General features: G+C 53.8%; 5 protein-coding genes across 16 annotated transcripts in view; all 5 read right to left on the minus strand.

Moving 5' to 3' along the window:
• Positions 1 to 500: 500 nt before the first annotated feature.
• MEIS3 (Meis homeobox 3) lies at positions 501 to 11,628 on the minus strand. 2 transcript variants are annotated; one of them, XM_027620173.1, is made up of 13 exons: positions 11,293 to 11,628; positions 9,404 to 9,585; positions 9,054 to 9,213; positions 8,908 to 8,958; positions 7,902 to 7,952; positions 7,571 to 7,669; positions 5,138 to 5,249; positions 4,804 to 4,952; positions 3,907 to 3,983; positions 3,644 to 3,702; positions 3,453 to 3,536; positions 2,785 to 2,847; positions 501 to 955 (listed from the first exon to the last, which is right to left on the minus strand). In XM_027620173.1, the coding sequence occupies exons 1-12, from the start codon at positions 11,302 to 11,304 to the stop codon at positions 2,798 to 2,800; spliced, it is 1,086 nt and encodes a 361-aa protein (XP_027475974.1). In that variant the 5' UTR covers positions 11,305 to 11,628; the 3' UTR covers positions 501 to 955; positions 2,785 to 2,797. The 2 variants fall into 2 exon arrangements, with proteins under 2 accessions (XP_027475974.1, XP_027475973.1); XM_027620172.1 differs by having other exon boundaries at positions 7,571 to 7,720.
• A 16,592-nt stretch (positions 11,629 to 28,220) lies between these two features.
• On the minus strand, positions 28,221 to 58,376 carry SLC8A2 (solute carrier family 8 member A2). 2 transcript variants are annotated; one of them, XM_027620292.2, is made up of 10 exons: positions 58,244 to 58,376; positions 53,016 to 53,705; positions 48,083 to 48,747; positions 41,510 to 41,932; positions 37,179 to 37,282; positions 37,011 to 37,028; positions 35,438 to 35,562; positions 35,041 to 35,140; positions 31,090 to 31,368; positions 28,221 to 29,671 (listed from the first exon to the last, which is right to left on the minus strand). In XM_027620292.2, exons 2-10 carry the CDS (start codon positions 53,688 to 53,690, stop codon positions 29,295 to 29,297), a joined length of 2,766 nt encoding a protein of 921 aa, XP_027476093.1. In that variant the 5' UTR covers positions 53,691 to 53,705; positions 58,244 to 58,376; the 3' UTR covers positions 28,221 to 29,294. The 2 variants fall into 2 exon arrangements, with proteins under 2 accessions (XP_027476093.1, XP_027476094.1); XM_027620293.2 differs by lacking the exons at positions 35,041 to 35,140; positions 35,438 to 35,562.
• A 2,346-nt stretch (positions 58,377 to 60,722) lies between these two features.
• KPTN (kaptin, actin binding protein) lies at positions 60,723 to 69,289 on the minus strand. Of its 4 annotated transcripts, none has more exons than XM_027618958.2 (15): positions 68,944 to 69,289; positions 68,416 to 68,473; positions 67,140 to 67,316; positions 66,205 to 66,719; positions 65,778 to 65,860; positions 65,582 to 65,666; positions 65,434 to 65,488; positions 64,358 to 64,433; positions 64,190 to 64,263; positions 63,722 to 63,831; positions 63,573 to 63,650; positions 62,819 to 62,894; positions 61,965 to 62,100; positions 61,692 to 61,874; positions 60,723 to 61,145 (listed from the first exon to the last, which is right to left on the minus strand). In XM_027618958.2, exons 4-15 carry the CDS (start codon positions 66,425 to 66,427, stop codon positions 61,017 to 61,019), a joined length of 1,308 nt encoding a protein of 435 aa, XP_027474759.1. In that variant the 5' UTR covers positions 66,428 to 66,719; positions 67,140 to 67,316; positions 68,416 to 68,473; positions 68,944 to 69,289; the 3' UTR covers positions 60,723 to 61,016. The 4 variants fall into 4 exon arrangements, with proteins under 4 accessions (XP_027474759.1, XP_027474758.1, XP_027474760.1 ...); XM_027618957.2 differs by having other exon boundaries at positions 68,815 to 69,289; XM_027618959.2 differs by lacking the exon at positions 67,140 to 67,316 and having other exon boundaries at positions 68,815 to 69,289.
• A 61-nt stretch (positions 69,290 to 69,350) lies between these two features.
• NAPA (NSF attachment protein alpha) lies at positions 69,351 to 91,613 on the minus strand. 2 transcript variants are annotated; one of them, XM_027619556.2, is made up of 11 exons: positions 91,363 to 91,613; positions 82,694 to 82,773; positions 80,062 to 80,178; positions 75,266 to 75,312; positions 74,112 to 74,189; positions 73,834 to 73,889; positions 73,653 to 73,737; positions 72,720 to 72,824; positions 71,566 to 71,634; positions 71,064 to 71,114; positions 69,351 to 70,128 (listed from the first exon to the last, which is right to left on the minus strand). In XM_027619556.2, exons 1-11 carry the CDS (start codon positions 91,458 to 91,460, stop codon positions 70,027 to 70,029), a joined length of 888 nt encoding a protein of 295 aa, XP_027475357.1. In that variant the 5' UTR covers positions 91,461 to 91,613; the 3' UTR covers positions 69,351 to 70,026. The 2 variants fall into 2 exon arrangements, with proteins under 2 accessions (XP_027475357.1, XP_027475358.1); XM_027619557.2 differs by lacking the exons at positions 75,266 to 75,312; positions 82,694 to 82,773; positions 91,363 to 91,613 and having other exon boundaries at positions 80,062 to 80,121.
• Positions 91,614 to 95,610: 3,997 nt separating this feature from the next.
• ZNF541 (zinc finger protein 541) overlaps positions 95,611 to 138,685 on the minus strand; it is a 43,503-nt gene continuing 428 nt past the window's right edge. For 2 of the 6 annotated variants that reach the window (XM_027617201.2, XM_027617200.2), the window contains exons 2-17: positions 137,690 to 137,841; positions 127,182 to 127,585; positions 124,397 to 124,640; positions 120,891 to 122,730; positions 119,109 to 119,167; positions 118,667 to 118,826; positions 118,251 to 118,418; positions 117,020 to 117,344; positions 108,919 to 108,982; positions 108,156 to 108,298; positions 107,629 to 107,732; positions 106,146 to 106,221; positions 105,474 to 105,562; positions 96,819 to 96,959; positions 96,458 to 96,639; positions 95,611 to 96,345 (exon numbers count right to left, since the gene is read on the minus strand). In XM_027617201.2, coding sequence (XP_027473002.2) covers positions 96,177 to 96,345; positions 96,458 to 96,639; positions 96,819 to 96,959; positions 105,474 to 105,562; positions 106,146 to 106,221; positions 107,629 to 107,732; positions 108,156 to 108,298; positions 108,919 to 108,982; positions 117,020 to 117,344; positions 118,251 to 118,418; positions 118,667 to 118,826; positions 119,109 to 119,167; positions 120,891 to 122,730; positions 124,397 to 124,640; positions 127,182 to 127,488 — 4,071 coding nt within the window. In that variant the 5' untranslated portion in view covers positions 127,489 to 127,585; positions 137,690 to 137,841 and the 3' untranslated portion in view covers positions 95,611 to 96,176. Of the gene's footprint in view, positions 96,346 to 96,457; positions 96,640 to 96,818; positions 96,960 to 105,473; positions 105,563 to 106,145; positions 106,222 to 107,628; positions 107,733 to 108,155; positions 108,299 to 108,918; positions 108,983 to 117,019; positions 117,345 to 118,250; positions 118,419 to 118,666; positions 118,827 to 119,108; positions 119,168 to 120,890; positions 122,731 to 124,396; positions 124,641 to 127,181; positions 127,586 to 127,669; positions 127,857 to 137,689; positions 137,842 to 138,588 lie in introns of all 6 variants that reach the window. The other 4 variants (XM_027617202.2, XM_027617203.2, XM_027617199.2 and 1 more) reach the window with 4 other exon arrangements.

A 138,685-nucleotide genomic window follows, 5' to 3' on the forward strand; every position in this document is an offset into this window, starting at 1 on the left:
AGCAGAGCCTAGTAGATTAGCCCATAGAAATTTAGCCCATAGAATTATTAGTCCTAGTATTTTAGCCCATAGAATAATTAGCTAAAAAATAGTTGGCGTTTGAACCACAAAGCTTTGGAGTGGCTTGTTACACAGCAATAGCTAATTGATATAGAGTGCCTGAGGACAGTGGGAATTAAGAGTACCAATTATTGGGAAAGCTGGGTGGCTCAGTCGGGAAAGCGGCCACCTTCGGCTCAGGTCATGATCCCTGGGTCCTGGGATCTAACCCCACATCATGCTCCCTGCTCAGCGGGAAGCCTGCTTCTCCCTCTGCCCACTCCCCCTGCTTGTGCTCTCGCTCTCTGTTTCTCTCTCTCTCTCTCTCTGACAAATAAATAAGTAAAATCTTTTAAAAAAGAGTGTCAATTATTATAGTTGGTGATTCATGAGCTTCAAATTGATGAGAATTTGAATCTCGAAAGAGACACAAGAACTCAGATTGGTGCCTTTTTGTTTTTAAGACTTTATCATTAAAAAAAAAAAAAGTAGAAGACTTCCATGAAGGGAGGTAGGGGAGAGAAGGGGTGGGGAGTGGGCTGGGAGGGCGAGGGGGCCTCTTCCAAATGTCGGATCCGGCTGACCCCCCTTCCCTGACCTCCCCAGCTCAGCGCCAGTCCCTTCTCTGGCCTGGAGGCGGGGGACCCCCAGCCACCATCTTCTGAAGACCCAGGCCCGGGATCTCAGCTTGGGTTTCAGGCAGAAGTGAGGGCAGAAGCGGGGCGCAGGGTCTGGGGGCCTTGTCTTTGTCCTTGAGAGACCCTCGAGCGGGCGCTCAGGTCCCCATGTCCCAGTGGGGCCCCAGGGAGGTAGGCATTGCGTTGGGGGCCTTAGGAGGTGGGGTCCTGAAGTCAGGGGGCCAGGTGGGGACCGGAACCAGGTGTGAGCCTGGTGGTCACAGTCCAGAGGCTGGGGTCTGTGGAGAGGGGACGAGAGGCCAAGTCAGGAAGTGGGGAGGGGTCTGGCCCCACATCAGCCCCATAGTGAGAGGAATGCAGAGGGAGGGAGGGAAGCAGAATAGAAACAGAGGTGGCAGAGAGAGAGATGAGGTCCTCTGACACTCAGACCAGGCCATACCTGTCCTTGGTTGGTCAGGCCAGAGCTGAGACCCCCACCGACCTGCCAGGCCCCGGACAAACATGTCCATCTCTCCTTCCTAGGCTCCATGTCTAAGCCCTCCTAGGTCTCCATTCCCATCTCCCAGGCTTTCTGTTGGCCCCAAGCTCATTACTCACTCATGCAGCCTGCTGGCGCCAGCCCAGCCCAGTCCTCCTTCCCCCTCTTCGGTGTGAAGGCAGTGGTTATGGCGGCGGGTGGCTGTCTCATAGCCATGAGTTTGCTAACTGCACTGGGCCTTTGCATATGCTATTTCCCTCCTTTCCTGCCTCACTCCTTCCATTCTCCTGGTCTCAGCTCCCAAGTCCCCTCTTCCAGGAAGTCTTCCCTGAATGCCCCCAGCCTGGGTCTGATGCCCACTCTGGGCTCCTCCATGTCCTGGGTTCCCTCATCCCAGCCCTGCTCACTTTGGATCATCACTCTCTGAAGACAAGTCCGTCTCCCCTGCTGGACAGTGAGACCCGTGAGGGCAAGGCTGGGCTGTCGTGGTCACTGCTATGTCCCAAGTACCAGCCAGCACAGGGCCAGGCACAGAAGTGCTCAGGGAATGTGCATTAAATGAATGAAGGAATGAAGAGGTGCTAAACTAAAGACTGCATCTAGAGGGCACTAGGAAGGCACAGAAGAGTTTTAATCCAGAGAGAGTCAAGATCTGATTTGTGTTGTAGAAATTCCAGGCAGCCTCTCAACCCTGGGTCTTTGCACATGCTATTCCCTCTGCTTTTCTGAGCTGAGTGAACCTGCACAAGTGAACTCTTCTTTCTGAGCATCAATTTTCTCATCTGTAACATGAAAATAATAATTTCTCCCTTTTGGGGTTTTTATGAAGACTAAGTGAGAAGATGCTCTAAAGTCTTAAGACATGGGAGAGTAAAAGAATGTACCCTACTCCCTTGCCCCCCACTTCTACCCAGTGAACTCCTATTCATCCTTCAATGCCCTACTCAGAAGTCACTTCCTCTATGAAGTCTTTCCTGATATCTCGGAGATAGGTGCTGTCTCTCTCCTCTGAGCAAGCTGTGTTTTATTGTTTCAGCCGTTGCTCTGGACTGTCATTCTTTGCTGGTGTCCACTTCCTCAAAAGCCCAAATCTTCTCAAGAGCAGGACCCTATGTGAGGCTGCTCAATATGCTGGAGATGTATGAATGGGTAGGTGTGTGGATGAATGGGTTTGTAGGTGGGTGGGTGAGTGTATGGAGGTGGACATATGAGTGGGGTGATGTATTTTCTGATGGATGACAGGTAGTAAGTGGATGCACGGATGGATCATGGGTAGGTAGGTAGGTGAGTGAATGCGTGGATAAGTGGATGGATGTGTGGGTGGGTGGATCAGGGTGGAGGTGGATGGGTGAATGGGTAGGTGGGTAGATAGGTGAATGGATAGTGAGTGGACATTTGTTTGGATGGATAGTAGGTAGGTTGATGATTGATGGATGGATAAATACACAGACGGATGAAGGAGCAGATGGATGGATGAATCATCTCCCCACTAAGCCCTGGAGAACCCTCAGTTCAGGGACCCATGCTGACCCTGCTCTGGGTAAGCCCAATATTGGAATCTGGAGGTCTTACCAAGGTTTGAGAGCCGAACAACCCCCAACCCAGTACCCCCAGACATTGGACACTCACACTTGTCCTGAATCTATAGATAATGCCACTCTCCTTCTAAGTTCAAACTCATTCCCATCGACCCTGGAAGACAAAAGAGTAAGGTTGTGAGTCTTCGCCAGACATCCCCATATGCCCCTAAATCCCTCCCACCTGCTCCTTCCCCAGGGGATCCCTCTATCAGGACAGACTGTGTCATCATTTAAGAAAGTACTAGTCCTGGGATGCCCGGGTGGCTCAGTCGGTTGAGCCTCTGAGTCTTGGTTTCAGCTCAGATCCTGAGATTGAGCCCTGAGTTGTGCTCTACGCTCAGCACAGGGTCTGTTTGTTCCTCTCCCTCTCCTGCTCCACCCCTACCCCACCTCCACCCCGCTCGCGCTCGCGCGCGCATGTGTGTGTATGTGTGTGTCTGTGTGTGTGTTGCGCTCTCTCTCAAATAAAGTAAATAAGTAAATAAAATCTAAAAAAAAAAAAGGTACTAGTCCTTTAAGGAAAAGTAGAACCTTCCAAAGGATGGGCAGGGCCTGGAAGAAGCACCAGGAAATCTGCAATTGCCTCTCCAGCTCCACTGTTATGCAAATGAATTACTGCATTATTCATGAACTTAATCCCAGAAGGTGGGACATCTCCATTGCGAGAAGGGGCCTGGTGTGTTGGGGGCATGGCTTAGTTAAGGGGCGGGGACTTACCTGGAGGCCTGACAGTCATGTGCGGCTGAGCTTCCGTGAAGCCCCCCATTGGCTGACCCTCTGGGCTGAAGGCTGCACTCTGCCCTGGGAGGGAGGTTGAGGGGTGCAGGCTGAGCCCCAGGATATGCTGGTCCCAGCTTTGATACTCCCCAGGGAACATTAGGCCCTCTCTCCCCACCTTCTCCCTGTACCTGTGCGGTTGGATTGATCGATCATTGGTTGCACGATGCGTCTCCGGGCGTTAATGAACCTGGGAGGGGGTTATGGAAACCGAGCAGGGTGTAAAGAGGGAGTAGGAGAGAGGCAGAAACGAACACACGGAGACACAGCTGGAGAAGACGGGGAGAGGAGAGGCTCCCAGGGGCTGCGGGGCCTCCTTCAGCACCGCGGACAGCGCCTGGCCTCCCACCCCGGCCTGGCCCACGGACCCGCACAAGCCTCCTGGGTCACTCACCAGTTGTTGACTTGCAGGATGGTGAGCCCCGTGTCCTGCGCCAGCTGTTTCTTCTGCTCCTCCGAGGGGTATGGGTGCTGTGGTCACCAGCAAGAGTCACCCTGCCTGCCCAGCGGCCATCTGGTCCCCAAGGCCTGGCCCCATGAGGATGGTGAACCCAGGCTGGGGCAGGGCCGGGAGGAGCCAGCTCTTCGGAGCTGCTCCAGGCTCCCCCAGGGCCCAGTGGAGGGAAGCGGAGCCAAGCTTCGGGCAATTATGCCTGTGGACGCCCCCGCCTCTTCCAGCAATTAGAGGCTAATTGGCCAGCTCTCATTAGGGAGACTGAAGCTCAGGGTGGGGGCTCCAACACCAGAAAGGAGGCAAAGCCCAGCACGGGGCCCTGTCTGAGTCTCTGTCAGGGTCCCACTGCATGTCTTTCTCTGTCCCGCTCTCCGTCCCTCTGCGACTTAGCCTCTCCCTCTCTTCCTGTCTGTATTTTCCCGGCTCCCTCCACGAGGCAGCATGCTGCACTGGATAAGGCCAAACTGCCTGCATCTGAACCCACCTCTGGCTAGGAGACCTCTGGGCTCCTCACCTGCAAAATGGAGCTCCTCACAGCCCCATCCTCATAGGCTCTGTTTGGTGATGATTGACGGGGGGGGGGGGGGGCGGATGTGAATGGGTGGTGCGTTGGGGGCAGGACTGAGTGAGTTCAGAGCCCTAGCGGCACCTGGCACGCAGTTAGCACTCACAGATGCTTGCTCTTGTTAACCGCCTCCCCTTGAGGTTCGCCCTCAGTATCTCCCCCATGCCTCAGTCTCCCATCACTGGGTCTCCCTCAGGGCCTCATTCTCTGTGTGGCCATCCTTCTCCTTCTCTCTCTATGCCCACCCTGCACCCGGGCCCCAGGGCTCTCACCGAGAGGTGCTGGAACAGCCAGGCTCTCATGATATTGGTAGCCACCTTGGGGAAGATGCCCCTCTTCTTATTCCGCCGCCGCTCCTGGTCCAGCTCCTCGTCCTCTCCCCCGGAACTGGGAGAGGCCACGCTTGTGTCTAGTCCGTCTCCTGAGGGAGGACAGGCATGCTGTGCTTGTGGGCAGTGAGCGGGGTGACCAGAGGGACCCAGAACCCTCACCCAAGAGACCGCTCCACACCCCTGTCATCCTTGCGCCTCTGGAAGTCCTACTTGCTGTCTAACTTCAATCCTCAGACAACTCCCACATTTCCCCTCCACCTCCCAGGCATCTTACCTTGGTCACTGGAGTTGTCCCCACTCTGGGAGGCTAGGCCCCCACTGGATGGACCCGGGGTCCCCAAACGTACAGACCCGCTGTCCTCATGGTCTCTAATCCATGTATTATTCTAGAAAACAAGAGCTAGAGGTCAGTGCCAAGGCTTGGGTGCTCTATAGCCCAGTGGCTGAGACCATGGGCTCTGGAGCTGGGACACCTGAGTGTAAAGCCTGTCCCTGCCTCTTTCCTGGCTGTGTCACCTTGGGCGAGTTGCTTCAATTCTCTGTGCCTTTGTTTCCTCAACTGGAAAACAGGACAACTCTCCCTACCTCACAGAGAGTGGAGAACTCAGTGAGTTCATTCACATAAAGACACATAGCAATCGCCCCATAAAGATGAGCTTATACAGATCCATGAGAGCTTATCTGAAATCCCTGGGGAGCAGCAGTGTTTCAGAATTCAGAACTTTCCACATTTTAATTTTTTTAAATTTATTTTTAAAAGTAATCTCCAACTCACAACCCCAAGATCAAGAGTTGCACGCTCTACCACCTGAGCCAGCCGGGTGCCCCTTAGAACTCTTCACATGTGTAGACTGTAAATCTGTGCACACACTGTGTATTTCATAACACCCCCAGCAGGGTCTGGGGCTTAACCTCCTCATCAAACTCATTAACATTTCTGCAGCAAGATGGATGAATATTTAACTAAGTGGAATAAATAAAGTCTATAAATAGCCTCTCATTAGTTCACGTCAGACTTTGCTGCCAAATGAGTTTGCACTAAACTTACGGGGGATAAAAACAACTTTCAGTTTTCAGCGATGGGGAGGGAGGTGTCTCTGAATTGCAGATCGGGGGAGTTCAGGCTGTGCTTTCTTTATGCAGACTCCGACACACTTTGAAGAACTGGACAATGCCTTGGATCCGCCCTCGGCCCCAGTTCTGTGTCCTGGGAGGCTGACCTACCTGTACACACTTCATCAACACCCTTTGTCATTCAGTTTAAGGTTCAGCTCAATTGTTGGGAGGCAGACCGGGTGGGTTCAGCTCTTGTTGAACCCCAGGGTGCCCCACCTGCCCTATTGATTACCCTCAACCCTGCCTGTTGCTTTGTAAGCAACCCTCCCCGCCCCCCCGCCATGGCCCATTGCGGGTACATCATCTATCCTGCAGGGGCCGGGCTGGAGATGCCAAAGCTGAGAAGGTTTCTCCAGGTGTGGTATGTCTGTGTGGAATTGTGTGTTTGATTGCATGATGGACAGGCGAGTGAATTGTGGACTCATCAGTCCGAAGGCTTTTGAGCTTGGCTGTAAGGGTCGCCTCTGGCTCTTCTAGCGCTGGGTCTGATGGGACGCTGTGGGTGAGCATCCACAGCGGTGTGCCCGAAGCTGTCTTGAGATTGCGGTGTGGCACAGCTCAGTGTGCTCACGCCTGTGTCCCTCTCTGAGATGGCCAGGTGGCTGTATGTGACCATCACGAGGCCACAGTGTTCTAAGTTTGTGTCTGTTGTTCCAGGGCTGGGTTGTCTTCTTTGTGAGATGGTGTGTGTGGTTACCACGCCGGTGGCTTTGTGCATACACCGGGCTGGACGACTGCCATGGGTGTGTATCAGAGGCTGCGTGAAAATGTGGAATACGGCGATGCCTCTGAGTGGGGCTCTTGCTGTGCATGTGCAGATTGTGCGTTGTCGGGGAGAGGGTCCTCGAGGCCTGTCTGTGACTGCTGTGCGCAGCCGGCCCGAGTCTGTGTCGGGGTACGGCCCTGTGCCTGTATCTGGGGCGGGTGTGGCCACCTTGCGGTGGTGGCCCGGGTCAGGCTCCGCGCGGCTGTTATGTGACTGTCAACAAAACGAGTCCATCTGCACCTGGGGCTAGGGGCTGCGGCGCGGCACGGGCTGTGGGCACCTGCTCCGGTCCGGCTGTCACGTGGCGAGGGTGGCTCATGTCTGAGTGTGCACAGGCCCTGTGCTCGTGCAGCTCTGGGTCTAAGTGCGGCGCTGTCCGAGTCTGTGTGGCAGGATCTGGGCCGTTTGGCTCCGTCTCCACCCGTGTGACTGTTGTGTGGCTGGGCATGCTCTAGAAGTGCGGGTCTCGGACAGGCTGTGCGGCGCACGACGTTGCTCAGCGGCTGGGACGTGTGTGTTTGAGTAGGGTGGTATACGCTCTCATCTAGCGGCGAGGGCGAACGGCTGTAACTGAGTTTGCGCGGCTGTGTCTGACGCTCTGTGGGTGTGGCTGAGTCGACACGTGTGTGCGTGTGTGCGCATGCGCTGCTATCCCGCTGTGTCCCGGTCTGCGCAGCCGCCGCGTCGTTGGCACATGCCCAGGGGTCAGGCGTGGCCGGCTGAGGTAGCGGGGTGTGTGTGTGCGCGCCCTCACGCTGTAGCCCGGCCGTGTCTGCTCACGGATTTGGTTGCGGGGTGATGCCTGGTGCCCCTTCCCCGGCCCACCTGATCCGGGAGGCTGGGGCAGGAGGCCGGGTAGTCCTCGAGGTCCTCCCTGCAGCTGCCATCCCGATCCTCGATGACCAGGTCGATGGGCATCTTTCCCTTGAGGCAGGTGATGTAGCGGTGACAGAAGTTGTCGCACAGGTCGTGGACCTGAGGGGGCACCGGGGTACTGGGGGGGCCACCCGGGGGCCAGGGCTGGGGTGTACAGGGATGGGGGCAGCATTCTGCTCCAACTCCAGTGGGCAGAGGGCCTGAAGGAGGGGTGGAAGGGGTGAGAAGGGGAGGGGTGGGGGGGCAAGCAAGGGTGTGAGGGGAAGTGAGAAGCACTCACCTTCTCCAGCTCCAGCAGGTGGAAGCGGAGCACCTGAATGGCCTGTATCATCTGAAAATGGAGACAGGAAGAGACAGAGCAGGGGACAGAGGGAGGGATGGAGGGAGAGGAAGAGGGAGGGAAAGAGAGAGAAAGAGGGAGATGGACAGGAGGAGGGGGAGGAAGAGAAAGGAGAGAGAGGAACAGAACGAGTAAGACAGAATGACAAAGACAGAGGACAGGCAGAGAGGGACAGAACCACAGGGGCAGAGAGCAACAGGGAACAGAGACAGAGACCCAGAATTAAGGGAAGATGGAATGTCAGAGAGTCAGAGACAGAGAAAGAGAAGCAAGAGGTGGAAGAGACAGGAAAGGATCCATTGCAGGAGGAGTGAATGAAGGTCTGCTATGATAAAAATACTCCATTCTTTGCCTGCTTGCCCTGTGCTCCATTCCCCACCCTCTGACTCTAAACTACATTTCCCAGAGTCCTTTGCCAAAAGGGTCAGCCAATAGGAAGCCCTGGCGGGAGCTGGAAAACAAAAGAAAGGGAGAAGCCAGGGTATTTTTCCTTCCCTCTCCCCCTCCTCTCTCCTTTGTGCTTTGTCCCTGCACTCATCTTGGCGTGGGCTCTGCTGTCCTGGCTGATAGAACAGCTAATGCCTATTGAGTTCTGTGCCAGGCACTGTTCTAAGTGCTTGACTCTTGTTAGCTCATTATATCCTCACAACAGTCCTATGAGATAGGAATTGTTCCTAGCTACAGATGAGGAAACCGAGGCACAGGGAGATTCAGCTACTTGTCCTGGTCCACAGAACTAGTGAGTGGCAGAGGTCGGATTTGAACTCAGGCCATCAGTCCCCATTCTCAAACTCTAGGCTATACTCATTGCAAATGGGCAACAATTATCACTGTTTGATCAAGTGGGTCAGGTGACCTCTGCTCCCACAACCAACCCCAGGGCTGTGGAGGGTGGGACAGGAGACCCCTGCGGAGGAAGGAGCACTGGGGAGGGCGCAGGTCTCACCAGATTGTCCAGCTCCGGGTTGGAGGAGAAGAGGGGCCTCTCAGAGCGGACCTGGGAGGAAGAGAGAGACCAGGGAGGGGGCGCCCTGTCTCCAGCCCACCCCCCCTCGCTGGCTCTCCTGGCACACAGCAGATGGGGGTGCCCACCTGCTTGGCAAAGGCAGCGATGTCCTCGTTGAAGGAATCAGAGGAGCATACATCACCACCTGGAGGTGTGCCCAGCCCAGCCCCGGCCCCATCCCGGGGCGAGCACGTGGCCAATTCACATTTCTCAAAGACCAGGGCCAGCAGTGGGAAGAGCGGGTGTCTGGGGGAAGCAGGAGAGAACGTTCATGAGGGAAAGCAGGGGACGTGTGGAGTATGGAGCACCTAGGAGAGGGACAGAAGACCCAAGGGAAGAGATGGAGAGATGAAGACAGAGCAAGAGCGTCAGAGAGACAGAGAAAGGGGCCCGAATCCCAAGACCCCACGGAGCCTTCAGTCGTGTCCCCACTCACCCGTAGATCTCATCCTTCTCCCTCCTCAGGCCATCACTGTCCAAGCCCGGGGGCTGGGGCTGGGGAGGCTGGTGGGGGCCATAGGGCCCGGGGGCTCTCGGTGTCGAGGGCACTGCCTCCGAGAAGCCAGCCAGGGCTGCGGTGCTGTCCACGATGCCTGGGTAGTGGGGCAGCTCATCATACTGGGGGGAGGCAAGAGGGGGAGAGCCCCAGGGAGGCATCAGGAAACCTCCCTACCCTGGCACCCAGGAGATGCCCCTCCCTGCCCCCCAGAACCAGCCCTTTCATTCCCCGTGTCTGAGCCCTGCCACCTTTAGACCGCGGACATCCCATGGAGCTCTCTGGGCGGGTCTGACAGCCCTGTCCCACGGTCTTCTCTTATACCCCTGGCCTGTGAAAAATGTTCCATCAGAGATTCTTGATGTGTGGGCAGAAGGGTCCAGAGGAGACAGACTGACCCAGGTCTCAGGTGTGAGGATCAAGGTGGGGGTCAAGGATCAGCTGATGGTAACTCCCAGCTCCTCCCAGAGCAAGGAGGGGAGGGAGGGAGGGGAGAGAGCCATGGAGAGATTCAGATAGAGACTAGGAGCAAGATACAAGAGAGAGACAGAGGGTAGGAAAGAGAGGGCTGGAGGAGAGAAGATACAGGAGAGAGAGAAAGATGCTCGCTCGTGGACACTTCCCATAAAAGCAGCGCATCATTTATGCATAAATGTACGTCTACACTGTCCCCCCCTTCAATTTCATCCCACAGTTGTCAAATGTGTACATCTGACTGTACATATTTAACAACTTGTCACACCCCACTCACCATGGGAATCCACCCCTCCACACACACATATACACAAACACAGAGCCAAACACCAGACACAGCAATGAAGGAATGAGCCGGTGAACGAATGAATGAGGCATTTAGCGCCCGTGTGAATGAATGAATGAGGCATGTAGCACAGCGCCTGGCACACATTCCATACACACTTGTTGAACCGAAGTGGAACCCCGTACAACCGCACAGCCCACTTGTGTGATCAGCCCCAAAGCGAACCACTGTCATCACAAAAGCATGCACACTGGGGAAGCCCGAGGGGCCTTAAACCACCCAGGCTAAACCCTCTCCCTGGGCTTGAGGAAACAGGCTCAAAGAAACCGAGAGACTCAAACAGAAGGATGCAGGCATTCCCACCATGGGTCGCGGGCCCCTGCCCCAGGCGGCTGTGCACCGAGGGCTCTGTGTGTGTATGTCCCTCTCTCCGTCTCTTTCTCTTCCTCCTCTCCTAACTTCTCCTGAGCCCCAAAGTTGAATCCAACTGTTCCCTGCGGTTCCTCGCACATCCTAAGATGTGCAATGGGGTCCTCACAGCCTGCCATGTTCCCACACCCCTGCACCCCCAAAGGTGTATACTCACCTCCTCGCCTGATCTCTGATCTCCCCATCCCCAGGACCATAGAAGAGAGAATCCCTCGGCCCAGCCCGGTGAGACGCCCCCCTCCCCTCCCAGGACTGTCCCCACCCCTAACCCTCAGGAGGACTTGGAACAAAAGTAGACCGGGGAGGAGGACTGGGGAGGGCAGAAGAGGAAGGAGGGGGTAGGAGAAAGGATCTGAGATGGAGCAGGAGACCCAGGGGTGGAGGGAGGGGGAGACCCGGAGCAGAGACAGGGGAGACCCGGGGATCGAGAGAGGAGGAGACCCAGGGGTGGAGAGAGGGGGAGACCCGGAGCAGAGACAGGAGAGGCCGGGGGCAGAGTGGGGAGGCAGAGAAAGAGATGGAGGAGGGGGCGGGACGGGCCGACGGGGGCCGGGGCGCCGGAGCGGGGCGGGGAGGCGGGCGACGGAGGGACGGGGTGCGCGGCCGGGCTGGGGCACGGGGTGCCCGCCCTCAGACCTACCCTCCGGGCCATGGGCTGATGCCGGCGGCAGCTCCCGGGTCCCTCCAGCGGGGCGGGCGCAGCCCGGGGCAGCGGCCCCCGACGGGCCGCGGTGCGGACGCCAGGGGGTGGGGCAGGAGACCGGGGGCCCGACCCCCCCACCCCCGCCGCCGTCAGTGGCCGGCGCCGGGCAGCCCGGAGGTTGCGTGCATGGACCCCCGGCGCCCTCCCCCCGCGGGGGTCAGGGCGAGGGGCTCATGCCGGCGGGGGCGGGGGTGAGCGGGGGGTACGGGCCCCCGGTCCTTCCCCCCCCGGGGTCCCGGGAGGATCGGGGCGGCCCGAGGACGATGGACCGGGAGACTGGGGAGACCGGGGGTAGGGGGAGACTGGGAGGGGGCGCGGGCGAGGGGTCGGGGGCGCGGGGCGCGGGGCGCGGGCGGGGGCGGCGGGGGGCTCCCCGCGCGGGGTCCCGGCGGCGGCGGGCCGGACGGCTGCCGGCGGCTGGGTGGTTCGGTGTCTCCCCGCCTCCCCGTCTCTCCCGGTCTCTCCCGGTCTCTCCCTCTCTCTGTGGTCACATCCGGAAGTTCCACATCGAGATGCTTAACCCACTGTCCGCCGGTGGCTGGGCCGCGGGCGGGGCGGGCGGGGCGGGCGGGGAGGCCGGGGCGGCCGGCCCCTCCCCCTCCCCTCCCCCTTCTCCCCCCCTTCCCCCCGCCGCCGCCCTAGGGGCGGCCTTTGTGTCGGGGTCTCCCCGGGTCCCCACCCCGGCTGCCTCTGTCCGCGCCGCCCTCTCCCCGCACCCGGCCCAGGCCTCCTCAGCCTCCCGCCCGGCGGCCGCCACAGGTCTCTGTCCGCCCGGCCCGCCCCCGCTCCCCGGCTCCGCGGCTGCCGAGCCTCCTGCTCCCTTTCTCTCCATGTCCTTCCCTCTTTGTCTCTCTCTCTCTCTTTGTCTCTGTCTGTCTGTCTGTCTCTAGGAGACAAACGAGCAGACAGAGGAGAGAATTGGAGGCTGGAAGTAACCAAATCCCATATTTTCATTTCTGTTCTTCCTCTGGGCCCCCTAACTTCCCTCCCCTGGGAGCCAAGGATGCTCATGTGCCTGTGTCTGAAGCCATCTGTGTGTGTGTGTGTGTGTGTGTGTGTGTATGTCTGGTTGTGGGGCAATGCATGGGGATGTGCGCGTGTTTGCAGGGTTGTAGCTGTCTCTGAATATGGTGAGTACTGAGACTGTGTCTGCCTGAGTTTGCACACACGAATCCGGACCTCGGATGTCAGTGTCAGTCCATGTATGGTGTGTGTGGGAGGGCCGTGTGTGCATACGCATGGGTGGTTGCACCGGTGTGCAGGCCTGGAGGTGTCCCTCTGTCCCTCTGCCCCATTTTGACCCCTGCCTTTCACAGGGGTCTCCCCTGCCCTCAGTTTGGGCAGTTTCTGGAATCTGCAAGGTTGAGGGTAAATCATGTACCTACCTGCTCGCATATCTGTCGGGGAGCTGGTCTGCGGTTTTTATCTGGTTCCTGGAGGATCTGGGACCCAGACAGACTTTGCAACTGGTGTTCTGATGAGACATAGGAGGGTTCTGCAACAAAAGTTAATACTGAGCTCTGACTGTGTGTGGGGCGGTGTCCTGGAGACGTATCAGGGAGAAAAGACAAACTTCCTGGGCTCCTGGCATTCACGTTCTACTGGGGATGGTTGGGGAGAGAGCAGACCGGTAAGTAAGTGTGTAAGTGTAAAATAATGCCTGGAGATGACAAGTGCTCTGAAGCAAAGCAGAACAAGGACAGAGGAGTTGATATAAGCTGGACAGGGAAGGCCCTCAGAGGAGGTGACATCTGAGCAGAGACCTGAAGAAGGCAAGGGAGGGAGCCATGTGGACTCCTGAGCGAAGATCACTGGAGGCAGAACAGCAGGTGCAAAGGCCCTGGGGCAGGAATGTGCCTGGTGTGTTGGAGAAACAGTGAGGAGGTCAGGAGGGCAACCGGAGAGGGCAGGAGAGCGCAGGTAGGAGGAGAGAGAGAGACCTGGGATTCATCTTCTCACTGGCTTTTTCTGCATTGGGGGTCTGTATCCTCTGGTGTCCTCAAATTCCTGAGGGGATGTGCTAATGCCTGTCAGGAGGCCCGTGAACTCTCGGAAATTGCAAATGGTGGGCTTGGTGCCTGTGTGCTCCTTTCCCGGGAAATGGCCCCTTGTTTTCATCCTATTGTCATAAAGGGATACCGGACCCCCAAAAGTTACCCAACCATCACTCCTGAGAGACTGTGCCAAAGAGAAATGAGACAGAGATCTAGATGGAAGGGGGGCAGGGACAGAGATCCAGAAAGAGGGGGACAGAGGTGGGGGGCAGAGATCCAGAGGGGGAGGGACAGAGATCCAGAAAGCAAGGGACAGAGATGGGGGGGCACTGAGAGAGGGGCGGAGGCAGGACACCCACCCCTGCTGGGCTTGCTAAGGTTATTTTTATGACCCTCATAAACAGCTCTGCTCCACGGCAATCTGCTTCTCCATCCTCCCATCTTGTGGAAGCTAAACAAAACCACCCAGGGCAGGGGTGAGACAGCTGGAGCTAAAGCAGGAGGGATTGGGGTTAGGACAGCAGCAGGACTTCCCGGTGGGAGAGGGCTAGTGAGCAGGGGGCTGTGAGGAGGGTAAGGACGGGACGATGGCCCTGGTGCCCCTCACTCCGGGGTAGGTCCCCTCCTCCCCCACCCCAGGCCCAGCTTCATCCCAGAAGCCTCCCACCTCTGGCTCTGGCTGTCACTCTCTCCCACACCCTCTCTCTGTCTCACACGGGACCTCTGACCCTGTCTGCCCTGCCTCAACCACCAGCCCTCCAGCCTGGCCATCTCTGGGTGTCCTCCAAGAACCCGGCCCCTCGGCCCCTCCTCTCTCTCAGCCTCTGTCTCCCCACGGGCTGGATGGGCGATGGGCTTGAGGGGGAGGAGGAGGGAAAATGGTTAAAGCAGAGAGTGCCAGGACCCTGGGGGCCTTGGCTGACTCTGGGGGCCCCCGTGCTAGTGGGCACGGCCCCTGAGGCTCTCCGGAGCAACTGTCCCTCGGGTGATGCTGGCCCTTTAAGGAAGGCGGAAGGGAAGGGAAGGGGGCCCGGGAGAGCCTTTAATCACTGCCACACACCCCGCCCCCCAGATAGGGGTTTTGGAGCAGAAAATTAATTTAAATCACTTTTTAATTAAAGATGCAAAGCTCTTCTGTCTGCCCCCCTCCACGTCCACTGCCTTCAACTGAGGTTCAGGGTGGGAGGGCCAGGGGTGTGGGCACCCAGGCTCGCCTTAACATCTTGGGGGGTATGCTGAGGTCCCCTCCCCAAGCTGACTCTGAGGACAAGAAGTGTGGGGGGTGCGTGGACAGAGGGAGAGAGGCGACCCTGTCTTCCCGGGGGTGGGGCGTCCTAGTGAGGCCAGTGAAGGGGTGTGACTGGGGAACTAGGCAAAAACAGCGCTGGAAAGAGACAGGAAGGGGGAACAGACTGAGTTACAGATGGGGGGGAGAGGGAGACAGAGACAGAGACAAGAGTCATCTCTGCCATTGCTCTGAGTTCAGAGGACACTCCAGCCCCCCAAACAAGGAGGAGGGCCTCTGACTCTTGGGCATAAATTTTTTTATTTTTTATTTTTTTTTAAAGATTTTATTTATTTATTTGACGGAGAGAGACACAGCGAGAGAGGGAACCCAAGCAGGGGGAGCGGGAGAGGGAGAAGCAGGCTTCCCGCGGAGCAGGGAGCCCGATGCGGGGCTCGATCCCAGGACCCTGGGATCATGACCTGAGCTGAAGGCAGACGCTTAACAACGGAGCCACCCAGGCGCCCCGGGCATAAATCTTTTTAATTAAAGAGAGGAGGGAGATGTTGGCCAGGGGAAACTAGGAGTGTCTGGAAAACTGATGGAGGGAGGGGAAGGGAGGAGGTCTGCAATTTTCTCACTGCCCCGCCCCCCCAGCCTGTCTGTCTGTATCACACACACACACGCACGCACGCACGCGCACACACACACACACACGCACATGCCTGCACGCGCACCCCAGTCTCCCATCTTTCTCTCCGACCTCAGGCCTCTGCCAAGCTGTCTCCCTTATGTGGTCCTTGGACTCTCTGGACGCTTGTGTCCCAGGGGAGGGAGCAGGTGGGGGCCAGGCCTGGATCCCGGCAGGTGGGGCTGGGGTGGGGTGGGGGCCCACACTTGCTGACCCTGGTGTGGCCGCATCTCTGAGGGTGGTGTTTGGACCCCTGGGCACAGGTACTGGGGAGTGTGCACGTCTGTCTTTCTCTCTGGGCGTGTGCGGCTCAGCATGGACACAGACCCCCCAGGGGAGCCCCGAGCCTGGGAGGGGGTCTTATCCTCTAGCTCTGCCCCATCAAGTCGTCCATGAGTAGACCTGGCGGACCTCCAGGTCCCCCCAACACAGGTTCCCCCCACTTGGCCGCCAACCTCTCGGTGGCCTGGGAGGACCTTCTCCCTCAGTTCAGTCCTCTCTGGGGCTTTGCTCACCAGGTGGCTGTGATTCGCAGGGACCCCCAGCCATCCCCACCATCAGCTCGCAGTGGATGGAGTGAGCAAGGAGCTGCTGGGGGGGGGGGCTGCGCGGTCTTCTGTCATGGTCCTAAAGCTCTCTGACTCAGTTTCCCCTCTGGCAACAGCTCGGGGTTTGTCTCTCCATCTCTCTCCCTCCTTCCCCATCCTCGGCTCTCCGCAAGGATCTGTATCTTTGCTCAGGGGTGGGGATGAAGAGACCCTAAAAGAGGGTCCTCTGTGTCTCTGTTTCTGTCTTGGGTGTGTGTCCATCTGTCTGTCTCACCTGTCTCTCCCTCCATCTTGTCATCTGCCTCTGTGTCTCCTTTTCTCCGGATGGTCTCTCTGTCTCCCCCTCCCCCTAGCTCATCTCTGTCTCTGGGGACTGCTCTCTCTCGGTCTTTGTGCTCCCCCCCCTTTTCCTCTCCTTCTGAGCCCCCTGCCCCGTGGCCCTGGGTCTCTCCCTCGCCCCCCACCCCTGCCCAGGCCCTTCACAGAGGCATCGCCTGAATCCCCAGGGCCTCCCCTGCCTGGCTCCAGGAGAGGGAAACATTTATCTTGGCGGGAGCGGGGGGGGGGGGGGGGAGAGGAAGCCCCCCTCCCCGCGCCCCCCCCACCCCCCCACCCCCCACCTCCCAGGCCCATCCATCACCAGAGCCGCGACTCCGGCGGCTCATTTGTCACTGCCGCCTGCCGCCCCACCAAGCGATCATACCATTAGCCATGGCTCAGCAGAGGCCACTGGGAGGACCGGCCTGACCCGGGCGGGGGAGGGGCGCTGGCCACGACCCCCACCCCCAGCCCCACTCCTGTCTTCCTGTCCCTTCCCTCCTTTTTCTTCCAATCGGCTTTCCTCCGCCAGCCTCGCTCCGCGCCTTAGTGTCTGCTTTCTGGGTCTCATCTCTGCTCTGCTCTTCCCCTCCCCCTCCCCCCCCCCCCCCCCCGCTCTCCCCCTCTTCTCCCTCTTCCCCTCCCCCTCCCTCTCCCTCCTCGCCTCCTCCCCCCTCCTCCTCTCCCTCTCCGTCCCTCTCTCCCTCTCGGACCACACGCCCCCCTCCCTGTCTTGAGTGTGTCTGTTTGTCCATTTGTCTGTCTCTTGTGCCTCTCTCTCCATCTTTTCCTTCCTGTCTCTGTCTCTCTTTGTCTGGATGATCTCTCTGTCTCTCCTCCTCACCCTCCCCTGTCTTGCGTCTCCCCGCGTCTCCCTCACCCCCACCTGGCCCTGCTGGGAGCACGGGGGGGGGGGGGGGGCTCTGTCTGCTCTCTGGTCCGCAGCTCCCTGGCACCGCATTAAGGGGCTGGAGGACCGCTTTGACCCTCTGGAACCATCTCTGCCCCATCTCTCCCTCTCTCTCCCATCTGCCTCAGCGCCGCATTTTAAAGTCTCCGGCCCCCCCCTCCCCATTTAATTTTCCGTCTCCTTTGGTCTTTGTCTCTGCTTTGTTCCGTGGCCCCCTCCTCTCTTCTGTTCCTCTTCCCCTCCAGCCCTGTGGTCCCTCCTCTCCTGACCCCAACTGCCCCTTTCAATCCATCATCCCTGACATTTCCTTCTCTCCACCCCCTGGGGAGAAAATTGCAGGCAGAGGGCAGGGGAGCAGAGAGGCCACCTGTGGGAGGGGGGCAAGAGAGCCAGGGCCTGGAGAGACACTGAGACCTGGGAAGCCCACCCCTTCTCTCCCCCAGCCTTGAGTGCTGGGAAGGTCTCCATGACTTCAGTCCTCGAGGGGACAGCGGGAAGCCCAGCAGCGGCCAGGAGCCAGCCCTTCCTTGTTCCCTGGAGGGACAGCCGGGCCTCCCTTCTTGGTGCCCATGCATTTTCCCACTGGACGAGGAGAGGGTAGGGCTGTGTGGGCTGTGGGTGTCCCACTCATGTCCCTGTGACCCAACAGCAGCTCTCACACTGGCACCTTCACCCCCCAATGGGTGCACTCTCTGGCTGAGGCAGGAAGTGCTGGGAGCCAAGCCCTGGAAGAAGGCCTCCTCCTCAGCAGCCCAGAGTTAGTGGATAAACACCCCAATTTCCTCACCCGGAGGCTGGGCACCCCAAAGGGGATTCTGCACCATCCCTGAGCACTCCCAGCAGGGCTGAGACTCTGTTGCCCGCAGGGGGTGACCTGCTGATCAACACATCCTTAATGCTTTCCTTCCCTCCACTGTCTCCTGGAATCACCTCCCAAATAAGCCACTTGCCTTCCGTCCTTGCCTTGGGCTGGCTTCTGTGGAACCCAGCCTCACACGGTGGCCAAGCAGGAAGGCGGTGGATAGGCACAGAGAGTGGGCAAGGGGAGGAGAGACCCCCTGTGAATCTTGTCTGTCCATGTGGCTAGGCTATGGTGGCGCCCAGCTTGGATGTTGCTTGTGAAGGTGTTTTTCAGATGAGATTAATATTTAAATCAGTTGACTCTAAGTAAAGCAGATAATCCTCCAAAAAGTGGGTGGGCCTCACCCAATCAGTTGAAGGCCTTTAGAGAAAAAGACCGACGTCCCCCGAGAAGACGGGAAATCTACTTCCAGACTGCCTTTCAGCTTAAGAAGCCACATCACCGCTTCCCTGGGCCTCCAGCCTGCTGGCCTGCCCTGCAGACTTTGAACTCACCAGCCCTCACAGTCACATGAACCAATTCTTTTTTTTTTTTTTTAAGATTTTATGTATTTGAGAGAGAGAATGAGAGAGAGAGAGAGAGCGCATGAGAGGGGGTAGGGTCCGAGGGAGAAGCAGACTCCCCGCTGAGCAGGGAGCCTGATGCGGGACTCAATCCCGGGACCCCAGGATCATGACCTGAGCCGAAGGCAGTTGCTTAACCGACTGAGCCACCCAGGCGCCCCGAACCAATTCTTTAAAATAAATCTATCTATGGATCCGTCTTTCCATCCTATCAGTTCCATTTCTCTGCAGAGGCCTCACTAATACACCTCCCAAGCCTACGAGCATGTGAGCATGTGAGACACAGCAAAGAAATGAAAAAGAACATAAGGGTTCAAGACGTGGGGTATATTCATGCACTGGACTATTATTTATCCATAAGAAGGAATGAAGTATGGATACCTGCTGCCACGTGGATGGACGATGGCTGAGTGAAAGAAGCCAGACATAACAGGCCACATATTGTAGGATTCCGTGTATATGAAATGTCCAGAATAGGCAAATCCATAGACACAGGGCGCTGATTAGTCGCTGCCAGGGTTGGGGGAAGGGAAGTGGGGGGGTGACCGCTAATGGGTATGGGGTCTCCCTTTGGGGCGATGGAAAAGTTCTGGAACCAGATAGTGCTGATGGTTACACAGCATCGTGGATGCACTAAAATGGCACCGAATCACGCACTTGAAAATGGTTAAAACGGTACATTTTACGTTATGTGTATTTTATCACAATCAAAAAGAAAGACGTTCAAGGGGCTGCCTGGATGGCTCAGTCGGCTGGGCGTCCGACTCTTGATTTCCGCGCGGGTCCCGATCTCGGGGTCGTGGCATGGAGCCCAGAGTTGGGCTCTGCGCTGGGTGTGGAGCCTGCTTGGGATTCCCTCTCTCTCTCTCTCTCTCTCTCTCTCTCCCCCTCTGCCCCTCCCCCCTCTGTAATTAAAAGACAGAAAGGGGTTCAAGATGTAGAGATACCCAGAAACTAAGAGACAAGAGGCAGTGGTGAGTTAGCTCTAAAGGTAGCGTATTCATTACCTTTAACTCCCCGCAGTTGCTGTTACAAATTAGCACCAGCTCAGGGGCTGAAAACAACACAGATTTATCCTCTCACAGTTCTGGGTCAACATTCCAAAGTCAGTGTCTGAGCCAAAATCAGGGTGTCGGCAGGGCTGCGCTCCCTCTGGAGGCTCGAGGGGAGAATCCGTTACTTGTCTCTTCCAGCTTCCGGGGGCTTCTGGTCCAGCTTCCGGGGGCTTCTGGTCCAGCTTCCGGGGGCTTCTGGTCCAGCTTCCGGGGGCTTCTGGTCCAGCTTCCGGGGGCTTGTGGCCACGTGACTCCAGTCTTGAAGGGCCAGCGTCCTCAGATCTCTCTGCCCCCTGCTCACATGCGCCCCTTCCTCTGTATATAGTATCCTCTCCCTCTTCAGGATGCCTGTGACTGCATTTAGGGCTGACCCGGGTCATCCAGAGTGATTGGCCCACCTCAAGACCCTTTATTTAATTACACCTGCAAAATCCTTCCCTGTCCTATAAGGTAACGTTCAACAGGTCCTGGGGATGAGGACATGAATTATCTTTGGGGGGGGGGCTAGTATTCAGCCTACCACGAATGGCTGCCAACAAGTCCCCCCCTCCCTCTAGGCACGTGCTTCACCCATCAAGAGGCGGCTTCTACTTCCCTGCCCGCTGAAATCCTGTGAATTGCTTGTGGTAGACGTGACCCAGGGCACCTTGCAACCTGGTAGAGAAGTTGGTCTGACCGACTAGGGGAGGAGGGCGGCCAGATGGAGAAGTAAAGCGGCCCAGCGCACAGGCAGCGCCCACTGCCAGCCGCAAGGGAGGGCATCTTGCACATTCCAGCCCCGGCCGAGCTCCCAAATGAAAGCAGCCACACGATGACCTCAGCCAACACGACGTGGACCCGAAGAACCAATGTCAACACACAGAAATGTGAGAAATAATACAGCGTTGTTTCAAGCCACCAAATTTCAGGTGGCTTGTTCCTCTGCAATAGGTAACTGATGAAGACACACACACGCAGACACACACACACACACACACACACAGAGGGGTGGGGGGCTGACATTTGGAAACAGGTAAACAGGGAGTGAAGACACAGATCAAGAAAGCAAAGCAGAGAGACAGAGACGGAGAGAGAGGAGGAGAAGACAAGGCTTAAGAGAGAACTTTGGAAACAGAGAGCGGGGGCGAGAGAGCAGTGGAGAGACAAGAGGCAAAGAAATTGTCAGGAAATTCAGGGGCTCACAGCCCCTGCTAGGCTTTCAGCCCCCAGCCTGCACCAGCGTCAGCCACGTGGGTGCCTTACCTGCACTGCCAGCCCGGCTGAGCCTTCAGATCGCTGGAGCCTCAGCTGACATCTGATTGCGGTCATGGGACAGACCCCAAGCAAAGACGATCCAGGTCAACCCATAGAGCCCACGGGAACCAAGCCACCCACGGAACCGTGGGAGAGGATATGAACTCGTCATTTCAGCCCCTAGGTCTTGGGCTGGTTTGCTCTGTAGCAACAGACATCCCGGATGGGGAGCTTGGAGGGTCAGGGACAGGTGTGGGGTGAGGAGTGGGACCCGGGGCAGTTGGGGGCGGGGTCTTAGGCAGAAAATGTATCTGAGGGAAACAGGCTAAGGACTTGGGGAGCGGTTTGGGAAGATGAGGCTGAGGAAATGTGGGTTTCGAGTTCGGGGAGGTTTGGGGGGTTGGGACCGGGTCTGGCTGGGGACCTTGATCTCGGAGCAGGTGACGCAAAGGGTCCGGGATCCTCTGGTGTTGATGTCAGTTTCACCCCGCACCCCTATTCTGATTGCTTAGAGTTTCTCAGCATCCACTCCGCACGCTCACCTCAAACGTTTCTGCAGAAGAGATTGTTCATTGTCCCTCTACATTCATTCGCCTCACTTGTCCTGAAACATCCTTGGAGATTTTAAGCATCATAACTCAGGATAAAAACTACATTTTTTCCCCCCAGCGCCTCTCACAGCAAGACGTGGCCATATGAGTCAGGTCTGGCCACCGAGTTGCGGAAGGAAGTGATATGTGGCCTTCTTGGGTCATAGCCTTACAGGCCGCGGTGGGTCTCAGACCTCTCCTTCCTGCCCCATCCTTGCGGTTGGAATGAGGCGGTGGACGTGAGCCATCCTGAGCTAAAACGAGGAGGGCCATACTCTGGCTATGCTGGAGCAACAAGATAGAAGAAACCTGAGTTTTTATTGCCCCGGTGAAGTAGATTTGCCATACCAGATGTGGCCTGTCACACGAGAGAGAGAGAAATAAACTCTTACCTTATTTAAGCCATTATTAGTTTGGATCCCCGTTATTCACGTCTAAACCCACATCTTGGGGCGCTTGGGTGGCTCAGATGGTTAAACGTCTGCCTTCGGCTCAGGTCATGATCCCGGGGTCCTGGGATCGAGCCCCACATCGGGCTCCTGGCTCAGCAAGGAGCCTTCTTCTCCCTCTCCCTCTCCCTCTCTCCCTGCTCATGCTTTCTCTCTCAGTATCTCTGTGTCTCAAATGAATAAAATCTTAATAAAATAAAATAAAATAAAATAAACCCACATCTAACTACTGTCAGTAAAAATGTTACCGGGTAGGGGCACCTGGGTGGCTCAGATGGTTAGGCAACTGCCTTCGGCTCAGGTCATGATCCTGGAGTCCTGGGATCGAGTCCCACATCGGGCTCCCTGCTCAGCGGGGAGTCTGCTTCTCCCTCTGACCCTCTTCCCTCTCATGCTCTCTATCTCTCATTCCCTCTCTCTCTCAAATAAATAAATAAATAAAAATCTTAAAACAAATCTGTTAAAAAAAATGTTACCCGGTAGCCCTTACAAGGGCTTAACACGTCAGGCACTATTCAAATCACTTTATAAGTACTTCCTTCTTTAAACCAATTATCATTTCTATTTTACAGATGAAGAAACAAGCCCAGAGAGGTTAAGTAACTTGCTCAAGGTGGCACAGTCAGTGAGTGGTAGAGCTGGGATTGGAACCCAGGTCCTCTTACTTGAGGACCAACATATTTGAGTCTTTTAAGTCTTTAACCGATCTGAAAGTCCAGTGGATGTTACAGGCCCTCTCCTGGGAAAATGCTCCTGCACGTGTGGTTTGCACATAAGCTCAGAAAGTTCCCGAAATCTGTCCACTGATCTCAGTACATGTAGATTCCAGCTTGAGAATCCTCATGCAGTCTATTCCCTCGGCACCTGTCTGTGGCCTTGGGTGCACACAGCAGAAGGTGACTGACTGATTCCACAGAAGCAGAGTGTATGTGTCAGCTTAGGCTGGGTGATGTCGCAGTAACAAACATCCCCCAAATCTCAGTTGAATGAAATAAAGATCTTTCTTTCTTTTTCTTTTTCTCTCTCTCTTTCTTTCTCTTTTTCCTTTCTTCCTTTTCTTTCTTCCTTCCTTTCTTTCTTTCTTTCTTTCTTTTCTTTCTTTCTTTTTCTTTCTTTTTCTTTTTTTTCTTTCTTTTTCTTTCTTTCTTAATCTCTATGTCCAATGTACAGCTCAAATCATGACCCCAAGATCAAGAGTCAACATGCCCTATTGATTGAGCCAGCCAGGTACCTCAGATTTATTTCTTGATCAAGCTACAAGCCCACGGCAAGTTGGCTGCATAACACCTTCACTCTAGGACCCCAGGCTGTTAAGAGCAGTCACTATGTACATTATAGCTCATCATGGCCAAAGAAAACAAGACATGGTAAAGGATGCACTGGCGTTGAAAGTTTCTACCCAGAAGGGCTACACATCACTTCTGCCCTCTTTCTTTAGCTGAGGCAAATCACTACTGAATTCAAAGGGCTGGGAATGCACAATCTTCCCACAGGGAAGGCAAATAGACTTTAGCGAATGTTAATACAATTCACTATATGGAACTTAAGGAAAAAGGCATGAGGGGCTCGTGGAAGCACTGAGTGGCCTGGAGAACCAGGCATGAGGCTAAGGTTCCAGAAAGAGAGCCCCAAACCTCGGCCAGAATGGACCCAACAAGGAAGCCACCTCCATAGCCACGGGCGATCCAGATCTGAGTCTTGGACGTCCCAGTTTGCACTGCTGCTGGAACCGGGACATAACCTCACCTGCCCCCCCTCCCCCAGCACTGATGCTGCCTCTGTGTCTGTGCCCTTTCTTGCAACCAGCGAGCCGTCCCAAAGTCACAGGGTGCCGGTGTGACACCATCCTCACCAGCTACATGGATCCCCTACGGAGCCTCCTTTTGCAAGGTGCTCCTTTGGAATTGAGGACTCCTGCTGGTGAGTCTGTTTGGGGGGATCTAAGTCACATGACTGTGCCCTAACTGTAAAGATGGCTGGGAAGGTCAGTTCCATGGCTCCTTTCTGGAGGATACGAACTTTCAAGGCTGGAAACGTCCCCACACATAGTGCATTTAGTGGCCAGAAATACGAGAAGTTTCCACTACGTGCTCACATTACTGAGGTCCAGGGAGAGATGGGAGTTGGCACTAGGAGGCTTCGGCAAGCCTCTGTATTCATTCCCTGTTGCTCTTGTAACACGTTACCACCAGCTTAGGGGCTTCAAACAACACACACTTCTTTCCCTACAGTTCAGGAGGCCAGAAATCCAACATCAAGGTGATGGCCGCTCATTCCAGAGGCTCTAGGGGAGAAGCCGGTCCCTTGCCTTCTTCAGTTTCCAGAAGTGCCTGAGCTCCTCAGCTCGTGGCCTTTCCCGGGTAACTCCAACCTCTGCTTCCCCTGTCACACGTCCTGCTGCGTTCACCCCCTCCCCCTTTCTGAAAACCCTTGTGGTTGCACTTAGGGCCCACGCAGATAATCCAGTGTAAGATGAGCTTAATCACATTGGTGACGTCCCTCTGGCCGCGGAAAGGAACATATCCACAGGTTCTGAGGATTAGCAAGTGAACCTGTTGGGGGGCCATTAGTCAGCTTACCGCAGCGCGGCTTAATGGAACGCATCCAAGGGTTGTCTGTCCTAGGGACTCCTGTAGAGCCCTAGAGTGAGGTCAGGGCATTCACCCCCCGCCCCGCACCTCCCACTGGCCCGCCCCCGCCCCATGGGTGTGGGTCAGTTTGCATGCCTATACCGGAGCCACAGCTTTTGTGGGGTGGCCCTCTCCATGTGGCCACACTTTCCAGCTTCTGGAAGGCACTGCCCCCCCCCCGCCCCGTCCCCCAGACTGGGGGCGTTACTAGCTCTCAGCTCTGCTAGCCCCAGAGTCCTGCACCATCCCTTGTCCGTTTCCCTACACCCTGCTTGCTTAGACCAGCCCCAGTGCTCCAGTTTCCTGCCACCTGTGTCCTGCTACAGAGTCTTTCCACTCACAGGTCCCGAGCTGACCGCCACCTCTTGCACTCTGTTTGCAATGTGTCCCCCACTGCCCTGAGAGCCGGGCGAGAACAGGGCCAAGGGAGATTTTGGTCACCACAGTGGCCCCAGCATAGTGCCAGGCACAGATCACGCACGTACTGGATAAAGGGAATTAAAGAACCTGGGGGCTAGAGCGAGTGGAAGGGATATTCCCCATTTCTTCTCCCCCGGGTTTGGGTTTTAGGAACCGAGACTCAGGTGGCAAAGCAGGTGTATAAAGAGTCTGCATTTCTCTGTCCTCCTGGGGCTGTTCTAGGACAGCCGTTGTGGTCCGTGCGTGCGTGCGTGCGCGTGCGTGCGCGTGCATGTGAGTGGGGAGGGGAGGGAGGGAGGAGGGGGAGAGAGAGAGAATACGAACTCTAAAAGGAAGCAAGCTGGAAATATCTAGAAAGTATAACTCTTCCATCTGTTGAGCTCTTACTATGTGCTAGGTATTATTCTAAAAATATATATCATTCGATAGAACCCTGCACAATTCGTCCCCATTATTATTGTTCTTGTCCCCATTTTCCAGATGAGGGAACTGAGGCACGAAGAAAGGAAATCCTAGTGCTATTGCTTCCTGCCATGACAAGTAATTGAAATCACTCCCAAGCTGACTCCCTTGGAACTCCTAGCACCCAGGGAAGAATCGTGACTTTGGTGTGGGACGGTCCTCATCTTATCCGTGTCCCCGGCTCTGGATAGGCTCCCTTTGAAGCTGAGATCTTACTCATCTTCCTGAGGCCAGGCTCACCCATTTCCTTGCCGCTACACCACTGTCATTCAAGCTGGTAAGACAGAGTTGTCCGCGTCCCATTGGGCACTCCGCACCTCCTCCTCTTCCATCCCCGCCCTTGCTAGCCATGAGACTTTGGGCAAGTTGCTTTCCCTCTCTGAGCCTGTTTCCACACCTGTAGAAGGGGGGCGATCCTTAGGAGGGACTATATGCTCTGCCTCAGTTTCCCCGACTTCCACTCCCTCCTCCGTCTAGATCAGCCTGACCCCTGCCCCACACCCTCCACCAAACTGCTCTTGTCAAGTCCTAAATCCCAAGGTTGCTTCCAGCTGCTCATCTTCCTCCACCTTTCAATCCTGTCAACCGCACCCTCATTCTGGAAACTCTCTTCTCTGGGCTTCAGGTGTCCCAGTCTCCCGGTTTCCCACCTACGTTTCCGGCGTGTCCTTCTCCATCGGCAGGTCTCCCATGTTCCTTGTGCCCCACCCCCTCTGTGGCTTGGTGACACCGCATTGCCAACAGATGCCAAATCTCTGTCAAGCACATCCCCCTCTCCTGAGCTCCAGGTGTCCCCTGGATGTCCCCCCTCCCTGACATCTCCCCTGGATGTCCCCCCTCCCTGACATCTCCCCTGGATGTCCCCCCTCCCTGACATCTCCCCTGGATGTCCCCCCTCCCTGACATCTCCCCTGGATGTCCCCCCTGCCTGACCTCTCCCCTGGATGTCCCCCCTCCCTGACATCTCCCCTGGATGTCCCCCCTCCCTGACATCTCCTCTGGATGTCCCATAGGCTTCACCCTCACCATGTACTCACCTGAATCCAGCATGTTCTCCAAACCTGTTCCCCCTACTTATCCCCACCTTCTTTCCCCAAACCCAGGAGAGACCTCACTGCTTCTGCAAGACATTCTCCACACTGACTCCCTCCCCGCCCCCCCACCCCCAATTACCCGACCCACCCACTCTCCACCCTTCTCCCGCCTGCTCTGCGTCCTAGGAGGGTGACCTATATGCACCAACTATTAACCTCTGGCTTCCGGTGGAATTCAGCCAGTGGGAGGCACCAGCAGGAGCCTGGTGGGTGGGAGGAGAGTCAGGTTGGGGTGTTCACTGTCCAGCCCTCTTCTCTCTTCAGTGTGGGTCGTCGGTGCCCATACTCCTGGCCTTCGCTATACTTTCCGCTTCAAGTCTTAACAGCTTCAGGTAACTGTCAGCTCACTCCTTCAGGCCGGGGGTGGTAACCGGTCCCTCTACTGCTGGCCCAGGGGTACTGCGCCTTCTCCCGGCTTGTCTTCCTTGACCTTGCCCACCCCTTAATCCCTTAATAGCCCTTTCTTTAAACTTTCCCTGGCGTCTCCCTTTGTGAGCGCCACATCCTTCCTGCTAGGGCCCTGCCTGCCCGCTCTCCCTGAACCCCCTCATGCAGCCTGATCCATTATCTTCTAAGCCGTCCCCCTTCCACTCCGTCTCCTTACTCCAGGACCCCTCCTCTGCTGCCCCAGCCTCCTCCCTGATCTCGCAGCCTCCAGCCTCACAGGTAGCCAGAAGGAAAGTTTGAAAATGTAAATCAGACATCAACTGCCTGCCCCCTCTTTAAAACCCTTCCGAAGCTCCCCCTTGGTTTTGGGATAAATTCTAAGCTCCTTAGAGGATCTGATAAGGTCTCTTGAGCTCTCTCCACTCCCCACCCCCATGCACCCCATACCCCATTCATGCTAACCACTGGCCGGAGTATGAAAAAGCCAGTAACTCACAAGTCTGCACACCTTTACATAGGCTGTGCCCTTTTCCTGGTCAAGCAAGCACAAGCGCGCGCTCACACACACACACACACACACACACACACACACACACCCCGCTTCTCCTATTTCAGGATTCTGAGAAAATCACTTGCTTTATTCAGGAAACTCCCATCAACCCCAGCTCTTCTGATCAGGCAAATCTGGGTCCTCCTCTTTTGTGTTCCCAGGATGCCCAGTGAAAAGGAAGAGTTTGTGGCTGGTGGAATGGGGGGGTGGCTAGGAAAGCTCCCGGGTGAGGCGTGGGGGCGTGGCTAGGAAAAACTGGGTGGCCATTGGGGGCGTGGCTAGGGAAAAGCTCCCGGGCGCTGCGTAGGGGCGTGGCTAGGGAAAACTGGGTGGTGAATGGGGGAGTGGCTACGGGAAGCAAGGGTGGACTTTCAGTGTGGCTGGTGCATTGGGTGTCCTGGAGAGGACTGGGGGCATGGAAAAACCCAGAGTACCTGATCTGTTCCACAGTTGCCCAAGTCTCAGAGACCTCATTAGCTCCCTCTTCTAGAATCCCAAGGGCTGACGGGTAGACTGTTTTTCAGGCAGAATTTCAAATTTTTATGGCAACTTTTACAGAAATCACAGAGAAGACACAGCGACTGGTGCTGATGAGCTAGGAGTAGAGAAAGGGGAGTGGGTAACAGGTCTGGGATGTTGGGGTGATGCACAACAGGACGATAGAACGCTAAAAACCTGTGGGAAGCAGGGTGTTATGGGGGTTGCAGGGTGATCCTCAGGGTCCCAAGCAGTGGGCAGCACTCCGCACAACCCAAGTGTGTCCTTTGGGCAGGAAACAACAGTAAGAAAATGCAGATGGCCTACCAACAGATGGGTGGCCTCCAAAGTTAAAAATGCCCACCCAGACCCCCTGGCCCCAGTCCCACCCTCCCACCCATCCCTGCTCCCCATCAGGCAGAGATGTGGCAGCATTTGCTGGCTTGTAGCATTGGTCCTCTGGGACCCTCGGTCTCCTCTTCGAGGGTCCTGCCCGGATTGGCTGGCACTGAGGGCAAAATGAGCCTTCTAGATTGTCAGGGGAGATGGCTGGACTCCCTTTGATTCCTGGCCTCCTCCCCAAAGCCAATTCTCATGGCTGGGGGGGGGGGAGTCTGCTGCCCTCACAAAAGGAAAGTCTGTCACCCCCTTTCCCCAAGACATGCACCCTCCCGCGTCCCCCCTCCCCCAAACACACTATATATACACACAGGCCCCACCCCTTCCAAGGCGTGGCTGGGCTCTCAGAGGTAGTGGAGGCGAGTGGGGGCGCTGGAATGTGAGAAGTTGCAGGTTCAAATGTGCCTCCTCCAGCTCTGAAACCCCAAACTTCTCCCCTCCCTTCTCCAAGCCTCGAGAATTAGTGTCCTCCCAAGGGCCTGAGTGGAGAAATCAGGGAAGGTGTGGCCCCCTTATGCACGCACCTACCTGTTCCTCCGCCCCACCCCCGGGGGCTGAACAGAGCTCCCTGAGGGTTGGGGAGAAGGGCTGAGAGCGGGGGACATCCTGGGATGGATCAGCCTCCTTCAAAGGTCCCCCAGGGAGGGCTAGGTTCTGAGGCCCTGGGGCACAGGTCCCTGGTGGTGGTAGTGGTGCGGGGGGGGGGGGGGGGGAGATCCTCTAGGGGAAGGGGGTCGTAAGGGATAGGGAAAGGCTAGGTGTCTAGAGAGACCACGGTAGATTCTCTAGAAGGTCACTGGGTAGGGGGCGGTTCTCTAGGGAGGGGCCTCGAGGTGAAAATGTCCCCAGGGGTGTGGACAGTGACTAACAGGGATGGGCTACAGTTGCGGGTACCACGGGGAGACTCCCGAGGGGAAGGAAGGAGGATGTCAGTGGGGACAGAGGGCGGGGCTATCAGTTCCCAGGAGGAAGGGAGGCTGAGTCCCAGGAGAGGAGGCTGAATCTCTGGAGGACAAAGGAGACGCGGGTCCAGAGCAGGGGCAGCCGAGTCTCTGGGGCGGGGGCGGGGGGTGGGGAGGAGGCTAGAAGCCCCGGATGTGGCAGTAGGCCTCGAGGCTGGCGAAGAGGATGTAGAGGAACCAGAGGCCCAGGAAAAGCGCGGTGGTGGCGAGCTTGGGGCCGCGCGGGCCGCCCAGCTCGCCCCCGATGTGCGGCCGGCGCCGGTACAGCAGCACGGCGATGCCCACGAAGGCGAAGACGGTGAAGAGCGTGACGGAGAAGGCCAGCGTGCCGGTGCGCACCTCGAACGGGCGGCCCTGCACCGCCCAGTACACGGCGGCCACCGACCAGGCCACGCCCAGGCCCAGGAACACGTTCACGGCGTTGGAGCCCGTCACGTTGCCGATGGACGCGTCCGCGCACTGGTCCTGCAGCGCCGCCACCTTGCTGGCGAACGTGTCTGCGTGGGCAGAGACACGGCGGTCAGAGGGGCCCCGCGGGTCCCCGACGCCTGCTCTCCGTAAGACCCGGCGCCACCCCCATGCCCCGGACGAGCCCGACCGCGCCGTGTGCCCTCCCCGCCTCCCGCTGCTGTAGCTCCGCACCTGCGGCCTTGACCCCACCCAAGAGGCCAAGCGGCTCACGGTGCCTACGCCTGCTCGCTACAGAACCAACTGCCTGCTTTCTATGGAACTCGCTGCCTGCTTTCTAGGTCTGCATTCAGTGGTATCCACTACCTACTTTCCGTGGCATCCGCTGCCTGCTTCCTGTGGACTCGCTGCCTGATGGGGGGGCAGTCTCTGCATTCTATGGGGCCTGCCGCCCACTTTCTCTGGGACTCACTGCTTTCCATAGGAATCACTCTCCGCATCGCGTGAACCCACCGCCTATTTTTCTATTGGCCCAATCCTCCCATTGCCACCTGGCTGGACAAAATTTGTGTTAGGTTCCATGCTCACGCGATCCTGTTCCCGTCAATTCTCCCCCGTGGTTTCTGTCAAGTATACAGCCTGGTTTCTATGGCCTCTGCCCACTTTTGAACATTTTGCTAATAACTCAGATCTCTGGTACAGAGCGCGGGCATCAGGGAACAATTCACAGTAGTCTACGGGACCCGCCGCCTGCTTTCTAGGCCTCCAGCGCCACCACCCGACTGGTGAACACATCCACGTGGGAAAAAAAGGTGTCAGGCTCCCCACATCTGGTCTTCCCACTCCTGTAAGAATTTCTGTCTGGGCCCCCTGGTCTTTAAGGGACCCTCTCTCAGGTTTATTTGGGAAGAGGGGGATCATGGACATTGTGTTTCCATGGGACATACACTACAGGCTTTGAGGCCCCACTGTCTTATTTCTATGGCACCCCGGCCTCCAACATCTAGTTTCGACTCTGCTCTCTCATCTTAGTTAAAGCTTTGAGACTCATTGGCCTCGTTCCTGTCATGGCCACCAACATGGTTCGATGGAATCTTCCACGTGGTTTCTCGAGGGGAAGGGAATTAACATCTTGTTTCTTTGGCACCCACTGAATGGTACCTATGAAGTCCCCACCTTATTTCTATGGGACCCCTCTCCTACCTTTCTCTTCAGTGCCCCACCTTCTTTCTATGGAATCCATCGTCTGGTTTCTACATCTCCCACCACCTTAGTTCTATGGGAGAGTACACCCGGTTGCTTTTGGGGAGGGTTCAGTCTGTATATTGAATCTACAGACCCCCCCGCCGCCTAGTTACTATTATGTTCCATCATCATATCTCTAGGGGACCCACCATATGGTTTCTGTATGACTCCACCACCTGATACCTGCAGAACCTTTCTTTTAGGCTCTACTGTCATACTTCTCTGAGACTCTACCCAGACAAGCAGTCTCCCAGGGGGTTACCGGGGATGGAGGTGCCCAGGGCCACGAAGACTACAGCGTTGACAGAGTCCTTGAGCCCAACGGTGCAGCCAAAGTGGGAGGCCAGGTCCCCGATGAGCGCGGTGAGCAGGCCGATGACCAGGATGCAGACGCCGAAGCAGGCCCAGCCGTGGCAGTACTCGGTGGGGGGCACACAGGCGAAGAGCACCTTCCAGAACACCGTCAGGAAGTGCATGACGTAGTCAAAGCAGGAAGGCAGCCGTTCCTCCCGGGACCCGTCCTCCTCCTCCTCCTCGTCCCCTGTGGGCACAGGACCCAGCTGGGGCACACGCCCATGCCTCCTTCTTCCTCGCCTACAGACCCCTCCCATTTTGTGCAATTTCCAGGCAGTGAGTTCCCTAAAGCGAATTGCTTTCCCAGAATCCCTTGCAGCTAGGAGAACGTACGGGCCCAGATAAAAATACTCGCTTTTCCAGAATTCCTTGAAGATAGAGGCTGCGTGCCCAGCTAAAAATATCTGGCTTGCTAGGATCCCTTGCTGCTAGGGGTGGTCACCTCCCTAGCTAAAAAAAGAGTCGTCTTCTCGGAAGCCTTTACAAGTACCATCTACAGACAGCCATCTCTGTAGCTAGAACTATTGACTTGCTCTGATTCACTGCAGCGAACCATAGCCACATACTCAGCTAATGGTGCTTAGTGTCCCAGAATCCTTTGCAGCTAGAGCGCCAGCCAGATACCCAGCTAACATTATTCATGTTCCCAGAATCCCTTCAGGCTAGCAATAGCCATGTCCTCAGATAAAATATTAACTTTCCTGGAATTCCTTACAGCTAGTGGCAGTCCTGTCCTCAGCTAAATACTTGCTTTCCCACAATCCCTTGCAGCAGTGGCCATGTGACCCAGTCTGGCAATGAGGCCTAAACAGAGGGTTTCCGGCAGGCTCCGGCTTTCCTGACACAGGCACGGTGTTACAGATCTGTTTTTCTGAACCATGTCAGTGATGCCTCACTCACCATTAGAGTTGTCTGTGTCACGTATTGTGACGGAATTTCACCTGCTTTTGACTTGTAACAGGAAAGCACAGATGAAATATTTTGTCTACCTTGCCCTAAACTGAGAAGCATAAAGCAATGAATGAGAAGTAGTGAACGACTCCAGTGGCCAAGCACTACATCCGGAAGGACGCCGATAAGGAACAGTGTAACCCTCCTTGCTTCCCTGCTTCCTCTTTCTGCCTGCCTGGAACGCAAACATGACACCTGGAGGTGCGGCAGCTGTCTTGCAACCACGAGGGCAAACCGCTGAAAGTGGGAAAGAGAAATGAAGGAGGAGCCCGGGCATTTAAGGATGTTACTGAGCTGCCAACTCTTTATCGCCTCCTATGGATTTCTTGGTTCTGTGAGAAAAAGAAACTCCAGTGTGCTTAAGCCACTGTGGTTGAGTTTTCTGGTGTTTGCCACTGAATGCATTCCTAATTGGCCACAGTGAGACATGGCCAAAGTCAGAGTGGGGAGAACGCACTCTTGGGAGGGAAGGGGCTGCTTTCATTGCATCTCTTGGGGGCTTTCCCTGCTCTGCTTCAAATCCTGCCTTGGTTTCCTCCTGCCCTTAGACCCAGGCCCACACTCCTGCGCTTGGGATTTGAGAACCCGCAGGCTCTGGCCTTTGCTTACTTCTCTGGCCTTTCCCATCAGGGGAGGCTCTTCTTCAGCCTTTCCCATGGAGGGAGCCTCATGGTTATGTCTATGGCTCTGGGGCTACCTCTCTGGTGTCAAACCTTGCATCTGCTGTGTGATCTTGAATCAGTGTCCTAACCTCTCTGAGCTTCCAGATGCCTATCTGAGAAATGGGAGGAGGAACTGGACCAGCCTCAAGAGAAGGCTGTGATGACTACCTGAGTGAGGCCACAGAAAGTACTCTCCGTGCAGCCTGGCCCACCTCCAGTGTGACGGTTATTGTTTGAAGGCCCCTTTTAGTGCCTGGGGAGATTCACTGATGCTCCAAACCAAGGCCACCCTGCAAAGAGCTTACAGTTGAGGCAGGGAGGTAAAGGATATAATACAAGAGCACCTCTGCCTGCCAGACGGGACATGATTCACCCTCCAAGGGGGTGAGAACTGCCCTTCTCCGGCAGCGCCTCAAGCAGCTTTGGGCTCACATCAAGGATGGAAAGGCATTTGTTGAACAAAGTGCAAAATGATCAAGCACCGAACCAGATACTTGGGAAACATCTGTTAAGTGAGGTCATACAGGAAATGGACTTCCAAGCTGCCTGGCACTCCACTGTCCCCGTCATCACTGTCACCATCAGGATGATTACTTATCACTGGTATGGTTCCCCCACCCCCCTCACTCCTTCCTCCGATCTAATCAGTTGCTCTCTACAGACTCACCGGCTGACTCAGGTTGGCCCTCCGTAACCACCATCTCACACCTTCTCCTCTTCCCTAAGCCTGGAGGGAGGGCCGTGGCTCCCCAGCATTCTTGGATAGAAGCTCCAATTACTCATCACATCGTCACGCCCCACCCCAGCCTCTCCTTCCTTCCACGGGCTCCCTCTGGCGCCTGGAGCTTCCCCCATTGAGAATGCTCCACGGGCCCCCATGCACCGAAATGACACCCAAGCTCCCTATTGGAGCCTATGAGGACCTGCACGGTCCAGACTCTGCCCACCTGCAGCTTCATCCCGTGCTTCTTCATGCCCGAAACTAGTCACCCCCCGCCCCACAATGTGCCATGACCCCGCAGACTTCCAGACTCTGGACTTGGTTTTCCCTCTGCCTGGAACACCTCCCTGTCTTCTCCCTCCCCCTGGCTAACTCCTATTCCAGTTTGAAGACTCAGCTCAGAAGCCTCCTCCTCCAGGGAGTCCTCCATGACCTTCGAACTGGTCAACACCCTATCTGGGCTCCCGCAGCAACGTCGGGTCCCCTGTCCCAGCGCTGCCTGCTTTGGGTTGTCCCTGTCTTGTGACAGGTCTGTCTGCCCCGCTGGACTGTGAGCTCTGTGAGAACAAGGACCAATCAGTCACAGTTATCTCTTTGTTCCCAGCTCTGTCCTACACAGGGCTGAGTCCAGAGAATCCCTCAGAAATAGATATTGAAAGAATGTGGCTTCAGAGGGAGGCACCACTTCGTTTCTATTAGACCTCTGAGCTGGTGTCCGCAGCTCTGCTACCTGGTATTTTTCCATCACCAAAGCCTGGTTTCTTTCGATCCCACTGAGCAACCACAATTCCTGGTGTATTTTCAGTTCCTACCAGGTAGGCCTCCTAGAAGGAAACCTGATGTATAAAGGACAGAAGCCTTGAGCTCCACCTCAGCTCTTTCTGAATTCCCTGTGGGACTTCAGGCCAGTCCCTCCTCTGCCTCTGGGCCTCAGTTTCCCCAGCCCGTATCACAAAGTGCCAATCAATGTTGATCCCCAGGATTGAGCCTGTGAATCCAGGTGTCATGGTGTCTCTGGCCACAGGGAGGCAGTGTGGGCCCACCTGAGACCTAAGGAGGGCGAACCGCACAGGTGGGAGAGCGGGGTGCCCTGATGACTGTCTCCATGGCAATAGAGGAGCCCAGGCTGCCTGGGGAGGCCAAGGGTTTTAACCTGGTCCCACCCGGCGGCTGTCTGATGAGAAAGCCCCGCCCGATGGCTCCCCCACCGGCCCTCTCTCTGTCTCCCTGTCTCTCGCTCTGGCCTTCTGCCATTTAGGGACTTCACTCTCTACATCTCTCGTGCTCTCTCCACGTCTCTGTCTTTCTCCACGACTCTCTGTGCATCTCTGTGTGTCTGTCTCTCCTGTTTGTATCGTTCCTTATCTTTTCCTCTGTCTTTCCCTGTTTCTTTGTGTCTTTCTTGTTCTTTCTCTTCTCTTATCACGCTCTCCTTCTCTTATTGTCCCTCTGTCTCTCTCTTCCTCGCCATCCCCCTGTCTCTCCATCCCCCTCTCTCTCTCCTTTCTCCTCCCTCCCCACTTACCTGCGCTCACTGTAACGGCCTCTAAAAACTGTTCTCTCCAGGAATGGGTCCCAATCACCAAAGCCAAGTTGGTTTTCTTGATGAGTTTATCCACCGTGTTCTGAGGATAAAAGGGTGGGGAAGAGATCATTGCCTGTGACCACCTCAGGGCACCCCGAGGCTCCCTGCAGAACACTGGGGCTGGGGCTCACAGCCCATGCTCAGGGGTCCCCAGTCCCCCACAGCCAGGTTCACAGCAAGAAGGGAAAAGAGAGTGCCGCTGTCCATGGTGCTAGCAGAGGGATGGGAGGATGGTCTGGCACACTTGACCACCTCTCCCTTGTGACCTTCCTAGCTGATTCCTCCTGGACCCTCCCCAAGGAAATGACTCCAGGAAGCTGGGGCCCCAGAAAGTCACCTTAAAATCATATGACTCCTCAATGATGACCTCCAGCCTGCAGTTTTCCCCAAGAACTGGCTTGCCCATCTCCGCTATCCTCCGAGCCTCCTCCTCCTCGGCTGTCAGCTTCCTGTCCCCATCCCCTGCAGCATGAAGGATGGGAGTTAGACTCCAGGGAGGCCCGCCTCACTGGGCCCATGATGCCCTTGCTGCCTGTTCCCACTGAGAAAGAAAACTGTCTGCTGTCCTCTGGGAAACCTCCTTGGTGGCATGCCCCCAGCCTGCCCCAGTGTCCCATCTGACCACTGTCTTCCCCAACCTAAGACCCAGCTGGTCCATGAGGTTCAGCTGGTGGGCTCTGGGCATCATACGGAAGGAGCTATGTGACCTGGGGCAATGCCTTGGACTCTCTCTGCCTCAGTGTTCATATCTGTAAAAGAGGCACAATGACAGTAGCTACCTCGTGGGTGGTTGTGAGGGTTAAAGAAGTTAATTCATGTGCAGTGCTTAGCACAGTTCCTGGTGCACAATAAATAATCCAAAATGGTATTTCCTTTGTTAAAATTACCACCAGCATCATTATCATCATCACCCTTGTGGGAGGAGGCCTTGTCTCTACATCCAAGCTCTGAAAAACATCCTGGAGTGTGTCTGAGGTGGTAAGGAAAGAGGGGATTCCCAATTTCAGTACAGACCCACCCATAGCTCACTTATCTCCCCGAAGCATGTTGGTCCTTGGATCCAAGCCCAGCATCAACTTAACCCTAACTCTCAGTGGAAAGCCACCCCCACTAGGAACACTCAGAAAACTCTGCCAGCAATGATTTTTATTGTGTTAAACTGTTGGGATTAGGGGGCCTATCTGTTACAGAAGCTCCTATTACCCTGACTAATAAGATCTTCCATCTGACCCTAATCCTAACCCCCAACCTCAATTCTGATCTCAGCTCCAAAACTACTCTGTCCCTTATCTTCGAGCCACTGCCCCACCCCCACCCCAATCTCTGACCCTGGCCCCAATTTGAACTATAAGTCCCCCAAACTCACCTTAAACCCCCACCTAGGCTTTGACCTAAATCTGACCCCAATTCTAATCTGACACCACCATAAACCCAGATGGGATCCTGACTTACGATTCCCTCAATCTTAACTACAAACAAAACATGATCTTGGGGCACCTGGGTGGCTCAATTGGTTGAGTATCTGACTTGATTTCAGCTTAAGTCATGATCTCAGGGTCCTGAGATGAAGTCCCACACTGAGCTCTGGGCTGGGCGTGGAGCCCGCCTGAGATTCTCTCTCCCTCTCTCTCTGCCCCTTCCCCACCAATCATGTGCTCTCTCTCCCTCCTCTCACTCAAAAACAAAACAAAAACATGATCTTGGCCTCCAAACCCCCACTGTAACTCCGAACTCAATGGGCCCTACCAACTCTGACGTCAGTTCCGACCCTCACCCAGCCCCGAATCTGCCTTTATCTCACTTCTAACTTGCCTCAAACGTGACCTGGAAGGGTAGCTTGAGGCCACGACCCTCCCGAGACCTCCCTCCCGTGTTGCTGTCCAATCAAGCCCAGAGGTAACTCCACTCACCTTGATTGAGCAGCAGAGCTGGGGAAAGAGAGAACAGAGGGAAGGTGAGATTGCTTCCCGGGGAAGCTCAGACCCATGAGCCTGAAGGAGCACCCACTAATGGAGCCTCCAAGGGTCCTCCCACCCTGAACCCCTTACCTCCCCCACAGCCCTCCCATCACCCCTCACCTGAAATCCCTCGCTTAAGCCACTGCGGCTGGCCCAGCTCGATGAAGAAATTATCCTTTTTCTCATATTCCTCGTCATCAACTATCTTTACCTGAAGAGTTTTCCTGGGGGGGGGAGGAAGAGCACCCAGCATAAGCCCCCTCCCCAAATTGCCAGATAACTCACCCATTAGCCCATTTTTTGAGCACCCCTCCATCCCAGGCTCCCTAATCTCAGTTAATCCTCACAACTGCCCCCCACAGGAAGGCTCTCTATCATCCCCGATTGACAGAAACATGCCCAGAAACAGCTAAGGAAGCTGAGGTTTATTAAATAGCAACCTGAAGTGTCCTGATAAAACCAAAGTTAGGGCAGGTCCTTCCTCTGCTCAAAATGTTCACATGGCTCCTGTCTCAGCCAAAATAAAAACCAAAGTCCTTACAATGGCCAATAAGGCCCCATGCCATGTGGCCCTTTTTCCCTTTCTGGCCCCCTGCCCCACGCTCCCTTACTCACCCACTCCAACTACACTGGCCTCCTCACTGTTCCTTGAACATGCCAGGCCTGCTTGTGTCTCAGGGCCTTTGCACTGGTTGTTCCGTCCACCTAGAACACTCTTCCCCAGGCTCATTCCCTCAGTTTCTCTGGATCTCTGTTCAAATTAATTTCTCATTGAAGCTCACTCCCACCACCTTCTTAATTTTGAAATCCACCCCTGCCTGGACCCCAGCATGCCCGGCCCCCTTACTCTGCTCTATATCTTCTTTGTTCCATATCACCTTCTAACATACCACCTAATGTGTTTATTTGGTTTATGGTTTGCCATTTGCCTCTTCACATTAAGATGTAAGTTCCACCAGGGCGGTGACCTTTGTTCATTTACATTCTTTGCTGTATCCCCAACGCCTAGAACAGTGCCTGACACATAGTATGCCTTCCAGAAACATTTATTAACTCTAAGCCTTCGGCTCAGGAGATGCTCTGCTTCCTGCCCTCTGTCCTGACCACGTTCTGAGGGTTAACTGAGTGCTAATTGATTTTGTCAGCATCCCCACTGCTATGGTAACCGGGGGGGGGGTGACTAGGGAGGAACAGCCAAACGTTATTTTTGCCCTCCAGGCAAACAACCCACCCCCCCACTCACAGAGACCCACAACCCCAGAAAGACCACAGCCCTGCCACTAGCAGCTCTTTCAGCGGTAGGAGCCTCGCGGCCTGGCCCCAGAACCCAGAAACACAAACACCCAGCCCACACAGTCACCCAGCAGAGGAAGCTCAGCCAATCACACTGCCCACACCCACACACCATCGCACCCCGCAGCCATTCCCTATGCAGTGGCAAAATCACACAGACCAGATGCCTGTTAGCACAACACCCCCACCACAGCCTCGCGACTTCGCCAACCTGCAGAGCCCCATTGTGGTACCATGTAGACTCTCCTTCCTTACATCTCCCTCATTAAGCTTCTTGGTGTCTGTTTATTTTTATTCCCTCCAGTCTCTCTCTTTCTCTCTCCATCTCTGACCCTCTCTGTCTCAGGCTCTTCCCCAGCTCTCTGCCTTTCTTCATCTGTGTTCTTCTCTCCCCATCTAGGTCTCTCGGTGTCCATAGGCTGGAATAACTGAAGTCAATGCAACTCAGTCAAGAGGCTCTCAACCATACGGTCTCTCAATGGACCCATCTCAACACACAAACGCACAGGACACAGCGACACCCATACAAAGACAGATGTACACAAGACAGTCATGTGGGGACATATGCCCACCTCCACCCTCACCCCCTCCTGGTCTCAGGATATTTTAAATTTTCTGTGGGTGAAAAGAAATGGCCGCCCCCAACCTCAGTTGTGGGCTGGGAGCTGTCCACGGTGCTGGAACACCGTGGCAAGAAGCAGGCTCTCCGGAGACATTCTCCTCACACACCCTGACACGCAGACAGCTGCCGACCTGGTGACACGCTGACAAGGTGATACACACACACCTCCGACGCTCACTCTCTCCCAGACACGCCGTGATCCGCCAGCATGTGGTGACTGACACGCAGTGACACGCGTGCCAACTGGCACCCTGACAGGCATGCCCTCTCAGGGGACCCAGGGAGGAGAAACCCAACTGGCAGGGGACAGCAAGAGGGACTCGAGCTAGACAAAGGCAGGACTTCCTGAGATTAAAGGAAGCAGCCTTTCTCCCCAGTCTGACTCTCTCATGACTGCCCTCCCTGTTTCCTGGAAACCCCACTCTCCCGCCCTCCGCAGCCTCTGATCTCGAACCAGTCTCCTTCGCATCCTGTCTCTTGTGCCTCTCTCTGACCCAAACTCTTTCCTCTGTCGCATCAAGAGGACCTCTCCTTCCCTGAGTCCCACTGAGTTTCTCTCAGTAAGAAAGTCTCTCTCTTTCTTCCCTGCATCTCGCTTCCCTTCAGGCTTCCTGGATCATAGCTCCTCAATCTCTCTGGCTCCCTCTCTCTACATATTTCTCAGTTTCCTTCTCCCTTTGTATCAAAGTTTCTGTCTTTCTCTAACTCTGTGCCTCTGTCTTCTGTCTCTCCGTCTCTCTCTCTAGGTCTTCTCTGTCTCTCGCTCTCATTCTCTCCCCACCACCCCATCTCTGGGCGTCTCTCCTCCACGTCGGTGTTGATTCTGCCTGGGGCCGCCCCTCCAGCCGGGCTGCTTCCAAGCACCTCTAATTAGGGCCTGCCCGGGAGAGGAAGGATGTGTTTCCCTAAACTTAGCTAATTAGCCTCCTGTTATCTGTCATCTGAAGCCACAGCTGGAAGCTTGGGCGGGGGCGAGGGTGGGGGCGGGAGCAGAGGGCATCCCAGCCTGGGGAAGCCCTGTGGGGGAGGAGAGGGCCTGTGGGGTCGCAGCAGCAGGAGGGGAGTGGGTTAGACTACAGTAAGGACCAGAATGAGCAGAAAGACAACTTTCCCCCATTCCCCCTGCCTCTTGAATGTGAGAAGGGGGGCTGGGATGGTGCCCACAGCCCTCAGCCCAAGTTCTCAGCTCAAGCCAGAGACAGAGAGAGATGGAAAGGTACGGAGAGTCCATAACTGAAATATAACCAGAGTCAGAGAGCTAGACAATGAGGGCGGAGATCTAGAGATTAACAGAGACCCAGAGAGAGACTGCCAGGAGCGAGAGACTGCCAGGAGCGAGAGACGCGGAGATGCGAAGGGAGGGATGGAGAGGCGGGGAGAGCAGTGAGAAGCTGAGCGGAGGCCAAGGCACAGAGGCAGGGAGGAGGAGGGGGAAGGGAGCACGGTGGGGGCACTGCTTGGTGGGAGGAGCGTGGGCGGCAGGAGGAGGGAGACAGACGGGCGTGCGGGGGCGGAAGGGCGCAGGCAAAGGGGGAAGGCGCCGTCTGCATCCCAGTCAGGTGGCGGGGAATGTGAGGCTGCAGGCACACAGTGGGGAGACTCGGGCATCTGTGTAAGCGGGTGGCCGGGTGTCTGGGCATGAGACCAGCCCTGACGCCGTGTTTTAGCGAGCGCGTCTGTGGCTTGGTGATTCTGTATGTGCCAGTGTGTGTGTTGGTTGTGTCGGTGTATCCAGCCCACTTCCCCAGACCCCACGCCACCTTCCGCAAATCCAGTGTCTTCCAGTTTCTTCACTGTCTCTCCAAGCCCTGCCCTTACCTTCCCAGGCCCCCATATTCCTACTCGGTCTTTTCCCAAAGCCTAGCCCACATTCCCCGTAAGTGCCCTGCCATTTCCCCAAGTTCTTCCTCCTACCCACAAGCTCCACCCTTTCCCTAGTCCCGCCCCAAGCTCCGCCCTATCCCCATAGGCCCCGCCTTCTTCCGCCGTCCTCGTCCAGCTCCTTGGGTCCCTACCCAGACCCCACCCATCGCCTTAGGCCTTGCTGCTTCTCCGTTTCCACAGGCACCGTCCCACCTCGATCGGACCCTCCCCTCTTGTCCACGAGGCCTCTCTCCTCAGGCCACATTCCACCTCCTACTAGCTACCAATTAAATCCTCTACACTCCTCTTCCCAGGCCTCTATCCTACCTCTTCTCCTCTCTCTCCTCACCTGGCCCTTCTTTCTCGGGTCCACCCTGCTCTCCTCAACCCAGCCTCTTTCTCCCACGCCCTTCCCACGTCCCATCCCTTCCTCTTGGCCCCGCCCCGTCACTCCTGTCTCCTCCCTCCTCATCCCTGGCCCTCCCCCTCTCTGGGCCGTGCCCCGCCTCCCCAGCCCTCCCCAATCAGGTCCCGCCCACTACCCGACACGCCCCCACTGCCCAGGCCCCGCCCCCTCTCGCGGCCCGCCCACTGGTCGGCCGCACCCACTTCTCCGGCCCCGCCCCATCTGCCCGCGGAGCCCCATTCCCCCTCCTCGCCCCGGCGCGCTCACATGGTCTCGTCGTCGCCGAACTCCAGCTCGCCGCACGCGTCCTCGTAGTGCACGCCGCCGCCGCGCGCCGTGCCGTCCACCGTGCGGTACGGGAGGCGCACGGTGCCCCGCGCGCCCGAGCTGCGCACGACGCGCACGTCCACGGTGCCCATGCACTCGCTCACGTGCAGCAGGCGGTCCTGGAAGGAGAAGATGCCCGCGTGGTCGTCGTCCAGGATGGTGACGGTGGCCAGCAGTGGTGCCACCAGGCGTCCCTTGGGCCGCCCGCCGCCGTCGGGCTCGAACATGCCCTGCGCGTCTCCCACGCGCAGGTTCAGCAGCCGCACGAAGAAGTGTTCGTCCTCCTCAAAGATGTCGTCGTCGATGATGCCGATGCGCAGCTCCTTCTGTGTCTCGCCCGGCTTGAACACCAGCGTGCCCTCGCTGTGGCGGGAGGGTTGGAGGGAAAAGAAAGCGGTGAAGGTGGGTCAGCGGTTCTGGGAAGGAGAGTAGTCAGGGCAGGCTTCCTGGAGGAGGGAAAGGCGCCACCGAGAACTCCCCAGTATGAGGGTGGACAGGCATTAAACAAATAATACCGAGGATGAATTAGGGTGGGCTTCCTAGCGGGGAGGGTAGGGGATGCAAAAGGGGAACAAGACCGAGGTAGTCCCTCCCTCGTGGAGCCCATGAGGATTAGTAGCGCCAGCATTAAATAGTTAATGATGAAGATGAGATCAGCAGCGGCTTCCTGGGGGAGTTTCTAGTGGACAGGAGTGCTCCAGGCAGAGGGAGCAGCGCATGCAAAATCCCAGGGTGGAGAGAGCCTGCAGTGTTCCAGAGCCACACGTCTCAAACCTTAATGTGCACACGAATCCCCTGGGAGATCTTGCTAAAATGCAGATTCTGGTTCAGTGGCTCCGGGGTTCAAGACTGCATTTCTAAGCCACTCCCACAGGATGTGGATTCTCCCATAGGGTACAGGGACAACACTTGGGAGTAGCAGGGATGTGGTGCCCAGAGCTGACCTTTTCACACTTCTGATGAAAACCCTTCAGCCTTCCTGGGTACCCACAAGAGAACATCCACACTCCTTAACTTGGTGTCATTCATTCATTCATTCATTCAACAAATCCTCCCTGAGCACCTTCTCTGTGCCCTGTTCTGGGTGGTGCTGGGAACAGAGTGGCGAAGAGGCCTTGTCTTCACAGGGCTCACCGCACTCACAGCCCCGTGGGAGAGCCATATCGTGGTGACAATTACACATGTAATAATTTAATTACTGTTCATTCATTCAACAAATATTTACTGAGCAGCTGCTGTGTGCCAGGCACTCTTCTTAGTGTTGGGGAAATGGCAGCAAAACCAGATCAGAGGGGCACGTGGGTGGCTCAGTCGTTAAGCGTCTGCCTTTGACTCAGGTCATGATTTCAGGGTCCTGGGATCGAGTCCCGCATCGGGCTCCCTGCTCAGCGGGGAGTCTGCTTCTCCCTCTCCCTCTGCTCCTCCGCCCCTGCTCATGCTCTGTCTCTCAAATAAGTAAATAAAATCTTGAAAAAAAAAAACAGATCAGAGAAAAATCCCTACCCTGGTGGAGCTTCTGTTCTAGTGCCAGAGATGGGTAAACAACAAACATATAGTAAAATGTCAGGTGGTGATGGTGCTATGGAGAAAAATAGAGAAGGGGCGCTTGGGTGGCTCAGTCGTTAAGCATCTGCCTTGGCTCAGGTCGTGATCCAGGGTTCTGGGATCGAGCCCTACGTCGGGCTCCCTGCTCAGCGGGAAGTCTGCTTCTCCTTCTCCCACTCTCCCTGCTTGTGTTCCCTCTCTGGCTGTCTCTCTCTGTCTCTCTCTCTTTCAAATAAATAAAATCTTTAAAAAAAATAGAGGAAAACAGAGGAAAGAGGTTAGGGAGTGAGAAGGTGTTGTGTTAGGATGTCAGGGAAATTTTTCCTGAGGTGATATTTGAGCAGAGACTTGAGGGAGGTGAGGGAGGGAATCATGTGGAGAATATCTGAGGAAAAGTATCCCTGGCAAAGGGAACAGCCAGTGCAAATGTCCTGAGGCAGGACCAGCTTGGAGTATTTGAGAAGGCAAGTGTGGCTTCAGAGGAGGGAGCAAGGGAGGGGGGAGGGAGATGAGGGAGATGACATCACAGAGGGAATAGGGCAGAAGTCAGGGGCCCCAGCGGGGACTTTGGTGCTTACTCCGAGTGGGGTGGGAAGCATGGGAGGCCTCTGAGGAGGGGAAGGATATAAGTGGCTTAGGTCTAAATGAGCATCAGTTGTGTAAGTCTCTGAACATATGTGAGATGCTCTATAATGGAGCAGGGGAAGAAATGAGATGATGACATCAGAGTAATCAGAGAGCAACTTTGAAGGGACAGGGAATGAGTCGGTTCCCGGCAGGGCTGTAGGCATCAGAATGACTCTGGGATGTAAATGCACCTTGCAAATCTATAATTTCCCCTCCCAACCCATCCCAGCATGCACCACTGGCACCATTTCTGAAAGGTGCTATATGATCCATGAGTGTTCTCTATCATTACTGTGATCACTTTCATAAGAAAGAGGTCCTGGGCTCCACTTCTCCCAGAGAAGTCCAGCTCTGGGGGGTGGGGGGAGGCAGAGGGACCCCGAGGTTCTGGCAAAGAGGTAGAACCAGATGACAAGCCTAGAGTAGACAGGTAAGGGGCTCCCTGGGGCTGCGGCCTTCTGCTCAGGAGACGCTGTTCATGGTGGCTGAGGCACCCAGCCCAGGGAGCCCACCTGCTCCGAGCCGGGTCGGGCCGATGTGCTGGCTGTGTGATCTCGGGCGGTAGGATTTGCAGCCCTCTGAACCTCAGGTCCTCATCTGTAAAGTGGAGCTAATAACAATGTCTACCTCGTTATAAGGATCGAGTTATAAGGCAAGGGAAGCATTCAACAAAATTTAGCTAGTGATATTTGTATATTAAGATTAGAATCTTAGGGATGCCTGTGTGGCTCAGGGGGTTAAGTGTCTGACTCTTGGTTTCAGCTCAGGTCACGATCTCAGGGCCGTGAGATCGAGCCCCACGTCGGGGTCCTCACTCAGCGCAGAGTCCGCTTGTCCCCCTCCCTCTGCTCCTCCCACCGCTCTCTCTCTTTCTCAAATAAATGAATAAAATCTTTTAAAAAATGATTAGAATCTTAGAATCCTAAAGTCATGGGATGTTAGAAATGTAAGCTTAAGTGGGGATTTTAGCACCATCTTTACCAAATGGTTAAAGTGGGCATCACTAGTAGTAGAAAAGGCAGGTGTCATGGGCCTCCTGATATAATGCACCGAGGAGGACACTGCATCACTTGCATGAGTTCTGGCCAAAAGTGCATCACCTGAATCTAATCATGAGGACACATCTGACAAACGCAAATTGAGGATTGTTCTACTAACTGGCCTACCTTCAAAAGTGTCAAGGTCACAAAAACCATAGAGAAGTGGAGGGATCGATCCAGACCAAAGAACTCTAAAGAGACATCACAACCAAATGCAACATTTGGGTCTGGACTGGATTGGAAAAGAGGGAGGGGTGAAAACACAGTCACAAGGATGTTACAGGGATGACCAGGGGAAAATGCAAACAGGGACAGCAGACTGGGTAATAATACTGATTCAGTATTACATTTCCTGAGTGTGGCAGTTGGATTGTGACCGTAGGGAGGCGGGATGTCATAAATCTTAGCAGATGCACACTCAAGTATTTATGGGTGAGTGGTCATGCTGTCTGCAACTCGCTCCCATCTAGTGCCACCATGATTAATATTAGTATATATTAGGGAGAGTGAGTGAATGCAAACAGGACAGAAAATGAACAATCGGTAACCCTGGGCAAAGGTTATATGAGGGTTCACCAAACCATTTCTGCAGCCCTTCTTGGGCATGAATTTTTTTCAAAATAAAACGTTGGGAAGAAAAAAAACATGGGGATTTTAGAAACCACATATGATAGAAATATAGAAGATGCACTTGTGTTTCCGCAGCGGATACACAAACTCTGAGAAGATGAAAATCTTAGAACCAGCAAATCGGAGACTAGTTGGGGTGCGGATTAGAATACCTGAATGTAGGAATCCTGGAATCTTAAAGCTTTAGACCCTTAGCATGTTTGGATTCTAGGCGTTAAAACTCAGAATCTTGGAACAGCTGTGCTTTTTCAGTGCCTTGGAGGTCATATTTAATTTGGGGAAACTGAGGCCCACGGATCACCCTAATCCATATGATATCTGTGGGCAAATCAGAAAATGGCTTCCCTTCTTCAAGACACTATTTCCATGAATCAGGACCCTGTCATAATAGACATACAAATCTACAATGTCTACTATGTGAATAGAGCTTTCTTAGATGTGGTGCTCTCATGCAGTGCACAACCTCAATAACTGTACGTGATATCCCTGATTGCCCACACTGAAGCAGGAACTTGCTTAAGGAACAGGGTCCGGGGCTAAACTTGGACTGGAACCCAGGTGTCCTCCCTCCCAGTCCTGGACCTAAGCTGCATTGATAAGTGATGCCAGGCCTGTGACTGTCACCTGGGACAGGAGAGCAGGGACAGGAGGAAGGTGTCAACTTTCCCTAGCTCTTTGGTTCCACCACTGAGCAGCATTTACCTCCTGTACTTCAGACATCTCAGTACTGAGGTCATTTGCAGGTGAGAAAGGAGGCTCTGATCCCAGCAGGTGACACCCGTCCTCACTTCCTTTTGCAAAGCCTTTGGTGGGGGAAGTTGCAGACTAGGGGTGTGGGTAGGAGTGGAAGGGTGAAGAGGTTGAGTGACAACAGGCCCCACTATGGTGAATGCCTTTTCTTCAGTCGAAGGAGGCTGGGAGATGTGGGATGGTAGGGAGAGGAGGGAGGGGGTTGGTCATGGATGACCAAAGAGATCCCACACTACAGGATGACAGAACAAAGACCCTGAGCCCCACTCAGGAGAAGCAGAGTGCAGGGAGGGGGTGGGTGGGAGGGTAGGAGAAATGAATGGAGATGGGCAGATCAAAGGATCTTGGACTGACCCGAGGTGGAGGGAATGACCTACAAATGCCCAAAGCAGTAGAAGGATAGGAACATGTGATCGGCAGAGCAGGGGAGGCTGGGCTACTGATGGTCTTCGCTGGGGCACAGTGGTGGAGCTGAAGATTTGTGAAACCCAGAAACTCAGCCCCAGAAAGAGAAGAGTTAAAGGGACGAGGGACTGGCTGCTGCAGGAGCAGAACCAAAGATCTGCTCCAGGTCCGCCTCAGCTTTACTCCGGAAGGAGGATGAAAGGGAGGTATGGCAGACTGCTTGGCAGGTGGAACCCGAGAGAAGCTCAGTCACCAACACTCTCTCCCGTCCTCTGCTTTAATTTCTTCACAGCTGACATTTTTCTGTCTTCAGTGTCTACTCCCCAGTGGCCCATCTTTCCCATGAGAATGTCAGCTGCATTTGGGCAGACTTGATGTGTTTCGTTCACTGCCTGTCTTCACAGCCCCGATCCGTTTCTGGCACATAGTAGACCAGTGAGAAATGTTGGTATTATTATAGGGAACTATGACAGACTGCACATTGGTCAACAAACTACACTGTAAAACTATCATTCTTGAAAGAGTGTGGTATGAACAGAAGAACTACAAACAGATAAAGAATTTTGTGGGTCACATGAGGATAGAGAGGTTATCTTGTTTACTGCTCTGTGTTCCTTTTTTTCAGGAGAGCAGAAGGAGAGGGAGAGGGAGAATCTTAAGCAGGCTCCACATCCAGTGCCCAGCCGGACGGGGCTCGATCTCACGACCCTGAAATCATGACCTGAGCCAAAATCAAGAGTCCCAGGCTTAACCCACTGAGCCACCCAGACGCCCCTACTGTTCTGTGTTCTAAAGATAGTACCCAACACATAGTAGGTGCTCAGTAGGAATTGCTGAAGGAGGGCGGATCACAGGTCTGCTCAAAAAAGAGGAAGGAGAGGGACAGGGGGCAGGGAGACCCAGGAGGGTGCAAAGGTGGGGGGGGGGCTTCTTTATGGTGCCACCAAAGACCTGGGGATAATTTGGGTACTGCCTCTCCCCTCTTATCCCATTTAATTTTCCCACATAGCACTTACCATCACCTCATCTTTTTATCTATTTAATAGTTCATAACCTTATTGCAACTTGAGGGTAAGGACCTTAGCTGTCTTGTTCACCATGATATACTCCCAGGTATACAGTAGGTGCTCAACAAACATTTTTACTTTAGTAATGGTATGTGTGTGTGGGGGGAGGGTACTTGTCCTAGCAGGTAACACTACACATAATGCAGTTGTAATAATTAACACAGGGTGGTGTCAAGCACTAAAACCCACAGGTAGATCATACACATGGGAGACGGGACAGCCGTGCTATCTGGCAAATGCTAGAACAGTGTGCGGTACAAAGAAGGCTCTCGACGGTGAATGAATGAGTGAACAATGAATGAATGCCGCAGGTCCGCGCACCGCAAGGTAAGGACGGATGGGCGCTGGAGGCAGCCCCCGAGCCCGATGAGCGCGGCGGCTGCGGTGGCTGCGGCGGCTGCGGCGGCTGCGGGACCCCGGCGCCTCCGCCCTGCGAACGGCCAACCCACCTGTACTCATAGTCGGAGCCGGCCTTGGCGGAGCCGTCCTCGGTGCGGTAGTCCACGTAGAAGGTGCTGTTGCCCTCCCCACCTTGGCAGGTGACCGACAGCAGCACGGAGCCACAGTTCTCCAGGCAGTGGTAGAGGCTGGGCTCGAAGAAGATGCGGCTGGCGCCATCGTCCTCGTCGTCGCCGGGGCCCTCGGCGGGGGAGGCCCTGCGCGACGCGTCCACTGCGTGTCGCCGCAGCACGTTGCCCGCGCCCGTCATCAGCCGCGTGGCCTGGATGCGGTAGAAGGCGCGGCTCTTCTGCTGGTGCAGCAGCGCGTAGTAGTTGGCGATGCCCACCAGCTGCTCCAGGTCTTTGTCCGGGTGCTTCTGCTTGAGGTCCTTGAGGATCTGGATGACCTCGCGGCGGCTGGCGTCCAGCTCGCGGGCCTCGGCGGGGCTCGGGCCCAGGCCGCCCACCTCGCCCGGCACCTCGGAGCCCACGAACGTGCCGTCCAGCTCGATGCTCTTGGGGGGATCGCCCTCGGCGCCGATGATGATGCCGCTGCGCGGGTCGGTGCGGTAGCGCTTGTACACATACTTGTAGAAGAGCAGCCGCTTGTCGGCCATCCAGGCGAACACCACGCACACCGGGAAGAAGACGAGGGTCAGCAGCGCCTCCCACACCTGCGGGCGGCCGCGCGGGTCAGGACCGCCGCGCCGCCAGGGGGCGCGCTCGCCGCCCCGCCGTCCCCGCGTCTCTCTCGCCCGGCGCTGGGGTCCGGCGGTCGCCGGGCGCCCCCTCCGCCCCCGCCCCGTCCCGCATCTCCCCGCAATCTCGGTCCCTGCCCCGCCTCGTCCCCTCTCTACTTCCCTCTGGTGTCGGCTCGTCTCTGCCTCTCCCCATCTCTCTCTCTGTCTAGATCGTTGTCTCTCTCCCTGCCTCCATCCCATTTGGTGTTGGTCGGTTTTTGAATCTTTCTTCCTCTCTGTCTTGTTACCTCTGTCTCCTTGTTCTCCTTTTATATCTTTTGTAGATACCCATCGCTCTCCCTTGTGAGATTCTTCGCAGTTTCTCTCTCTCCGTCTCTTTCCCGGTCTCCTGATGCATGCAGGCATGCATCCAGTCCACTCACGCATGCATGCATCCATGCATCCATCCACCCATCCACCTTTCATCACTCTGAGAACCATGCCCACCTACCCCAGTGCCAGGAACCCAAACACCCTCAGCCGCCACTAGGGGACAGACAGGTCCCCACCCCGTGGCCTCAGCCCCCCTCAAGGGGCAGAGCCTGTGTCCCTTCCAGCCTCTCTCTCCCTCCATCTTTTTCTCCCTGCTCCTTTTTCTCCTCCACCCCTCCTCAGCTGGGACGCGGCGAGTTGTCCAAACCCCACCCATCACCCAGGGCCCGCGCTCTGCTCAACCTCTTCCTAAAGCTCCCTGATACCCCACGCCCACTCCCTCCGCCCTCCCCTCCCCCACCCCCTCCCCCTGACCAGTGACTACCGCCTTTGCCAGACTCTCCTTCCTTAGAATCTGTTTGGCCCTTAGGGACGAGAGTTTGACTCTAAAAGAGGCACAAGTTTGGCTCCTGTCACAGCCTCTCACAGCAAGCTCCCATGTTTACATGCTACCTCCCCAGAGAGACAAGGCAAGGCTGTGTTCAGACCCTGGTTCTAGAAGAGGGAGGTCTGGCTCAGCCTCTTGCCTGTAAAATGGGGGTGGCCCCAAGACTGAATGAGCTTATGTACCCCTAACACATAGCACTGTCAGTTCCTGACACATGGAAAATACTCAAAATGTGAAACTAACATTAGAGCTCATTGAGGCCCAGGACTTGGTCTGCAAGCAGTTACCTTTCTCATTAAAGATAAGGAAGAAACGATTAAAGATTATTTACCATCAGATGGCCCCCAGAGGTGTCTTTAAAATGGGCCCAGAAGGGAAAATATCTTTTCAGATCCAATCCCCACAACCCCTTGTCGCTGTGTTTACTGACGGCTCAGAGAGAAGGGCAGGACTTGGAAACAGAGCCACCAGGCAGGTCTGTCAAAAGAGGCCGCATTTTCTACACGAGCTGTAAAATGAACTCTGGCCTTGTGTTCATTGAGCTGGTCACTGTATATTGCAGGGTATTCTCCCGTAATCAGAAGGCAGCCTCAAACCCCTAAGATTTGCTTTTCTCCCGCAGGTAAATAAAAGGCGATTCTAGGAGACTCACATCTTCCTTCCAGGGCACCCACTGCGAATGGGCATATGGATGGACTTGCCCACCCTGGGAGGGAAGTAAGACAGCTTCAGTGGACAGGAACACCCCCAAGGGGGGGGTGCCTCCAAATTAGGGTCCTTTATGGGCTGCCACCATGATTGGGGCGGGAGATCTGGTCTAGTGACTCAATGGGGCAGTACTAACACAATACAGAATTGTCCCGTGTCCTGTGACCTCAGAACCTCCCTCTGGATACTTGCGGTGGCAAAACACCTGCTTTTCTAATAATTGGAGTCTAGAACTCAGCTCTGTTACATGTATATGAAGTATTTTCCTGATGCTTTAATATATGCTGAATACACTTATTTTTAATCTTGTAGCTACCCACTCCTCTGCTCAACTCCTTGCACGGAACGTTTCCTGATCTTTCTCTTTCTCTTAAATCCAAACTTGTTCAGTAAAAGATGGTGCTGGTATCTGGTTCCCACACCATGACTTTTAATGTAGCCATGCCGAAGCATTTACATGTGGAAATTCACATCGTTCTATCAGAGATTACTTTCCTTTATATCATAGTTCGGCCATTATACGGACTTTCGGAAAGCCAACAGCACAGGCAAGTTCATTAACGGGAGGAATCGCTCACATTTACTCTGTTCTAGGCTTGTGGTTCTGAGCCCTTCCATGTGTAATTTATTTGATCCCCACACCGCCCTCTGGAGTCAGTGCTATGACGATGCCCAGGTGACAGGCGAGGAAACTGAGGCACCGACAAGGTGAGGAACTTGCCCAAGGAAGAGCTAGGAAGCAGAAGTGGGGTTTGAACCCAGCATGCCTGGGTCCAGGATCCACGCACCGGACTACTGGGGTAGAAGGCCTCTCTCCTAGCATCTAAGAATTTCACGTCAGAGTAAAGGGATGTAACAAAGCATTTGCTAGGAAAAGGGAGCACTGGGTATGAAGGGTCAAGAACCAAGGGCCCGGTCTAACCTCTTCCATGGTTCAGATATGAAAACTGAGGCCCAGAGAGGGTCCGGGCTTTGCCTGAGGCCACACAGCACCTCCGGGAGAAAATCCAGCGCCAGACCCATCTCACTGCCCCAGTTCGCTGTGTTGAGAAGGAAGTGGCACCATCTTGGTCTCAGGCCAGTTCCCTCCCTTACTTCATGAAAGTGCCTCATAATTCTGGCTTCCACATTACTCCCGAATGGATCCCCCATGGTGACTTCTTCACCCACAACTGTGACATTTTCTACCCTGTTTTCTGAGTCTGAGCCTGGCTCCTTCTCAGGGGGATCTCTCTCCTCCACCCCCGTCCCTACCCACCTGTCACTCATGGTGTCTAAAATTCTCTTCATAGTTTTGCTGTAAATCCTCATCAAAGAGCACTTTGAAAACCTAAGTCAGTATACCATCCTTTTTAATAGCACGTGAGAACCGTGTGACGGGTTCTTCTGCATTTTTCACCATGGCAGCCAGGAGACTCGGCATTATAGTCATTAGTCAGTTGCTGTAAAGGTCTCTCTCCCTCTCTCATCCCTGTCTCCTGGTGCTACCATCTCTCCCTTAGCTCACCTGCAATTTCTGGTCCCTCCCTTCTGCTTTTATATCACCTGCAAAGAATTTTTATACTTCTAACTTCAGCTTCTTCCTGGAAAGAGACTAGAATTGGCAGAACCTGACAGATACGTGCAGGGAGATTATACACATGTGTGAAGGAATTCTGGGTAGCCTCAAATAAATTATGCATGTGTGTGAACGAATTAGGCCAGGCCCATAAATAAATTATGCAAATGTAGACGGCAGTCATGGGGTTGTGGGAAATGAATTAGGCACATGTTTTAAAGGAAGACTAAGCAGAATGTGGTTAAGACACTGGACGGATGAGAGGCAAATGATTATGGGAACGTGGGTGTAAATTATGGAGGAGTGGGACTAAATTTTGTCTCACTGTTGGAATAAATTATGCAAAGTGGCCTTTGCAGTGGACTTGGGCTTATACCTACGTTGGATTGGATTGCATATAAATTACATTACAGTGATAAATTATCCTACCATCAGAAATCAATTATGAATAATGAATTAGGCAAATCACAATTGCATATCTGGCAAATACAGAGCTAGATTACCAGATGTGGGCCTATGTCTATGCAGGCCCGTGGATACATTATGCAAATTGTACCAAGTTACCCAAGTTGATTAGCACTGTCAGAAAACACAAGGTTGGATTATGCAACTGTGGCATGAATTATGCAAATAAAGGCGGTCTTATTATAAAGGTGGGAATAAATTATGCAAAAGACGGGAGTGTAAGAAAACATGTGAACGTACCTGGCAAATACCTGGCTAGACCATGAACTGCGTGTGGTATGCATTACACAGATCACAAGGACTCTGTTAACACATATGGCACCATCGTGAGAGCTAAAAGGGGTCCCTTCTGGATCGGTATACTGCAAAATGTCACCCCCCGCCCCCTGGGCGGATGAGCCCTTTCCAGGACCTGCACAGCCATCCAGACATGGCTTGGGTACACTCAAACGGACTCCAGTCCCAACTTGCCTTCTCCAGCCCAATGCCCTTGTGCAGTGTGTGACCTGCACAACCATACCTGGCAGCCCTCCCAGATGTAAGCATGCATTTCTGCAAATACATGAATCAAGTCTCCAAGCCCAGGGAGCCACCCCTCTGGATTTTGCAGACATACATGCACCAAGGAGGTGTCCATGGGTCCTTGCTCACCTGGACCACACCCGGGGAAAAGACGGCAAGGATGAGATAAAGCCAGACGTAGGCGAAGATACTCCAAGAGGCAGTGACAAAGAAGACTCTCAAGTGCTTGATCTTGCGGCTCTCACCGGCTGGGATGACATAGATGCACACAGCAATGACCACAAACATGTTGAAGGCAGCACTGCCCACGATGGTGCCTGGGCCCAGCTCGCCCGCCTGGAAGTTGTGGCCGCAGACCTCGATGACAGACAGCAGGATCTCAGGGGCTGAGGAGCCCAGGGCCATGAGCGTGAGGTTGGACACCGTCTCGTTCCAGATGCGGACGGTGCCCACGCTGGTCTCACCGTTGGCCTTGGTGATGGTGATCTCCTTCTCCTTTGACGTGATGACCTCGATGGATGCCATGAAGCGGTCGGCAATGATGGACACGCCCAGGAACATGTAAACCATGGCCACGAAGTAGACCACAGCTCGTGCCGCCTTGTCACCCAGCGACGGGTCATCGGGCTCCCAAACGGGCAGCAGGACCCCCGGCTGACAGCGGTTCGAGCCCTGGCAGCCCCCCGTGCTGGTATCGCTGTCATTGGTGGGGGGAGGCGGCAGGGAGGGGGTTGGGGTGGCTGCCCCTGAGCATGGGGGTGTCCCCAGGAGGAGTGCAAACCCCACTAAGGCCAAGGGAGCCATGGAGGGTGTCGGGTCCTGTGAGGGAGGAGGAAGAAGTGTGGGTGAGGGGCACAGACCCCTCCCACTCGCACGTGAGCCAAGGCTTCTTGGGGGTAGAGCATGGGAGACAAGCAGGGGGCTGACAGGAGGAGGGTGGGGACAGAGGGAGATGCAGAGAGACAGAGACTAAGAGAGAAAGATAAAGACGGAGGAGCGTCACCCGCTGCTGGTGGAGTACACGTCGCTCTCACCACCTCGGGGAACTAGAGCTGAACATCCCGTGTCCTAGGACTCAGCCGTCCCACGCCCAGGTACATGTGCACCCGGGAGCCATAGGTCGTGTGTCTGCCAAAAGACACATCCCAGAATGTCTAACAGCTCCCGTCTTGAAACAACCCAGATGCCTCTCAGCAGTAAATGGAGAAGCCCAGCACAGAGCACTCACACTGAGGAATGTTACAGGGCCCTGGAAAGGGAACGGGCTGCTGACCCACCCAGCCACACAGACGAATCCCACAGACGAGGGAGGAATGAAGCCAGGCCCCAAAGGACAGAGACTGAATAATTTAGCGGGTGAGGCGAGGGGCTGGAAGCCGTCAATTCATTAGGTAAGTCTAATGGTTTCCAAATTGACCCTCAGAGGGCTCCTGCTTGGGGTCTAGGATGTCTGTCTGCCTGTCTGTCTGAGCGGGGCTGGGGAGGGGCTGCTGGAGGGTCTCCCACTCACACCTTTCCCTGCAACGGCGGCAGGTGTCTCTCTCCAGTACCCCCTACGTCTCTGTGAGGTGCCCGGGTCTTCAGCAGCTATGACGAGACCCCGTGTTGGGCTTTTGGTCTCATTTGTGGGTTGTGGGGTCTCTACGGTTTCAATACTTCTCCAGCCTCTGATCCTGGGTTTGAGAGGCTATCTCTGTGTCTTGCCTCAGTTCCCTTTAAAAACGCAAACCAGGGGCTCCTGGGTGGCTCAGGTGGTTGGGCGTCTGCCTTCAGCTCAGGTCATGATCTCGGGGTCCTGGGATTGAGCCCCGTGTCAGGCTCTGTGGTCAGCGAGGAGTCTGCTTCTCCCTCTCCCTATGCCCTTCCCCCCCAGCTCATGCTCTCCCTCTCTCAAATAAATAAATGAAATCTTAAAAAAAAAAACAACAACACAAAAATGCAAGTCAGTTCACATCCTTCCTCTGCTCAGAACCCTCCGTGGCTCCCGACTCAGTCTCAGTCAGAGTACCACAGCCCTCACCCTGGATCATAAGGTCTCACATGATCTGCCCCCCTCGTTCCCTCTCTGGCTTCATCTCCCACCCCGTCCCCCTTGCTTGCTTGGCCCCAGCCACCACGAAGTTCCTCACATACTGGAGAAGTTCGTGCCTCAGGGCCTTTGCACCTGTTGTTGCCCCTTCCTGGGACACGCATCCCCCCAGATTCACCCTCTCTTCTCCAGTTCTCCACTCAGACATCACCTTCCTGAGCTCTCCACTCAGAATGACGCCACCCCACTCTGGGGAGTCCCTAGCCAGTTCCTCGATGGAGAGGCCAAGGCTCAGAGGTCTAAAACTCGTTCAAAGCCTCCAGCACCAACTCTGGCTCCATTTCTCTCCCCAAGAGTGGCCCGAACTCCCAGTTCCCCTGCCCCGCTCTTGCATTGCCTTGGTAACCCCGTAGCCTATAAAGAAAGGGGGGGGACTGAGAGAAGGAGGGGCCCTCTGAGTCTGCACCTCCCTGATCACTGTCTTGCCTCAGTTCTGCCAGTAACTTGCCTTTCTGTCTGAAAGTTCTTCTCTGAGTCTAACCCACAGCCTGCCCCCAAAACACACCCACGTACTCACGGGCAGGGAGCTGGCTTTTCTGGGGGAGGGAGGCAGAATGTTGGCAGAACTTCCCTGAGGAGTGTGTGTGTGTGTGTGTGTGTGCGCGCGCGCACACGCGCGTGCGGGAGTGCATGCGTGTGGGGGGGGGCGGGGGGAGGGGGATTCTTAAAGGGCCACCGCACAATTAGCCCCCTCAGCAAGGCCCCTAATGGTACATCTAATTAGCAGCCCCCTAATTAGCAACAACTTAGGCATAATTACAAACCCACCAGGATCCAAAGCAAAGATTCATGCTCTCTTCTCCCTCCCTTCTCCCAGGCTTTCAGGAGTAACCAGGGCCACCTGGGAGTCAAGAATTCATCTCAAGCATCAAACTCCCTCTGTCATGGGAGCCATGGCCCGGAAATCGCCCCCTCAAGTCTAACCACCTGTCCCTCCTGCTGCAGTCCTTAAGGGAGGCCAGAGTCTGCCAATGGGTGTTCTCACGCCTGCCCTCCTTGCCCAGGGGCTGGGCAAAGCAGCCTGGCTCAATCTCTTTTCCTGCAAAACCTGGTTTTCTCTCACTGAGGCCTTAGGGGAGGAGGGGTCAGGGAGAGAAAGCGCTAGATAAATATTTGTGAAACGAAGGACCAAGAGCTCTGAGCCCTGTCGCTGGGGCCAGCTGGGCTTCCTCTGCTGGAGGCGCCTGCCTGTGCCTTCTCCATCCACCAGCAGCCCTGAAACCTTAGCTGGGTTTAGAATCCAGGGGCAAAAGGATCAGGTTGAAGCCAGGGTAGGAGTCTGGAGGGCAGATGGTGGCATCTCTGCATCTCTCCCCACCCTCGCGGGCAGGGGACCAGCTGGGTCAGTGGTGAGCACCCCGGGTCCACCTCCCGCGCCCCCCAGGGGCTCGGAGACCTCCTTCCTAGAGTGGGACTGCAGGCATGGGGGGGGTCAAGTCTGGTATGCCAGGTGGGACCTCCTCCCTCCCTCATGTCCCTCACATTGGCGAGGGAGATGGTGGTTCCTGGTTGTGCTCTGGTGGGGGCAAGGGTTGCCCGCCACCCCTCGGAGGGATCCTGCGGTGGGGACACAGGCTTCTAAACACACCCACTTACTGCTCCAGGGGTGAGCCAGGCTCTCCCAGCACCACGTCCCAGCCTGGGGGTCACACATAGGCTCAGTGCTCAGGGCTATGACACCCTGATGGGTAAACTGAGGTCCAGAGGGGAAAAGAGCATGGCCAGGTCAAGCAGCTTCAAATCAGGGGCAGAGGAGGATAGAAACTCGAGGCATAGGACTCCTAAGCTGGTGCTCTTCCGAATCCAGCGGGGCCCGTGGATACTTGAGGACCTCACCCCATCACAGCCTGGGCTACAGGCTAGGCCCACACCTCTCCCCTGGTCACTCACTCTCGCCCAGCTTCCCTGGGGCCCCCTTCCCCCAGGAAAGAAGAAGATGCATTGGCCAGGGACCTCCAGACTCAGAGGGGCCCTCTCGGAGCCCCCAAGGGATGGTGAAGGAGCTTTGGAGAGCCACTTCCATTGAGAGATAGGTCTGAGGCTGGTATGCCCCAAGAGGAATGGAGGTGAGGCTGCAGAAAGGACTGGCCTGACTCGCCCAGTACCTCGGTGCTGTGCCTGGAGTAGGAGAGGTGCTCAGTAACTGTCAAAGGAACGGACGAGTGAAGCAAGCAATGCACAAATGGCAAAAGAGGTACAGAAGTCAGACTGCAGGAAGGACCGGTCCAGTCCGTATGAAGAGGAATGGGGAGGCAAGATTGGAGGTCTTGCAGTCTCCATCACAAAGGGTATAGGGTAGACTGCAGGAAGGACTGGCTTCAGAATGCCAGGTACAAGGCAGGGGAGAGGAGAGGAGCTCTGTCCTGGGGGGTGGGGTGGGGAGGGACGGGGCACAAGCCAGCCGGGAGGATGGGCAGGAGCTCAGCTGAAGAAGGGAGAGGAGTTTGGGGGACTCCGCGCCTTCTGGGGGAGCCCACTCTGCGGAGGGGGGAGTCTTCTTTCTCCAGGTCTCCCCCTTGCCAGGGGCGGGGACAAACGTGTGTAGGAGGAGAGTTAACACGCTACCAGGGAAGAGAGAGACAGAGAAATAGAGACCACATACCTACAGACAGAGATGGAGAGCAGGGAGAGGGGCAGAGAAGAGAGAGGGAGACACCCACAGAGACAGAAACACAGGAGAGCAGAGACGGGAGAGAGAGACAGACAGACACACACACACACAGATGGTGAAAGAGGAAGGCAGGCAGAAAGAAACCAAGGACTTAGAGACAGAACCCCGAAAAGACACAGAACAGACCCACGCACAGAGGGAACCAGAGGGGCAGAGGCGCGAGTGAGGGACTGAGGGACGGGCACAGCGAAAGGGACTCAAGAGAGGCAGCCAGACTCCGCAGGACAGGACCCCCGAGAGACGTGGAGACAGAAGGATGAGACCCAGACGCAGGAAGGCGGGGGCGGAGGGAGAGAAGGCGAAGGGGGGCTGCCCCAGACAGGCTGGGGTGTTCTCGCCCCCTCAGTGCCCAGGAGGCACCCCCTCCTCAGCCCGCCATGCTCCCTGGAACACAGGAGGGGCTGAGGATGTTGGCTGCTGGTGGCGCCCCCAACGCACGGGAGGGACGGAGTATCCCCACCCGGGATATGCAGCCCCCCAACCCCCATAGACGAGCTCAGGGAAAAGCGGCTCCTGGCTCCTCAAATGTCCCTCTCCACCCGCCTGGGACAACACCATCCTTCCTCCACGCCCCCCCCCAAACAGAGGGTCTCTTACCTGCAGCTGCCGCTTGGAGCAGGTCCCCCTAGCACTGGGCTGGCAGTGGTGGGTGACTCCGCCCGACAGAGAGAGAAAGAGAGAGAGAGAGAGAGAGAGAGAGAGAAGCTGGAGACTGAGAGGGAGAGCCAGGGAGGAGGGGAGGGAGAGGGGGGAGGGACACGGGGGAGGGGGAGTCGGGAGAGAGGGAGGAGGAGGGACGGGGGAGAGTGCTGGGAGGGAGGAGGAGGAGCCAGAGACAGAGGGGAGGAGGAGGCGGGGGAGGCCTGGGGAGGGGCCTGGAGAGAGGAGGTTGGGGGGAGCCCAAGCCTCCCACCCACCCTTCAGGTTCAGCACCACAGACAAGGGACAGAGGCGAAGGGTGCTTTTGTGTGTGTGTGTGTGTGTGTGTGTGTGTGTGTGTGTGTGTGTGTTTTGGGGGGGGCTTGGGGGTCATTCAGAGGCATCCTTCCCCCTCCCCAACACACACACACTCTGATCCATACAAGGGCCAGAGAGGCACGAACAGCTACAAATAGTTACAGGCTCACAGAACCAGGGGGAGGGCAAAAATGTTTAACCAGTCAGATCCAAATTCACACGCTGTGCCTGCAGACATAACCTCGCCAAGCCAGCCAGAAACAACCACAAAGGCACCCATTAATAATAGTAACAACAGTTGCCATTCATACCGCCCTTACCACCTGCCAGGCGATGTTATATTTTTTTGGTAAGTGACTGATAGGTGTTGACACAACTAGCCCTTCTAATAATCCTGTGAGATAATGCTATTAGTCTCATTTTACAGATGGGGAAGTCGAGGCACAGAGTGGTCAAGTGGGACTTCGGGCTCCACAGCCTTAACCACTCCACTGCGTGCTGTTCCAGATGGAGGAGCAAGTGGGAAGTTAGGCAGCGAACCCGCAAACGGCCAGGCGAGGGCCCCAGCCCTTAAGTGGACACACACGTGCACATACAAGCCCGTGAGCACACGCTTCACAGACTCACACCATTGCTGACGAAACTCACCTAATCCCACGCCGGGGTCCCACTCCCACCCAGGACGGCAGGTGATGCAGCTCTCCGCCTCGGCAGGCGGGCAGCAGGAGGGAGGAGACCCCGCCCACGCCAACAGTCTGTGCCCATGGCCAGTCCAGGCTGGACACCCTTGGGCGGGCTGCCAGGAAGAGGGAGGCGATTCAGCTCCCTGCAATTTGCCACGCTTGGGCCCGGGATTCTAGGAGCTGGCAAGGGTGGCCAAGGATTGGTGGTCTCCTGCCTCCTAAAAACCCACCAGGTGGCTTGGTCTTCACGGTCAGTGTGGGTGGTCAGACTGTTGGGTGGACTTCCTTGGTAGGAGGTAGACTGGATGGCCAGAATGATTGTGGTGTCTACCCCTCTGCGCTGGGAAGCAAGAGTCCCGCCCAAACCCTCCCCCAGGGAGGAAAAAGCCTACCCTCCCCACCAGCCCGGATCCTGCTCAGGAATTAGTCCCCAACCCACTGCCCCGACGCTATTCCTGGCCTGCGGTGGGGGAGGGCGAGAGTTCTCCCCGGTCCTGCCCTCCACTGGTCCCGGAGATACAGACCTCTGCTTCCTTCTCCCTTGCCCTAGCCGGGGCTGCCAGAGGGAGCAAATCCTACAGCCAGCCCGGCCTTGGGCCAGGGAAACCAGCCCTGTCTCAAACTCCCTGGTCACTGGATCCCCCGGGCTTTCCAATCAGGTCTAACCTTTCCAGCATGGCACACCCTGGGTCTCTCCCTCCTGGGCCTCAACTCGGTATGCCCCACTGGGATCTAAACTCAGTTGCTTTCTGTTGGGGTCTAACCTTGGCCCTCAGCACAAGGTCTAACCAGAGTAATTTCTGTTGGGGGTCCAACCTCACCATTATTCACATGGGGGGGGGCTAGCTTCAAACCCTCTGTGGCAACTTGACCACAGCTTCCCACGGCAGTCCTTCCCACCTGTATCCTTTCCTTTGAGGTTTCTGTATTTTTCCCACTGGGGTCTAACCTCAGATCCAGGGCGCCCCACTGGGGTCTAACCTCAGATCCAGGGCGCCCCACTGGGGTCTAACCTCAGATCCAGGGCGCCCCACTGGGGTCTAACCTCAGATCCAGGGCGCCCCACTGGGGTCTAACCTCAGATCCAGAGCGCTCCACTGGGGTCTAACCTCAGATCCAGGGCGCCCCACTGGGGTCTAACCTCAGATCCAGAGCGCTCCACTGGGGTCAAACCTCAGTCCTTTTCCTTAGCTTCTACAATCTCTTCCACGTTGGTTTCACTTCAGCCTTTATGGCAGGGCCTCATTTCTATTCTCTGAGGTCTACACTATGATCTCACCTCAGTCCCGCTTCTAGGTCTAACCTTGGATTTTCTCTCCTCATATGCCCCTCTCTCCTATTCTTCTGGGCGATTCCAGCACCCAACACTGAGCCTGGCACACAGCAGGTGCACACACTTGCCAGAATGAAAGAATGAAGACAAGTCAAAGTCCGCTTCCTCTGGACATATAATCATTGGCTGACCAATTCTCACTGGGGGCAAAAGGGGGGGGAGTCAGGTGAGATCATCCCATTTTCAAACGGGGACACTGAGGTACGAGACAGGGGTGCATCAGCCAGGGTTGCAGGGCACAATGGGGCAGAGCCTGAGCAAGAACTCCCAGCTCCACCATCCTGGGGGGCCTGGGGAGACCATCCCCTCCTTCAGGAGGCTTCCCCACCATGAATGGCTAGGGGCGATTACTCCAGCGAACTGCCCCTGGCTCCGGGGCAGGCAGTGGGGTGGGAGCTCAGGAGGCCGAGGTCTCAGCGGGCCCCAGACCAGCCCTGTCCCCAAGCCTCTGCGACTGATGTCTCCTCTGCTGTACTTGATGCCGAAGCCGGGTCAGGACCAGCTCCGATGCCTGGACCAGGCTGTGCTGTGGGAAACAAGAGCAGGCCCAGCTGAGACAGGGCAGGAGGGGCGCAGGTTAGACCACGCGGGAGCTCGGCTGTGGCAGGAGGTTGGAGAGCAGAGCAGCATGTGGGGTGGGAATGGGTCTCTGTGATGGGGTGAAGGTTAGACCCAGGAGGACGGCCTTCGTTGAATTTCCAGTGGGAGGAACAGAGCCTAGACCCAAATGTACGGGTGTGAGATTAGAACTCAGAAGGGACAGGGAAGGACTGAAACATGGCAGAGACACTACCCTGTACGGGAGGGAGGCTGAGGTTAGACCACCGAGGGGCGAGGCACGGGGGGGGGGGGGGGGAGACAAAGGTGAGACCTTGACAACAAAGGATAGGCTAATAATAATAAGGCAGAGAAGGGGGGCGCCTCGGTGGCGCCTGAACGCACGTCCTAGTGGGGCTTCTCCCTGTCCCCTTCCGTGTTTCTGGGGAGAGCGTGCCCTCGACAGAACAGGTGTGCCAAAGCCTCCGGCTCAGGCTCTGCTTCGAGGGGAACCGGACCCGGGAAGCCCAGCTACCTGCAGGATGTGCACGCCCTTCAGGGAGACCACGGCGAGCTCCTGCAGCCCGTCCCCGGTCAGGTCCACGTGCGCCATGGCTAGCAGCGGGCTGGAGAAGCCTCGCTGCCACAGCAGGCGGAATCCGCGCTCGGCCTCGGGGAGCCCGGACTCTGGACCGAAGTACTTGTAACAGAGCAGCTCCTGTGGGGGCGGGGTGGGGGCGAGGGTCACATGGGGATGTGGGGCAGTGGGAGGGGACAGGCGGCAGTGGTCCCATTCCCCAGGTCCTACCTGCCCGTAGGTGGCCACCAGGACTTCGGGCCGCCCATCCAGGTCCACATCGGTGACCAGGCCACAGAGGACGCTGTCAAACTGGTCACTGCCAGGCAGGAGAAGCTGGTCCTCGAGGCCCCGGCTCAGCAGGTCCCTGAGGGTCCCCGAACGCGGTGGGGAGACCGAGGTCATACCACAGTGCCCGCCACCCTGGGCGGCAGGCCTGGTCTGGGCGCCCACGCTGCTCGCCTTCCCAGGTCTGGGCCACGCTGTTCCTCCTGACACCCGGACCCCCTCGTCTCCAACCTGGAGGTCTCCACGTCCACCAAGGGGAACCCGAACTGCTCACTCCCAGACTGGCAGCCCACTGTTCTCCAACAGGGACACCCACGCTGTCCCCTGGAGGCGGGACCAACTCACTCCCACATGGAGGCCCCACTTTGCCTCTTCTGCCTCCAGTCTGGATGCGCACACAGCCTCCGTGGGGCCGGGGCGGGGTGGGGGGCTCGGTCCCAGCTTGGACACCTGCGCTGCCCATCAGGGGAGCCACATCTGGCTTGCTCTGGCTCCCGAGAGCAAACTGGGATGTTTTCAGAAATTTTGCCAGCTGGCTGGCATCATGTTGGTGGCTCGAAATCTACCGCGGCGGGAGTAGGTACACTCCAGAAATCGGCCACACGCCGAGCCAGGTGGTAAGCATTTGCCAACTCGCTTGTCCGGGGGGAGTGGGCATCTCGGTTCCCACCCCAAGGCATCTCGGCAGCCCCGACAAGTTCCAGACATTCACGCTCCCCTCCCTGGGGCACGACCACCTTGACCTGCCCAGCCCTGAACGACCTCCCCCAAGGGGACTTCCTGCTGACGACCCTCACCGATACACCACTGCAGGTTCCAACATGCTGGCTACAAGCACACCATACTCTTCCCGCTGTGGCCGGTCCCCGGTCTCTGGAGAAGGGGCATGAGGGGGCAGGGCCTGAGGGGACAGGCTCCAGGCTCCTCCTCACACCCCCGCTCCATGACAGGACGAAGACCCGAAGCTGTGCCAGGGAGGGATGCTTCGAGGTTAGACCACAAGAGAATGAGGAGTGAGGGGAGATGCCGGGAGGAGGAGCAGGTGTGAGGCCAGACTGGGAGGGAGAGGAGTGAAGACCAAGCCGAGGGGCAGAAGGCAGCCTGCAGAGGTCAGGCGAAGGGAACCCACCAGGGAAGGCCAGGGCACAGCAAGAGGAACACAGCAACACGTGGGGGAAGAGGGGAGCCCGCGTAGGAGTAGGAGGGCGCATGGAGTTCCTGGGGCAGGGGGTGGGGGTGGGGGACCTCAGGGTTAGATCGCAGCAAGAGACAGAGTGAAGAGGCCAGAGGGGGGATGAGAGGAAGTCACAGTGCGCCGGCTGACGGTCAGACCACCAAGGGAAAGACAGAAGTCCAACTTGAGAGAGGGTCTAAGGTTAGACCACTGGGGCAAGTCGCTGAAGTGAAATCTGAGAGCACAGAGGGGAGGGAGGGGGCCCGGGAGGGATGGGCGGGTGCCGGGGGGTTGGACAATTTGGGAGAGGGGCATGAATGTGGGTGTGGGGAGCCGAGCCCGCAGAAGTCACCCCCCACCCCAGGCCCGGAGCTCACCCTCGGGGGCCGAGAGGCTGAACACGATCACTCGGGAGATGGGGCCATCCTGCAGGATCGTCCATGTCTGCAGGACCTCTGTGGGGAGGGGGAGGACTCAGGGCCCTGCCCCCAGCCCCTGGCTCCCAGCCCCCAACCTGGGACCTCACCTTGGCTTCGCTGGTCCACGTGGGCAACTCGGACATAACCACTCTGACAGCCGAGGGCGGAGAGTCGCCGGGACGTGCCGGGGAGGTTGTGGACGTCAAGCCAGAGGACGCTGGTGGGCGGGTGGGTGGACAGTGGGGCTGAGGGTGTCACCAGGTACTGGTCCCATGTTCTGCCTCCCCAGGAGCATCCACCCGCTTCCCGTAGCCCTGGGAACCCGCTGGGGAGTCTGATTTCTCTGAGGTTCTCTGATTTCCCTGAGCCTGTTTCGTGTTTTCTCTGTCATCACCACTGTTGACCAGCTTCTCCAAAGTCACATCCGTGGCCCGAGCTTGCTGAACTCCCCTCCCCTGCCCATTTTCTCTAAGGTCATCTCCATCCTCGCTGTTCCTGAGGGTTTTCCCACCACCTGATTTCTCTGAGGCCGCCTGCTCTAGTCCCCAAGGGTCTCTTTCCAGGTACTCTCTTACCTACTGGTCAGGTTCGTGAGCTCTGGGAAGAGGTTTTCCACGGGCTGTTCTTCAAACTGATGCAGCCCCTCGTTCTGGGGGAACCAAGACCGAGGCCAGCCTCACACCCAGCACCAGCCCATGGCGACCGGGGCAGGGCCCTGCCCACCGTGCCTCCCTTTGCCTCACCTCCTTGTACAGGTGAATGGCCGGGTCATTCCCACTCAGGAGAAACACTGTCTCCAGTTGATTCCCGACCTGGACCCTGAAAGCAGAGAAATCTAGAGCCCCAGTGTGGCAGAGTCCATGTGTAGAACTGTCCAACCTCAGAATCGCAGAAACCTTCTGTTTCTAGAGCCCTCACCTGCTAGAATCCTCATTCTGGGTGTGGATTCAGGCACGGAACATGGGGCTCTAGTGTTCTAGAAGGGGACCTCTTTAATCTAGAACTGCAGTATTCCAGAAGTTCTGCTTTCCATCTCCTTTGAAATACTTGAACTTCTAGAAATTGCCACCATGGATATTCGGACTCATAAAATAGCAGAACATCCAAATCCTAGAATCCAGAACATCAACTTCTAGAATTCTCACCTGCTAGACCAGAGGCTGGCAAACTATGACCTACAGACCAAATCCAACTTACCCCCTGTTGCTATAAATAAAGTTTTACTGAAACACAGCTACACCAATTATTTACATAGTGTCAATGGCCGTCTTCTTGCTACAGCGGCAGACGAGTAGTTTTAACAAAAAAACTTGGCCAATGACTGTGCTAGACCACTGGTGTTCTAGAATGGAACTCAGAGCTCTAGAGTGGAATTTTCATACTTTGGGATTCTAGATGGTCTGTTTTCTGTCTCCTTGAAATATGAGAATACGAAATAGGAGAATGACTTTATCACTACAGAATCTCAGAACTACCAAACTGCAGAATTTTTAAATCTTGGAATCTCAGAGCTTACGACTCAAGAAAACTTAGCATCTCTGGATCTTGCAGGATCCAAATCTAGAACATCAGAACCTGAGAGTTCTAGATGTCTAGAACACAGATGCTCAATCAGCTCTCAGATTATCTAGTTCAGGGCCGAGGCTGGTCCACAGCCACTTTAAAAGCACAATGCTCTAAAAAACAAAACTAGAGTCTGACTGTCTATGCGCAGGTTTGCTGCCTCGTTTGCTAGAGCTTCCCCACTATACGCGCGCGCGCGCGCACACACACACACACACACACACACTCTACGGTATTACACCTGCAGCTTACATACTCTGCATGGCACAGCTGGAAAGGTGTGAACTGAAGCTCCAGGTTCAGGCAGCTCTCTGTAAGGGGAGCACACGCAGATGGGCACCGGGGACCTGACAGGTGCCCCCTCCCATCTTCCCCATCCCTCCTTCCCTCGAGGCCACACTTACGGGCTATGGAGTCAAGGTTGTACTCAGAGCCAGGCTCATAGTCGCAGTAAATGTTCAGGAAGGGGCTGCCCTTGTCCCCTGAATCCTGGGGTAGGAAACTGGCCTCAGGGGAGAGTAGGGGCAGTGAGAGGGATTTGGGTCAGGCGCATGGGATCGTGAGGAGGAGGGAATGGGTAGGTGGAGCGGGCCTGGATACCTTGATGAACGTGATCCCCACCACCAGGCCCCGCTTTGGGGGTGACTTGTTGAAGGTGTCGATGGAGACAATCTCTGCGTCCACTGGGAGGGGACAAAGTTCACGTCAGGCACTCTCCCGACCCTATATCCCCAATCACAGTGACCCCTGAACTCTAGGACTCGCTAATCTCTGACCATGGCAATTGCCATCATCTCTGGGTCCATGTGAATCCCGATCATCACAACCGTGGTAGAAGGGATCCTAATCTCTGGGTCTGAGGAATCCTGGACCCTAGCCACTGACACCGATGCCTCCTCATCAGCCTTGATCCCTTTCAGTCACCCTGATCCCGTTCTCTCATCACGGTTACCCAGCTCAGAGCTTCAGAAGCCTTCTCAACACCAAGTTCGAGGAACAACCCCCCCAACCCCATGGCGCCACGCACCGGGAATGTAGTTGAACTGCAGTTCCTTGGCCACGGGCCGGATTTTCTGTCGGAGGTCTTGGTAGCGGAAGCCCAGCACCTTGCCTTTAAGGGTGGCGGCCAGCAGCTCCCCGCGCCCGCCCGCGCCGCCCGCCAGCCCGTACACATTGCTCTGCGACGAGAAGCGCGTGAAGCTATCCTCGCGCAGCGGGCAAGGCCCTGCGGCCACGGCCGCCTCGCCCATCACGCCCCTCAACCACTCACCCCCGGCCGCGCCCGCCGCCCGTCCTGCCCCACCCCACCCCAACCACCGCACCCGAAGCGACCTGAACCGCCGGGTGTCCGCACGTCGCGCCGACTGATGACGTCAAGAAGCTGCCGTCGCTGCCCTTTATCAAGATGGCCGCCCGCCGGGCCGCCGGGGCTTCCAAATAAGACTGCCCCATCGCGCGTGCGCGCTCCTCGCCGCTCCTTTTCGGAGTCAAGGAGGGGGCTGCCACTGCCAGAATTGGGGAGGTGGTGGGCCTCGCTGTGGGCTGTGTGGAAGGTAGAATAATAATCCTGAAACTCAGTATAGTCCTTACGTGCCGGGAACTGTTCTAAGCGCTTTCCCTCTATTCATTTCAAACTCACAAGCAGGCTGAGGTAGGTACTAGGTTTTACGAAGGAATGGAGGCACAGGAGGTAATTTGTGATCGCACAGCTAGTAAGCAATAGTGGAATCCATACGAGATAGTTCCATAGTCTGTTATTTTAATCATGTTACCTTTAAAGTGGTGAAATGCATTCATACCCAAGGAAAAAGGATCTGGCTGTCGGTCCTGGCAACGAACCACCTCCTTCACTGAATACCTACTTCGTACCAGTGATGTTGGCCCCGATTATCTCTGAATCCTGACGGCCACCCAGCTGTTGTTACCCTGCTTTCCTTTACTCAGCATTTATTGAGCACTTACCGTGTGCCAGGTCATCCTTTACACATCAATCTTGACGAACCCTTCCAACTCTGCAAAGGAGTTTATTGTCCCAATTTATAGAGGATGAAATTGTGGCTCATATGATACGACTGGAAAGTGGGGGAGGCTCTGGGGTCTTCAGGGGTTCATATATGTTTTTTGTTGTTGTTGTTGGACCTAGAAAGGCATCAGGTGTTTGAGGGACTGTGTATCCACCTGTACCTCATTTCCAGAAGATAAGAGTTGGCCAACTGTCTGGCCATGTTGAGTTAATCTTCTGTCTGTCTGTCTCTCTCTCTCACACACACACACACTGCAGGAAGTACGAGTGTACGCGCGGGTGCACACACACGTAAACAAGGACTGCAGGATCCGTGAAGGTAGTGACTGGATTTCCCTTGGTCACAGTCGGATCCCCAGCTCCTGGACCACCAGGCCTGACACAAAGCAAGCATTCAGTAAATGTGTTAGAAATCCACAGACTCCAGGGCGCCTGGGTGGCTCAGTTGGTTAAGTGACTGCCTTCAGCTCAGGTCATGATCCTGGAGTCCCGGGATCGAGTCCCACATCAGGCTCCCTGCTCAGCAGGGAGTCTGCTTCTCCCTCTGACCCTTCCCCCTCTCGTGCTTTCTGTCTCATTCTTTCTCTCTCAAATAAATAAATAAAATCTTAAAAAAAAGAGAGAGAGAGAAAGAAATCCACAGACTCCATGCCAGCCCCTTTGCCAAGCACCAGGGACATTGTTACATAAGACATAAGGGGAAAGTTCTCAAAGGCACATGGGATCTGGAGGGTGGTTAAGGGGAGTTTGTGTCCATTCCTGACTTCGGGATTTGGTGGCCAAATCCTCCTGGAGGGCAGGGTCTAGCTATGTGGTTTCATTCTGTATTCCCAGGGCCTAGACCAGGCATGGTATACAGTTGGTGCTTAGTGGATACTCAGCGCTGAGTCAATCAAATGTGGGGTCTAATTCTGCTTCTGAAGAATGTTTTCTTCAGGCTGCTTCTCCCTCACGTGGTAACCTCTAAGCTACATTCACTTAACATCTGTCAAATGAATAAATGAAGTTATAGGTTGGGAAGGAAAGAATCGTCCTGCTCAGTGATTTCCACCCCTTGTGACACATGTGACTCAGCTGTGGCATTTTCAGGAAAAAACCAAAACCAGAACCTCGCAAAAGAGGGGGGGGAGCTTCACCCAAATCACAATTTATCACGTTTTGACCCAAGCTTGTGTACTTTAAGTGATTTTAAGCCCAGCCAGGGTTGAGACTCACTATTGAGGTCACGGGTGGCAGAAACAGATGGTGGCGCTCCTTAGTCTTCAGCCGGTGCCTGTGGCAGACATCAGTAATTGATCTCCGGTCTCAGGAGTCCTGACTGAGCCCTAGGCAGCCATCATCCACCAACCCATCTGAGCTGTGGGAGGAGCTCAAGGGGCCAGGAGCAGGGCACGGTGCTGCAGTCCACTCTCTCTCGACACGGTGAACCTGAAGCTCTCTGGGACTTCTTCCAGGCTCTAGCCTGGAGCACCTCTTCGAGGAGCCTGACTTGGGTCTCCCAGGCGGCCCCTCCTCTCATCCTGCCCCCCGTTCACTTTGACACCCCATCCCGTGGTGACTCTGAGCCTCCTCCAGCTCCGTCCCCCCCCAGCCCACGCATGTCAGACTGCTCACCTCCACGCGGGCCTCCGCTGTGGCACGTGGCGGAGGCAGGTGGTTCTTGCCCACCTTTCCCAGGCAGAGGGCTCCTGTCCGTCCCCCCTTCCATTCGCCATACCCGCTTGGTCTTTGTGCCCTGCCCACCTGTCGTGTCCCCCTCATCCTGGGCGCCTGGAACAAGTACCACTGGGGCTTCCAACACTCCTTCCACGAGGGGCCTCTTCCACTCTCCTTTCCGCCACTGTCCGTACCCTCCCTTCTCCAGGCAGCTGAGGGCTGGTACTGCCACCCACCGTCCCAGCGGAGGAAACTGAGGCCCGCAGAACCCAGAGGCCATAGGATCAAGCCAGGCGCTCCCAGACTCCCGAGCTCACCCATCCCCGGGCCTCCCCCAGGACCTCTGACCCCAGCCCCATCTTCAGTTATGCTCGCCCTCTTCTTTCCCACCAAGTGTGCCCAGAGCCCAAGGCAGGGACCAGGAGGGGCAGGAAGACAGGACACCAGCCCTGAAGGGAGAAGGGGGCAGCAGAGGTGAGGAGGAAGAAGAGAGACTCATGCAAAGTGTTCTTTTTTATTTTCTTTCTCAGGCCAGCTGCAGCTTCCGACCACAAAACCTCAAAGCACTAGGGAAGAGGCAGATGTAGGGGTGGGTGCAGGGATGACCCTCTGAGCTCCAGGGCCTGTCTATCCTGAGAGGTCAGGGCTGCAGGAGGCTGGGGGTGGGGGTGGGGAGGGGTTCCCGGCACTGGAGGGGAAGGAGCCCACCCCCGTGGAGAGAGCAGATCTCAGCAGCTGCATGTGCTCAGAGCTCGGCTGGAGGACAAGTGGGAACGACAGAAACCAGCCTCGTGCCTCAGCCGGTCAGGAGATGGGGGACCAGATGCCGACCCCCACCCCTGGCAGCACCCACAGCAAATAGGTCTGTGTCAAAGAGTCTATGTTTTGGGGCAGAGAAGGGGCATCTTTGAGGGGCTTAAATAAATGGGTAGGCGGCGAGGGATGCAGCAAGAACAGAGGGGGACTGTCTGGCCAGCAGGCCTGGCCTCAGGGGCCCCAAAGCAGGGCTGAGCCCGCACTGTGGCTTGGGGAGACTCCTCTGTGGGAAGGGAAGGGAGGTCTCACAGCCAAGGTCTCGGCCCCATCTCTCTCTCTGGGCTCACGCGCTGGAGGGGCGCGGGGGTAGAGAACACGGGGCAGGAAGACAGGTGCCAGGGGGCTGGGTGGGGCTTAGCGCAGGTCCTCCTCCTCCCCCTGGATCGTCTTCTTGATGCGGAGCAGCATGGTGGTGAGCCACTGGTCCAGCCGGGAGATGGCGTCGTACTCCTTCACCTGGGACACACGGGGAAGGGAAGGTGACAGGGGAGCCGGTCCTGTACCTGGCCCTGGCTCCATCCTTGTCCCCAAGCCCAGAGTCTCTGGTCCCCAAATTCTCTACATGTGTCCCAGCCCGCCTCCCTGAGGAGGAGCAAAGAGAGGGGGCTCCCTCTAAGGCTGCCTCGAGACAAAAAAAGGATGCTGCAGCATAAAACGGTCCAGCTTCCTTGTTTCATGGGTGGGAAACAGGCCTGGAGATGTGAAGGCCTGTTCCAAGCGCCACGGGGACGGGGCCAGGGAGAGAACTGAGCCCTGTCGCCCTGCCCCGGCCCCGCTCCTGCCTTCTCTGTGCCTGAGCTTCCTGACGTCCCGCCCACCGTCCGGGGCAGGATGGACCAGAGGGACTTTGGTCTCTGTCATTGGTGGTGGGGTAGGATTTCTGAGGGGCACCCAAGAGACAATACTTGACAGATGCAGTCTAGACGACTGGATGAGGACCGGAGCTGGGCCCAACCAAGTTCCAGATTGTTCAGAAGAGAGTAAGAAAAGGGAGAGACACCTCTGTGGGGCGGTTCTACCAAGGAAGCTGGTGCCGGAAGGGGGCCCCCCGCTTCCACGGCTCATCTCTCTCCCTCCCTGCTCCTCCCAACTGCTCACCAGGGACACTCACTGGTGCAAAGACCTTGGCCTTCAGGGACAGACAGACACCGGTCTGCCTCCCAGCTCTGCCCCCAAGGGGCAGAGGACGAGTTTCCTCACCTCCCCCCAGTGCCATCATCTCTAACAGGGGAAGGACACCTCCTGTACCTCTGGGGCTCCCTGTGAGGATCCTGGGGTGACTGGAGAAAGGGATTCACAGCCAGGACGGGGGCCGGAGAAAGGGTGGGATTCATGGGAGAGCGTGTCTGCGCAGGGCGCCCCCCACCCCGGCCCCGGCCCCGGCCACTCACCGCCTCGGTGTAGCTGTCGATGTTCTGCTCCTCATGGGCGTCTAACAATTTCTGCAAGAAGATGGCAGGCAGGGGTCAGGGACCAAGGCTGGCCTGAGGCCCGACCTGGATTAGACCCACACACACACCATCCTGGGGGGGGGGGGGCGGGTCAGGGGGGCTCCCGTGCTGGGACGGAGGAAGGGGCCGGTTCCACCCCTGCCCGGTGCGTGTGCGTGTGCGCATGCTCATGTGAGAGATCGCTCTGCCCCTACCTCCATCACCACCCGAGCCTTACTTTTCTCATCAAGAAAACAAGAGGCCCAAATGAGGGAAAATAAAACAAAACCAAAAGACCTTTAAGAACCGCCGTACAAACCCTGATGATTATAGTAACCAGAGCCCAAGCCTCCGGGTACTCCCCCACCTCCAACCCCCAATCCTGGCTGAGCCCTCCAGGCCCAGAGGCAGGGAAGGGGCAGGGAAAGGGCGGGGAGAGGGCTGCAGAGCGCCCAGTACTCACTTTCATCAGTGTGCACTCCCGGGAACCAGAGAACGCGGGGAACAGCTCCTCGTACTTCTGGACAGCGAGCTGGACATTGCCAGGGTGGAAGGAAGGAAGGGGACAAGCTAATGAAGATGGGCCACTGGAGCCACTGGCCTGGCAGCCAAGGGGATCTGAGACATCTGGCCCCCCGTCAGCGCTCTGCGCCCTTCCCCTGGCCTCCAGTGTCACCTGGCTCTGTGCCTGGAGGGCACCTCTGTGGGGCTGTGCCCAGCCAAGCCTGCTGCAGAGACAGCTTGTGGGGATGAAGCAGCGGGGGGGTGGGGGGGTGGTGGTGTCTCCCAGGCCAGTGCCCAGGGTAGGGGGCAAATGACAACTGCCTCGTATGAACCCATCCTACATGCCAGGGCTGCTGCTGGGCGCTTCCCACATTTAACCATCATGTGGACCCAGGGAGGGTCAAATGACGGTGACCCCTATTCTGAAAGTGGGGAAATGCGCCAACGACCTGCTCAGGGCACAGGGGACGTGGGGGCGGGGACGCGAACCAGCTCAACACCAGAGCCCAAGCTCTTACCCTCAACGGGAGCAGGGGTGGCGGAGGGCAGTGCGGCTGGGGCCCCAGCAACGCTGCATCCAGGAAAACTCCAGCTCCCCCCTGGGCCGTTCCCCACCCCCTCGCCCAGCACGGGCCCCCTCTCTTGCCAAAAAGCCCTGAAAATGGGTGGTGTGGGCACACATGCTATGGTTCAGATCAAGACACTGGGAGTCAAAGATCTGGAACCCAGCCATGTGGCCTTGCATAAGGGTCTCTGGTCTCAGCCTCAGCGTCCTCATCTGTAGAACAGGGGACAGTGACGCTGACCTCAAGGAATGCAAGGAAGGATTCAAAACGTGCTTTTGCTGAAGACAAGGCCTGGCACTGAGTGAGCCTGGAGCTGGATAAACTCAAAAGTGGCAGAGACTGGGCAGGTGACACCAGGGCCAGGAACACACCAGTGAGAACACGCATTTCCTGTCTGCAGCTGACTGTCGGGTGTTGGACGTGAGGGAGGGGCTCACCTCTATTAAGGGGTTAGAAGGTGATTTGGCCTAATGATGGACACTATGCTCCGAGGTGGTCACTGGGAGGTGGGGGAAGCTCTGGGCGGGCCCACGGGGCCCCAGCTCACCTTGGCATTGAGCATGTCGATGCAGAAGTGGCAGAGGGCCGCCTTGAAGAAGTAGTCCTTGGCGCTGTACTTGAGGAGGGGGCTGTCCATGGCGTTGGTCCCCACCTGTGACCATGTGGAGGCGGCACCATAAGCTTGGGGCAGGCAGCCAGAGGGCCAGGGTCACTGCCAGGCACCTGGGGGCCAGCTGGGAGCCGCATGTGTGTCCCGGGTGAGGTCCTGCTAACCCGGGACCTCAAGGGCAGGGAAGCCAAGGACCAGCCCCAGGGAAGTCAGCCGGTGGTGTGTGGGCAGCGAAGGCCCAGGGTATGGCAGGAGATGGGTGTTGCCACAAGGCTGAAGCCAGGTGTCCGTAGGCCCCCTGAGGCACCCACGACGCTGGGGAGGAGGCGGCCCTGCTGTCAGGCCCCACGGGAGGCTGGCACGCGGTGGGCAGAGGGGTGGCAAGCTGCGGGAACATGAGACGTGGCGCCCGCCCCCCTCTCCTCCAAGGCCAGCTGCCTGCCTTTCTCTTGGCCAAACTGAACCCACCAGGACAGCCTGGCCCGCCCAGCCCTCCCCACACAGCCCAGGGGAGCCTGCGCACCCATGTGACGTTCCCTCCCTGTCCCGCCCACCACGTTCGTGACCATGCTTCCTGGTCCCCTTCCTGCAGGCTCCTCAGCTACCTCTGGCCACCCCAGGCCTCAGTGATTCACTTCCTCCAGGACCCTGGGCCTCCCCAGAAGCTCCCTGTGAGAAGCGTACAGGGAGAGGGCGGTGAGACCGTGTGGGGTCGTGGGTGGACAAAGGTTTAGCCAGCAAAGACAGGATGAGCGCCAGAGAGGTGATGGAGGGAGGCATGTGACAGAAGGCAGGGGGAGGGAGCACTGTGCAGATGCTGGGCACAGTGCCCTCCCAGAGAGCAGGGCTCGGAGCCCCGCCTGTTCCCACCTGTTCATAGATGTCAATGGCCTTCTGATACTGCTCCAGCTGAGCGGCGTAACCAGCCACCTTCAGCAGACACTTGTTGGCTGAGCTGCGTGGGGTGGGTGGAGAAGAGAGAGATCGGTGGTGGCCTGGGGGCTTACTGGGGCCTGGGGAGGACAGGGAGAGGGGAGCCCGCGGCCCGTACCTGTTGGATTCCTCCCCTTTGTAGTAGTCTGCAGACTGCTCGTAGTGGGCGATCGCCTGGGGGAGACACGGGGAGGGGGCAAGGTGACCGCTGTCCACCACGGGCCCGGCCCTGGGGCCTGCACGCAAGTTCTGCCCATGCCCCATGCCCCTCTTCCAGGACTCAGCCACCAGAAACCTCCCAAGTGGACAGAGCAGAGAGACGAACCCCAGTCCGAGGGGACCGGCCACTGTGGTCCTCTCCCCACCGTTGGCCAGGCAGGGCCGACGGCCACTCACCTTCTCGATATCCACCAGCTCTGTCTCATAGATCTCGGCGATGGAGATGTGGTGCTTGGCCGCAATCGTGAATCGGCCCTGGGTGGGACACGAGGGGGGGGGGCCTCTGTGACGAGTGATGTCCCCAGCGCCCCACCCCAGCCCGCTCTTGCCCTTCCAGGTCCCCAAAGCTGGTGGGTCCCTGTCCCTTGGCCGCACCAGTGAGGTGTGCACAAGAAGGTACCGAGAGCCAGGGGGGCATAGGCCTTCAATAGGAGGCTCGACTGAGAGGCCTGGGTCCGAGTGCCGCCCTGACGGGGTGACCCTGGGCACTTGCCTCCCCATTCAGCCTCCGTGTCCATCCTGTCCACAGGGACATGGGCAAACGAGGCAACGCCAAGGTCATGGGGGCACGGGTACCTGGTGGAGGGCCTGGCCTGGGGAAGCATTTGACAGATGGCCCACAGAGGTGGAAAGACCAGCCTAGAATCGCCTGGTAAAAGCTCTGGAGAAACCAGGCTGACAGCTGGGCATCCCTACTGCAGAAGAGACAGCCTTTCTTGGCCTCCCCCCGGCCCCCAGTGTGGCCATGGAAGCCGCCCCCCACCCAGGCCAACCCCCAGCTTCCCCCACAGACATGCACAGTTCTCCCGAAAGAGGCCTGGAGCTCCCACAGGGGCTGAGCACAGGCCACCAGCCTCCCCGCAGCGGGCGTCCAGGCGCCTGGCCCTGCTGAGGGACATCAGGAAAGGCCGAAGCTCTGGGCTCAGCGACTCCTGTTTGTGGCCATGTGTCCCTGGGCAAGTCACGTCACTTGTCTGGGCCCCCCTTTCCTGTCACACGGGGAGGATTAAACCTCTAGCACTGTTCCATCTACGATACTCCAGCATGGCCCGGGACCTGGCAGGGGAAGGGGTCCGACGAGACAGAGATAGAGGGTGAGGGGCAAAAGCAGCAGAGCGGACAGGAGTCTGGTCCTGGCTCCCTGGCGGAGCCGCCTCCAGGCCTCCCCTATCATGGGGGTGCTCCCTGGGGCGGGGCAGGGGCTGGCCCAGGTGACCACACTCCCGCAGCTCCCACTCCCCCTCGCGCCTGCTCCTGGTGCCGGAGCTGGAACGGCAGGCTGGAGCAATATGGTGGGGCAGGAGGGGGAGAGGACGGGCAGCCCCCCTTACCATGTCTGTGTAGATCTCGATGGCTCTCATCAAACAGTTAATGGCCTCTGGGGAGAGAAAAAGGGAGGCGAGGAGGAGAAATGAGAACGAGAAGTCATCTGGGCAGAAGCCACGACAGGAGGTGGCAGGGCTGTGCTCCCGTGGCTGGGTGGGGAGCTGAAGGGGTCCGTGAGCCCCAGGGAACGTGCTCAGAGCCATGGACTGTGCAGGCCGTGACTTTACTGAGGGCTGCCACAGCGCCACCGCCTTCTCGGCGACCCCAGGGACGGAACACAGGCCGACGGCCAGCCTCCCATGGGCATTCGGAGCCAGGCCAGCGAGGGCCCTACCCTCCACGACAAGAGGGGCTGGCAAGGGGAAAGGGGGGACCAGAGGGGACCGGGCCTAACACCTGAGGGATGCCCAGGTTTCCCCAGGGCTCTGGCACCTTGGCACTGCCCCATGTCCCCTGCACCTGTCTGGCCTCCATCTACAGCAGGAGGGAGCTGGATGCCGGGACACCCAGGTCCCCTGGGCTGGAATCTCCATCACTGGCTCCTGCCCACGTGTCTGCGTCCAGCAGAGCCCTCTGCTCTTGTCTCTTCCCCTGCCACCGGTCAGCTCCTCAAACCACAGGTCCCCCCCGCAACACAGCAAACACCAGGAAGGCCCACGAGAGGAGAAATTCGGCTACCTTTGTGGTACTACCTCTTCCAAGACCTAAAATTTGGGTATGGCTTTTTTTTTTTTTTAACACGTTATTTGGAGGAGAGAGAGCAGCATGAGTGGGAGGCATTTTCTAGCAGACCGAGATGAGCTCTCAGGGTGGATTTTTTAAATGTATCTCCGAGGAAAAGGTGTTGGGGGAGGTGCGGGGGGGGGGGGGAGGATGGAGAGCCTGGACAGAGCCAGGACGTGGGCTCAGAGCTGGGGGGGGGGGGGCTGCAAGTTCGTCCGTCCAGGGCACCCAGCAGGCTCCTGGTCCGCCCCCAGGGCCCCCACAGCCAGCCAGGCCCGCTGGGCGGAGAGGCCACGGAGAAGGGCCGAAGCTGGCACCTGCTCTTATGGGGCTAAAGGTCTCACTACCAGGGGGTGGGGGCGGGGGGGTGGGGAGGATATGTGAACAGAGGCTCTCAGCCTCGGACCTGGGACTGGGCCTTCAGGGAGTCCACAAGCCCCCCTAAATGTACATGCGAAAGGTGGGTGTCTGTGAGCACTCCTCTGAGGGAGGGAGAACCTGTAGGTTTGGGACAATTCTGAAAGGCCTCCGGAGATGCCAGAAAGATTCAGAGAATTTACACCATTTGGTCAGGGTTTTGAAGCTGACAACTGGAAGCCCAGGGCACCACAGAAGAAAAAACAGGGAAAGAGGAGGCAGAAGGAGAGAACACACACAAAAAACTAGTCGGAAACAAGACTCGCTTGAACACATGCACGTATTTTCCCAAAGACAGAATTCCTGAACTGATGAACCAGCAATGGGCTGGTTGCAACAGGGCGCTAAGGCTGATAAGGAGCTCGCCGGCTGGGCTGCAGGGAGCCGCCTCTGCACATCCCACCCGGCTCCAGCCTCCATGCCGGTGGGGGGCGGGAGGGGGGTGCCCTGTGGCCAGCAGGGAGACTCACCGGCTCCCTCTTCTGGGACACCGGGGAGCCCCACCCAGCACCTGCGCGCTGAGGTGGCCTAAGCGCCTCCCAGGGAGATGAGCAGGCCCAGGAGGGGGAGAGGCTGCGAGTTCCTCTCTCTGGTAGGACACACTCCCCCACAGCGGCCGCCCCAGGCCTACAGGGGCCCGGTGCCGGAGCGCTGTTAGCAGGGCATGGCCCTTGGAGAGGCAGAGGGGGCAGGAGATCACTCCCAGGCAGCATCATGGATTCACAGGGTTAAGTCCCCCTCACGTGGGCTCCTGCCTCGGGGACACCCCAGCAAGCGCTGGTAGACCAGCCGCTGACACACGGGACACGGCTGGCTTATCTCCAGTCACCAGGCCCCCGGGGATGAGCGGCCAGAGCACCCCTGGATGAGATCCAGCTCTCTGCGGTCCAGAGGGGGGAGGGTGCTGGCTTAGGCACACGGGGAGCCGTGCAACCCAGCGCCCTCGCCCCACCTGCTGGGCTCCAGCGGCCTCCGGGTCTGGCTGCCGTTTCCCACATCAAGCCCGGGACTCAGCCCTCCTGGGTGCAACGCAGGCACAAGGCAGAGTCCCACAAGGAAGCGGACTGGGTTAGAGAAAGCTACTGCGGCGTCTGGTTCGCGGGAGGCGCCCAGGAACGCGAGCATGCAGCCCCGGGCCGGCTCAGGCGGCTGGGGTTAGGGGCCTCCCTGGCCTGAGTCCCTCCAGAGCAGCCGGCAGAGGCTGGGAAAGGCTGGGAAACCCAGGAACCACCGACAGCTAGAGGCATCACATACCCGCCCCCCCCGCCCCCAGGCCACCATTCCAGGCAGACTCGCAGACAGAGCACGCTGACAGGCGCCAGATCCTTTCCTTCCACCCCGGCCGGCTCTGGCAGGCCTTCTGTGCGGGCTGGGCACCGGCTGCCTCTCGCGGGGAGGGCCCTCCAGGACTCCTGGAGGAGGTGCTGACACAGGACCGAGGCCTTCCAGGCGGCTAAGGGGACCAGCAAGGCCCCAGGGAGCTGGCCACCTGCTTGGGGAAGCCCGGTGGGGTTCCGAGTGGGCCCTCCTGCTCTGTTTTACAAGCCGAGTGGCCAAAGGGAGGAGGCCGGGCCTCTGATGGGGGCCACGGGCCACCCCTCACTAGAGATTTATCACACGCCAGGTGCTGTGCTGGCCAAGCCTGTGCTTTTTCTCACATGTGGTCTCTGCCTTTACCAGACCAGGAAACGGAGACCCAGAAGATGAAGCAACTGCCTGAGGTCACAGGAGAAGAGGCTTGGTCTAGACTCAGAGGAGACCACGCTGAGCCACACGCTACAGGAACCATTACTTGGGCGAGGAGTCCGCGAGGTGGCGGTGCTGGGTCACTGCTCCGGTGCCCCCCACCCTTGCTCAGCACCAAGAACCTGGTGCTCCAGCCAAGGTGCCCACTCAGGGCTGTGCCCAAAATAGGCTCCTCTCCTGGTCACTGCTCCTCTTGCTGCCTGAAAGGTCCTTCCCACCCCAGGTCCACCCCTCCCTCCCTGCCTCAGCTCCCAGGGCAGCAAACTGTGCTTGCTGATCCCTGGAGAAACCAAGCTGGCCCCCGGGGCCCCACGATGGCCACGTCAGCAGACCCAACGTGAGACACCTCTCACCCTCCGTGAGACACCTCTCACCCTCCGTGCTTCCTGAGGCTGAGCACAGGGCCACACCCCCGGCCCAGGCCCCAGCACCGAACACATGCCCTGCAGGACCCTGCCTCGAGCTGGAAAAGCTCAGATCAAAAGCCACCAAAGGATTAAGGACGCAACATCACAGACGCAACATCGAGGAGCCGGGTGGGGGCCTATCCGAGGGAAGTACTCGGGTTTGTTTAAAGAGCCAATGGGGCCACACACAGGTCATGAAGCCTGGCACTCAACTTCTGCCCCAGAAACGAGTCCTTCCGGTCACTCCGGAGTAGCAGCTGAACAGCACAGATGCTAGGGCGGCAATCCAGGAAGACCAGTTCCCCAGGGAGCAGAGGGAAGGCTGGTGTTGGGGAGACGGGACACAGACGTCCCTGGGTAATTCGAGGCAGCCCTGGGTCCTCCTCACATCTCCCACACGGCCTGCTGTGGCCCACCCCTCCACGAGGCCTCCCCTCTGGTTCTTGCCAAGCCTGGGCCCACCACGTGAGCCCCTCAGGCCAACCTCTGTGGGATGCCCAGATACACAGCAGTGACTGGTCAAGTCTGGGGATACAGAGAAGCTACTTGGTCTACAGAGACCCAATCCCTGCCTGGGAACGACAGGTCGGTCCCTGGCGGTGGTAACGGATCCGCCAACAACTCGCCAGCACCGGGGTAGGAACTGGTGCTTACCAAGCCTTGCAAACACCTCGGTGCCCAGCTGCAAACTGTCCTCTCTTGGGAAGGGCAGGTCTTTGTTCCAAGACGAGGCATCTCCCTTTTTTTTTTTCTTAAAACATTCACGTATTTCCTATTCTCTCATGAGAGAATAGTAACAATAGATGGTTACCTAAAAAAAGTATCTCTGCTTGCTAAAATTAAAAAATTAGCAACCTGTGTCTGGCAGCGAGATGGAAAACAGAAATTAAAATTCCAGCTCCCTGAGACCCAAAATTCTGGTACCCACCGGGCTGTGCTTCTGCTTCGGGATGTGCCCGACGGGACGAATGGTTTTCTCACCATGAGTCAGTCCCAAACCGGGCTTTTCTCCCCAACGCTGCCTCATTTTAAGTAACTTGTTCCCTCTGGCAACTCCCATCATGGGCTGTGTTCTGATTCCCCCCCCCCCCCCCCCCAGGGTGTAGGGAAGCCAGGTTAGGATAATTTCCGCTCCTTTTTCGGCAGCAACTCCTACCTGGCTGGTCTCAGAACCCCCTCCCACCCCCCTGTGCGTGTTAATTCTGACAACAGAACAGATTTTCCTCTCTCCTTGGCATGCGGTGGGTCTGCAATGTAACTCCCACTCCCAAATGCTCCCCGGCTCTGGGAGGGAAGCGATCAGCTGCGCACACAAAGTAGCAGGGGGAGGCGGAGGCTTGGAGCGGGATGCAAATGCCAACCGGAAGGGAGCCAATTGCGAAGTTCAAGCGCAAGTGTCTCCCTGCCAGCCTGTGGCGCCTGTCCCTGGAGAGAACCGGCGCCTCACGGAGACCTGAGGACTTCCGTGGAGAGTGCTCAGCTGGCCCCAGAGACCCGCGGAGGCTCACCTTGGGGGTCGGCTTTCTTGAACGCGTTGCCGGCATCCACAAAGCAGGTGGCCGCGTCATGTTTGCTCTGGAGCTGCAGGTGCAGCTGGGCTGCCTGGCAGAAAGCGTTTCCGGCAGCTGGAACAGAGAAGAATGAGCTCAGCCTTAGTGGGGCTCCGCTTGTCAGAAGCCATCCCGACGCTGGCCCGGGAAGGGGCTCTCGGGAATGCAGAGGGCTCTGGAGAGAGGAAGGGACTGGCCTGGCAGGGGTGGGGAGGTGGTGCTGAGGTGAAGGCCTCGCCCTGTCGACCTGAGGCCTCCTGACTCCTGGGCTGAGGCTCCTGAAGGTCCATGAGGTGGACGCGGAGGGAGGAGGAAGCTGCCTGAGGGGGAGGCCCCTGAGCCCTGTGTATACAAAGAGAGAGCCAGGTGGGGGCCAGCTAACATCCCATGGCCCTAATCTCAGCCTCTGCCAGTATTTCCAGGGCCACCAACTTCTAAAGATCCAAGAAGGCAGACGGGGCCGAGAGCTATGCAGGATACAGAAACTATCCCCAGCTGACCCCCGCAGTGGCCCCGTGGGACGGCAGGAACTCGAGCGCATGGGGACAAGTGCCGCTGGGCAAAGGGCGGTGCAGACCACATGGGGGGCCCAGTTTGTCCAGTACTTGGCTGCAGGTGGTCATCCTGAGCTGCTCCCAAGCCACTGTGGTCACCCGTCTGTCTCCTAAGTTGCCTGGCAGCTTGCAGAAGACAGTGGCCCGGCTCCTCCTCTGGGGCTGGAGAGCAGGGGTGGGACGGTCCTGATCGGAAGCTCCAAGGCCCACCGCCAGCTCAGCCAGCCCCCACCTGAGGCTCCACTGCCCTCCGTCCTCCTCCTCCTCCTCCTCCTCCAGCTGCGTCGGAATCACACAGTTCCGGAGCTGGAAGGAGACCAGAGGGTCTGGCCCCCTCCTGGAACTTCAGAGCAGCAGGAAAGACAAAGCAGCCCAGTTTCCATCATGTATGATTTATTACTTTTAAGGGCTCAAACGTGAGTGCAAAATTTCCAGAAAAGCAGTATCGTTGGGAGAAAAATGAAACACGGCCCTGGATCTTTGTTTGAATAGCTGGGGGGGGGGGGGGGATGGGAAGGAAGTAACACATTTTAGGGGCAAAGCGATGTCTACGCGACTGAGAAATACTCTTTCTCTAAAGGCACCTCCTTAGTTTGGGAGCACGAAATTATACAGGGCACGTGGCTGTGTGCACTATCTATCTGGTGAAAGCTCAGTTTCCAGGAAACCAAAAATGTTCTCAGAAAATGAGGAGACTCCGTCTCACCGGGGCCTCCTGGGGTCCCATTCCAGGCTGTGTCTCCTTCTGGTCAGGAAGTTCCTCCTGGGGTCCCAAACCTGTCTTTGCTCGATTTCCTTGATCCAATCTCACTGAAGCTTGAGGCTGAGTCCTGGAATCAGCCCTGAGAAGCTCAACGCGCTAGATTTTCAAAGCTCTCCTCCAGGCCCTCAGGCAGCTCCCGACCAGCTCTTCTGGCTTCTCAGGCCTCCAGGAGCCCCTCCCTGCCTATCCACCTCTCCTCCGTGGAGCCGGCCAAGCGCCAGTCTGACCACAACCTTGAAGCCAAGTCAGAGGAACGGCGACTCTGGTCTCACTCCGCCCACGAACACAGGTTCTGAGTGTCTCCGGAGGCGCATGACCTGGGATGCCCTGTTCTGGGGGGAGGCCCTTGCAGCAGTTTGTGACACGGTGTGCGAGAGCACACAGAAGGCTCCGGTGGGCACCTCACAGCCACTCCTGAAGTTTGCTAATCTGCCGACCAGGGTTCCTTCCACCCTGACGCGGGGAGGTGGTGGGCTCCCAGGCATGACAAACACGGAGCTCGGGGCCACCACATTTACTGAGTGCTGGCTGCCCTCGGTGGGGATGCCTGATCTCCATGAATGCCCACTGCAGCCCCACGAGGGCGGGACTGCCGCTGTCCCCGCTGTCGGACTCAGCAGGAGTCAGAATGGGAAGTAACCTGCCCGGGGTCACATGGCCAGCCTGAGCTGTGCCACGAAGAGAGAGCCTGCAAAGGCCCTGAAGCCACACAGAGGCCGCTCCAGAGTTGGAGCTCTGCCTTCTGAATTCTGGTTCTGTCCCTCACCAGTAGTGGCGCCTCAGGCCCGGGTCTGAGCCAAGCCTCGGTTTCCAATAACGGGGATGTTAACGGTAGTGCCCCTCACAGAGCTGCTGTGACGATTCCATTCAATACGCATGCTTGGCACTTAGGGGCACACTTGATAAATGGTTAAGGTGACCACTGGAACCACTGGAATGGTCTGCTACGTCTAGCATTCAGACCTGATAAAAGCAGTAGGGAGGAATTTCCGGGGAAACCGGACATTCGGAGTTTAAGGAAAAACCCCTCCAAGAGCTACGTGGATTCAATCATCTATTTATCCTTACAGTCCTCTCGCCAAGGCCCTGCGGCCCAAGTAAAATAACCCAGTGGGCTCCAAGTGAGCCAGTGGCAGGCCGACGGGCTTCCGGTGCCAGAGGTGGCATGGAGAGACTGGGGGCTGCAAGGCGAGCCCCAAAGCCAGGCCTTCAGGACTGGAAGTCAAGGGAAAAGAGAAAGGAGCACGAAGGGGTTCTAGCAGAGATCACGTACCACTCCAGTTTTTGGCCATTTTGAACATGTTTGCTGCTCTGGTGTAGATCTCACACGCTTCCTCTATTTTAGATGAGCCTCTGGGGAAAGAAGGTAAAAGGAGATGAGATGCGCTAATCTGGTAGTAAGAAGCAAGCCAGCGTTCTGTCCTGGTGACAGTGGAGATGTGCCCCTACCCCCCCATAAGGCCTCTGTGAAGCCCACTGCAGCCCAGGCCTCTGCTGAGGGTTCAGGGGAGACCCAGCCTGCGGCCCCCGCTCCCCTCCCCGGCACAAAGGCACACTCAATGCAGGCTGCCTGGGCCCTCCCTGGGGAGGCCTGGGTCACCCCCACTCGGCGGGGATGGGGTAGGGGAGGGGGAAGACTTCCCAACCTCCCAGTGAGCCCAGCCTCTGACGGCCTCTTCCACTTCTGCTCAGTGAACGCTGGTTTCCCAGGCTCTATGCAAATTCCCCCACCGCCCTGCCAAGAGATTGCAAAGCATTCTGGGGAAGGAGCCCAGCTCTGGATGACTTGTCCATTCCCCAATGCCTGAAGCCCATGCCTTACACGCTGCAGGTGTTCAGGGAAGACCTCTCGACCCTACGAGTGTGCCGTTACTAATTCAGGACGTAGCAGATATACACAAAAAACTAGACTTTCTTCTCTAAGGTGGGGTCTACAGAACTGTGGGGCCAGGTGCAAGAGACAAGATTTCCGCACCCTACACTCCTCCTTTGTACTGCCTGAATTTTCTTATCTTCTGCCTATTTTACCTGCCAAAATGTATTTACATAGAACACAGAAAAGATATACATGACTTCTAAATATCAGGATTTACATTTGGTTCTATGGTCCAGCAGTGAGTTACATGTCTAGCAATCTACCCCAAGAAACCAATCAGAAGAGGTATAAGGATGTTCAGTGCAGAATTATTTAAAATGGCAAAACTACCTTCAAGGAACTTACTGCGCCAGAGCAGGGGTCTGAGAGATACGGAGGAGTACTTAAAAAAAATCAAAGAGCATTCTGCTTAGGCAGCTTTCCTCTGCCCTCCTGAGATCTCCAAGCGGTGCATCGGAAGCTCTTCCTTCATGAGTACCTTGTCTGCGAGCCCCCACCATGTTTCTGTCCTTCCACCGCCGAGAATGCAACCCGCCTCAGCTCATGAGGTCTGTGGTCTCTGCAACTGTTCCAACACCCATGGCCCACATAAACCAGTAGGAAAAAACCCTACCTGCCGAGTTCCACCAAATGGATTTCAGATCCTCTCTTCGCTGACATCAGTGTTTTGTGTCGAACGAGGAGAAAAGAGAGGCATTTTCCAATAGAAAGGCAAACAAATCATGGTTCCTGTCCCCCCCCAACCCGTGTCCACTGGCCCTGGAAACCGACCAGCCCCTGCTGCAGCTGTGGAGGGCCTCCGGGGTAGTTTTGGGAGTCGTGTTCACAGCGTTCCTTCCTTCAGTCCATTTCTTTGAATCACAGGACCTGCGAGTTACAGTGATCACACCAGGCCCCCTAGCCACCCTCCTGGAAGATTTCACTCAGCAGGTCTGGGTGGGGCCTGGAATCCGGCTTTTTAAACAATGGGCCTGGGTGAATCAGAAAGCTCAGGTGAGTTCTGGAGGAAAAAGCTGATGTAGACCCACTGCTTGGAAAGCGGCCCCAGCGACCCCTTCGGAGTCAGGCTGTTTCCAGGCTGTTTCCGAGTCAGGCTGTTTCCGTTTGTAAATATACCCCAGGGCAGGCCAGCTGGCTGGCCAGGACTGGAATCCCGGCCTCATGAATCCACATCACAGGAGGTAAGTTCTTAGCTGAAAAGTCTCTGCCTTCTGGGGCTGTGCTGAGGCGTCTCCCCTACCCTCTGTTGTTCCACAGGAAGTGCCCCCCCCCCCCCCGCCCCGGGGAATGCACTCCTATGCTCACTCTGCTGGGTCCCAGGGTCTTCCCTCGACAGCTTCACCCCAGCTGGCCCAACACACCTTGGGCTTGGGGCCCCTGCTTGGAGTGACCTCTTTAGAACCCACTCCTGGCCTTGGAGAGGTGAGGAACTTCACAGGCGGTAGGGGGGCCTCTGAGGCCTAGATACAAAAATCCTCTGGGGGACCTTCTCTAGAACGTTCTCTGACTTAAAAGGGGATGGATGCGTTCACAGACCGAGGTCATGTCTCCCCACGCCGTGGATCCCCTAGCTCATCCTTCCCTTCTCTGTGGGAACAACGAAGTCCTATCCAGATTCGGCCAGCCTCTGAAAAACCTCAGGCTCCTGGATGAGCAGAAATGGCTTGTCCCACCGAGAGGCCCAAGGCGGGGTGACTGACAATGAACAGAGCCAGCCCCAGCTGGTCTGTTTCAGCTCGGTGGGACAGAGTGAACACAGCACACAAAGGCTGTCTGTCAGCTGCCGGGCCGCAATTCTGTGATCCCAGGCCAGCCCTGCGTTGGGTCAGTGATTCTAACTACGGAGAGGGAAAACCACAGGGATTAATGTCTGCTTAGGTCTGCCTCCTCCCTCCTCTCCCGACTTGGGTCCTGGCCATTTCCATGCCAGATGATGATTGGGGAATCTCTGGAGTTCCATCGTCTCCTGTAAGAGATGGAAGCGGAGTTCCCAGAGGGGAACAGGTGACTCGCCTTGGGTCACTGGCAGATCTTGAGACAGAAGCCCTTCCCACAGCCACTCATTCACCTGGGGAACAAATGTGAGCATTTATTATGTGCCAGACACTGCAGATACTAGCAGTAAACCAAGGAGAAAGACCTGGCTCTCAGTAAACAGGACATCAGTAAGGTGATTTCCGAGTGAGTAAGCACTGGAGGGACTGGGGGAGGAGGGGCCGCTCTGGATGGGCAGATCCACGCCACAACTGCTGTGAAGATGTGAAAGTCAAGTTCCGTCCTCAAAGACAACCAAGGAGCCACTGACAGAAGGAGGGAGGAGCCCTCCAGAGAGCAGTCACAGCATGTGCAAAGGCCCTAGGACACCAACAGGCGTGGCCAGTTCAAAACAGCAGCGGCCCGGCTGGCTACAGTGCAGGGAAGGGTAGGAAATGAGGCCGGAGGGGCAGGTGGGGGACCCCCATGCTGGAGGCCAGGGGAAGGGGTGAGGCCCTATTATACCGTAACAGGCAGGTGTCTGGCAGGGCCAGTGACCAGAAGGAAGAAGTCCTCAGCTCCAGTGCTCTACCAAGCTGCCTCCCCACAGGATAAATCTGCGGTTTACTACAGGACTTCTCCCCGAGGTTAGGGCAGCTCTCAGAGCACTCATCGGAGTGTGGCAAACTCCCTTCGAGGAAGAAACCAGGCCTCCTCCAATGCCTCCCGCAGGAGATCCAGAAAAGCTAGTTGGGCCTACCTCTCACGAAGAGCCCGGTGGCAGCACAGGCGACAGCTGACGGTCCCTCCCCCACTGACCTCCCCCGAGCTGCCTCTGCTTAGCTCTCCCCATCCCGCGGCTCCAGCTCCGAGTCACGCCGGGAATAGAGGGAACTGGTTTGGGCCAGCCTGGTGCAGGCCTGTCTATAATTACCCACTCGGCTCTGCTTTCTGCCCCCTCCCCAGGCGGAGGAAGCAGTCTCAGGGCTCCCAGGCACAGCCACCAACCTCCAGCGACTGCCATATGGAGAGGCGCGCGCGGTGCCAGCGATGCACAGACGGCCCGGTGGGCCCTGGGCCAGGGGGGTCTGCAGGGCAGAGTCTCAGCCTCCCTCGCTCCTTCCTCCACCCCCTGGGCACCTCCTGGCTCCCAGAAACAGGCCACCCGGCCCACCAGCACTCTCCTAAGGGCTGCAAAGGGCAGGGCGGATGGAGTGACTCCCATTGTAGGTCCTCGACCCTCCCTGGCCCTCCTGTGCCTCCTGAGGGCCAAAGCCACTGCCCCTCACTCCTGTCCCCCGTTTCTCTGCTTCTCCAGTGTCCTGGGTGGGCAAGAAGGGACCCCAGGGCCCGTCCCACCCTTACCGTGTCTCAACATCCTACACACCTCCTTTACGTGATTAGAATGGCTTGGTAGGAGCACAGGGTTCCTCACAGTAACGCTCTGGGTATTAGCCCTGCTCCACCGAAGAGGAAGCTTGGGCTCAGAGGGGTTAAGGGGCCTGCCCACACTCATGCTGCCAGAAAGTGGCAGGGCCCAGAAACAGGACTCAGGCCTGGAGATCAAGTGCTGCCTTGCGTCTCACTCAGTGACCTGGGAGGCTTCCTTCCCCACGTCCAAGGGTCTTCTGCAAAACGAGAAGATGGACAAGGTCCCCGCCTGCTCTCGCCTCTGCTCTAGATTAAACAGCCAACGCTGTGCAGATTTCCCTTCCCTGATGAGCAGACGCTGCTCTCTGCTGGAGCCGTGCTGAGCACCCTCTAGGCAAGGGAGGGAGTTAAACCAGCCCCCCACAGAGGGCCCCGTCAGTGCTGCAGGCGGAAGAAACAGAGAACATGGAAGGTCCACCTGGCCCAGGGAGCGGGCAGCCACCAGCCCTCTTCCTCTGCTGACTGCACTGAGCTGTCAGAGACAGAGCTGTGGGATCCCCCGGCATCTCCTCCTGCCCCCCTGCAAGGCTAAGCCCTTTACCGCCCCCCCGCTCGGTAGTGCACCCCCTCACCCCGGCCTGATGGGTATGGGCTCCCGTGGGGCAGGGCCTGGCCTCCCTCCCCCACCCCCCAGTGCGCACACAGGCCCCAGGAAGGACTAAAGGCTAAACCTGTTACGCGCTAATGGCTGGGTTCTGCAACCACCCCAGGTCACTCTTGTGACACTCCTGTGACCCGTCTGTAACGGGTTTCTACACAACAGACCTGGGGGCCAAGGGAGGGGCTGAGACCAGTTTCAGGCACTTTGGTAACGGCGGGACTTTGGGCTGGCAATCGCAGAGCCTCAGTTGCTTTATCTGTAAAATGGAGACAAGGAACCTGATCTGGGAAGCAGCCCTGTGGGGATTAGAGATGACATATGCGCCATACCTGGCACAAAGAGCAGAGCAGAACAGGTGCTCAAACGGCTGCTATTATATGAAGGAGGAGAAACACGCTCCGAGGGCTGCCAGCCACCTGGCAAGGGGAATTCTAGAGTCACGAGGGGTTGGTGGAAAAATCGGGGACTGTAGTTAGGCCTGGACTCAAATGCAGGCTCGTGGCTTGCACGTCTCGGGTCCCTCTGTGACCCAGGGGGAGACACCGTCCCTAGCGGGGCTGCTGGGGGCCCTTGAAATCTTGCAGGTAGCCCCTGAGAGAGTGCCTGCCTCATGGCAGGCGCTCAGCTTGGCTCTTATCAGGCTGGCAGAGAGGGCACGTTCTAGAACTGTTTACCTATTTCCAATCTCAGCATGAGCTTTATCACCCCTGCCCCCAGGTTGGCAAGGTGGCACCCTCCTGATTTCCACAGGGCCCTAGGCCTCCAGCCTCCCCACCCCCCTCACTACATCCTGCGGACAGTGCTTATTTCTGGGCCACTGCCTTCCTGACAGTAAGCTCAATGAAGGGGGGGGCATGCCTGCGCACGGCGGGGCGGGTACTCCTCTAGTTCTCCTACTGATGCCCCTCTGCACCCCAACAAGATGACTTCACTGCAGCCCAAGAACTGAATGTGTTTCCTTTCCTTAACAGATGTTTCCGAAAGACCTCGGTCTCTCAGCTGTCCTGTCCCAAACAGAAGCACTGGAAGTTCTGTATAACCAGGCAGCAAAGTCCCCCCCCCCGTCCCACCGAGAAAGGCAGAGCCCTGGGACTGCAGCAAAATGATGGCCGGGGTACCCCCAAACCTTGCAGTCCCTCAGGAAGGACTCCACTCTGAGACTGGGCGAGGGACACCTGAGTTTTCAGCCATGGAGCCTGGCAGGGGGCAGGGCGCTCTGAGTGGCCACAGTGATTGCTGGAAACAGGCAGGCCGGGCTCATGCAGGCTCTGCAGGTGGAAGGTGGTCCAAAGCACAGCTGGAAGCTGCGGTTCCCACACGGGGCTTGGCAAAGGGCCCACCCACCCTACCCAGGCAGCCATTCTTCCCCTACAAAAGCCAGCCTCCAGCGTTCCTGGGGGTTGCAGGTGCCCATAGGTAGTTTAAACAGGACCTGATTGGTCAGGACCTGATTCCATCTTTAGGAACATGCTCTCGGTCTACGTGCTCTCGGTCTATGGAACACCTTATCATCCCTATTTTTCTGGTGCCTCCCACCCAACTTCCAGTAACAGCACTCAATGATAACAGTGAGCACTTAAATGCTCACCACTTCACAAGCACGTTCTCCGTTACTCTTTAGGACCACCCCACGAAGTAGGTATTACTATGATTTTCATTTCACAGACGCAGAAACTTCCTCAGATATTTCCTATCAACGTTGGTATCCAAGCGGAAAAGTTTTTGTCTTGGATGTCGGTAGGCAGGGGTTGGGAGGGCGGGGGTGGAGGTGTCAGGGATGAGGACAAGCCCCAGGGAACACAACCACTGTTTAGAACTCGTACCATTCCAGAGGGAGCACAGCGGGGAAGTTTGTGAATCCACCTGAAGCCTCAGAGCAGGAAGAAGGAGAAGGCATACCTCCCCTCCCCTTTTCTGCGGTTTCACTGTGCTTTACTCAGGAACTCTCTATCTTTTTGCTTCCAGAGAGAAGTCTGGGCTGCCCACCCCCCATTCCCTACAGCTCGCTGCCGCAGGGGCATGCTCTCTGGCTGGGGACTTAGGGAGGAGGAGGGAGCCAGAGGGAAGGTACACAAGGAGCTCGGATCTACTAACTGGCTGGTACCGCCTCCCTCGCGGGCCACTGGTGCCCCAAAGCCCTCTAGTGTCTGGAAGCCCAGCAACAGTGAAGAACAAAGGCCCTAACATCCAAGGATTAGGGCTTGCCCCAGATCCCAGGTGGACGCTATCTTACTTGGCCCTCTGACATGACCAGAGACCTCTCAGTTTGGAAGGTTACTGCTGAGGTTTCTGAAAGGGGAGGGAAAGGCACGAGGGACAAGCTGAGCCCCAACATTCCCTTCTCCGGTCCCTGAAGCCACTGGGGGCTGTAAGAAAAGGCTGTGAGGTGCTGAACACATGAAACCCCAGCTCCAGAGGGGAGGAGGTGCCTGGAGTGGCTGCTGGCCAAGAGGAGTCCTCTGGGCTGACCTGTCGTCGTACTCCCTGCTCTCAGACAGGCTCCCGTCAGTACCCCTGTCCTCTGCTCTCGCCTTGCCCACTCCCCTCTCAGCACCATCTCAACTACTTTTGGAGCTGGAAGGGACTGGGATGAATACACAGCTCTTTCACTTAAATGTTTGGAGAAAACTGCCATGTGGGGCAGGGAGGGAGGAGGAGTTATAGGGTAGGAGCCCCCTGAGACACCGAAGTCTGCCAACATCCTTCCTAAGTGTAGTGCCCAGAAATGGGCACGAGCCTCGGGGGGGAAATGAGTGTGGCAGCAAAGACAGCTCTGGGATCAGACAGGCCCAGGTCTCCCACTTACTGAGGAATCAGGCAAGTAAGTCTGTCCGCCTCCACAGGGATGTTGTGAGGATTCAATGCAAAGACACAGATAAGGTGCCTGAGCCAGGTCTGACTCAGAATCAGAGCACTTAATAAATACTATCTGGTATTACTACCATCACTGCCTTCACTCTCCCCCACACCAGCTGCTGCAGTCCTTTCTAAAAGGCCAGTGGGAACCCTCCAAGAACGGCCCTGTTACGGACTGAATGTGTCCTCTCAAGATTCATGTGTCGAGATCCTAACCTCCAAGATGACGGTATGCGGAGATGGGGGCCTTTGGGAAGTGATTAGATCGCGAGGCAGAGCCCTCCTGACTGGGATAAATGCCTTTATAAAAGAGCCTCCCAGAGGGCCAGTTCTTCCCTTCCATCACTGCTTCCACAATGTGAGGACACAGTGACAAGTCCCCTGTCTATGAGAACGCAGGCCCTCGTCAGGCACGAAATCTGCCAACACCCGGATCTTGGGACTTCCAGCCTCCAAACTGTTAGAAGTAAATGTCTGATGTTTATAAGCCACCCGTTCTAGGGTACTTTGTCATAGCGGCCCAGACAGACTAAGACGGCCCCCATTTAAAATCCTCAATGCTCTCCAGCACCTCAAGTCCAAGGTTCTTTCTCCAGTTCATGCAGCTTTCTCTCAGGCACCCTCACACACCTCACACCTGGGCTCATCACTCCCAGGATCACCTCAGCCCTGACTCCCTCAGCCCCATCGCCCAGAGCTCATGCAAATCCACTGCGGTTCGCCTTGGAAAGGTCAATCTGCTGGGCAGGTGTCCTCGGTCCCAGGCCCCACCGTGCCCATCAGGGATCCTTCAGATAGGTTCTCTTAGAACTCCAAAAGACTCTTTGACCTGGCTGCTCTCCCACGCCGGTCCCCTTCAGGGCCTCAGGCCGTGCTGCCTCGGCCCAGGTTCTCCTGCGGCCTCTTGGCCCACCTTCAGCCTGGGTCCCCTTACCGCCTCAAGACGGTGCGGCCTCGGTTTGGGTGCCCTCAGCCCAGGGCCCTCCCAACACCTCAGACTATCTCCCCTACAACCGTGTTGCTACTGCCCGGGCCCCCTGCCCTTAGCCTGGGTCCCCTCCGCTACTTTAGACCACGGCACCTCCTCCCGGAATCCCCTCCGTTCTCTAGGCTCGAGCCGTGCGACTCCGCCCCACCGCTTCAGGCCATGACTCCGTCGTCCTCTCAGTGTAGGTCCCAGCCCAGCCCTCGGCGTGGTTCTCACCCAAAGAGGCCCGAGAAGAAGGACTGCGAGTTCTTCACTTTGCGCTCCGCCTCGGCCAGCAGCGCCATCGCCTCCGCTTCCTTCCCGGAGTTGTCCATGGCGGCCGCAAGGGTACTCAGCAAACCGCCCGACCCGGGCCCCCGGGGGACTCAGCAGAGGCCCGGCCGCGGTAGACAGGTCGGGGGAGCTTAACAGGGCTGCGTTGACGTCGCACCGGTGCGCGCCGCCCGCTGCCCGGCACCATGTGACGTGCGCCGGCCAACCAGAGATCTGGTAGGGAGGTGCGCGCCCTGCCGGCCACGCCCTCGCCAGCCGCCGCACACCGCCCCGTGACTCACGGCTGCCAATCGGCGACGCGATGTTTCAACGCTTGCGCATACTTCCGCGTAGGACACTCCACTCTTCCTGGTGCGCTCTACGACATCCCACGTGACTCGCATAAGCCAATCGTAGTCCCCACCGTCAAAGACCCGTCCCGAGGTGGGGCTTTCTGGCTCCTGCTCCACCAGTCAGCAGCATCCCCCGGCTCGGCCCGTACCTCCCCGCGGAACTTGCGCCCCAGTCAGCTGACCATTGACCCTCACATGACAGCGCCCGGCCCCGGCCGGAAGATACGCCCCGCCCTCCTCCGGGTTTGACAGGTGTCCTGCGCACAGCTCAGTCCCCGCCTCCGCTCCTTAACTCGCGCGGTTCTTCACTAGGAGAGGCGTAAGCGGTGAGGAAAGCGCTCTGCCTTTTCTTGCGCCCTCTGCTGACGGATACTGGAACTGGTTTGGGAAGGCCGGTAAAGTCCTTAGACGGGGAAAGAAAACTGAGCGAGGACTCTGGATTCATTAATAAAAACAAAAGCAAAAGCTGGAGAGAGCGTGTCAAAAATTCACTCAGAGCCCAGATCTTTGTTTTTAATACCATTCTCCAATAAAAGGAACCAGGACTCCTTGATAAATGGCTGCTTTGAGGCTCGGGCAGGAAATTACACAGGATGAGCCTGGAGAATCTTGTAGTGCCAAAAGGGGGGGGGGAGAGCGAGCGAGAGTGTGTGTGTGTTTGTATCAAATGGTAGGGTATGTCAAAGAGACACAGGAGCCAACTGAAAGAGCTCCCAAAAACCAAAGCTGGAACATTTTGAGCAACACAATAAACTAGTACTGGATTATAATCCAATGTATAAAATATCCCTGAGCCCATGCTGGTGTAAGTGAATGACTGAACAAATAAACGGGGCAGATAGACAAATATTTTATGCAGAAGAGTTCTGAATAGTTCATGTAGACTCCTCCCTCCAGAAGGTGGAGCGTAACTCCTCACTCCTCAGTGTGGACCACCCAGGGACTTCCCTCCAGAGTGTGGTATGGGAAAGGGATGGGGAGACTGCTTCCAGTGGAGAAACCTGACAAACAGTCTCAGCCAGGTGACTGAGGTTAACACAAACAGTGGTGAATCACATTGATAAGAAGTGCTCTCAATACTGTGATGTGAATGGCACGTCACTTCTGTGAAGGATGGCTCCTGACACCACCCTCTCCCCATCTAATCACAAACATCAGACAAACCCCAGTTGAGGCATATTCTCCGAAACACTTAACCAGGACTTCTCAACACTGTCAAAGCATTAAAAACAAGGAAAGCTGGAGACACTGTCCCAGCCAAGAGGAGCCTATGGAGACATGCCCACTAAATGTAATTTGGTGTCCTGGTTGGGATCCTGAAACAGAAGATGAATGTTAGGTAAAAACTAAGGAAATGTGAATAAAGTATGGACTTTAGTTAATAATAATGTGTCAATATTGGTTCGGTAATCATAACAGATGTACCATACTTATCTAAGATATTAATAGGGGGAGCCTGGGTGGCTCAGTTGGTTAAGCGGCTTGACTCTTGGTTTCAGCTCAGGTCATGATCTCAGTTGGGCTCTGCACTCAGCCGGGAGTCTTCATGAAGAGTTCTCTCTCTCCCTCTGTCCCTCCCCCCACTCGAGTTCTCTCTCAAATAAATCTTTAAAAGAAATAATAGGGGCAACTGGGTATGGGGTATATGGGAATTCTCAGTACCATTTTCACAATCTTTCTAAAAACGATTCTACTATGAAATCTTCTTTAAAAAAATTCAAGTTCCAGGGCCCTACCCCCAACGATTCCAATTATGAAAGTCGGTGGCAGGATACAAGAATATACATTTTCTTACAGGACTCCCAGATGATTCACATGCAGATAACCCAGGGACCACTGGGTGAGAAAAAGCTATTATTTGGGGGTGAGGATGGGGCTTAGCTGAGGGGGAGTAATTCACAAGAAACCTTTGCTCTGACTTCGGGAGACTCTCTCAGACCACCTTCTTGTGGTGGCCACTGTATTCTGACCGCAGATTGGGTGGGGGTGGTGGGGAGAGTCTGGATTACCACAAGCAGTTTCGGTTCCCTGTCCGGCTGAGTGGTGCTATTTATAAAAGCTCCAGTTTGTTTAACGCTGTTAAATTTCAGGGCAATTTGTTATGCAGCACTAGAGAACTAACATACCACCCGCCCATTAAGTCAGGGTCTTTCATTTCCAGCAGCTGAGCTTGTCATTCAGGGCGGGACCCAAACAATAAGAGCAGGAGGACCCATTTATGGCAACGGCTCTGTTCCTGCGGTGCACCCTGCTAGATGCGTCATTTATGTCTTTTCACTGAACCAGGATGTGGGGGAAGGCAGTTCCCATCCCGTTTCACAGACTGAGAACACGGAGGCTGAAACAGGGAAAGTGACTTGCCCAAGATCACAAAGAAAGAAGAGGAGTCTGGCTGTAAATTCTGGTTCCTAGGAGGCCCGAGCCCGAGCCCTTTCCCTTAACCACAAGGGTCCTAAGTCCTTCAAACTCAACTTACTCCTCTGCTCCCCCTCCTGCCCCGGCTTTAAGATTTATTTAGCCGCGACACGGCCGCCTGGGATGGCTCCTGACACCACGCTTTGCCCTGCTCCCGCCCCCCCCCCAGTCTCTCAGAATGCAGCACCCACTATGATGGACCCAATCGCACCTCGAGGTGATCAGTCCTCTGAGGTATCCCTGCTCTTCCCCATCTGATTTACTGACATCTACTCAGGTGCCGAGCCCCAGAGCTGCCACGCTGGCCCTGACCTGTCCTTTCCCTTACCACTTCTCCCTGGGAGGGGACCCACCAGCAAGGCTGAGTCTACACCTAAGATGCTTCCCCACTCCCCGAGTTTCTGTCCCTCTTCAGCCCAGGCCACTGGCTCACCTTCTTACCACCATGCCTACTGTCTGTGTTTGCCATCTCGCCTCCTACAAGCTCCACAGAGGAGCTGGAGGCTCTTGGACCACCCTCCACTAGCCGTCCAGACCTTGGCCCCAGCAGCGTCCTCGGTGTGGCCTTCCCTGGCCGGCCACTGTGTGCCATGCCTCGGACCCTGCCCGGGACCTGGCGCCCCGCTTTATTTTATGCTGCCCTGTGGTGGACACACGGTCTCCCTGCCCGTAGCCCTCTCCTCCTCTTTTCCTTGCACACAGAATTCCAGTTTTGACCCAGTGGCAACACACCTGAGGGATCACACTGGTTTCCCCCGGTTCCTGGAGACACAGCCTGAGTGTCCAGGAAAACTGTGGCCATTTTCCTTCCAGCTCTTGGGGATCAGTGGAGAAAGAGCATGGGCTCTGCCAGTGGGACAGGAGGGGCGTCCTGCTAGGGGCTGCTACAAGCTCTCCTGGCTCTTCGGAAGGGACAAGAGGGAGGGATGGGCTCTCTTCCCCGCAGCCTCCCAAGGTCTGGGTGTTGGCGTAGGAAGAGGTGGTTTTTGTTGCTGCGGCAGCCGACAGGCTGAGGCTCGCCCCTGTGGGCGCACCTGACTTCACAGCTGAGCCACGGGAGCCACCACGCATCCCGACCCCGGCAGCCCATGCTGCCTCCCCTGCTCCCGTGGCCACGAGCATCCCCACAATCAGTATCTCAAATCACCTTTTCACTCATTCATCACCGCGACTCTCTCACTTGGACAATGGAAGTCCCACAAGGGGAGGGGCCTTGTTCCTCCTGTGTCACTGTAGCCCCACTGCACAGACTGGGCACAGTCGGTCGGGCTTATGCTCTATGGTAGGTGCTTACTAAATGCTGGCTTGGGTGAGTGTACGAAGCCCCCGGCTCCTCTCCTCCGGGGCCGGGACTCAGCTTACTCATCTCTGTGGCTCCAGCGAGTAGCAGGGGCTCAAAAGCCTTTGTTGGATCAACAGGCCGGGGAAGCCAGAAGACAGCTGCTCAAGAACCCAATTTAATAAGATTTACAAGTTGACACGTACAAAAAAAACCTAACAATGTACAAGTCATTGCAAGACTAGGGACTGAATCTGGAATGCAGAGAGACTCCCCTGGTGAGGGGGCCCCAACATGTTGGAGATCTGAAAGTATCTTCCCACTGATTCTCTACGTCTTGGCCTTATCTAACAAATGTAACCAAACCCCAAAACTGAGGCAAAGATTTAAGAGCTATCCAGATCTACCTTGTTCCCCCCCCGCCCCCCCCCCAAGCCTCCCTGCTCTAGAAGGAGTGGAACTGAAAGAAAGGAAGAGACTAATTAAAACCGAAGGAGATTGGAGACTCTGGCACCAGCCAACAGCGGTCTAACGACTGGGGGCTTCTCCTGCCTATTTATGGCCAAACGTCCACGTTTCCATGCCAGGCTGGCAAGTGAGGGACCGTAAGGGTGGGGAGGAGGCAGAGGGGTACCCCAAACCCGCTGGAGAGGCCAAGGGGAAAGGTGACGAGGCTGGAGGCCCCCATCCAGACTGGCTGCCTTGCCCCAGTTCCCTCCACCCCACCCCAATCACCACTGCAGGGGGCCGATGTCAGCCCCTATCTCTTCCTCCTCCTCTTCTTCCTCCTTCAGCTGGAAGGGCTTCACAGGCCACTTCACCCTGACGATGGGCTCCACATGGTCCTGAAGCCGGTGGCGCTTCATGTGGGCATTTCGACTCTTGATTTTGTCGAACACCCTGAGAAGTCACCAAAGGACACAAGTCAGAGCAGGGGGAAGCGGGTTGCCCAAGGGCCGCCAGGGGGGCTGAGAGGAGGTGGTGTGGGCACATCCAGGGACAGGGCTGATACCTCTCACACTCTCTGCAGGGAAAGACACCCTGGCCCTCCACACTCCCCGGTGGCTCAGGGGTCCGCTTGGGGCCGGCATTTGGGCTGGAGTTGAGAATGGACTCCCTCCTGTAACTCTTCGTCTTTATCTTGAACTCAGGAGTGGGACGGTGGCTGGGCCTCTCCCGAGGGCTGCAAATGACCTGCAGAGGAACAGAAATGATGATGGAAGGGTGCCAACCCTCCACCCTTCTCAGGGAGCCTCTAGGCTGAGCAGGGAAGCCCTTCCCAGTGGGCGCCCTTCCCCCTTCCCTGACTTGGATGGGCAGTGCCATCCCGATCTGCACCGAACTCCAGCCCCACCTTCCCCTGGACCTTCTACCTTTGCTTCTGTCCTGTCTGCCTCATCTGGTTCTCTCTTGACCCTCTTTTCCAGTCCTGGGGCTCGGCCACAGTCAAACTTGATCATTTTTTTCCAGATGTAATAATACTCAACACACTGGGCTACAGTCTTTGTCTGAATCTAGTGAAGGAAAACAGAAGGCGGCTATGGGCAACACCTCACGAGCAGCCTCAAGTGTTGCCATGACGCCCTAAAGTCCCCTCCCCATGGGGCCAGTCACTTTTTGAAAGCCTTCCTGCAATGTCTCTCTGCATCAGCCGGCATGCCCCTTCACTGCAAGGGGCAGAGAATCACAAAGTCCTCACAGGTGACGAGGGGTTCAGAGTGAAGCCACCACAGCCAGCACTGGCTAAGCCCCGCACACCCCAGGGGGCAGGTCCGTCCCAGGGTCCTCCCCTATGGGAAGGCGCACTGGAAGGCAGATTACAAGGATGCTCGTGGCGCCATCATGCCTAGGAGCCACGTGTTTGCCAACTGGGACTCACGAAAGCAGAATGCCCTGAGGCAGTGGGGGCCACACAGCCTTTGCGACAGTGAGGCAGGGCCCTGAAGTCCAGAGGGAAGGGGCCCATGAGAGAAGGAAGAGGTTCTGAGGGCACAATTCGATCCTGGCCATTTAGACCCCACCGTTTGCTCCTCCCTCCACTAAGAAGTGATTCTGTGACAATAAAATCTGTAAAAACAAAACAGGATGGAAAAGTTTATTAATTGCTCCAGAAGGAACATTTCTCAGGTAAATTCAATGGGCCATTTAGTATCTGGAGCTCACTTTTTTTTTTTTTTAAGATTATTTATTTGACAAAGAGAGATACAGTGAGAGAGTGAGCACAAGTGGGAGGAGGAACCGAGGGAGAAGCAGGCTCCCCACTGAGCAAAGAGCCAGATGCAGGATTCCATCCCAGGACCCTGGGATCATGACTTGAGCCGAAGGCAGACGCTTAACCGACTGAGCCACCCAGGCATCCCAGTATCTGGAGCTCACTTCAGAAAATACCTTCTCTGTGTGAATTTTTTCAGCTTTGTGTGTCGTCACAAACTAAGAGTCAAAACAGTACATCCCCTGCCCATCTAGGAAATAGTACTAAGTTTAAAAAAAAAAGCCAAGAAGTTGAACTTCTGCTTCCAAACAAGATGGAGCAATAGGAGGAGCTAGATCTCCCTCCCATCCCAAACAATGAAAAGACATAGACAAAATATAGGAAACAGTGGTTGGTAAAACCCTAGGCATCAGTCAAAAAACATCTTTCTGAGAGGTAGAAAATACACTACCACCTTGGGAGAGTTTCCAGACCACGGCCCAGGGGGAGGGACCAGCAGACTCCTGAGTTGAGAGGAGCCTAGTGCCTGGGGAGACCAAGGTGGCGAGAGTCCACAGGACAGAGGACAGCAGAGCAGACAGCAGCACGGAGAAAAACGCCAGAGATCTGGACAGAGTTCCCTTCACGGATTCAGTGAAGTGGGTGTGAAGAGACAAGCCAATGCTAAGTAAAGATCCATCTGAAAGGATCAGAGGGAAAGGTGCCTGTGGCTCTCAGGGGCCAGGAACGGTGCCTGTCTCCACCAGCTGGGGGTGGAAAACCTCCTAATTCATGGGACACTGGTAGAGTAATGAGAAGGGTTATCACCTCAGAAACGAGAAATAATTAGCTGTAAACAAAAAGCTGTTCCGGTACCGCCTTAAAAAACCTAAAGCAATACCCAAAAGGAACAAGTTGTTTTCAAGTAACTGTGCCAGAACAAAGGTCAAGAATATTTATAAGATGCAAAAATATCCAGCACCCAACAAGCTAAAATTCACAATGCCTGGAATCCAGTGAAAAATCACCAGGCATGCGAAAAAGCAGGAAAATATGACATATAATGAGGAGAAAAATCTATCTGTCAAAATCAAGCCAGAATACTTGCAGATGTTAGAATTAGCAGGGAAGGACATTAAATTTATTGTGTCTGCATAATATTTGATCAAAAATTTAAGTAACGACATGGAAGATATGAAAGAGACCCAAAGAAAACTTTTAGGGATAAAAACCATAATGTCCGAGAGGAAAACTGCACGGCATGGGATTAATGGTAGATTTGGCACTGCAGGAGGAAAGATGAGTGAACTTGAAGATACAGCAATAGACACCATCCAAAATGAAACACACAGAGGAAAAACAGATGGGAAAAATGAAAAAGAGCATGAGTGAGCCATGGGGCAAGTGCAGAAAGCCACACACACACAAACACACACAGTCAATGGAGTCCTCGAAGGACAAGGGAGGGACACAAATATCTGAAGAAAGAAGGCCAAATTTCCCCAAATTTAATGAAACCTACAAACCCACAGATCTAAGAAGCTCAACCAACCCCAACCACAAGAAAAAAAATGAAGAAAACCATACTGAAGCACATCATAATAAAACTGCTCAAAACCAGGGATGAAGAGAAATTCATATAAACAGCCACCAAACAAACAAACAAACAAACTACATGTTTTATACAGAGGAACAGAGACAAGAAAATCTGTAGATTTCTTGGTGGAAACAACAAAATCAAGAAGAAAATAGAGCAACATCTTTAAATGACTTCAAGAATTAAAAAAAAAAAACCAAAAACCTGTCAAACTAGAATTCCATACCTAGCAAAGACAGCTTTCAAAAATGGAGGCAAAATAAAGACTTTTTTCAATACACAGAAGCTGGAAAAATCCATGACCAGCAAACCTGAACCACAAAAAGTGGTAAAGGATTCGCATCTATTTCTTTCTGGAAAATGATGCCAGATGAAAACATGGATCCATACAAAGGGATGCAAGCGCAGTAAAAATGGTAACTATGTGGGTAAAAATATAAGACTTTGTATTTTAAATCTCTCTAAACATAGTTGGCTGTTCAAACAAAAACAGTAACAAGGTATTGAGGGATTCGTAACATATATAAAAGGCGTGACAATCACAGTATAAAGGCCAGGAGGAGAGATGGAAGCCCACTACTCTGTGGTTTTCATTCTGTACATGAAGCGCTATCAAATCACTTGAAGGTTTGACAGTGGTAAGTTAATGATGCATAGTATAAACCCTAAAGCAACCACCAAAATAATAAAGAGTTATAGCCAATAAGCCAACAAAGGAGATAAAATGGAATCCTAAAATTTACTACATTAATCCAAAAGAAGGTAGAAAAATTGCAAAAAGGAGAAACAAAGAACAGATGAGTCAAACAGAATATACACAGCAAGGTGATGGACTTGAACCTAACCATCTCTATTATCACGTTAAATGTGCATGGTCTAAATACACCCTAATTAAAAGGCTGGAGGGGCACCTGGGTGGCTCAGTTGGTTAAGCGACTGCCTTCGGCTCAGGTCATGATCCTGGGGTCCCAGGATTGAATCCCGCATCGGGCTCCCTGCTCAGCAGGGAGTCTGCTTCTCTCTCTGACCCTCCCCCCTCTCATGCTCTCTCTATCTCATTCTCTCTCTCAAATAAATAAATAAAATCTTTCAAAAAAATTCTAAAAAAAATTTTAAAAAGGCTGGATATTTTTTTAAAAAGCATATAACAGAATATTACTCAACTATAAAAAGGAATGAAATCTTGCCATTTGTGACAACATGGATGGATCTGGAGAGTATAACGCCAAGAGAAATAAGTCAGAGAAAGACAAATACCGTATGATCTCACTCATGTGTGGAATTTAAGAAACAAATCAAAAAAGAAAAAAGACAGTTAAGACAGATTCTTTTTTTTTTTAAGATTTTATTTATTTATTAGAGAGCGAGAGAGAGAGAGAGAAACAGCATGAGAGGAGAGAGGGTCAGAGGGAGAAGCAGGCTCCCCACTGAGCTGGGAGCCTGATGCGGGGCTCGATCCCAGGACTCCGGGATCATGACCTGAGCCGAAGGCAGTCGCTTAACCAACTGAGCCACCCAGGCGCCCCAAGACAGATTCTTAAACACAGAGAACAAGCTGGTGGTTCTCAGATGGGAGGTGGGTGGGGGGAGGGGGAAATAGGTGATGGGAATCAAGAGCATGCTTATTTTGATGAGCTCAGAAGTGCTGAATTATTATATTGTGTACCTGAAACTAATATAACACTCCATGTTAATTATACTTCGATTACAACAAATAAAAAAGCACCATCTAATACATGCTACTTAGAAGAACACACTTTAAATATAAAAACACAAATAGGTTAAAAGTAAGAGGTTATACCATGCAAACATCCATTATAAGAAAGTTGGAGTAGTTGGCTATATAATAGCAGAAAAATAGATTTCAGAGCAAAGAATAATACCAGGCATAAAGGAAATCATTTCATCATGATAAAAAGGTCAATTAATCAAGAGGACATAAGAATCCTACATATTCATGCATCTAAGTCAAAGCTTCAAAATACACAAAGCAAAACCTGATAGAACTATAGGGAAGGGGCGCCTGGGTGGCTCAGTTGGTTAAGTGACTGCCTTTGGCTCAGGTCACGATCCTGGCGTCCCTGGATCAAGTCCTGCATCGGGCTCCCTGCTCTGCAGGGAGTCTGCTTCTCCCTCTGACCCTCCCCCCTCTCATGTGCTCTCTCTCTCTCTCTCTCTCATTCTCTCTCTCGAATAAATAAATATTTAAAAAAAAAAGAACTACAGGGAAAAATAGATCCATAGTCACAGCCAAATATTTTAATAACCCATTCCCAATAATTGCTAGGGCAAGGAAATGGTAAAGGGATGGAAAACCCAAACCACATTATCAACCATCTTGAACTGATATTTCTTTTTTTTTTAAGATTTATTTATTTATTTTTTAGAGAGTGAGAATGAGAGAGAGAGAGAGAGAGAGAGAGAGTGTGCATGAGAGCGGGGAGGGTTAGAGGGAGAAGCAGGCCCCTCGCCGAGCAGGGAGCCCGATGCGGGACTCGATCCCGGGACTCCAGGATCATGACCTGAGCCGAAGGCAGTTGCTTAACCAACTGAGCCACCCAGGCGCCCTTGAACTGATATTTCTAGAGCTCCAGCCAACAGCGGCAGGATACACCTTCTTCAAGTGTATTCAGGACATCTACTAAAATGTAGACCGTATTCTGGGCCATAATCAAGGATCAAAAAATTTAAAAAGATTTGAGTCATATGAAGTATTTCTCTGACCACAGAGACATTAAATTAAAAGTCAGTAACAGAAGAACTCTGGAAAATCCTAAAATATCTGGAGACTAAATAACACACTTCTAAATAATTCATAGGTCAAAAAAGAAATCAAAAGGGAAGTGAAAACGTATTTTGAACTGAATAAAAATGAAAACCCAACATATGTATCAAAGCAGTACTTTGAGGAAAATTTGTAGCACTAAATACCTATATTAGGGAGGAAGAAAGGTTTCATATCAATGATCTCAGTTTCTACCTTCAGAAGCTAGTAAAAGAATAACAAATTAAACTCAAAGCAAGCAGAAGAAATGAAATAATAAACAGGGGCGCCTGGGTGGCTCAGTCGTTAAGTGTCTGCCTTCGGCCCAGGTCATGAGGTCCCAAGGTCCTGGGATCGAGCCCCGCATCAGGCTCCCTGCTCTGTGGGAAGCCTGCTTCTCTCTCTCCCACTCCCCCTGCTTATGTTCCTGCTCTCCATCTCTCTCTCTGTCAAATAAATAAAATAAAATCTTAAAAAAAAGAAATAATAAACAGCAGAGCAGAAATCAATTAAATAGAAAAAAAATCAACAAGCCAAAGCTGGTGTTCTTGAGAAAATCGGTAAAACTGGTAAATCTCTAGCCAGACTGGTCAGGAAAAAAAAGACCAATTACTGATATCAGGAATGAGAGAGGTGACATCCCTATAGTCAATGAATATAAAAAGCACAATATGAGACTATTATGAACAATTTTAGCCAATAGATCAGACAACTTAGAAGAAATGAACAAATTTCTCGAAAGAAAAACTACCAAGAAGACATGGTAACGTGAATCGCCCTACATCTAAGAAATAACCTGAATCTGCACTTCAAAACCTTCCCACATAGAAAACTCCAGGCCGAGGTGGCTTCACCACCAAATATTTAAGGAATAAATAAAGCTAATTCTAAACAAATTCTTCCAAAAAAATTGAAGAGGAGGGAATACTTCCCAGCTCATTCAATAAGGTCAGCATTACCCTGATATGAAAGCCAGACAAAGATATTACAAGGAAAGAAAGCTACAGACTAATATCCCTCACAAACACAGATGAAAACTTCTAAACCAAGTGTTAACAAATAGAATCCAACAATATATATACAAAGGACAAGACTCCGGGACCAAGTGGAGCTCATCCCAGAAATGTGAGGTTGATTTAACAATCAAAAATCAATATAATTGGCCATACTAAAATAAAAAAGAATAACCATATGAGCATCTCAACAGATGCAGAAAAAGCACTATCAATACAACCCCATATCCTTTACTGATACAAACTCTCAGCAAACTGGGAATAAAAGGAATTTCTTCAACCTGATCAGCAACATCTACAAAGACCCCACAGCTAATGTCATACTTAAGAGGGAAAATAGGGGCTGGTTTCCCTCTAAGATCATGAACAAGTCCAGAAGGTCCACTTTCACCATTTCTACGAACAAGGTACTGGAGGTTCTACAGTGCAGTGAGGCAAGAAAAAATCAAAGGCATCCAGATTGGAAAGGAAGAAATGAAACTGTCTTTATTTGCAGATGATATAAATCAACAGTAATAATGAGCATGCTAACAGCTTAACAGTAGACAAATAGGGGGCGCCTGGGTGGCTCAGTCGTTGAGCGTCTGCCTTCGGCTCAGGTCATGATCTCAGGGTCCTGGGATCGAGCCCCAGATCGGGTTCCCTGCTCGGTGGGAAGCCTGCCTCTCCCTCTCCCACTCCCCCTGCTTGTGTTCCCTCTCTCGCTGTGTCTCTCTCTGTCAAACAAATAAATAAAATCTTAAAAAAAAAGTAGACAAATAGATCAACTGAACAAAATGGACAGCCCATAAATAAACACATACATATATGGCCAACTGATATTTGGCTGAGGTACAAAGACCGTTGAGTGGAGAAAACGTAGTTTCTTCAACAAAAGGTATTGGAACGATTAAATATGCATATGCAAAAAAAGAACTCCAACCATACCTTGCATATCAATCCAGAACAGGTCATAAATCTAAACGTAAAACTGAAAACCATAAAACTTCTAGAAGAAAACGTAGGGGAAAGTCTTGATGACTTTGGGTAGGCAAAGGTTTCTTAGAGACTCCACCAGAAGCATGGTCCATAAGAGAAAAATTAATAAACTGAGCTTACTCAAAGTCTAAAATTTTTCCTCAAAAGACACTGTTGAACCAAAACTGAGAAGTCAGAGACCGGGAACAAACATCTGCAAAGCAGGTATCTGGATGAAGAGCTTGTGTTCGGAACAAATAAAGAACTCCCACAGTTTAATAAAAATACAAACACCCCCCCCCCAAAAAACATAGGCAAAGGATTGGGAGCAGACACCTTACCACATGAGGCACAGCGAAAGCAAACAAGCAGGTGAAAAGATGCTCAGCATCGTTAGTCTTCCAGGAAGCGCAGGGAGAGAACGCTCTGTGCTCATTAGAATGGCAAAAAGAAGCCTGACGGTGGGGTGTGCTGGGGAGGGCGTGCAGCACCAGGAACTCTTGTGAGCTGCCCGTGGGCACGTGAAATGCTACGACCGCTTTGGATAAACATGTGGTGGTTTCTTCAAAGTGAAACATGACACTCGCCATATGATGTACTCATTCCCCTGGCTAGGTATTTACCCCGCAGAAAAACAGTGCTGGTCCTTGAGAGCCCTGTACGTGAATGAGTGTTCACGGCAGCTGTACCTATAATTGCTGATATCTGGAAACCACCCAGGTGGCAACAGGTGAAAGATTAAATAGATGGTGGTACACCCACACAATAAAACATTCCCCGGCAATGAAAAGGCGTGAAGGACTGCTACTCAACAACACGGATGATCTCACTGATGCTAGGTGTAAGCAGAGCGCATGTCATATGACGATTCCATTCACAGAAAACTCTGGAAAACGCAAACTAATTTACAGTGACAGAAAGGAGGCAAGGAGTGGACTAGGGACAGGGGTGGCAGGAAAGAGGACCGAGGGGCAGGGGGAAACGTGTGCGGGTGACTGATGTGTTTGTGATCTTGACCGCGTGAATGGTCTTGTAGGTGTATAAATACACGAAAACATCAAATGTTACACTTTGATTATGTGCAGTTTTGTGTACATCAGATTAACAAAGGAACAAAAAACCCAGCAGGATATCCAGTGAGGTAGGATCTCAGCCTTTCATAAGTACGCGCACGTACGCGTGTGAGATGTGCACGGGCAGCGCAAAGCTGAGGCACACAAGCAAACAGGCCGAGGTTAGCCACCAGAAGGAGGGCTGTGGGGAGGGGCATGGAGGCCTTTACCGGAGCATTTCTCAAGTTGAGAATGGGAGCGTTCATTTATTTGAGCACTGAGCATTGATGCATTTCTGGACTGTTTGGAAGTGTTCACAACAATGGCATTTTAAAATTATGAACTGTTTCTGAGACTAGCAGAGCGTCACCCCCAACAGGCCCTTCTGCTCTAGTTCGGCTCAGCTGCGTGAGGCGAGGCCCTGCCTACACCAGCGCACCCACATTCACTTTACCGTCTTATGTATCATGTAGAAGTCCTTCTTGTGGGCACAGAATGCCTTCTTAAAAAGCCTCTTCTCCATGGGGGTCCAGATGTCTGAACCTATTAGAGAAAGAGCCAAGCACGGGGGGGGGGGGTTGGGGTGGGCAGGACAGGGCTGATGTGCAGACCACCCTCCTTTTTAAAGCTGCCATCACTAAGCATAGTTATGTGTCAAACATTCTGCTAAGCCCCTTATTTCCTTTATCTCCCACAATCCTGACAAAAACCTTAGCAGGTAGGGCCCGTTAGGATCTGCACTTTACGGAGGCAGCCACGGCTGGCACTAGTTGAGGGACTTGCTGAGGCTGGGGGAGGGCCCCAGACTGCCTGACTCCAGGGCTGGCGCGCCCCACTGCTGAAGCTCAGCCTGCCTCCGCCTCCCCCTGGCCAGGGGCATCCCCTTCCAGGTTGGGCACAGCCCACGAGGGAACCACCGGAAAGGGAATGGTAGGACGCAACTAGAAGAAAACATGCCACAGAGTCCCCCACCCCACCCCAGCCCGGAAGAGGAGAGGCCTTTCTGGAAAGACAGGCGAAGACCCCAAGAGAACTCCCAAAAGGCACAGGCAAAGCTTGCTGTTGGGACTGACTGTTCACAAGGTCTTGCCTGGCAAAAACCACACCCACAGCCTCGCCCAGTCACCTGTGTAGCGGTAGTCGGCCAGTGGGTGAGTCTGCGGCTTCTGGGGTCCTCGGAGTAAGAGGGTCTCCAGGGCAATCTGGAACGAGAGGAGTTGCAGGCTACTTTACAAAGGGACACAATGAAGAGTCTCCCTCCATTCCTTCCTTCCTTCCAAAGACACTTCCAGCTCTCCCTAAGGCCTTCCCTAGCCCTACTACCCGGAGTGTGGTTGGTCCACGGACCAGCCACCACCTGTAAACCACTTGTGGCCCCGCAGACTACGCCACAAAGCAGACTGCTGAGTGCAGCTAACGTAGACTTCTCACGGCAAGGTGCTCCTGATGCAGGAGACAGTGTGTGGATTTACTCTGGTGCGCGCTCCTTACCATCAAGGACCAACATTTGGAATAGCACTGCCCTTGCCCACTGCCCTCCTTTATTTCCTTCATAGCACTAACGATTATCCAGCCATCTTCTAAAATGTACTTCCTGTTTTGACTCTTCTAAAATGTAAGCCACAAAGAGAGGGATTTTGTCCTGCTCCCCTGAGGAACCACAGTCAGGTCCTGCCAGGGGATCTGTGGGACCCAGCACAAAATGAAAACGGCCCTTGTTCAAAACTTATTAAGAATTTCAAGATGGCAGCAGCAGAGCATGAAACCAAGACTGGGGCCCCCAAGCTGGCCCTGGCCCCAGTGCCACCACATTACCAAGCATTCAGTCGAACCCCATAAAGATGTGTTGATCACTCTGCTGAGCACCTACTACGTGCTGGCCGCTGCCTCTCGGCTCAAGAAAAAGCATGACCGTGGCACTGATTCTTGGGGACCGACCTCAGGTGATGGGACTTTTCCTCTCTCACTACTCAAGACTGTGAAGAGGGTCCTTGGAGGAGGCAGAGGCTGTTCTACTGCATCAGAGGTTTTCATACACGGGTTTTAATTTATTTTTTATTTTAAAAGATTTTTATTTATTTATTTGAGAGAGACAATGAGAGAGAGAGAGCACACGAGAAGGGGGAGGGTCAGAGGGAGAAGCAAACTCCCTGCTGAGCAGGGAGCCTGATGCGGGACTTGATCCTGGGACTCCAGGATCATGACCTGAGCCGAAGGCAGTCGCTTAACCAACTGAGCCACCCAGGCACCCCATACACGGGTTTTTAATTGAAGAGAGAAAGCTCAATAAGTAAACCCGATTAGCACAGGACCCGAAATGATGGGTCTCCTGGGCACCAGCTGCCCAGTGCCCCGGAAATGTCTCCGAGGACCCCGGGCATTGTTGTTGCACCACACAGACAGCTGACTCACTGAGCCCACAGCTGCAGCTCACAAGGACCACACCAATCCCAAAGTCACCGGGACGAAGGAGAGTGGCCTGCCTTCACTTTTCGTGAGCCGCAAACCCCCAAGCAGACCGCACACGGCATGCACCTGCTGGTCCCGGCCCCAGGAGAGAAGGGGGCTTCTCCAGACTCCCCCTTGCCCTACGCCTGCCTCCACTTCACCTGAACGTTGCCCTGGGCTTCGTGCAGGCAGTGCAGAGCGAGCTCCAGGTTGGTGCCCCCTCCCGGCATCACGCTGGAGCAGGCCACGTTGCAGAGCTCAGTCACTGTTTCCGGCGAGCGGTCCCAGCACAGGGGGTGAGAGGAGACACAAGGAGTCAGCGAGCTCCAGGGAGGAGACTTCCCCGACAGCACAGAGAGGGGGCTCCTTGTCACCGGCCTCCTCACGTCTCAGCTGAAAGCGGGATGAGGGAAGGAAGGGAGAGACAAGGAGGAAGGGCACAAACCCCGCTCCTGGCACTTGCTCTGAACAGCCTGGCTGCGCTTGCGTGAGAAGGCAGCTGGGGGCAGGGGAGTGAGGCTCAAGAAAAGCCACACAGCACCAAGGGCAAGCCTTCCCCACCCCCTCACCCCGGGGTACTGCTTCTCAGCCGAGGGGAGAACTGGCAGAAGTCCTCAGACATGGCGGGGGGTGGGGGGCAGGGGTGGCGGCAGGGCCCTCGGGAATTTGGGCCCAAAATCTCAGCCACCTCTGTCCTGCGTTTCTGGGTTGGTCGTCACATCTCCCCATGGCTTCCAAACCAGAGAAGCTACGTGCTCATCAACTCCAGCCAGCGATCTCTCCTGGAGCTCTGGGATCTCAGCCTGAAACCGGCTTCCTATGTTGATGTGTCTGAAATGAGGCCACACACACAGACGTGCAAGACATACACATGTGACCAAGACGGGAAATGAAACAGAGATGGGCGGTGTGCCCCGGTCTCCGGCTGCAGCCCTGCCATCTGCCAGACGTGTTCAGCGTCCATCATCCCTGACAGATATGTGCAGGCATTCCAGAAACCTCTCAAGGGGGGACTTCCTTCCTTCCTCTGGTTTTCCTTATTGCTGTACCTCTGGCCTCAGGAGTCACTTTGGGTCTAGGGCAGGGGAGGTATACGCTTACAGCCGGCATGCTTCTACACCCACGTCCATACTGATCGAGCCACATTCCACGGACACTCGAAAGTCTTACGTGGTGGTACCACCACCAATTCTACGTAGGACCCCAGGGTCCTGGGCATTCTGTTCCTCTGGCCCCAGCTACGGTATGTCTGGACAGAAAGAATACTGAGGGAGCTTCCCACATACACGCACAGAAGTGCACCACTTCTCTCTTAGGGAGGCTCCGTAGCTAGACCGGATCCCCTATGATGAAGGAGCCCCTGGGAAAAACGGACACTGGCCCGCAGGGAGGTAAGAGCACCCCCACTTTGGAAGGACCCACCCTCAGGTGCTAAGTCTGTTCCAACTCACGGTTCAATGCTGATCTTGGTGTCATCCTTTACCATGCAAATGCCAAAAGAGCCATCCACTTGATCTAGAAAACATACAACAACAACAACAAGTCTCAAGAAGACTGACCGTAAGTGATCTGGGGGACCCCTTCTGCCTGCCTTTGCAGAGCAGATAAAAGCAGGCTCTTTAAAACTGCACGGTAGGGAGATTACTCAAAAAATTAAAAGTAGAACTACCATAAGATCCAGCAACCCCACTTCTGGGTATTTTTTTTTAAGATTTTACTTATTTTTTTGACACACAGAGAGAGCCAGAGAGCAAAAGCAGGGGGAATGGTGTAGGGAGAGGGAGAAGCAGGCTCCCCGCTGAGCAGGGAGCCCCAAGTGGGGCTCGATCCCAGGGCCCTGGGGTCAGGACCTGAGCCAAAGGCAGACGTTTAACCAACTGAGCCACCCAGGTGCCCCCCCCCTTCTGGGTATTTATCCAAAAGAACTGAAATCAATCTCTCAGGGATATCTACACTTCCATGTTTACTCAGCATTATTCACAACAGCCAAGTGGAAACAACCTAATGTCCATCGACAGAAGAGTGGGTAAGGAAAATGTGGTATTTACATACAACGGAATACTAGCTAACCTTTTTTTTTTTAAAGGAACCTTCAATATGCAACAACATGAATAAACCTTGAGAACATCATGCCAAGTGGAACAAGCCAGTCACAGAGAAGGAAATACTACATGACTCCACTTATGTAAGTATCTAGACTAGTCCAATTCAGGGGCGTGTGTGTGGCTCAGCTGGTTGTGTCCGGCTCTTGGTTTTGGCTTGGGTCATGATCTTGGGGTCCTGGGATCAAGCCCCACAACAGGCTCTGCACTCGGCACGGGGCCTGCTGGAGATTCTCTCCCTCTCCTTCTCTCTCTGCCCCTTCCCCCCACCTGCATGCATGCTCACTCTCTCGCTCTCAAAACAAATAAAAATCTTAAGAAAATAGTCCAATTCATATAATCAAAAGTGGAATGGTAGTTGCCAGGGGCTGGGGTAGTGCAACATGCGTATTTACTAATCAATGAGCATAAAGCGTCAGTTAAGCCAGATGAATAAGCTCTACAGCTCCACTGTACAATGTGGTACCTATAATCAACAATGATGTACTGCATACTTACTCATTTAAGGGGGACTCATGTTAACTTATGATAAAACACAATTTTTAAAAAAAAGATTTATTTATTTGAGAGAGAGAGGCAGGGGAGAGGGGCAGAAGAAGATGGAGAGAGAGTAACCTAAGCAGACTTGGTGCTGAGCATGGAGCCTGATGTGGGGCCCGATCTCACAACCCTGAAATCATGACCTGAGCTGAAACCAAGAAGTGGTCACTCAACTGACCGTGCCACCCAGGTGCCCTGATAACACACAATTAAAAAAAAAAAGATTGCACGGAGGGATTGGACTTCTAAAAAGCAGAGTAAGGAACTAAGCAAGACAACAAATTAACTGATAAAAATTATTTTTAAAAAAGAGTAAGTTAAAGTCTCTGGAAGTTGTCCCAAAGGCATACAGCATTTTAGAGAATACTATTTAAGGGACACCTGGGTGGCTCAGTTGTTAAGTGTCTGCCTTCGGCTCGGGTCATGATCCCAGGGTCCTGGGATTGAGCCCCGCATCGGGCTCCCTGCTCAGCGGTAAGCCTGCTTCTCCCTCTCCCACTTCCCCCGCTTGTGTTCCCTCTCTCGCTATATCTCTGTCAAATAAATAAATAAATAATCTTAAAAAAAAAGAAAATACTCATTTAAGAAAATGACCAAATATTGGTAAGAACAGTGAGAGTCTGTGGCATCTGCCTGTCACCCACCCAACCCACAGCTCCATGTAACAAGCTCTACCTGGAGTGCCCTACTCTAGGCAGGTGCATCCAAGGAGATGGACCCCCTCTCCCTGCAGTATCCATGCTTAAAGAATTAAAGGGAGATAAGATGATTTCTCATCAAAGACAATACCATTAAGAGACAGAAGATTTTAAAAAAGAATCAAATGGAAATTCTGGGGTTAAAAGAAAGTACAAGAACCAGGGCGCCTGGGTGGCTCAGTCAGTTAAGAGTCCGACTCTTGATTTCGGCTCAGGTCATGATCTCAAGGTCATGAGATTGAGCCCCGCATGGGGCTCTGTGCTCAGTGGGGAGCCTGCTTGAGATTGTCTCTCTCCCTCTGACTCCCCCCCCACCAAAAGAAATAACTCTTCAAAAAAAAATCACAATAGGGGCCCCTGGGTGGCTCAGTCGTTAAGCGTCTGCATTCAGCTCAGGTCATGATCCCAGGGTCCTGGGATCGAGCCCTGCATCGGGCTCCCTGCTCCACGGGAAGCCTGCTTCTCCCTCTCCCACTCCCCCCGCTTGTGTTCCCTCTCTCGCTGTGTCTCTGTCAAAAAAAAAAAAAAAAAATATATATATATATATATATATATATATATCACAATAACCAAGATGAGGCTCAACAGCAGATTTCAGTTGGCAGGAGAAATGATCAGCAAATCTGAAGATAGATCAATGGAGATTATGTAATCTAAAGAAGAGAAAAAAGAATGGAGAAAAATGTTGTGAGCCTCAGGGAAATGAGAGACATCATTAAGTGCAGCAAAATACTTGTAATGAGAGTACCAGAAAGAGAGAAGAAAGGGACGAAAAAACACGTAAAGTATCATGGCATTGATACAAGAGCTGAAATCCTCCCAAATTTGGTAAAACAAACAAACGATATAATCCAGGAAACTCTATAAACTCCAAACAGAACAAACACAAAGAGCTCTACATCTAGACACATCCATCATAGGCAAAATGTTGAAAGGCAAAGACGAAGATCCTGAAAGTAAAAAGAGAAAAACAACTTGTTTCATGCAAGAGCGCCCCAGTAAGATTAACAGCCGACTTCTTGTCAGAAACAATGGAGGTCACAAGGCAGAAGGATAACATACTCAAGTTGTTGAAAGTAAAAAACTGTCAACCAGGAATCATATCCAGCAAATTACTTTTCAAAAATAACTGTGAAATAAAGTCATTCTCAGATAAATAAAAATTGAGATTTGTTGCTATTAGATCTGTCTTATAAGAAATAGTAAAGGTGGAAGGGCACCCGGGTGGCTCAGTTGGCTGAGTGTCTGATTCTTGGTTTCAGCTCAGGTCATGACCTCAGGGTTGTGGGATCGAGCCCCGCGTCGGGCTCCATATTCAGTAGGGGGTCTGCTTGAGATTCTCTCTCCCTCTCCCTTTGCCCTTCCCCCCACTCTCTCTCTCTAAAATAAATAAATCTTTTTAAAAAAGAAAAAGTAAAAGTGGAATATCATTCAGTCATAAAAAGGAATGGAATACTGACACATACTGCAACATAGGTGAAACCTAAAAACATCATGCTAGGAGACGGTCACAAAAGACCACACATTGCAGGAATACATGTATATGGAATGTCCAGATTAGCCAAATCTATAGAGACAGAGAGTAAACTAGAGGTTACCTACGGCTGGCGTTGGGGGACAGGGACAGGAGTGGCTGCAAATGAGTGTGGGGCTTCTTTTGGGGGTGATGACAATGTCTGAAACTTGATGGTAGGAATGGTTGCCCAGTTCTGTGAATGTGATAAAACCCACTGTATTACATGCTTTAAAGGGTAAGTTTTATGTAAATTATATCTCCATACTGATAAGAGACAACTAAGAAAGTTCTTTAGACTGAAAGCAAATGACACGAGATAGTAATGTGAATCAAAACAAAGAAACAAAGCGTGCTGGTAAAGGTAACTATATGGGTAATTATAAAATTATGATCACGTATTTCTTATTGACTTAAAAAACAATTGTATAAAACAGTATGTATTGTGGGCCTATAAAATATAGAAATACACTATATGTGGCAAAAAGAGCACAAAGGAGTTGCATTAGAGTAAAGAAATAACAGCCCAGACAGTAACTCGAATCCACAGGAATAAATGAAGTTATCAGTAATGGTTAATGAGAAGGGTACTATAACAAACTCTATAAATAATGCCTGTTTTCCTTTATTCTTTTTTATATAACATAAAATTATATAAAGTAATAATTATGACAGTATGCTTCTGGGTTTCTATTATCTACATATATATATATATAAAACACTGTTACATGCATATATGTAACAATAATAGCAAAAGGGTTAGAAGAAACAGAATTAGATAGCAATGTTCCTACACTTTATTAAATTAATACACAACTGAACACACTCTGATAAATTAAGATGTATGTTTTAAGTCCTAGAGCAACTCCTAAGAAATGACTAAGAGAAAGTGAAAAATTAATTAAAGGAAGGGATGTGTTGTACAAGAAAATACTCAATACAAAAGAAAGCAGACAAGGAAGAACAGAAGGAGAAAATGCCATGAGACATATAGAAAATAAAAAGCAAAATGGCAGATATAAATGCAACTACGTCACTGGAACATTAAAAGAGAATGCTTAAACAGACCAACCAAAAGGCAGTTTGTCAGACTGGATAAAAAAATATGACCCAATTGACGCTGCCTGTAGGAGACCTGCTTTATTTTCAAAGACACAAACAGGGTGAAGGTAAAAGAACAGGAAAAACCGGGCGCCTGGGTGGCTCAGTTGGTTAGGCGACTGCCTTCGGCTCAGGTCATGATCCTGGAGTCCCGGGATCGAGTCCCACATCAGGCTCCCTGCTCAGCAGGGAGTCTGCTTCTCCCTCTGACCCTCTTCCCTCTCGTGCTCTCTATCTCTCATTCTCTCTCTCAAATAAATAAATAAAATCTTTAAAAAAAAAAAAAAAAAGAACAGGGAAAACCATACCAAGCAAACAACAACCGTAAAAGACATGAAATGGCTATACTAATGTCAGGCAAATTCGACTCTATTGTTTTTTAGAGATTTATTTATTTTAGAGAGAGAGAAAGAAAGAGAGTGGGAGGAGGGGGAGAGGGAGAGAGAGAATCTCCAGCAGACATCTGAGTGTGGAGCCCAACGCCGGGAGAGCTCAGGATCCTGGGATCATGACCTGAGCCGAAAACAAGAGTTGGATGATTAACCGACTGAGCCACACAGGTGCCCCTGCAAATTAGGCTTTAAAACAAAAAATATTACTCAAGAAAATAACAAAATTATTGTAATAATGATAAATGATATCATACCATAATGGTAAAAGGTCAAGCCATCAAGAAAATACGGCAATTATATAAACATAATGCACCTAAAACGGAGTCCCTAAATACACAATGCAACAAATGACAGAAGGATAAAATGAACAATTAAAAAATAATAGTTGGAGGGGCGCTCGGGTGGCACAGTCCATTGAGCAAATGACTCTTGGTTTCGGCTCGGGTGGTGATCTTGGGGCTGTGGGGTCGAGCCCTGAGTCGGCCTCCATGCTCGATGTGGAGTGTGCTTGGGACTCTCTCTCCCTCTCCTTCTGCCCACCCCTCTAAGCATGCATGTGCGCACTCTCTCTCTCAAATAAATAAATTAAAAAAAAAACTTGGAAATTTAAATACTTTCAATAATGCATAGGACGACTAGGCAGAAGATCAACAGGAAGTAGAATACTTGAACTAACTACACATAGCGGATATCTACAGTGTATTCCATCCACCATCAGAATACATTCTTCTCAATTACACATGGAACATTCTCCAGGACAGAACATATTCTAGCCCATACAAATGCTTCAAAAAATGTAAAAGCACTGAACTAATACAAAGTATGTACTCTGACCACAATAGAATTAAATTAAAAATAAATTTTAAAAAGGCAATTTGGAAAATTCACAAATAGGTGGAAATTAAATGACACACTCCTTAATAATCACTGTATCAAAAAAGAAATCAGAGGCACCTGGCTGGGTCAGTTGGTTAAGTGTCTGCCTTCAGCTCAGGTCATAATCTCAGTGTTGTGGGATCGAACCCCGAATTGGGCTCCCTGCTCAGCGATGAGACTGCTTCTCCCTCTCCCTCTGCCCCTCCCCACCCCCACTCATGCTCGCTCACCCTCTCTCAAATAAAATCTTTAAAAAAAAAAAAGAACAAAGAAATCAGAACATACTTTGAGATAAATGAAAATAATATAACATATTGAAACTTGTAAAATGCAGCTAAAGCAGTGCTCTGAGAGAAATTTATAGCTGTAAATGTCTGTATTAAAAAAGAAAAAAGGGCGCCTGGGTGGCTCAGTCGTTAAGCGTCTGCCTTCGGCTCAGGTCATGATCCCAGGGTCCTGGGATTGAGCCCTGCATCGGGCTCCCTGCTCGGTGGGAAGCCTGCTTCTCCCTCTCCCACTCCCCCTGCTTGTGTTCCCTTTCTTGCTGTGTCTCTGTCAAATAAATACAATCTTAAAATAAAGGGGGGGGGAGAAAAACCTCAAATCATTTATGGTCAATTGGCTTTCCACAGGGCGCCAGGCCAATTCAAAAGGAAAGGAACAGTATTTTCAATAAATGGTATTGGAACAATAGATATCCACATGCAAAAGAATGAATTTGGACTCCCACCCTACACAATATATACAAGTTGAAATGGATCAGACATGAATTTAAGACTTAAAATGACACAACTCTTACAAGAAAACACAGAAGGACATCTTCATGACTTTCGCTCAGGCAAAACCTTTGATACAACACTGAAAGCACCAGTGACAGAATATGAATTGGACTTCATCGAAATTAAAAACTTTAGTCCTGGGGCACCCGGGTGGCTCAGATGGTTAAGCGTCTGCCTTCAGCTCAGGTCATGATCCCAGCGTCCTGGGATCAAGTCCCGCATCGGGCTCCCTGCTAGGCGGGGAGCCTGCTTCTCCCTCTGCCTCTGCCCCTCTCTCTCTTTCTGACTCTCATGAATAAATAAATAAAACATTAAAAAAAAAAACTTTAGTCCTGCAAACAAGACCACAAATAAAATGAAAAGACCATGCCCAAAATGGGAGAGAATTTGCAAACCGTGTATCCGATAAAGGGCTTAATTCCAGAATATATAAGAAACTTTTACAACAGAGTAATAAAAAGATAACAACTCAATTAAAAAAATGGGAGAAGGATCTGAAAAGATTACAAATGGACAGTAACTACACGGAAAGATGCTCAGTCTCAATAGCCATCAGGGAAATGCAGATTGAAACCACTGTACACATGCTTGGATGGTTATATAAGAAGAAAGATCACAAGTGTTGACGGGGACGTGGAGAAGCTGAAACTTTCATACGACACTGGTGGGAATTTAAAATGGGCCCGTCATTTTGGAAATGGTCCAGTAGCTCCTTAAGTGGTTAAACCCAGAGCTACCCTATGATCCAGCAATTGCAGTCCTGGGAATATACGCGAGAGAAATGGAAAACATATGTCCAACAAAAACCCGTACATGGATGTTCATGAGCGGCATTATTCACAGTAGCCAAAAGACAGAAATGACCCAAACGCTCACCAACTGATGAATGGACAGATAAAATGTGCTATGTCCAGACCATGGGATATTATTGGGCCATAAAGAGGCATGAAGCCGTGGCATGTACCATCACGTAGATGAACATGGATGCTAAGTGAATAAACTAAACACAAAACGTCACCCACTGTAGGATTCCAATTATACAAAATGTCTAGAACGGGCAGATCCATAGCAAAAGCAGATCAGCGGTTGCTCAGGGCTGGGGAGATGGGGGCAATGGGGTGCGTGTGACTGCATGGATACGGTGCTTCCTCCGGGGGTGACAAAAATGGCCTAAAATTAGATGGTGTGATGGGCGCACAACCCTGTGAGTATACTAAAGAAATACCATGTACTTCAAATGGGTGATTCATATGGTTTATGAATTCTATTCCGGCCAAACTGTTAAAAATTACTCAAAGGGCAGGCAGAAGGGTGGGCAGGCTGAACAGTCTCTGTATTTTCTTTCTGGCTGTAAAACTCCAAGCACCTGGAAGGCTGCCGGTCCCAGAGGGTGCTGGGATACCTCCGAACAGCGGCGGGACTCACACACCAGGCACAGCCACGGGCCGGAGAGAATGTCTGGCCCCCATGCAGCAGGTGGGAGTGGATCTGGCCCCCAGCAGGCCCGCCACACGCGGAGGAGAGACCATAATGATGCCCAGCGTCACTCACCAAGCATGTTGCTGATGAGTTTGTCGGGACCGGCATGAGCAGAGGTGGAACAGAGGGTGTTGAAGTACAGCCCTGAGCCCTCCCGGATGGGGCTGAGCATAGGGGGCGGCGTATAAGGAGAGCCCTGGAACAGTCCCTTGAGGAGGCAGTCCACGAGGAACACTGGAGACCGCAGACAGCTCTGGTGGCATCCTCCCAGGCCCGGCTCCCCAAATGAAGAGGGTGGAGGAGGGGCGAACGATGCCTCGGGCTGGGGGCGCTTCTTCCGCTTCCTATGCCGGCTGCTCTCCTTGCTGTCTCTCTCTTCCCCGTCTTTCTCTTGTCCCTGGGAAAGAAAAGAGTTCAGGACTCAGGGGATCGCCCGAGGCCACCCACCACACGGCTCGGCCTTCAGGATGGCAGGAGAGTGGGAAGAGAGAACGGACTCCGGACACAGAGGGACACCACGCCTGGGGCCCTCAGAAGAGGGAGCCTAGCAGGGCCCCCCGCGCCTGAGCCTGACCCCAGAGCCTAACTAAGCCGCTGGAGCCCTCCCATGCACCCGTGCCCTCAAGGACAGGCCTTGATGCAGGGCAATCTGGGAACAGGTGAGGCCAGTTTCAGCTGTTAAACCGCCTGGCCCTGAGAGAGTGGGGGCTGGACACGGCCACAGCATGACCAGAGGAAATGCAGCAGCAGGTCCTGTGAGACGAGCAGAGGCATCCGAGCACCTCATCCCCGAGTCGAGCACGGGCTTGTCCAGCGAGATCCTCCAGTACGGGCTGAAGAGACCGGTCACTTGAACTTGGAATGCTCTCTCACCTCCACGCAATCTCCCCTCCTCTCTGCCAGTCTCACTCCTCCTCTCCTCCAGGTCTCAGCTCCCACACCCCTCCTCCAGGAAGACCCCCCTGACCTCCTCAGGCGGTGTCCCTGGTGCCCCCTCAGGGTGCCCTCAGCTCCCTTCGCTCCCCCTCACGGCCCAGCCCACACTGGGGCACCACTGTCTGGGGACAGGTCTACTGACTCTGCTGGACCGGCAGCCCCAGGGGGCGCGGTCACCAGAGTCCGCAGCACTGCCACCACAGGCAGGCACCCAGGAAGCTCCGAGGATGGTAACGACTGAACGAACACGCTCTCCGAGACTCAGATATTTTTCTGACGTTTGGTCTGGACTACCCCCCCCACCACAGCTTCTGCCTTACGCAGGTTGGGGAAGCAGCAGGAAGGAAGCAGCCTGACCCGCACCCACCTTGGCAGTGCTCCCAGAGGGTTGGTTCCCTGGAACTACAGGCACAGGGATCCCCAAAGAGGCTGCAGCCGTGTTGTCCAAGGACTTCTTAGCTCCTGGGGGACTCTGCCCGTCCCCCTCTGGCCTCAGCACCTGTCTCAATGGCTTGCAAAACTCTGTGCCAAACACCTAAATGCAGAGAATTGATGGCTTTTTAAGATTAACGGGTGGGCAAGAGGGGAAGAGCTGCTCCAGCCTGCAGTGCCGGCCGCCCGCCCCCACCCCGGGGAGCCGCACAGCCCTGACTACTGGCCCCCTGCCCAGGCTTCCCCCAGGGGGACATCTCCATCCTGAGATAAATGACATCCGGTCACCTAATCCCTGAAAGCCTGCCAGAAACCCTGAAAGCACAGAGCCGACTGCGCGCGCCCCTTCACCTGCTGCTCCTGCTTCCCTCGAGGTGACGGCCACTGGTCACTGTGGAAACACATGTGGCTGCTCAGCCCTTTCTCTGTATAAAACATCTGGCTGCAATTCTTGCAGACATAAGTGCTCCTTGGCTCTGCCCAGTCTGCAGGGCCCCCATTTTGCTGGTTACTGTGGGGAAACATGGCAGGAGGGAAGAACGGGAGAATAGGACTTTGTCCCCATCACTAATTTCTTTGTTTTTGTTTGTTTTTAAGTCTGATCCATTGATAACTCTTGATGAACCCTAAGAAGTGGAGAGAGGATACCCCAATTCTTCATGGCCGGGTGCATACCTCTTCAGGACTGAGGCATCCAGAACTCGGTGACCCAGGCCCAGCACATAAAAGCCACCAGAGGAATCGGAGGGGCTGAGCACCTCCAGGCCGGGCGGGGTATGGCTTCTGAACTTACCATCCACCTGCCACGTTCTCCTCCTTCAGCGGATGGGGGAGCCGGTAGATATTTCCACCCTGAAGATGAAAATACATCTGAGCCAACATATTGGAAAGGAGGCATGCAAGAGCTACAACTGTAAGACTCTGAGAAGAAAGCATAGATGTACAGTTCTTTGTGACCCTGGAGGAGGCACTGGGGCCTTGGATGACACTGAAACGAAAAGACAGAACTGACAAATTTGACTTCATTAAAACTCAGAACTGCCGTGCTTTAAAGGATACCATCAAGAAAGTGAGAAGATGACCCCCGGAATGGGAGAAAATCACTGCAAGTCACATACCTGACAAGAGAGTTGTATTCATAATACATAAAGAACTCCTATACAGCTCAGTGATGAAAAGTCTAATCAGCCAATTTAAAAACGGGCAAAAGATCTGAAAGACACTTAACTCAAGGGGATTTACAAATGGCCATTAAGCACATGAAAAGATGCTCAGCACCAGCCACCTGGGCAATGCAAATACAAAGCACAGCGATGTGATACCACATCACACCCATGAAGGTGGCTGGGATAACAAGCCTGGAGAGCAAGCAGTGTTGGTGAGGATTTGGAGAAGCTGGAGCCCTCCCGTACTGTGGGTGGGAACATTAAATGGTGTGGCTGCTTTGGAAAAGTCTCACAGTCCCTCAAATGGTTAAACATAGAATTGCCATATGACCCAGGAATGCCCCGCTCCAGTATTTCCCAAGAGAAATGGAAACCTATGTCTGCATAGAACCTTGTACACGAACATTCACAGCAGTACTATTCACACTGGCTGAAAAGTGGGAACAAGCCAAATGCCTGCCAACTGATGAACAGATTAACAAAACGTGACACTACCATACAGTAGAACACTGCTCAGCCATAAAAAGGAGCAAAGCACTGACAGGTGCCACAATGTGGACGAACCTTGAAAACACCACACTAAGTGTAAGAAGCCAGACTACAGAAGGCCACGTGGTGTATGATTTCAATTATATGGAATGTCCAGAAGGGGCAAATCCATCGACACAGAAGATAGACTCATGGTTGCCAGGGGCCAGGAGGGCTGGAGAGATTGGGGCCGACAACTCAGGGTGTGGGACTTCTTTTTTGGGGTGATGAAAATGTTCTGGCAAAGAGTGGTAATAGATGCACAACTTTGTGAATATACTGAACGCCACTGGAGAATACTCTTTAAAATGGTGAATTAAACGGCATGTGCTGTTAAAAAAAAAAAAAAAAAGAGGCAACTGTGGGGTGAGGGGAAGGGTGCTGGACCGCGGGCCGTGGTAAGGAAGAGCAGCCCACCTCTCTGCGCCCAGACCCGGTGCCAACTGCAAGGACTGAGCTACTACCACTCGGCAGGTGCCAGCCAGTGTTCGGACTGTGACTCCCACCTGGTGAGAGACAGCATCGCGTGCAGAAATATTTCCGAGGCGGGATCTCTACCTTTATATCCTCTGAAAAATTTAAGGAGGCCAATCCAAAAGGAAGTGAAAGGCAAAAAGCAAGCAAGCTGGAAAAGCTTCGAGGAGAAAACGTCTCTGACAACTCTAAAGACCTCATTCTCAGCTCTTTCGGGGGGTGGGGGTGACAGGAGGAACCACAATCTCTATGAACCTTCCTTCCCGCCTCTCTAAACCTGTCCCGGAGGAGCCCCTGAGATGAAACACAATGCCTGACCAACCAATAAAGGCAGGAGCAAGTCACGAATGAGACTCCGGCCCGGAGCACCGGCAGGTGTCAGGTCTCGTGAGGGAGAGCCCAGGTACCTGGATTCTGTTGAATATGGTCAGCTTGGACTTGGAGTCCTGGGGCGGCTCTGCTGGAGGCCCGGCCGACGAGAAGGAGGCCATGGCTACCTGGCTCGGGGAGGCCGTGCAGCCCATATCCATTTTCACCTTCTCCTTCCGGAAGCCCGAGAAGCGCTGGGACCTGGGGTTGCCTGAGAAGAGCCTGTAGCCTCCGCCCCGGGTGCAGGCCTGGCTCTTTTCACCTCTTGTGGCCCCCAATGCCATGCCATTCTCCGCCTGGGCCTGCTTCCCTGGGAGCTGGGCTCCGAGGGGCTCCTCCCCACCTAACTGGGTCTGCCGTGGGCCCCCGGGGGAGAAGATGTCCCCCAGGTCCAAGGTCCCTTTTGTGGATCTCAGCTGCTTGGCCAGAGAGGAGATGTCCGGATTGCCAGGAGGGTCCAACAATGAGGCCGTGAGGGACGGCGGAGTGGTGGCCACTTTGGGTCCTCCCTTTGAGTTCCGTCTGGTGCTGGCTGGGGAGGCCTCCCGGGGGAAAGCGGGTGTGATTTTCCTCCTGCGGGCTGGGGACCCCTCTGGCTCTGGGCTTCCAGGGCCAGCATGGAAAGAGTCAACAGGGTGTGCTGGCGGCGGGGGCTGCTGTGGCCAGGGCCCTGGCAGTGGCTTCAGGGTGGCCTGCTTGCCCTCAGGCCCGGGGAGCTGGGAGAAGATCCGCTGGGACTTGGTGATCATCTGGAACACCTGCATCTGCTCGTGGCTCACCAGAGACTCCTGGGACTTCAGAAAGAGCTGCCGGAAGAGCGGCGTGGCATCCGACGGGAGCCCACTTGGCTTCTGGGCATCCTGGAGGCCCGGCTCCCCTGGGTTTTGCCACGAGAAGGAGTCGCAGTCAAACTTGCTTTTCTTGGAAACCCACGAGTCGTCTTCCCCACCGGCAGATCGGGAGTCACCAGAGGCCTCCCCAGGTGCCTTCAGGAGTGTGGCAGGGAAGGGCGACGTGTCCTCCAGACTGGTGGTGCCCGAGCTGGGCGAGGGCTCTCCTGCGGGGGACGTGCTGCTGGGCCCCGGGCCTGACTCACAGCCCTCCCAGGGCGGCACTGACGGGGCCTTGTGGACCATGAACACGTTGTTCCCTTTGCTCTTGGGGCAGCTGGGCAGGTTCCGGAGCCACTGGAAGTTGTGGCTGGCTGGCTGGGAACTGGCAGGGACCGTCTGGCCTCGGAACAGAGGCAGGCAGGCAGGCAGGGGGCCACCCTCAGGCCAGCCCTCCAGGGTGGGCGGCAGTGGGAGCACAAGGGGCTCAGACTCCGCTGAGTCGGTGCCACCGTTCTCCACAGCTCTCGAGTGGACGGCTGTGAACATGGCAGCGGCAGGCTCCTTCCTTGCGGGACGAGGCTCCTCGGGAACGTCCGTGCCCAGGTTTCCGGGGGCTGCCGGGATGCCTGCCGGGGTGCAGGGGGAGGGCCCGGTGGAGGGTGCGCAGGGACAGGCCGCGTTCCTCCCCTCTCCACCGTCTGAAGGCCCTGCGGCCGCTGGGACAGAGGAAGGAATCTTCTGGTGGACGATGCTGCTCACGATGCAGCGCAGGAGGTCTCGGTTGGGCAAGAGGGAGCTGGGGGACCTGGCTTCCGGGGGCGCCAGGGATCGTGGGCCAGTGGGCGCGGGCTGGCCGGCCGCCTCGGGAGCGTGAGGGGAGTCCCCGCAGGCCTCCTCTTCCGGGGGGGCCTCCTTGAGGATGCACAGGCCATGCTGCACCTCGTAGTGACGGCGCAGGGAGCGGTAGTCACAGTAGCTCTTGCTGCAGCCCTGTTCGATGCACACGAACGGCTTGGTCTTCTGATGGGTGAGCATGTGCCCGGTCCTGGAGCCACACGGGAGGAGCAAGTCAGCGGGTACCTTGGCCGCCACTCACGGTGGGGCCCCAAGTGGGTCCCCAAGGGGCAGTGGTGCATCCATGTCACCAGTCAGAAGCTACACTCGCCCCCCCCCCATGAGGAAAGACCCAAGCGGCCCCTCCGATGGCCAAAGCAACACAAAGGGTTCTCCTCTCCCCAACTTTTCAGCAAACCCCTTATGGGAGGGGGGAAAAATATCAAAGAAAGGCAGACTGGCGTTTCCCAAAGTGAGTTCCCAAGGAACACCAGTCCTCCAGAGTTGCTCCCTGAGGACATGGGCTCACCTGGCAAGGAAGTTTTGAAAAAAACACTCTTTGCTCCTTGGAGGTTCAGAGTAGCAAATTTAAGAGCCACACAGTACATAGATGTCTCTCTCACCTCCCAGGTCTCTCAAACTTACTTGCCCACAGCACCATCTATTCAAATAGCCCCTTTTAGCATCCCTGAGGACCAATGTTCTGCAGGATACACTCGAGAAGATACTTACTGGATGGAGCACGACCCTTCCCTTAGCCAAAGAGTCTTTGCCTTCCCATAGCACTCCTCTAAGGAGACACCTACCTGGAACCTACCCCCGGGGAAAAAAAAATTTACAGATGCCCCATCAGTAAAAACTTTCTAGCAAACAGCCAAATGCGCCTCCTGTAATTTCTGCAATTAAGTAAATACGAATATGTACTACGTTTACGTCATACTTCCAGCTATATCCACATATCATTGGCATAAACAAATGAGTAAATCCCGCTCTAAGGTTCCCAACAGCCCTACCCTGGCCAGTCTAATCTCCATGGCACATGGGGTTATCTCCAGTAAATAGTACAGCCCTCCCTCCAAAGCCCTTCTGAGGGGAGCTGCAGAGGAGGAGTCGGGAGACCCAGTTTCTAGTTAGGAGCATCATAAAAATGCAAGGTCTTGCCATCTTCCACTGGCAAGTCTCTGGGTTTGAAAAAAAAGTGTGCCTTTCCAACCTCACTAGCAAGAAAAGCTCATCATTTCCAAAATACTGAGAACAAAGGGAATTCTGGCTCCTAACTCTTACAATGGGCTTCATTTTTTTTAAATCAAGAGTTTTGTTTTGTTTTGTTTTAAAAAAAAAGGAGTTTAAAAAATACGTTAATGCTCCAATGCCAGGCATTTCAGAATCAGGCCCCCTGAGTTATTCCCACACACACTCCTCATAAGATACAGATCCATCCTCCTTGGACGCCTACCTGCCAGGGATTCCGAACATTTCTCTATAGTGTTAGCCCAATTCCCTGCATGACAAAATTGCCTTGGGAGTGAGCGCTTGTGTGTCTTGAAACCCTCAAGGGTCCTGCCTGCAACTGAAGCAGCGTTTTCCTCCCTGGTGTGAATGGGGGGGCTGGGCAGAGGGACCCGTCCCCGGCAGAGTGAGCCCCGTGGCTCAGAGGGCTGGCAGTGTGACAAGAACGGAGGGGGCGTCCGCGCACAGCTCACAGCCATCTGGGGAGCAGGAGGGGACCCCTGCCGAGCGCGGGCCGGGTGGCCTGGTGGGGGGTGTGAGGGAGATCCAGGAGCAGCGCGCCCACTCCCCACCGGCCCCCTAACCACTCTCCTACATACCAGCGCGCGCCCATTCCCCACCGGCCCCCTAACCACTCTCCTACATACAGGTGGTCCTGGCGCTTGAAGGCCTTGTTGCAGATCTTGCAGACGTGCTTCCTCTCCTGGCTGTGTGTCAGGTAGTGCTTGCTAAGGGAGCTGGCGCTGCTGAACACCTTCCCACAGAGGCTGCAGTCCAGAAGCGGGTTCTGGGAGGAAGCATGCTGCCGCTTTCCTTTCCTGGTGCTCCCACAGGTGGCCCTGCCTCCTTCGTCAGCCTCCTTAGGCACCTTGAGGGTGCCGAGCCCCAGGTCTAAACAGAGGGAGAGAGCACAGGTTAGGGCCGTGTGGGGACATCAGAGGGCACGGCTGAAGCACTCGGCGGGTCTCACGGCTACAGCCCGCTGGGGCAGAGGGGCCAGGTCCACGCCCTCCAACTCCAGCGGCTTCAAGCATAGAGAACAGGAGGAGGGGGAGAAGGGACCCCGGTCAGGCCAGCCCCGCGGGATGGCACTCGGAGGGACGGTCTGGGACAAGGTGACCACCGTGGGCCAGGCTTTATGGCTAGACCATCCATGGCACTCTCGAAGGCCAAACCAGAAAAATAGAATCCAAGACCTTAGCAAAGTACAAATCCTTCCTTGCAGCCAATTCCACTTCTGGGATGTTAAAGGAATAAATATGTATTTGTACAAAGAGGTAGCTGGTAAAGCAGTTAACAGTAGCACTGCGTTTCCTGTTAGCAACAACCTAGCATCTGACTAAAGGGCACGCAGGGGACCACAGGACACTTTCAATGGTCTAGGACACAGCATTTAAGATAAAACCGTGGGAAAATATCTGACGACACGAACGGATTTTCATGCCACGCTACTCGGTGAGAAAACAGCAATCTGTTACAAAACAGAAAAAGACAAAACAATTTGAATAGAAAACAAGCTGAGAGAATGGCATAGACTGGGAGGATTATGGGCCACTTCCAGTTTCCTCTCTTCGTGTATTTGAATGTGTTTCCGTGTTTTCTGTATCCCTTGGGGTAAAATGATAAAAGGTATGTTTACAAACCACTCACCTGGGGACCCGGGGAGGGGACAGGGAATGCTCAGGCGGGAGAGGGGCGGGGTCGTCAAGCATCTCAAGGGCCAGTGTGTGGAGAGGGAACCACCCGCTTGTCTTGCTCCAAGGGACAGAGATTAGGTTTGGTGTCATCTGACTAAAGAGAAGCGGATTTCAAATCACTGGACACATAGAGCCCATGGATGCAAGGACGCTGAGGGCTCCTGCTGTCCCCAGCGCCTGGAATTCCCTCCGGGCACTCGTGGTCAATCCACAATTGTCTGGTGGACGGACCAACTGTGGAAGATATTCCTGCTCTTTAGATTGGTCTTCAAGATGGTTGGGACCGCCTCATGAGATGGCAAGTTTAGAAACCGCCACTTCTCTTGGGCGCTGCAGGGAGGGGGGAGGCAGGAGTGGGCACAGCAGGTGCAGCGTGAGAGACACCGCAGGAAGGAGCCTGGACTGGAGTCTCCCAGCTCTGTCCGGCTGTGGGCCGTCTGTCTCTCAATGTGCCTGCTCTCCTCTTCGTGTAAGAAATTACCGTGGCAAGTGGTCGACTGATCCCAACAGTTTAAATGCGGAATAACAGAACTCCTGTCGGAGAAGTCCTCAGCCCTGCTAAGCTACTTTAAAAATGCTCATTAAAGCAACTATTAAACCAGAAAACAAAACATTGTTCCAAAAAATTGGCAAGGACACTGAAAATCAGGCAGGGTCACCGGCCAAGGAAGCTGCCGGATCTTCACAGAACACAGTGTTAGGAGAGTGTTATAAAACGGCGTACGTTCTCTGACAGACAAACCCACTGGGAGGAATACGTTCAAAGAACTCATCTGAAAGGAAGCTCGACATGTAAAAAGTTGTTCAGCTTGGTTAACCCATCTAAGCGACTTATCCATGAAAAGAGTTAGCAAAAATCGAATTTGGGGCGCCTGGGTGGCTCAGTCGGTTGAGTGTCCGACTCTTGATTTGCACTCGGGTCATGATCTCGGGGTCGTGAAATTGAGCCCCGAGTTGGGCTCTGTGCCCCAGCAGGGAATCTGCTTGAGATTCTCTTTCCCCCTCTGCCCCTCCCCCACCAAATAAATAAATAAATAAATCTTTTAAAAAATTTTAAAAATCGGGATTTATCTTGTAGGGGAAGCCTGAAAGCAAACCAAAAACCAAATGAAAATCGCACCAAGGCGGCTAACTACCCCATCAGTCCTCCTTTTGCTCCTCTACTGTTGGAGAGAGAGACTTAGAACTGAATCGATGGACGGCCTCAGATGAACCCCACCGATTCTGATGGAAATAAGTACTATCTGCCACGTGCTCTGCAGTCCATGCAATGTTTTCACATTCCTTTCTTCTCTTGCTTCTTAATGCTGTTACTCTGGGGGGAAGCAGAGTGAGCACTCTCATGACCCCCACTTCACGGATGAAGACACTGAGGCTGGGGAAGGTTAGCCAACCAAGTGACAGACAGACAGGATCCCAGGTCACTCTGCAAACATGAAAAGGGCCTCTGAGATGTAATCGGTAGGAAAATCTCCTATGAACTTAAAAGTCTGCCCACACCACACACAAGATCAGGACATCCACAAACGGCCCAGTTTCTCAACATTATTCCTTAGGATCAGTGTTCTGTTTCCTTGACTAGGAAGTTGGAAATAATTCCCAAGTTAAAAAAGAAAGTGTCCCCTGTTCCCTATTCACCTGTGGAAGATAAAAATTTTCCTATCCAATCCCCGAGCCGGCCACAGGAGCTTTCACACAGCCCTCTGGGCCCTCGGACCCAGGTAGACAGCCTCACCTTGTAAGGAAGTCTGAGATTCCGGGTCTGCGTACTCCTCCAGCAGCTTCACAGAGTCACTGTCCTTCCCTGAGTACAGGGACAGTGTGTCTAAGTTGTCCTCCAGTGCCTCGCTGGCCAAGTCAGGCGTTGGGAGGCTGGGGTCCAGGTCCAAACCACTCAGGCCAGCGTAGAGCAGGTCTCGTGTGCTGGGACCCAGATCCCGGTTGAGGGTGTCACTGCAATTGAGTCCCTGGCTCTCGGAAAATGAAGGGAGATGCATCTCTGGAGGGAGGGCACCCTCATCCCCGAGGCTGTACTGGTCCATGGCTCTCCACTGCCAGGTCTTGGCCAAGAGCTACTCTCCAGACAAGCAAGGCCGTGTAAGGAGTCAGGGAGGAAAAGCTCTTGGTGCTGTCTAATTCCTGAAAATGAATGAGGAGGAATCAAAATTATGAGATGGCAATACAGAGTGGTGGATGGAGCGTGGACTTGGAATTCAAACAGACCTGTGTTTGGGTCTGTTCTCTGCCACTTAACAGCCATGTGAACTTGGGCAAGTCACTTAAGCTCCACGAGCCCCAGTTTCCTCATCTGTAAACTGGGCATAAGAGTACCTCCATCATAAGGTTGTTGTAAGGAATAAATGAAAGGATTTCCAGCAACATGGTGGACAGAACTGACCTCTTTCTCCAGCTATAAACACAGAGAAATATGACAAAAGATAATTTTTAATACCCAGCCGAGCTCAGGAAACAGGCAAAACCCCATGTGCCAGCAACAATGAGAAAACGCAAAGGCAACTTCAAGGTGTAGGCTCAAGTCAGCCAGAGGGGAAAGTCAGACTCAGATACTGAGCCTGGTTGTCCAACACGATGGCAACTAGTCATACGGGGCTGTGAAGCACTTGACACATGACTGGCCCAAACTGAGACATGCCATAAGTCTAACCTGCACACTGAATTTGGAAGACTTAGTACCAAAAAAAAAAAAAGTAGGTTTAGTATGTTTTTATATTATTACATGTTGAAATGATAATATTTTGGATACAGTGGGTGACATATGTGATTAAAATGAATTTCATCTTCCTCTTTTTAGTTTTTCAATGTGGCTCCTAAAAAACTTGAAATTATATATATATATGGTTCAAATTATATTCCTATTAAAGAGCATTACCCCAGAGGCTGGGACCCAGGGTCATAACAGACATGGGAGAAAAGGAAACAGGGCCCTGAGCTTGTAGGAAGTGGAGATCTGGGACCTTGGAAGAGCCAGGCCATCCATGGGAAAACTAAACAATTAAAAAGAAAAACTGTGCACACGGGGCGCCTGGGTGGCTCAGCAGGTTAAGTGTCTGCTTTCAGCTCAGGTCGTGATCCCAGGGTCCTGGGATTGAGCTCTGTATCAGGCACTCTGCTCAGCATGGAGTCTGTTTCTCCACTCAAATAAATAAAATCTTAAAAAAGAAAAGAGGAAAAACTCTGCACACAAGCCTAGAGAAGTACCCCAAGAGTTAGGAAGAAAACAGGGCAAAGAGAGACAACAAAACCTAGCATGAGAAAAGAGTAAATCAGTTCAGGGCAAGAACAAACAAGTGAAACTTGCATGAAGACATTTAAATTAAAAAAGCTCACTGGGAAGGGCTAAGCAGCAGAAGAAACAGTGCTGAAGAGAGAAATAATGAACTGGCAGAGCAATCTGAGGAAATCCCCCCAGAATTCAGCGCAGAGAAAGAAATGGAAAATATGAAGCTGAGACACTACAAATGGAGAAGCAAACGCAAAAGACTACTACTGTCCAACAGGAGTTTCCCCCCAAAAAGAGGAGAGACTACAGAAGACACATTTTTTTTAAAGATTTTATATTAAGTAATCTCTCTACCCAGTGTGGGGCTCGAACTCACGACTCCAAGATCAAGAGTCGCAGGCTCCACTGACTGAGCCAGCCAGGCGCCCCAGGAGACACAACATCTTCAAGAGATATTGGTGGAGGAATTTCCAGAATTGCAGGGACACCAGGCTTAAAGCTCATAATTCCTGAAGGTACATGGTTAATGACCAAGCGCTGCAAGGCAGAGCAGGATGAGTAAAAATGAATTCACTCCTCAACACACAATAGTAGAACTGCTGACCATGAAAGACAGACAGGAGACCCTACAAAGGACCAGAAAGAAGAGGCAAACAGTCTACAAAGGGATGAGGACTAGCTTGATGGCAAACATCTCAGAAGAGCAGAGGCTAGGAGACAAGGAATAACACTGCCAGCAGAAGTGCAAGAGCCGGCACAGAACTCAATGCGCAGGGAAACTAGTATCAAGAGGGCACAACAAAGACTTTTTCAGACAAGGCATAGGAGGTTGCCCATAAACCTTGGCTCAAAGGCTAATATAGGTTTTGAACCATTTGGAAAAGAAAAGACAATGATTAACTTTGCACTTTACCTATGCTAAAAGAATCCAAGTGTAACTACCGAAAGAAAAGGAATAAACTATGCAACATCTGAACTAGTAGAATTTATCCCGCCCCCAAAAAGAGAAAAAAGACTCAAATGGCTAAAATTAGAAATTAAAGCAGAAACACAACCGGAAAGGCTTATAAAAGATTACTATGAACAACTGCATGCTAACAAATTAGGTTAACTTTGAGAAAAATGGACAAATTCGTAAACAGACACCAATTACCGAACTGACTCAAGAGGAAACAGACTATCTGCATAGCCCGGTGAGAAGGAAAAAGATTGAGTTAGCACCTGGAAAACTTCCCACCCATGCCACCGCAATGGAAAATCAACTTTATTGGAACTCTGGAAAACAGTCCAAGGTTTACTGCAAACAAGACAAAGGGGGATGAAACACGGTCCTGTGGCATTTTAACTTACTCCTGTCTCATCCCCCAACCCCCCCCCGCCCCCCAGCAGTGGTTTTGAAGACAGAAGCCCCGTTCTGGCGTGGGCTCCTAGTGCAGAAGGGAGCAGAGATGATCTTGTTCTCACACAGCTGAGCTCGTCCGTCCTGACCTGTCAGAAGGCTCCCGAGGGGCTAACACGGAGGTCTTGCCTTGATTTTGCCTAACTTGGAACTTTCTCAGCAGAGAACAGTCATGGGGATGGCACTTGTTGAAAATATTAAAGGCAATACTGTACACCCAAAATTAATATAAGCGTATATGAATTACACTTCAACTAAAAAACGCTCAAAAATTAAAGAATAAAAGCAATGAAGCAGGTGCTGCAGCCCAGGGCAAAGGATATGAATTGGGGCCAACAGCAGATACGCCACTGAAAGCCAGGGCGGAAGAGCTAAACAGTGAGAGACTTTGAAGCCTAAGGGCTTTGAAAAGCTTCCATGCTGGCAGTTTCTTACAAAGCTAAACACGGTCTCACCATACAATCCAGCCATCACACTCCTTGGTATCTACCCCAGTGAGCTGGAAACGTATGTCAACACAAAACCTGCACACAAATGTTTACAGGAGCTTTATTCATAACTGCAAACAACTAGAAGCAACCAAGATGTCTCTCAATAGGAGAATGGATAGCCAAACAAGAGTGATCCTGAGTGGCACACATGTACAATGGAATGTTATTCAGCAATAAAAAGCAAGGAGCTAGTGGCTCCTGGGTGGCTCCGTCGGTTAAGCATCTGCCTTTGTATGGGTCATGATTCTGGGGTCCTGGGGTTGAGCCCTGCATTGGGCTCCCTGCTTGGTGGGGAGCCTGCTTCTCCCTCTGCCTCTGTCCTTCTTCTCCTCCTCCCCCCAGCTTGTGCTTGCTCTCTGTCGCAAATAAATAAAATCTTAAAAAAAAAAAAAAGCAAGGAGCTATCAAGCCACAAAAAGACATGGAGGAATCTTAAATGCACGTTGCTAAGTGAAAAAACCTGGTCTGAAAAGATTACATATTATATGATTCCAACCATAGGGCATTCCGAAAAAGGCAAAACTATGGAGACACTAAAAGACTGGTGGATGCCAGGGTTCGAGGGGAGGGAAGAGGGATGAATAGGTAAAGCACAGGAGGGACTTTGAGGGGAGTGAAACTATTCTGTGTGATTCATGTAATAGTAGGTACATGACATTATACATTAGCCAAAACCCACAGAACTACACGACACAAAGAGTGAATCCTAATGTAAACAATGGACTCTAGTTAACTAAGAATAAAATAAATTTTTAAAAATAAAAACCATCCACGTATTTCAAGGACTCGAGAAGGCCATGGGCCCACGGCAGGCACATGCTCAGAAAACACTTGTGAAGGCTCTAAGCTCTCACTTCTGGCTGCCCGTCGGTCTGTGAAAGCAGGAAGTAAAGGTGAAGGCAGAGGTGCAAACTCCCGTGGAGCGCTGAAGGTGTGTCCCAACACTCACACAAGAGCCCAACCGCAAAGACTGGGAGATATATTTGGACTCCAGGCACTTAAGGAAATCTCCGCCAAATCATAGCTGACCGCAAACTAACAGAGCAGAGACTTCGCTCACCACACACGACAAAGAATACAGTCTACAAAAAGAGTCTGCAAAAGTTACTAACCTAACATTACAACCCATAAGCAGCAGCAGCAGCAACAAACCCTGGGGTAGGGGGGAGGAGAATCTGATTCCAAGAGTCACCACCACATTATAATATCCAAAATGCCCACTTTCTCAACAAAACTAATTACAAGGCAGGCACACAAAGTTTGGCTCAATGAGAGGGCTAACCATGTCATACAAATGATAGACTCAAACAATATCAGCCGTTTACGTCTGGCTGCTATCATGAAGAACAGCATTTTCAAAGTTAATCCACATTGCGGCGTGCATCACTACTTCACTACTTTTTTATCAACAGACAATACTCCACCGTCTGCATATAGCACATTTCCTTCAACCATTCATCTGTTGATGGGTATTTGGGCTGTTTCCATTTTAGGCTATTATGGATAATTCTGTCCTCACCTAAACATTTAGTAAATGCCTGATGACTCACTGGTAACAGATCTGGTGGATCCTAGAATAACTGGAGTTTGGGTCTAGATTCCTAGGCTATTGGTTTCTACTGTTTTTAAACTTTCCATGTTGAAATGTAATAGAAAAGCTGTGCCCACAACATCTGCATTTCACGTCATGCATCTACCTGCATGTCTGTGTGGAGCTTATTGGGGGAAACTCAGAAGGTGAATACAGGCCCACAGCAGTACAACTCTGAGACCCAAGTGAGTTCTAGAATTCAGAATATGGGGTAAATCAATGAAAAACACGGTATTTTAAGTAACCTTCGGTGGGTCTGGCAACCAAATCACTATTTCTGCATCGAGATCTGTGATGACTCAGAGCAAATGGAATAAATACTGTAAAGAATAACATGTGAGTTCAGGTTTGCCCACCAAATGAGGTCTGCGACACCCTGGCATTGTCCGAGTTTTTTGGGTTTTTAAACTGCAGAGAAGGGGAGTGGGGACCATTGAAATTTATATTCTGAGGCAAAAAGAATTTCTCTGCCAATTCTGAAGTCCCTTGCACAGTGTTGCAATAAGCTCTCTTCAGCACTCCAAAGAGGAAAGAAGCCAGCTCTTTCTTCATATTCCAATAATAAAAACAAGCTAATAAAATAGAAAGCATTAAATAAACATGTAGCAATATTTAATAAAATAAAATATGAAGCATTTTCTCCTTCTCAGGCATCGCACTAAGAGCTTCCCATGCATGCATTCACTCCCTTCTCTCTACAACCCAGAGGTCGGTGCTGTATCACTTCTGTTTTACAAAGAAGGAAAGGGACTGACTGACGGAGACGCTAAGTAATTTGTCCAAAGTCACTCGTCTAACAAGGAGTTGAGCCAGGCCTTAAATCTAGATATTCTGACCTTACAGCTTGTGTTCTTACCCACTACGCAATACGAATTCACCATAAATAAATTTACACTGAGCTACACCAATTAATCTAGAAAGCACAAAAGGTTCTGGATAGGGGCAGAATTCCCCACAGGCCAAATCACCTGCTTTCCAGCATACTCCCATAGTCCACAGAACAAACTGGTCTCATTACCACTTGGGGCAGGCACGCCCAAAGTCCAAAGACCATGTTTTGATATTTACATCCTTTTCCAGTTACTAAAGCAACCCCCCCTTCAGCCAATATCGAACTTGTTCTTGTTCTGTCAACAGATAAATTCAATTCAACAAGTTTTAGCACCTTCTATGTACAGGGCTCCCCACTAATCCCTGTGGGGCGGGGTTTGTGGTCCCCTGGAACCTTGCAGACATTCCCAATTCTTTCCAAGAATTTTATAATTTTGTGCTTTCACTTGGAGAACCACCTAAGAGAAGAAAATCAGTCTATGCAGATTATTGATTTACTACCTTATAACCCAGTACTACCATTTGGTTTCAACGCCCGGGGTGTGATTTAATTGCACAAATGCCAAAAAGGATGATTTTAATTGCCACAGGCTAATGAGAAGAGGACAGAGGTGGATTTAGTTCATGATAATGCCTTTGGGGTCACCTAAAAGCCAACAGGCATCGTGGTACAAATGGAGGTCTTGCTGCATTTGGAACTGAGAGAAAGGACAGGAGACTGGAAACATCACAGGGTCTGCCTTGGGCAAGATGTTTGTTTCAAGAAAGCTGTTCGGTCTCAGCAAAATAGCACCCCTCCCACTAAACTCAGCAAAATAGCACCCTTCCCACTAAACTGATGTTTATAATTTGAATTACGCTGGTTTGGTTGCTTTGTTACATTTAGTTTGCAAATTGATTTTGGCTTTATGGGGCCACAAGAACTGTAAACTTTAGGAACATATGCCTTGTTTTATCATCATTTATGTCTTGTTTAATAGTTCAAAAAACAATTTCAGCCAACGCTAGGGATCCGAAGCAATTTTAATGTTTTTCTTTTTAAAAAGGCCTGCCATTCTATGACTGGTGGGAGCAGGAGGGAGGCAGGGATTCTCCTGTGAAATGCCACAGCCTCTTGGGAGATTGGTCTGCCATACGTTCTAGCCTGCAGCAACAGGTACACCATCCGGTAAATAACATTTACCGAGCCATTGTTTGGATGGAAAGGAGGCAACAATCTAAACACTTACCGCCTCCATAAAGAGGTTTTATTTCACCACAGTTAATCTGAATATTTTTCTATTGGTTATCCAGTCGAAAAATCTACCAGACTTCTTTTGGACAGAGCATTGCTCTCCAAAAGAACTTTGTGTGCTGATGGAAATGGTCTAAGTCTGCACGGTCCGAGGACGGCCGCCAGCCATTAGCAGCTGATGAGTGCCTAGAAATGCAGGAGATACAACTGAGGAGCTAAATTATGTATTTTATTGAAGTTTCATTGAATGTAAATGTACCTAGCTACAAGTGCCTGGCAGCTCCCACACTGGACACTCACAGCAGACCTAGAGATTTCTCATTGAAGTAAGGCTTTCCAACTTCTATTTCAAAATCTTGGAAAAGGGGTGCCTGCCTGGCTCAGTTTGTGGAGCATGTGACTCTTGATCTCCCGGCCGCCAGTTTTAAGCCCCATGTTGGACATAGAGTCTACTATAAATAAGTAAGTCTTAATATTAAAAAAGAATCTGAGGCTCTGTCAACTGCAATAACAATTTTCAAGAGAAGCCTTGCGATCACAAGGAAGTCATGGGCTGGAGCTGAGAAGTGCAGGTGCTTTGGACAGAGCAGGCACTCTCCGGTTTGCCAGAGCCCCCACCAACGCCTAATCTCTCACCCCCTCCCGCCTCACTCATTTATATGCCCTGCCAGGCCCCCCGGGAGACCTCTTCCCTTAGGACCCTGATTTGTGCAGTTTCCCTTGACCAACCTCTCTCTACTTAGATTTACCGAATGAAACCCTTCAACTGCAGGCCCAAGGGGCCCCTCCCAACATACCAAGTCTGAGACTACCTCTCCCTCCTTCGGAACTCCATAAGCACCTGTTAGGCAGGCCACGTAACACTTACCCCAAATGGTCTCGGAGTCTCATGATCTCTCAAGTTCTTCTAGTTTTCCCCAGACTACAAGCTCTAGGACGGCTGTGCCTCTGCCTACGTGTCCATACTCCTCACAGCATCTTGCCTGGCACAGAACTAACTCTGATCAAAGAAAGCTTTCTGCATTCCTTTTGCAGATGTGTGACAAAATCCCATGTGCCACCTCCTTTCCTCTTTGAAAAGCCCCAACCTACTCTCCTGTCTGCTCTTTCTCTTTTCTTTTTTCTTTTCTTTCTTTCTTTCTTCCTTTCCTTTTTCCTTTTTCCTTTCCTTTCCTTTCTTTCTTTTTCTCCAAGCACCATCTTCTCCTTTCCCTGTCTGCGTCAGGTTACCAGGGAGAGAGTGATCACGTCCGAGTAAGATCAGACTGCTGGAAGCTGAGAAATAAGAAACTTGCAGCTTCTACCCCAACTATGCAAATTCTTTCATTGTTTTCCCACTCCAAACATTATTGCAACTACAGGTCTGTTTTGTTTGGCCTATGCGGTGTCTTTTTGCAATTGCGTTCGTCACCAACATTTTTTTAAATGGGGAGATTTCAACTAAATGTATTAATTTCTGGCTTCTCTTGAAAATTGTTACATTTTGCATTTCCTGATAGTTATCAGTAGGAGAGAGGTGAGGGACAAAGGCCATCTCCGAAGAGATGTTCCCACAGTCCTCACTTTCTTCCTCCCTGGCCCCTATAATCATCATTATAAATACCAACAATAGAAGCAAATACTTCTCAAGGCTTTGTCATGTGCCAGGCACTCCTAGAATCACTTATGGATCATTGGATTCCCACAACATCCCTTTGAGGCACATCCTCTGTTCTTAACCCTATTTTACAGATGAGGTAAATAAAGTCCAGAGAAGGTAAGTAACTTGCCCAAAATCAAGGTTAGGATTCAACCCCGGGTAGTCTGACGTCAAAGCCCTCACATGTAACCACTCTCTATGCTAGGATTCCGCACCTGAGCCTGGGACTCCTGCCCCACACTCTGCACCTACTTTCTTAAGCTGAACAACCAAAGGACACTCCCTCCCCCGGCCATGGAACCAATATAATTTTAACCAGAAGGTTAACTCATCTCCTCTGATCGTTCACTAAAAGAGCAGATTTACACCTTACATCAGGAAAGAGAAAGAAGATATGGAGGAATCAGAAGGCTAGGACTATGATTTCCAGGAAAATTTTTTACACAGAATTAACTAAGGGAGGAAAAGAGACCTTAAACCTTCTCATTCCAAAAGCTGATCCTAGCATAAAATGCAAATAAGCATTAAAATCCAGAACAGCAGTTTTCAAAGGGAGGTGGATGGGGGTGGGGAACCCTGGGGTCCTCAAGAGTCTTTCAGGGAGTCTTCAAGGTCAAAACTATTTTCATAATAATATTCAGACATTATCTGCCTTTTTTACTGTCAGTGAAACTTTCCAGAAGCTACAGGGGATTCCTCAAAAGGCTGAATGCGAAAGCAGATATGAATGTCCAGATGACTCTAAAAGCATAAGACAAGGCCACTATTCTCACTAAATTCTATGTGTTCTGAAATATAGTCTTTTTTTTTTTTATTAATGAGAGTCAGAGAGAGAGAGAGAGAGAGAGAGAGAGGCAGAGGCAGAGGGAGAAGCAGGCTCCCTGCCTAGCAGGGAACCCGATGCGGGACTCGATCCCAGGACCCCGGGACCACGACCCGAGCCGAAGGCAGACGCTTAACCATCTGAGCCACCCAGGCGCCCTGAAATATAGTCTTTTAAAAAAATTTAAAAATTAGTCAATTTTGTTAATATATAATGAGTTTGTTACTCTTATTTTTATATGAATAAATAGTTTTAAAACTTATTACACTTCCAATACACCAAATATCAGCATATATAGTTCGCATGCACAAACTCTCTGGGGTCTTCAATGATTTTTAAGTATAAGGGGGTCTTAAGATCAAAAGTTTGAGAACTGCGGCTCTAAAGAGGAAAAGTCCTGCATGTACACACATCTAACACAGAAAGAAACGCTAAACCAAATATTCCAAAGTTTTGGCCAGCCGACATGTTTTTGTAAGGGCTTCACAGTCTTTAAATGCCTTTTAAATTCATTGTCACCATTTAAAGATCAAAAGGTTTCACATAAAGACAGTGTTCTGGTCTCTTCTCAAAAAAAAAAAAAAAAATTAAGTTCTGGCAACACTGTCCTGGCATTTCCACTCGGCCATTTCCACAGACTGGTAGGTATCACTTAGATGGGGCACATGATCTTTGGTTCACCACAGTGCAGGCCTTTAATTGCCTGTACCTGGAGGTATCTAAGTTGCTACCCTAACCCAGAGGGGCGGCGGGGAAGCATTTTTGCAACCAACAATGAAACATACATCAATTTAATAAATGTCTGCATTCCTCCAGAGAAGTCAACATGCACTATAACCTTTTCCTTATCTGACTTCCCCAAAGCAGCAACTTGTAATGGTTTCACCATTCATACAGAGACTCTTGGATCAATTAGAAACCCTTCTGAGAAAGAAAGGAATCCATCTGACAAAAAAAAGGTATCTTTGGACAGGGGCAAAGGGAGAAAACTCACCAGGAGAAGAGCAAACGAGTGACTCTCCAGGGAACAGGAGGGTCCAGGTTAGGCCCCACAGGGAGGGGATTCAGGTGATCGTCAGACCACTGGCTATTTCCTCCTGGAACTCTGGGTAGTAAATTCAGGACACTCATCCAACTTCTTTTGCCCTGAAAGCAGGTGGTGGAAAGGAAGAGTCATTCAGAACTTGGGTCCCCAAAGAAGCAAGGACACAGGTGTGAAACAGGGAAAGGGGCAATTTTTGGAAGAAGGAAGAAAGCAATACTAAATTGGAGAGATCTAGATGGGAAAAGGGGTTTTGTTGTTATGGGAAAGTTATTTTTTTCTTCCTTCCTTGGGAAGGGACCTGGAGGGTTTTGCTGGGGAAAGCCTAATTGGGGTAGGACTGGTGATGAAAGGAATTTTTGCTGAAGAGGTGGGGAAGAGGGTTGGAAAAACAAATATTACATGAGAAACTGGAAGAACTGAGTTGGTCTGTTATCAGTGGAAAGATACTACAAAAATGGGGGCTCTTGGTGGGAAGAAACAATTTTTGCTGGAAAGTGATCCTGAATGGAGAAAGAATCTGGAAAAGAAAAAATATATATATTTCTACATATACATTTTTTTTTTTTTTTTGCTAGAGGAAGTTCCTAAAAGGAGGGCGAGGGGTATAATCAAAGAAGAGAGGAGAGATTTTTGTTTTTGCTGGAAGATCCTAAAAAGAAACAAATCTGGGTCCCCTATTCAGAAGAAAGGGGATTTTTAGCAGAAGGCCTGGAAGCTAGGGCGAATGCAAGGCCGTGGTGCAGAAAGTGCGGAGGTCGGTAAGGCCCCCGAGGCGCGAGCTGGGTAGCTGTGAGGGGGCAGTTGGGGCCTGCGGGGCGGGGGGAGGAAAGAAAGGGGATGCAGCGGACCAGGGGCCCCTGAGGAGAGTCTTCTCCAAGCGGGAAAGGGCTGCGGGGGTGCAGCAGGGTCCGGAGCTGTTGGGAGTGCAGAAGGTGCGTGCGTGAC

This window comes from Zalophus californianus, chromosome 17 (assembly GCF_009762305.2).
Source record: "Zalophus californianus isolate mZalCal1 chromosome 17, mZalCal1.pri.v2, whole genome shotgun sequence".
Taxonomy (NCBI): Eukaryota; Metazoa; Chordata; class Mammalia; order Carnivora; family Otariidae; genus Zalophus; species Zalophus californianus.

Excerpts from the sequence above, each read along its gene's own strand:
- KPTN (XM_027618958.2), bottom strand. The coding sequence starts at position 66,427 with ATGGGCGAGGCGGCCGTGGCCGCAGGGCCTTGCCCGCTGCGCGAGGAT. Across the intron at positions 64,434-65,433 it reads TTCCAGCTGTGCCATGCAGA|GGTCCAGGTCGGGAATCAAC; the intron begins GTATGTAAGCTG and ends CTCTGCTTTCAG. Across the intron at positions 62,101-62,818 it reads GAACCTGCAGTGGTGTATCG|GGACCTGCTGAGCCGGGGCC; the intron begins GTGAGGGTCGTC and ends GGGGACCCTCAG.
- MEIS3 (XM_027620172.1), bottom strand. Across the intron at positions 3,537-3,643 it reads CGATCAATCCAACCGCACAG|GGCAGAGTGCAGCCTTCAGC; the intron begins GTACAGGGAGAA and ends CCTCCCTCCCAG. Across the intron at positions 2,848-3,452 it reads CATGACTGTCAGGCCTCCAG|GGTCGATGGGAATGAGTTTG; the intron begins GTAAGTCCCCGC and ends TTTGTCTTCCAG.
- NAPA (XM_027619556.2), bottom strand. The coding sequence starts at position 91,460 with ATGGACAACTCCGGGAAGGAAGCGGAGGCGATGGCGCTGCTGGCCGAG. Across the intron at positions 74,190-75,265 it reads TCGAGATCTACACAGACATG|GGCCGATTCACGATTGCGGC; the intron begins GTAAGGGGGGCT and ends TGTCCCACCCAG. Across the intron at positions 70,129-71,063 it reads TCGACAGCTACACCGAGGCG|GTGAAGGAGTACGACGCCAT; the intron begins GTGAGTGGCCGG and ends CGTGTGTCCCAG.
- SLC8A2 (XM_027620292.2), bottom strand. The coding sequence starts at position 53,690 with ATGGCTCCCTTGGCCTTAGTGGGGTTTGCACTCCTCCTGGGGACACCC. Across the intron at positions 41,933-48,082 it reads GGCTCCGACTATGAGTACAG|CGAGGGCACGCTGGTGTTCA; the intron begins GTGGGTTGGCCG and ends CTCCCGCCACAG. Across the intron at positions 31,369-35,040 it reads GGCCGTTACAGTGAGCGCAG|GGGACGAGGAGGAGGAGGAG; the intron begins GTAAGTGGGGAG and ends CTGTGCCCACAG.